The sequence below is a fragment of the Balaenoptera acutorostrata genome, chromosome 16 (genome assembly GCF_949987535.1).
Source record: "Balaenoptera acutorostrata chromosome 16, mBalAcu1.1, whole genome shotgun sequence".
NCBI lineage: Eukaryota > Metazoa > Chordata > Mammalia > Artiodactyla > Balaenopteridae > Balaenoptera > Balaenoptera acutorostrata.
The window spans coordinates 75,111,500-75,255,678 of record NC_080079.1 but is presented as its reverse complement, the minus strand read 5'-3'; the positions used below and the strand labels follow the sequence as shown (position 1 = coordinate 75,255,678).

At 43.4% G+C, this 144,179-nt stretch overlaps 1 protein-coding gene across 1 annotated transcript; it reads right to left on the bottom strand.

Annotated features, from left to right (window-relative positions):
• Positions 1–77,317: 77,317 nt before the first annotated feature.
• Positions 77,318–124,921, bottom strand: KCNK1 (potassium two pore domain channel subfamily K member 1). The gene is made up of 3 exons (XM_057531510.1): positions 124,365–124,921; positions 82,896–83,291; positions 77,318–78,553 (listed from the first exon to the last, which is right to left on the bottom strand). Exons 1-3 carry the CDS (start codon positions 124,717–124,719, stop codon positions 78,294–78,296), a joined length of 1,011 nt encoding a protein of 336 aa, XP_057387493.1. The 5' UTR covers positions 124,720–124,921; the 3' UTR covers positions 77,318–78,293.
• Between the last annotated feature and the right edge of the window lie 19,258 nt (positions 124,922–144,179).

Genomic DNA, 144,179 nt, shown 5'->3' with positions numbered 1-144,179 from the left:
ACCACTGCTCTAACTCGCTGAGAGAATTACTCTGGCTGTTGTGGTTTTATGATGTCACTGCAGATAACAGGAAATATTATTAACCAGAGTATGGGGTTGGTGTCAAATATCACAGGTTCTGAAGAGCCCATGTACCTGTGGTTGGTACAAGGAAACACACGGAGAGCGAGAACAGGTGTGGAGCCCTGAACCAGCTTTCCCCATTCCTGGAAAGTCATCCAGCCTTAGAAGACACAGGAATTGCCCCCATGATGGGCTCTGTCCATCTCCCAGCCCATCTCGTGATCACTCTACAGGAGCGCAAAATCTCACTCTTAGACTTTTAGCCTCTACCCTTATATGAAAGGCACCGACCCTGGCAAAGCTACACACGGCCAGGCTTGCTCTTTGCGATGATTAAAGAACCTGGAAAAAGGGAAGGAGAGAACACATTAGGGAGAGAAGCATTTTCAAAGCTGAGGAAGTGAAGGTACCTTTTCTTTGATGCTACGGGTGACAGGAAGACTTGAAAGGAAGAAGGAAAAGGTCAAGGAGGGACTCAGGATTGAGCTGCAGAAATGTGCGGGTGATTTCACATGCTGCCGTGGGTGGAACCCCACCTCCGGGAACAGCCACCGCGACGGCGGCCCTAAAGAGTGATGTATAGAAGACAGATGTGACAGATGTGGCAGGAAGGGCAGCAGAAGTCTGAGAAAAACCCGGGAGGTGTTTTATTTTGGATTTCAATGATTCCGTCTGAGTCTCTTCTAACTTATTGGCCCTGGGGCCAGGGTGGGCGTGGGACGTTGAAATTGGCTGAAATAAATTCTCCCAAATCCTACACATTAGTGTTGAAAGAGCCCCCCGGCGCATTTCCCTAAAGCAGCCCTAAGTATTTTGTAAGGAGTGTCTCTGACGTTCCTGGAGACACAGAGGAACCACCTGGGCAAGCACGGTTATTTTCCGTTCTTCGCTGTGGGTATTGTGACCCGTGGCATGGATGGATGGCGGAGGCGGGGCATCGGGGATCCTGACTCACCCGCCATTCATCCCACACCTGGTCGCAGTGTTTCCTCCACGCCAACCACGGGCCTGGCCGTGCTCTGTCTTCTCGGGACGATGCACCATCTTGGAAGGAAGTCAGAGCAGACGTGCCCTCTCCAAGGGCAGCAGCAGCCTTTGAAGCCGGTCCAGGTGCTGTTGAGGGGGGGCTGGAGGGCATGAAAGCTGCCCAGCAGAGCCCTCACTCCCACCCCTTCACTGGACACCCTGCAAGCATGGCCCTCCCAGGCCACTTCTTCCGTGGGGTGGAAAACACAGCTTTCGGTGACCTCGTTGGGAGAGCTGCCTAGCAGGGACTCAGGGATGGTTTTCATCTCCTCAGCAGCCAGATCCTTGCCCAAACCAGGAGGCTGGGTGGCCTGCAGAAGGACAGGAACGGGAGCACCTGTCTTTGGCCTCTCTGTAGGGACGGTGGCTCCTCAGCTAGGATGAGGGGTCCCTGTGCCTGACCCACCCTTTCAGTAGGAATGAGCATCTCTGAACGTCTGTGCAGCTGCTACCAACCCCCGACAGGGGCCTCAGGTGCCCGGGGAAGGTGACCCCAGAGAGGGGGAGGACGGAAGGTCTACTGACTGCCCCCTGTTCCTGCCAAGCATCTTATACTGACCATGTCCTTCCTCCCTCCCCCCCCCCTTCCTTCCTTCTACAAATATTCACTGAGCACCTCCCATGTGTGAGGCCCAGGCCCATATAGAGCAACCAGGGCCACGGTAATACCCAGTTCTGAGGAGCTTGGGTTCACAGAGGCTAACAGTTTTGCTGGTGTCACCTAGTCCTGCAGATGGAAGGGTTGAAATGTGGACCAAAGACTGACTAACTTCAAAGTCCTTTTCACTCTCTCAGGCTACATCTTGCTCTGAGAACACATCTATCGTAGCTCTTTTCTTCACAGAGGAATGAAATGGACCAAGCCCGGACACGTCTTATTCTGTGCCATGTCTGCTGGATGGGGTCTACACTCACCTGGCGGTCACGATGTCTCAGTCCCCTGGACGATGCAACCTGCACAAGCCTTCAGATACCTGCATGTACCATTACCCATCTATTGCTCTCTGCCACACATGAGAAAAGAGCCATAATTGAGTTAGAAAATGCTTTAAGGTTATCCTAGTACCAACATCAAGAAGAAAAATTGCAGAAGCCCAGACAATGGGGCTCATGAACCAAGACTTGACGATATTAGAGAGTAAACTGAAAGCAATAATTCTTGCCCTGGTCTCTGAGAAAGTGGACTGCATGCCCTCACCACACCCAGTTCGGTGATTTCTGCCCTGTCCTGTGAGAGGGCACGCGGTGGTGGAGAGGCGGGGGGTGGTTCAGAGCACAGGATCTGGGATCAGACAGCCTGTATTCAAAACTCAGAATCTGCCCCCGTGTGACCTTGAGGCCAAAGGCTCCGAGCCTCAGGTTCATCCTGTAAAATGGAGGCCGGTAACAGTCCCCAGCTTGCGGGCCTGTTAACTAAATCGGTTAATGCACTGAAAGCTGTGTCAGGCAGATAGTAAGCACTCAGCAAGTGCTGCTAATACTGCTACTACCAACGCGGGCTTTCGTTCTAACTAGCCCTATCTTTCACACAGGGATTTGAATACGAGGACACTGACACTGTCACCGAACCAGGCTTGGGTCCGCTTGCCCAAGAAGTAAAGCCAATCTACTGACACCCGGTGGTGGTGAAGGGAAGTGCAGCACCTATTGCAGGCGCCAAGCAAGGAGTCAAGGTAGCCTAGTGCTTAAAAGGCCTGAACTCCCCGAGGCTTTCAGGGGAAGGTTTATAAAGACAGGGGGAGGGAGAGGGCTTGTGGGGTGTGTGATCAGCTCGTGGACATTCTTCTGATTGGTTGGTGGTGAGGTAATCAGAGGTCAACTTCATCCTCCTTCTGGTTCCAACTGGTCTGGGGGTACGTGCTTGTGGGCAGCATACAGTTAACTTCTTCTACCTGGTGAGGGTTTCAGTATCTGCCAAAGAGCTCAAAGGACTTGGCTCAGAATATTATCTATATCCCTTGGGGAGGAATGAAAGGTCCTTGATTTTGTTTAATGGCTAGACTATTATTATTTTGTCTTGCTTGACTGCTTTTCTTTCTTTCTGCATTTTCTCACTTCTCTGATTAAATTTACTTTGGAACTGGGGGAAGGCCTCAGAGGCTAAAGTTTCTCTACAGACAAGAGGCAGGCAGAGGACATGGAGGGGGTGTGGTTTGTTCTGGGAAGACCCCATAGGGTCCTGTCTAGTTACAACACCACCAATCCTAGCAAGTCTTAGAAGACAACCCAGTGTGTCTAAGATGTTCTATTCTACAAAGTGACACTGACCTTTTCCAAAGGGCTTAGGCTAAATTACCAAAGTCACTGCTGCTTTGTAAAGAAAAGTCTTTAATGAATCTTATAATACTTTCATATTTTATATCTGATAATATTTCCATACTTTCTAGGACCCCCTAAACTGTTGGCTGGGCTCTCTCAGTCCCTGGTATCCCACTAAGTCCGCAGAAAAAGCAACAGCTACGTTGGAGGTGAGTGCTGGAGGAGAGGGGAAGCTGGCTGAGAACGAAACAATGATGATAATGGATAATTAAATAAAACAACTCTCACTGTCTTCTGTTCAGGCCTAATTTCAGTTTGTGATTCAGAAAGAGGCTGAGGATATGAGAGTCAGCAGGTGAGGAAGTGGGCATTGCTCTAGCATCTCAGACCTCATGAGACAGGTCCCCTCATCTCTGTCACCTGTGTCCTTTTAGCTGCCCTGAACAGGCCTTCCCTGACCCAACTCTCTTAGGTCCAATTTCTCAAAACCCCAGTTTCCCCAGTTTTTTTTGGTTTTTTGACTGGATTTCAATAGATGCTTTTTGGTAAACTGGTCCCATTGCCTGATGCCTTTGCTCAATTACCTGATCTGTTTCTTTAGAAAGTACCTTAAAGAGGGACCCCAACACAAGGCATTTAAGGAAGGACTCAGGACACCCGGAAAATACGGATGTTGTGCGGTGTATTAGCCAGGGTCCTCCAGAGGAACAGAACCAATGAGATATAGAGAGACCCAGATAAGATGAGATGGATTACAAGAATTGGCTCACACGATTATAAAGGCTGAGACGTCCCACCATCTGCCGTCCGAAAGCTGGAGACCCAGAAAAGCTGGTGGTGTAGTTCAGTTTGAGTCTGAAGTCCTGAGAACCAGGGGGGCAATGGTGTGAGTCCCAGTCTGAGCCCCAACGCCCAAGAGCCAGGAGCCCTGATGTCTGAGGACAGGAGAAGACAGTCATCTCAGCTCAAGAAGCAAGAGAGATACAGTAAGTCCCCTATATATGAATGAGTTCTGTTCCAAGAGTGCTTTTGTAAGTCCAATTTGTTTGTAAGTCCAACAAAGTTAGCCTAGGTACCCAATAACACAATCGGCTATCTAGGACTGTACTGTAATAGGTTTATAATACTTTTCACACAAATAATACATTAAAAAACAAACACAAAAAATTAAAGAAAACATTTTTAATCTTACAGTACAGTACCTTGAAAAGTGCAGTAGTCCAGGACAACAGCTGGCGTACAGGGGCTGGCATCTAGTGAACAGGCAAGAAATAAAGATACTGTACTACTGTACTCTCCACAGTACTGTAGTAAAGTACACAAAAGCACAACCACTTGTAGAGGATGCACGCACGTGACAATGTACACCAGACATGTGAAGTAACTTACGTGATTGGACATGCGAACACACGTTCACATCTTTGAAAGTGCGCAACTTGAAGGTACGTATGTAGGGGACTTACTGTAATTCACCCTTCCTCTGTCTTCTTGTTCTACTGGGGCCTCAATGGATTGGGGTGACGCTCCCTCACATTGGTGAGGGCGATCTTCTTTACTCAGTCTACCCATTCAAACGCTAATCTCCTCTGGAAACACCCTCACAGTCATACCCAGCAATCAGGTTTCACCAGCTATCTGGGCATCCCAACCCAGTCAAGTTGACACATAAAACTAGCCCTCACATAGGTGGTGTGAGCACGGCTTAAACTCTGCAAAAAGACACATGATTGGGTTAGCCATCTGTGCAGTGGCAAATGGCTTGGGGCAGAGATTATTTATTTTCAAACCTCTGCTAAGTAATAAAGGCGCAAGCCGCTCCACAGTACGTGGAGCTGAATAAATCACACTGCAGCGAGGAGGGCTGAGCCTGTAAAATAAGCCACCTAATGGTGTGAAGCCGTTGCTGGCCTTGCTGGTTTATTACTGTCCATACCAGGAGGCATTCAGGACACATGGCCAGGCTGCTTTAAGGCAACATAGATTCTGCAGCATGTGATGTGTGGAGAAACACAAAACTTGCTGCCAGACTATGCAGAGCACTAGTGCAGCTCTGGCCAAGCACAGATTCAAACTTCACTGTCCGTACGTGATGTACCCTCATTCTGTCTGCCACGCTGAAAATTACAGCACAAACCAAGGCACAGAATGACAGCTGCCTCCCCGCTTGTCATATTTTATTCAGAAGCTTAATTCGTAAGCATGTTATATTCTACTCTAGTTTGGAGCAACTGGAAATTCAAAGGTAAGGGTATGAATTAGAATTTTGCATTCCCGTTTGCCTTATGTTCAAATTACAACTTTTTTTTTTAAGTGAAATACCCTTTAAAATACAAGAAGGAAGATTAAACACCAAATTTGGCTATTCTTTCATGTTAAATTGCAAAGTAGGGTTTTCCTACTATTGTCCCTAATATTTGAAATGAATGACAATTTAAAACAGGCCCACCCCTAACTCTTAAGGGAAACAAAGTGCAGAACCCTAAAGCCTGTCACCTGTGGCTCTAGCTGAACTTCTGTGTTGTGCTCTTGCACAGCCACTAGAGGGCGCACAAGCTAACTAACATGCCTGGTCCCCAGAACTCTGGCACCTTTGAGGATGCTTGCCGCTGAATTTAGGACACAATATCCATGCTTCCATCTTGGTATCTGTTCTGCAAACATACTGAATGAACAGGAAACAAACTCAATCATAAGACTGGGAGAGCAGCGTTTCACTGTCAGAGTGTCCTTTGTTCCTGGAACCTCCAGGAACACCAAGAGCAGACAGGAGAGAGCATCTTGATCCTGGTTAAAGAGCTTTAGGGCAAGGGCATCCAGGAATGCACAGACTTCAAGAAGGCCTCAATCAGTTTCCAACTTGCCTTCCTTGGGTGGGGTCAGGGTGTGGGTTCTCTGACGTGGAATCCAGGCAAGCCCCCATGGAGAGAGGGGGTGGTATAGAGAGGTGTGTGTGTGTGTGTGTGTGTGTGTGTGTGTGTGTGTGTGTGTGTCTAGGGCCATAGGCAGATTCTCTAATTGTGCAGAATCTTTCCAATGTCTCCTACTAGATCAGGAGCTGGGAAACATCTCCTGAATTCTAATAACCAGAAAGTGTTTTCCAGTGAGGGTAGCAGCAGGAAAACCTTTTTTTATTTTATTTTAACTCAGCTCATAGAAAATACTGTCCACACTCATGTGGTAAAATTGGTAAGTAATTTATTTCTCCCAGGAAGAAAATAGAATGTCCAAGTTACATTATCACTTTCTCATCTGTTTTCTAGTAAGGAGGATCCTTCCTTCCTTAGGCTCAGATTATACTGCAGACTACTTTAGAATTCCCCCAAATGATTTTGAGGCTTGAGAAAGGAGCCCAGAAAATAAAGGTTAAGGGCAGCACACACATTGGAAGGCATTTCTTAATTTAATCATTATTTATTGAGTTTTTACTCTATGCCAGTTGGAAACCATGCCCTCCAAGAGCAGGTAGACTGATAATTCAGTAGTGTAGGAAGTTTTTGGTGTGTGGTAACCACTCAACAAATGTTTATTAAATGAAAAAATGAAAAGTGAGTGAATAAATGAAAGAGTGAGTGAGTGAATGAATGTTTGATAGAAGAAAGTACAGGGTGCTGAAGAATCATGAAAGGAGGGGTGGAGAGAGGAGGTGTTGGGGGGATTTGGGAAAAAGGAGGCCTGAAGGATGGCTGGAAGTCAGGGGATTTGGGAAGATGAGGTGGCAGTAGGATGGAACATTGCAGGCAAAGGGGGGAGCATGTCCAAAGATGCTGAGTGAGATGTGAAAGATAAATACATTGGAGAAATTGCAGGTAGCTTAGTATGATGGGAACATAGAGATTACAAAGACCTTAATTAAGCATAAAGATTCATTTTTAGGTAATTTTGAAATTTGATAAGCATTAATAATAATAACAGCTAACAACCAGGCCCAGTACTAAATGCTTTCTGCATATTAACACACTTAGTCATCACAACAGTATAAGGTAGTATTCTTATTTCTTATTATCCCCATTTTGCAAGTGAAAAAACTGAGGTGCAGAGTATTTAAGAAACATGCACCAAGTCACATGGATCTAATGCATTATTAGGAGGTACTGAAATTTTTTTCCAGAAACCCAACAACTTAGAAGGACTATATGATAAAGACTATACTTTTTAATCATACAATCTTTAAAGGCTGTAGTCTTTCAAAGCTACTGCTTGGAAAGATTTTCAGAGATGAAGTGGATGGACCACTGGTTTGACCAAGTCTGGTTTTCTTGGTATTTACCTGGAGAAAAATAATACAAGTCATTTCAAACAAAGAAGACGGGCTTCCCTGGTGGCGCAGTGGTTGAGAATCTGCCTGCCAATGCAGGAGACACGGGTTCGAGCCCTGGTCTGGGAGGATCCCACATGCCACGGAGCAGCTGGGCCCGTGAGCCACAGCTGCTGAGCCTGCGCGTCTGGAGCCTGTGCCCCGCAACGGGAGGGGCCGCGATAGTGAAAGGCCCGCGCACCGCGATGAAGAGCGGTCCCCGCACCGCGATGAAGAGTGGCCCCCACTTGCCGCAACTAGAGAAAGCCCTCGCACGAACCGAAGACCCAGCACAGCCAAAAATAAATAAATAAATAAATAAATAAATAAATAAATAAAATTTAAAAAAAAAAAAAAAAAAAACAAAGAAGACATCTACATCATAGGTTAAACCATTATCTGGAGCTCGAATCTTAAATGGGGGAGGTATAACATTACATATAACTTAATATACTCAATCACAAATACTAATAGCCAATTCAAAAAGTAACAGAACTAAAAATCTTGAAAGTTGAAAGAGCAGAGTTGGGAAAGAGAATAGTTAGATTTAGGGGAAATGCTTACTTTTTACAGCAAGTATTTGCATTAATATAATATAAAATTAGAGTCCAGCTCACATAATTAAAATAAATAAATTTCCAAATAAGTCAGTATTTAACATTAAAAAATGAAAATATGCAGAAAAAGTAAATATAAATATAAATATATTATCTTAGGGGAAAGAAAGCATAGAGGTAAAGATTAATAAAATTAATGAAAAGTATCTAAATTTTCTATGTTAAAAAAGTGGTCACATTTCCAAAGCAGACATAGAGAGGACCAATAAATACATGAAAATATGCTCAACATCACTCATCATCGGGGAAATGCAAATGAAAACCACAATGAGGGCTTCCCTGGTGGCGCAGTGGTTGAGAATCCGCCTGCTAATGCAAGGGACACGGGTTCAAGCCCTGGTCTGGGAAGATCCCACATGCCGCGGAGCAGCAAGGCCCGTGAGCCACAACTACTGAGCCTGCACGTCTGGAGCCTGTGCTCCGCAACGGGAGAGGCCGCGACAGTGAGAGGCCCACGCACTGCGATGAAGAGTGGCCCCCGCTTGCCACAACTAGAGAAAGCCGTCGCACAGAAACGAAGACCCAACACAGCCATAAATAAATAAATAAATAAATAAATAAATAAATAAATAAAAAGAATTGATCTGGTTGCTTTAAAAAAAAAAAAAAAACCACAGTGAGATATCGCCTCACACTATTAGGATGGCTATTATAAAAAAGACCAGAAATAACAAGTGTTGGTGAGGATGTAAAGAAAAGGGAACACTTGTGCACTGTTGGTGTGAATGTCAATTGGTGCAGCCACTATGGAAAACAGTTCCTCCAAAAAATCAGCAATCCCACTTCTGGGTATATATGAAAAGGAAATAAAATCACTATCTTGAAGAGATATCTGCACCCCCATGTTCATTGCAGTGTTATTCACAATAGCCAATTTATGGAAATAATAAACTAAATGTCTATAGACAGATGAATGAGTTATATATACACACAATGGAATACTATTCTGCCTTAAAAAAAGAAGAAAATCCTGCTATTTGTGACAACATGGATTGACCTGGATATTATACTATAAGTGAAATAAGCTAGATACAGAAGACAAATACTGGGTGACCTCATTTGTATGTGATATCTACATATAACATAGACTCATAGTAACAGAGTAGAATGGTGGTTTCCAGGGGCTGAGGGAAAGGGGGAAGGGGAATTATTGCTTAATGGAGACAAAGTTTCAGTTTTGCAAGATGGAAAGAGCTCTGGCGATGGCTGGTGGTGATGGTTGCACAACAATATAAATATGCTTAGTATCACTGAACTGTACACTTTAAAATGGTTAAGATAGTAAATTTTATGTTATGCATATTCTACCACAATAAGAAAAAAATTGGTCAAACTTTACATGTGTGCAAAAAACTGAGAAAGAACATTTGCAACCTGTTTGACATTTTTAAAATTAATAAGAAAAGAAATTGCATCCAAATGCAAAAAGAAATAGGGCTGAAACAAGAATAGAGCATTTGTTTTTTTTTTAAAAAAAGAGTACTATAAGGAATTAATGATCTGAAAAAATAAACTCACTAGGAATAAAAGAAGCTCCAGTTAAAATATGTTACCCTGGGCTTCCCTGGTGGCGCAGTGGCTGAGAGTCTGCCTGCCAATGCAGGGGACACGGGTTCGAGCCCTGGTCTGGGAAGATCCCACATGCCGCGGAGCAACTGGGCCCGTGAGCCACAACTACTGAGCCTGCGCGTCTGGAGCCTGTGCTCCGCAACAAGAGAGGCCGCAATAGTGAGAGGCCCGCGCATCGCGATGAAGAGTGGCCCCCGCTCACCGCAACTAGAGAAAGCCCTCGCACAGAAATGAAGACCCAACACAGCCGAAAATAAATAATAAATTAAAAAAATAAAAAAATAAAAAAATAAAAAAAAATATGTTACCCTGTGAAATAGCTGCTTTAATACTTCATTAGTAAGATAGCAAATCGGTTTTAAATTTTTGAAGGAAAATTTGGAATATTTAAAATATTTTCACTAAAATATGGAAGGATGCAAAGTATGCTGTTAATATGGGTAATCTGGGTGGAGAGAAAGGAAGGGAGAGGAATGTTGATTCAGGGGAGAAACCAAATAAAAAGAAAAAAAGGCTAAACTAAAATGTGTGTGTGTGTGTGTGTGTCCGTGTGTGTGCGTTTGTGTATACATATACGTGTATACAGTCGTCCCCTGGTATCCATTGGGGATTAGATCCAGGACCCACCCCCTGGGGCTACCAAAATCTGAAGATGTTCAAGTCCCTAAATCCCTTATATAAAATGGCATAGTATTCACCATTCTCCGAATACTTTAAATCTAGATTACTAATACAAGGTAATACATTGTAAATGCTATATATAATGTTAGAAATACAATGTAGATAGTTCCCCGTGTGTGTGTGTGTGTGTGTGTGTGTGTGTGGCAAATTCAAGTTTTGCTTTTTGGAATTTTTGGAAATTTTTTTTTCACTATTTTATATCTGTGGTTGGTTGAATCCGGGGGTGCAGAACCTGTGGATACATACATACATATATATTCATGTGTGTGTGTGTGTGTGTGTGTGTGTGTGTGTGTAAATGTAAGAGAATGGGGAAGAAAGATTGGAGTAGCTGGCTAAAAATTTGGAAAGCATCAAGTTTGATTTCTATCTCATATCAAAGACATTTTAAAAAGTTCACCCACATCTTTTTGACCTCAAATTTCATTTCTAAGGAAATTAATCAGACATGCAAATGAATATTTATTGCAAGGATATTTATTTTAGTGTTATCTATCCTAATAAAAAACTAGAAACAAAATAAATGTACAAACGTAAAATATTGTACCTCTAGATAACAGATTACTATGCAACCACTGAAAATCTTGATTAAACATTATTTAAACCCATGAGGAAATGCTGACATGATTGTTTAAAACAGAGTTCAAAACTCTACCAGTATTATCCCAGTTTTTTTTTTTTTTTTTTTTTTTAAAGAAATTCACGTTCTTTTATTTATTTATTTATGGCTGTGTTGGGTCTTCGTTTCTGTGCGAGGGCTTTCTCCAGTTGCGGCGAGTGGGGACCACTCTTCATCGCGGCGCGCGGGCCTCTCACTGTTGCGGCCTCTCTTGTTGCGGAGCACAGGCTCCAGACGCGCAGGCTCAGTAATTGTGGCTCACGGGCCCAGTTGCTCCGTGGCATGTGGGATCTTCCCAGACCGGGGCTCGAACCCGTGTCCCCTGCATTGGCAGGCAGACTCTCAACCACTGCGCCACCAGGGAAGCCCTATCCCAGTTTTATTTTAAAAATCTATACATTTAAATATAAGAAAAGAGGGAAGCAAATCTAACAAGATGTTTGTAGTAGTTGTCTATAAGAGGCCAATTCAAAATTATTTTTAAGTTTCTTCTATACATATCATATTCTTTTTTCACAGAACTACAGAGGCTGTGTGCTTTTTTTTTTAATTTTCAAAGAAAACTGAAGGCTAATTATGAAAAAAAGAAAAGGAAGATGAGCGAAGCAGACTTCCTTTAGTCTGCAGAGAAAAATCTCTTCACTGAAGCTTTTTGGTTAAAGGCCCCAAGTATCATGTCCAGGGACTTTGGGACTAAACTATGTCTTGGATTTCATATGGCAGAGAAGCTTCATTTGTTTTTTCTTCGAGTTGAATAATCTCAACTCAAATTTCATCTATTATAATGCCTTGGAATTTCTCATTAAGTAATTATTTTCTCTCCTTCTTAGTCTTTACTAAATTTCAGGCCAATGCCTTGAATCAACAGCTCCTGTTGCCCTATGGCTTGTACACATCATTCCAGGTTTCTCCGTTAAATGGCACTGCCATTTACAATTTTTATTTTTATGTGATGCTCTTTGGAAGGCCCAGAACATTTTGTATAGGAGCAATTAAAATATAAAGATCCACATTCCCCCTTGAGTAATAAATCATTCACAGACTGATGTTTTCCTTTTAAATGAGTTCCTTGGCTAGGTTTAGTAGCTCCTATTCAGCTTCTACTTTATGAAAGCTTACTGCATCTGTGTCATAAATGGTGTTTATAATTTATACTGAAGTTATTTCTAGACAGATTTAGGATGGCTTATAATAAAATATGCATGCATTTATTTATATACCCACATACACTCAAGAGAATATGCATTCTCATTGGGGATGATATCACCACCAACGGGATAAAAACTGGTGCTTGGAGGGTTAAAAGATCTTAGATATTATAATAGTTTGTGGCCCTCCAAACTCCCCTCTACCCAACAAAGTCTTATTCTTTAGTATTTCATTTCTCTCATTACAAGGAAATTAAATTTAAATAAATATAATCAATACATATGTAATTAAAATTTAAGTTCAATTTATTTTTTCCCTTTAGTGGGAGCAATAATGGAAAAAGGCTGAGAAACACTGTAATAGAATAATAAGATGAGAGAAGAAAAAATGAAGGCTACGTGACACACTTGGAGATGTAGTACAGTCATAACCATCAGGCAAAGGGACATTAAAAAATGCAGGATAGGAGATGGACAAAACTCTAATGCACCCCATGTTCATAGCAGCACTATTCACAATAGCCCAAACATGGAAACAACCTAAATGTCCATCGACAGATGAATGGATAAGGAAGATGTGGTACATATATACAATGGAATATTACTCAGCCATAAAAAAGAGTGAAATAATGTCATTTGCAGCAACATGGATGCAACTGGACATTATCATACTAAGTGAAGTAAGTCAGAAAGAGAAAGACAAATACCATATGATATCACTTATATATGGAATCTAAAATAGGACACAAATGAACATGTCTAGGAAACAGAAACAGCCTCACAGACATAGAGAACAGACTTGTGGTTGCCAAGGGGGAGGGGGGGAGGGGGGATGGATTGGGAGTTTGGGATTAGCAGATGCAAACTATGATATATAGGATGGATAAACAATAAGGTCCTACTGTAGAGCACAGGGAACTATATTCAATATCCTGTGATAAACTGTAACGGAAAACAATATAAAAAAAGAATGTAAAAAAAATACAGAATAGGAGACACAGGTGAGGGTAGAATGCTGTCGTCACCACGTGGAGTTCTGTTTTATTACTAGTTCGCATGTGAACATGGACCTCCTCTCTGACCTGCCCGTAACATCCACTTTCTGTCTGCCTCTATGATGTTTTACCCATTAATTACACAGAGGTGTGAATACCAAGCAGTGATTTCTTACGCGTGCTCTGTCCACAGGATAATATCCTTCATGTACAAACGTGCTCACAGTAATTGCTCTGGATCAAAGTGTTTTTTGGAATGTCTCTTCTGACATTGCCAGTTGATGAGGTGAACATAGCACATCTTCAGGTGACTCTCTTAATAAAGTAACTGCCGTGTTGCAAAACTGCCCCCAGAACTGTCACACTCTTCTTTCTTTTTTTTTTATAAATTTATTTATTTTATTTATATTTATTTTTGGCTGCGTTGGGTCTTCGTTGCTGCACGGGCTTTCTCTAGTTGTGGCGAGCGGGGGCTACTCTTCGTTGCACTGTGCGGGCTTCTCATTGGAGTGGCTTCTCTTGTTGCAGAGCACGGGCTCTAGGCGAGCAGGCTTCAGTAGTTGTGGCTCACGGGCTTAGTTGCTCCGTGGCATGTGGGATCTTCCCGGACCAGGGCTCGAACCCGTGCCCCCTGCATTGGCAGGTGGATTCTTAACCACTGCACCACCAGGGAAACCCCACATCAATTCTTTTTAACCCTCAGTATTCCCATGTGATGACGTTTTTATTACTGATTTACAGAGGAGAAAACCGACAGGTTAAATACGTTTCTCAAGGTCACAGAGAGAGGCAACTGGATGCCTTGGATTGAAATCCAGATCTGTCCAACTCCAGAGGTCTGTGCTCGGTCTGCCATCCCTAAACCTCATCCCCAGTGTGCTCTGGAGGGGCCGAGCTGATGTAAATAACTCTGCTTGGAGCAATAAAGAATCCCGTGGGCCTACTGCATACACGTGGCTTCAGATCACCTCGGGAATGTTCAATTTCAGGCGCTGCAAGTGAACCCTGATATCCACACACAACAACCAAATGTTAGCTTTCTGGGATTTTAATGTTTATTTTCTCAAAGGAAAGAATGAAATTTTGACGGTAAGGAAGTGATCTCTCCTTTCTCGCTGGCAAGATGTGCAAATAACCAGCAATGGTGGTCTGTAGCTTCATTTGAACCTTAACATTGATTAAGGCTGAATGGTTATCTTGTCTTTCAACAGAGGAAAGCAAGGGGCCCAGGGCAACTTTTAGGGGTGATAGAAACATTGTGTATTTGGATTATGGTGGTAATTACATGACTCTATATATTTTCTAAATTCATCAAACTTAACGCTTAAAGTAGGTGAATTTTACTGTATGTAAATTATATCTCAATAAAGCTGCTAAAAATAAAAGCAGACAAAGCTTGGACTGCTCCACAGATTCGAGTATCGCAGAGAGCTTGTCTCGGTGGCTAGAGAGCATCAGATCAGTAAATTAACTGCATGTGTGTCTTCCATGGTCAGGACTCACAAGCCTGTGTCCGGGCCTCTTTTCTCCAAATCCGGACAAAACGTAGCAGAGGGCAGTGTGGCAGAATTGTATCTATTTTGTAGGTCCTCAATAAATGTTGATCACCTCAGTTCTGGTCGTTGCTTTCAAACTCCTGTCGATGAGATTTTACATATTTAAAGCTGTAACAATTATTGTTTTATATTCTGGGATATTAACTAAGGAATCACTTATATTTCCACCCCTTTAGGGAATTTAGATGGGAAATAACAAGTTATTTCTGAGAGGTTGAGAAGGAACCAGTCACAGGTCTGGCTGGGCCAGAAATGACATAAATTATAAATCCCAGAGAAAGCAGCCTCTTTGTGTTTGAGACTGTTTAACCCTCTTTTCATATCTCTTTTCTTTTCTTTTTTTTATTGAGATATTATTGACATATAACATTATATTAGTTTCAGGTGTATAATATAATGATTCAATATTTGTATGTAGCAAAATGATCACCACAATAAGTCTAGCTAACATCCATCATCATTGTTACAGGTTTTTTTTCTTGTGATGAGAACTTTTAAGATCAACTCTCTTAACAACTTTCAAATAGGCAATAGAGAATTGTTAACTATAGTCACCGGACTGTACATTACATCCCCAGGACTTATTTATTTTATAAGTGGAAGTTTGTCCCTTTTGATCCCCTAGATCCATCTCATACCCTCTCCCCCGCCTCTGGCAACCACTAATCTGTTCTCTGTATCTAAGGGTTCAGTTTGGTTTTATCTCACTTTTCTGAATAATAAATTTAAAAGATTATAATGTCTTTATGATATTATAAATCTAAAGGTTAATGGAACATTTTTCCATCCCCAAAAGCTATTTCAGTGGTAAATAAGGCATCAGTACATTCCCAGAGGGGGGTGGACTATTTATGTTTTGATCTCTATCGGTCACTGAGACATAAACTTTTAAGGCAAACTTGGTCCAGTTAGAGGTGATACAGCTCCCTCTAGATAACAACCTTTTTCTTCCAAACAACGTGGCTATATAACAGCATCTGAGGATTTGTAAATAGACGCCAGCATGATGCTCCTTAAATTGCTTGATTTGTCAAAGCAAAGAACCCTTTAAAACATTTAAAAATAAGTAGAGAGAATTCCCTTGCAGTCCAGTGGCTAGAATTCCATGCTCTCACTGCTGAGGACCCAGGTTCGATCCCTGATCAGGGAACTAAAAATCCTACAAGCTGCACAGCATGGCCAAAAAAAATAATAATAATAAGTACAAATGTATCTGTGTTGAGAGGGTTGCATATGCAGTTAGGACATGAATTCTTGAAACCACTTCCATCTACATAATGAGAATGATTGAAAAGTTTAGGACAAGAAATTTGCTGCAAATGACACAGCCTCTAAGCAGGTGTAAGTAAAGGCAGCACACAAACATGGTTGTGTAACCAAGTGGGACCCTTTGAGGCCTCCCTGGGACAGACCTTCCCCTATATCCTCTGCTTTAGCTTCTCTCTGAAGTACCTAGATAACAGTATTTGATGCACATTTCCTGAGTTGTCTTACAGATACTAAAACCACCACCAAATGGAAGAAGTTCACTACTCGATGATCAGGAGCCCCCAGACCTACTGGCACCTAAGGACCCCTGTGACACTGCCCTGTTGCCTCACCATCAACCAATCAGAGAATTGTACATGAGCTGATCACATACCCTGAGACCCCCCCCCCTCCCTCACCTGGCCTTTAAAAATGCTTTGCTGAAACCCTTTGAGGAGTTTGGAGCTTCTGGGGCACGAGCCACCCATTCTCCTTGCTGAGCCCTGCAGTAAACCTTTCTCTGCTCCAAACTCTGATGTTTTGGTATTGTCTGGCCTCACTGTGCACTGGGCGTGCGAACTTGCATTTAGTAACAGTTGGATTCTTGCAGGTTCTGCCTTAAGTTGTGTAAAAATCCCTACTAGTCGAGCATGTCCACCCTGGGCTGGGAGTCTGGAAAGGCGAACGCCAGTTTCCAGATCACCAGATCACCATGGGTTTGACTCTCTTGTTTATCCGGACATTGATCTGCTCCTTTTGCAGAAGTGGTCACAAGTATGAAGGTGTTAGGCATAACTAAGGCAAGAAGAGACGTAAAAAAAAACCCTGAAAATTAAGTTGAGAGGTAAGATATACACATGGAACATTTGAATCTTGCGGCGATCAAGCCTAACTTTCCGAAGTCGCTCAGGGCTCTCACCAACACTGGCAGGGCCCAGGCGAGGGCACCAATAGAGGCTACCTACTATTTAGAACCGAGTCAGCAAACTTAGCTAAAATACGTTTTCTCATCCTAGTCACCACATCTACCTTCACAGTGATCTGAAGACCAGGCTGGTCCTGAGATGCGCAGTGTCCAGGGCTGGAAGGTGATGGGGCAGGGAAAACCCACCCCTTTTTCTTCCCACCTTTGGTTCCCTTCTGCCCTGCAAGGTCCTTACATGTGCGTGTGGACCCCCGGCCTCAGTAACGCAGCCAGGTTCCATTCACACCCTCTTGCGGGGACTTGACCTTGGGGCCTGGGTGCATATGCGGGTATGCACCAGCAATGCAGTGGACCCAGGGTAGAGGTCTATGCAGGTCCCATCACCTCTGTGGGGTTGGGACATTTGGGCAGGGAATTCCCAGGTTTTAAATACGCAGAGCATAGTCTAGGGGGGATGGCATGGGGTCCCAGAGGGCATGCCCCACTGGCCCTGAAGACTCCTCGTTCCATGGGAGAGGCATAGCCAGAGGAGACAGAGTGAAAGGGCCTCTCTACCTTGAGGCCCAGGTTAGGGGCTCCTCTTACCTAGACCTAAAGGTGGTCCCAGAGCCCAACAAGGACGCTGCAGTCTAGCCTATGTAGACCTGGTAAACACAGGGACAAGGGACAAATGGGGAGTTGTACCTAATTCACCAAAGGGTTCCAGAAAGCAGAAGACTAGCAGTCAGAAGTAAGAGCTGGTAACGATCACACGCACATGGGCTTTCTTAAATGCTGCACGACACTTCTCCTAGAGGATCAGGGATGAAAAGTGGGTCCAAAGACACCTTTTTAGAAGTAGCAGATGGAGTCCAGCATAACGAAGTTTTTCTGCAAAAGATGGGAAGACACTGAAACCAAAGGTGAAGCATTCTTTCACGTGTTGATGTGAGAGATATTCACCAAGGCCCTTCTGTGTGCCTGGCGCTGTCCTGGGTGTAGACGATACCTAGGTGAGCAAGAACTGCAAGATCCCTGCACTCCTGGTACCTAAATTCCAGTGGGAGATAGACAAGAGCACAGGAATAAGCCAATGCATTCCTGTTAGTGGCAGATTCCCTGAAGAAAATACAACAGGGAGACAAAAGCAAATGAGGAGGGCTGGGGTGTGTGTGTGTGTGTGTGTGTGTGTGTGTGTAGGAGTGGCTGCTTCAGCTAGAGGATCAGGGATGACCTCAGTGACAAAGTCAAAGTGCTCAGTGACCACCGATGACAGATCCTGCTGAGGGAGTGGTCGGGCTCGTGGGCAGATCCGGTCTCCTACGGGGTGACGCTGAGTCTGAGGGGTACAGAGGTTCCCTTCTGCATGGAAACCCCACCTGCTCACTAACCAGTCGCATGTCCTGGGGTAAATCCATGCACCTCTCCCTGCCTCATTAAGGGATTTATGAATTCTTGTTGTGAACCCTAAGTGGGATCAGACACACAAAGTGAAGAAGCCCAGCGGAGACCATCAGTGTAGACAGCTCTCAATACTAAGTCATAATAATTACCCGTAATTCAAATAAACCTCGATTGCCAACCTTTTCTCATCCAGAGTATGGTGAGGCTCAACTCCTGAAATGTGAGCACAGTGGTAAAATAGAGCGCACCTGTTTGCCGGGTGGAGAATGTCCACTGAGGACTGTCAGATGACAGCTGGGAGAGCACAAAGACACAGCCCTGAAGCTCATGGGGGATTTTGCAAGAAAATAGTGTTTGGCTGGCTTAGGGTCCTGAGATTCAGCCCTGGCTCTGCCATGAGCTGGTTGTGTGACCTTAGGTGGGTCTTTTCACCTCCCTGGGCAGTGTTTTTATCACCTTCAGAGTAGAATAATGAACCGGATGCATTCTCATTGAAGTAGCTCAAGGATGACCTTGTTAAAAGTTAGAGAGATCCTGATTCAGTAGGTCTGAGCTGGAGACAGAGAAACTGCGTTTTTACTAAGCACCCAAGTAGTTCTCAGATGGGTGGTTCCCTGAGCCCACTTTGAGTGACACGGAGCTGGATGACAATCTTGGGTCCTGGGTAACCCCACTTATGAAAATCTACCCCATGTTTGGCTTGAGAGTATGCTTATATTATAGGATCAGATGACCCCTACATGTGAGCAGGCTTGGGATCAATTTCCCTAACTCCCAAACCTGCTACAGTGTTTGCTGGACAGATGAATATATGCCAGCTGCGTTGGGCACCTCGAAAGAAGGGCATTGTCTGTCTCAACATGGAAATAGGTAAGTGAGTGTTTGCTACGACCTCTGAGGTCCCCAGAGGACGGGGGAGCTGTGTAAATGCAAATCAGCACTGTGTCGTGTATTATAATTTTTAGCAGCTTGGAGGAAAGCAAACCTTGATGCTTCAGTTGGGCTCCTGGGAAACTGATCTTTCCAGTTGGGGTAAGACCTAACAGTTTCTATCCAGGTCACACTCAAAAATGTTAAATTTTGGCTCTGGGAGCAATGATTTTTGTGAGCATGATTACTCTACCTCAAATTCAAATGGTCCTTTTTGTGTGACAACGAAATAAAATATAAAATAAAAACAAAGACATAACACAAGCAGCCAGGCTACCTGGTGTTTCTAGGTTCCGATCTATTGCTAAGTGGTTATGTGACTCGGGCTTCGGGAGATTTCGTTTCTTCATTTACAGCGGTATCACTTTTTTCTACTAATTTGTGGATCAGGGCAGGTAATGGCTCTGAAACCACACAGGACATGATGGGGATTTTCACTCTCTTTGTATCATCCTAACTGACAGCATCTCTCCAAACTGCACCTGTGAGATTGCTCCAAATCTGTCCAATGTTCCAGGATGCTAGGACAGTTTAGAATGGCTGCAAGTGAGGGCGGAGAGTCATCAGAAGAAGAAATGCTGGCCGGAGGCGATTGTGTGGAGGAAGAGGAGCAGAGACTGTGATTATTCTGCCTACAACCGGGGCTATATCATCGGACAAGAGTTTCTGAAATGGCTCAAACCACGGGGCATAAAGGAGGAAAGAAACACTGGAGGCAGACATCAGTGAAATCTCATCAGATGCTGCATCTTTGGAGAGCCAAAGATGAGACGCATCCAAAGGGCAGAGGAAGTGTGGCCACTGCTGTTATGGACACTCACAAAGTCCTTTCTCGGTTGATCTTGTTGCCTTTCCTTCCATTTGCTTCTTTTCAATTTATTGCTTGTTTCTACTGAAGCTGCCACAGGGTCTGCTCCACACGAGCCCCTCACCCTTTAAGTCCCCAGTATCAACTCTGCCTCTAAGCTGACAATTTCCACATGGAATTTCCTAAATCACTAAGGTCACCTGACGCAGGCGCCCTTTGTGGTCTGTTCTCCACCAGCCTCTCTCTCTGTAATAAACACTCTGGCTTCTACTTGAACCTAACCTTCGCCCTGTCTTCTCCATCTCATCCTCATCACCGTGCCTTCTCCCCATCTTTGGGCTGTAAGGTATCCTTTTTCTACCTCTGCCCGCCACCCCTCCTCCTCTGCATCTGCAGCCTGGCACTGTCTCCCCTGAGTCCCAGAACTGCCTCGCCCCCGCGGGACCACACCTGATGGGCCAGCATCTCCTCAGATTCAATACTGAGCTCATACATGACCCCTCCCACCCTCAAAAACAAGACAAAACAAAACAAAACAAAACCCGAGGCTCTTGTATGACTCTTTCTTCATTTCCTTTAATCATCCAGACTTCAGACTTCAGAACTGTCTTTGACAACTTCTTATCACCCTTCACATCTAAAAGGCCAACAACTGAGATTTTTGTTTTAAGAGCTTAGCCAGCCATGACCTAAAAGAGTTACACCTCAGATACTCGACAGACTCCGCAAAAAAGGAAAATTTAGGTCTAACTGGGTGACTCATCTTTTCCCCAAGCCAGTACTCGGCTGCCTATGGCAATGATTTTCTGCCTATCACAGAAAAGCCCAGGGGCTGGTCTCACGCGTCCCTCTGCCCACTGGTGTGAGGCTGGTGTAGATGCTGTATTTCAGTAACAGCGGGGTGACCCTGCACCGCCTCATGCAGTGTCAGAGACAGAGTAAGGGCTCTGTGGACAAAGCTCTCACCGGCCACCTGCTGCGTCCCCGGGGTTTCTCCCAGTCTCTGCATCCATTTCTCAGGTCTGTATTCACATGCCTGTAGTTTCTGTCATCTTCAGGGGTTAGATGCAGGGAAAGTCAGCAAACTTAGTTACCCATGATGTCCAGAACAATAAAACAATTAAGAAAGTAGAATAATAAATAAAAGTTTAAAAAATGGAGTCTTTGAAATTTTCAAAATGAATAAAATTTAAAATAAATATTATTATACATAAAGAAATTCAAAGTCAGTATTATTTCTATAAATAGATTTTTATTTTTTTTGGCCATGCCGCAGCTTGTGGGATCTTAGTTCCCCAACCTAGGATCGAACTTGGGCCCCCTGCCATGGAAGCTCGGAGTCCTAACCACTGGACCGCCAGGGAATTCCCTAGAATTTAAAAATAAAGAAGAATGGCAAAACCTCCTAAGCAGAATAGGAAAAAAAAAAAAAAGAAAAGAATGAAATAAAAGAAGAAATTTAAAATTTACAAATAAACTTTAAAAGGGTGAAGGCAGAAAATGATAACCAAAAAGGCAAAAATTTTTTAAATTAGGAGTCATGAAGATGAGAAAGATAGATGGTGAAGTTGGATAAGTACAGCACGTACCAACACAAACACAAACCCAAGGCTATAGAAGATTTATTTAACAAAAAATTCATAGTAAGGAAAATAAGCAGAAAAACCATAAAAATACAAAATCCTTGGAAATGAGTATTTCAAAATGCTTTCTTACACTAGAAGTTTATCACAAGGAGGGATTCCGGGATTGGAAAACCTCAGGGGGAAAGCTTCGGGGATGGAGCTGCCTAGCAGACTGTAACGTCTATAGCTGGGCTCTTTGTCTCTCCATCGTGGGTCCAAATAAGACGTGTTTCTTTACCAAGTGGCTAAAGCACTCAGACTCTGGAGCTGGACAGCCAAGATTCCAATCTCTGCTCTTCCACTTAATAACTATGCTGCCCTTGGCAAATTATTTAGCTTTCTGCGCCTACAGTTCCCCAGATATAACATGGGCTTAATAACAGTACTTATCTCACTGGGCTCCCTATAAGTATTAAATAGGTAATGTGCTTAGAACAATGCTTGACATTCCATATGTGCTTTATAAGTTAGTTGTTACTAGTTATGGGCCTCCAAGAAAATACTTTAAAAAAACCTTTTGATTATGGAAAATTTCAAATATAAGCAAAAGTAGAGAAAACAGTATAATGAACCCCATGTGCACATTGCTCAGCTTTGACAGTTATCAACTCATGGCCAATCTGTTCCCCATCAACTCTGTCTGCCCTCCCCTTCGGAGTATTTGGAACCGAATCCGAGATGCTGTATTAGTTCATCTTTCAATATTTCAGTGTATACCTCTAAAAGATAAAGATTTTTTTCAAAAAAGAGAACCTAACCACAATGTCATTTTTGCACCTAAAAAATATTAACAATTTCAGAGCAAACACTTGATAGGTCTTAGAACAGTCAGTGCATGGACCAAGTGCTTGTATGAAGGCCAAAACTTAATCCATTGTTATTCCCTTTAGATTTCAGCATGTAAAGCATGTACTCATTGGTATTCATGAACTGAAGCTAAAGTTTTTCCTTGTCTAACAATTTTGTGGTGACTCATATTATACAGTGAGAGTAGTTTTGTTGTTTTGAAAGTGAAAAAGAACCAAAGCTTTTTTCTAAACGCTCCAGGAATACATCCTGTGAGGTATGTTTTAAGAAACCATTGACAACAATTACACTTTTTCTCTGGATTCATTCTGTTCTGAGAAAGAGTTGTTGGTATTGCCAATTGAATTCTTGAGGATACCGTAGCACATTGTGTAGTCTACAAGGGGATTCTTTCTTTCTTTCTTTCTTTTTCTTTTTTTTTTTTTGGTTGCACCGCGCAGCATGTGGGATCTTAGTTCCCTAACCAGGGATCGAACCCGTGCCCCCTGCAGCGGAAGCATGGAGTCTTAACCACTGGACCGCCAGGGAAGTCCCCTCTTTCTTTTTCATGTGAAAGACACATTTCGGTTCTAGAAAGGTTATCGTTATCTATTCCATATCCTAAGTGATATTCCATATCACCTTAGAAGGCTAGTCAGTAAATGGTAGAGTCTTTGTTCTGCCTCTATTCCTAAGGCAAACCCAATATTGAAGTCTGAACGCCATCTGGCTCTGCGTTGCTTTACCGTGTTCACACAGAATTCATTTAGTCTCTTGTTTCTCTGCAGTTCCCAGTGTGCTCACAGAGAAAAAATGAAGAGGCAACTTTCAAGAGAGATGTATAACACGGAAAATGATTAAGGTTTTACTTTATCATAATTAGTTCGTTTCTCTAAATTAGACTTTCCTTGATTTGGCCAGAAAGTGAAGTTTGGACGTTAAACCGTGATTTAATCAATTCTCCTGAGAGTTAAGTCAACATTATTTGTCTAGAGGTACAAATAGAGAAATTGAGGTGTAGCCTGCATCCTAAGGGCATTTTGGCAATCTGATCATTATTCATGCACAGTAACACAGTTAGGTTAGTATATTATTCCAGTAAATAAATTCTTAGAAGATCAGTAGTTCATGTGCCCTGGTTAATAATACTAGTGACAGATGCAGTAAAGAAAAACCCAACTCAATACAAGTAGCACAAAAGTAAAGTGTAGATGTTATTTTTTTATTTTTTGGAGGTGATGGATATGTTTATTACCTTGATAGTGGAGATGGTAACATGGATGTACGCACTTGTCCAAACTCATTAAGTTGTATACATTAATACATGAAGGTTTTGTATACAAATTATACCTCAAAAAAGCTGAAAAAACAATACCCTTGAGATCACTCCATAGGGTTTTCTAGAGATATCTCTCACTCCTTTCAGTAGCTACAGAGTACACCGTTGTGTGGATGTACCACAATTTAGTCAGCTAATCTTCTATTGATGGACACTTTGGTTGTACCTACTCTTGCTATTACAAATACAGCTGCAATGAATAGACTTGTGACATCATCTTTAGCAGTTTTTATCAATATGCCTTTGAGATCAATCCTGAGATATACTATTGCTGAAGAAAGGGTAAAAAACACATATAGTCTTAGAGCATAGATGTTTTTAAAAGGATGTCCAAACACACATTATAAAAATTCATAATAAGAGAACGGTAATTAAATTCAAGGCTCTGGCTGCCGGGACTACATCTGATTACAAGCTGTCATGTATTTCCTGGCTGAACTTTTGCATAATTGCTCTTAATTTCCCCTAATGAACCTGTGGAAATAGAGAATCATAGTGTGAAATGGCAAAAATAAAACCTTCAAAAATAAAATAAATAATTAATGATAATAAATATATTAATAATAAATAATAATAAATAAATGCATATAAATAAATTAAATTAATATAATATTAAACAAATATAATAATTAAATAATAATAAATATAATAACATTAAATAAACATAATAATTAAATAAGGATAAATATAATGCTATTAAACAAATATAATAAATATAAATAAATAAAATATATAATAAAATATAATAAATAATAATTATTATTATTATAAAACCTTCAAAAAGAAAACCTTGCAATTTAATCCATCTGGTCATCAGTTTTAGGGTCAAGAAAATCAGGAGGATTTGACACTTGGGGAACAGTAGGGGTTCGCATGTGTATTTGATAGGCAGGCAGTCACATTCAGATGGGAGGGAAATTTAGATCTGGGGCTCCAAATGACCTTCCAGGGGTGCACAGATGACCTTCTGGGGAAACCTCTGTCATTGTATTCAAAATGGTATATCTTTGTGAGAAGTATAACTTCTATCAAACTTTCAAGTGATTCATTTACTTCTGGATATTCAAATATGATACCGATAGGAGTGGTCAAGTCTGGAGTAGAGGAGACGGGCAGGGGTCTGTGTAAACAGAGGTTCCGTTCAGCTGTGGTCGGGACAGAGGTGCAGAGTGCGATGCATTTCCCTGACCTCACTGTCCCTACCTGAAGCCCTGGGCACCTCCCGGTCACCATGCTGAGGGGCACAGCCATCGGAGCCCTGTCTGTGCCCTGCTTTTGTCCTTCACACAGTGCCATTTCCATGCCCTCCAGCCAGTTGTGGCTGCCAGGATGGGCTTGTCTGGGTCCTTTTCTGGATCATAGGAAGCTGCTCTCCCTCATTCATGGTAAGCCCAACGCACTGGAGACTTCACCTCCCCTGAGGGCAGCCCTGGAGCAGTGACTCTTGGGAACTGGTAAATAAATACTCCAGCTCACCCACACCTCAGTTGGGATAATCCTTAGATGCGTGTTTTATACCTTACCAGAGTCCCACACACGCACCACGGGATTAAGCCCCTAAAGCCCACTGTGGAAGCTGGTTTAATAATGCACTCATATGGGCCATCTTCCCACCCCTGTATCACCTCCCCACTCTCCCAGTGGTCTTCGCATCTCCCAAGAAAACTACTTGCACTTGAACCCTAGTCTCAGGGGTTCACTTGTGGGGAAAACTGGACCAAAACCAGCCAAGCCCTGACCTCAGTCTCTCAGCACTAATAACAGCCATCCTATTTTCTGGCCAATCTTCTCAGAGAAAGAATTTCCTGCAAGAGCTTCCATTAGCAGATACAAACTACTATACATAAAATAGATGAACAACAAGGACCTGCTTATAGCACAAGGGAACTATATGTCCTATAATAAACCATAATGGAAAAGAATATTAAAAAGAATATATATGTATGTATGTATAACTGAATCACTTTGCTGTACACCCGAAACTAACACAACATTGTAAATCAACTATATCTCAATTTAAAAAAAAAAAAGAGTTTCCAGAGGTCTCAACAGGTGCAGAGGGGCAACTAAGGCTCCAACAAGAACCTACTGAGGCAGAATTTGTTTTCCTGAGAGGTCCCTCAATTGTGAACAGCATCGGCGTCCAGACTCCTCCTACATCCTGACTTCTGGGAAGTGTGGTCCCTTTTGGTCTCTTTGCCCCCTCGGAGGTGCCCTTTCCTGAGAGGGTTGGCTGCCCAGGAAGAAGTCAATGTTCTCTGGGTGCTGCTGGCTTTGCCTTCTGACTCAGGTCAATGGACAGCGTGTCTGAGGTTGCCTGGGCTGTGGTCCCCAGATCTCAGAAGACTGTTTCCAGTAACCAGTTCCTCTCTTGTATCGCTGTATCTTTCCACCGAGGCATCTAGGCTTTTCTTTCAGCAAAAACCCAAATCTCCTGCTCCCTGGGTCATAGCTACTTTACCCAGTGGAGGCAACTATGCTCTTGGAGAAAGAGAACCATGTTGGACACAGAACATCTGGGTTTATGTTCTAATTCCAGCTGTGTGACCTTCTGCAAATCATACAACCTCTCTACACTCCGGTGAAATGGGCAAAATTAACAAAATGATATCTATCTAATAGGGTTGTGATGCGGATGAAGAGAGATGGGTAATGATGACGGTATCTTGTAAATGTGAATTAAACCTACTGAGAGAGCATTTTTCACCTGTCAGGTTAGCAAATACAGAAATGTCTGATAATACGCTGTGCAGGTGAGGATGGGGAAACAGGAGCTCTCATATGTTGCCAATGGCAATGTAAATTGTTGCCACTTCCCTGAAGTGACATTTGGCAAAAAGCTTTCAAAATTACAGACACATGCCCTTTAGCCTAGCAATTCCACTCACCAGAATGTGTTCTCCGAGATACTTCATACACGTGCAAAATACCTACACACACACACACAAACACAGACACACACAAAAGATGAGAATATTAATCACGTTATTTATGCTAGAAAAATACTGAAACAACCTAAATAGGCATCAAAAGAGAATAGGTTAAAGGAGTCACAGTTCGGTGCAATTCCATGCAATTGGGAAAAGAGCAAATCAACGCCATCTATCATGACACAGAGTCATCTTTGAAATACATTGATAAATGAAAAAAAAAACAGATGCAGAATAGTATGTACAGTTTGCAATAATTTGTCTGAAAACAATTACATGTGTGTGCAGACAACACCTCTGAAAAGATACACAGGTGCCCCTGGAGAGGAGAATCATGTGGCTGGAGAACCAGAGAGCTGAGGGTGTCTTATCTTCTTCCAATACTTTTTTTTTTAATTAATAGGAAAAATAAGTATTTATTTTTATATTATATAATATTTTAAAAACAATAAAACTAGCGCCAATAAAATTTTTTTAAGTTAATTATTTGAAAACATAGTGGATAAACTGATGGATAATCTCGTGACTCAATAAATATCCTTTTTTAATTTATTTTTTATTTTATATTAGACTATAGTGGATTTAAAATGTTGTGTTAGTTTCAGGTGCACAGCAAAGTGATTCAGTTATACATATACATATATCCATTCTTTTTCAGATTCTTCTCCCATGTAGGTTATTACAGAATATGGAGTATACTGTGCTATACAGTAGGTCCTTGTTGATTATCTATTTTATATACAGTAGTGCATATATGTTAATCTCAAACTCCTAATTTATCCCTCCCCACCTCCTTCCCCTTTGGTAACCATAAATTTGTTTTCGAAGTCTGTGAGTTTGCTTCTCTTCTGTAAATAAGTTCATTTGTGTCTTTTTTTAGATTGCACATATAAGTGATATCATATAATATTTGTCTTTCTCTGTTTGACTTACTTCACTTAGCATGAAGATCTCTAGGTCCATCCCTGTTGCTGCAAATGGCATTATTTCAACCTTTTTTATGGCTAATACTTTTTTGTACTTCTTCAATCTCATGACATGTACAAATATTACCTATCCAAATATTGTTAATTAAAAAACTGGAAGGAAATCCAAGAAAGAGAGGATATATGTATACGTATGGCTGATTCACTTTGCTGTACAGCAGAAACTGACAGAGCAGTGTAAAACAACTATACTCCAATAAAAAAAAAACTGGAAAATGTGTGCAATATACAAAATTATTAAACCTAATAATCAATGGGCGTAAAACCTGATAATAGTGCTTGCAAAGCAAAATCCTGCACATAAGATCCTGGACAAACTTGTGGAAAAGGCTGCCTGGTACCAGGGACAGTTCAGCCTCCACCCCTAGATGGCACCTTGATGCTTGTGCGGTTCGATCCTGAGATCCACTTCCGTCTCATCCCACTGGGTCACAGCCCAGGGGCAGGGGCAACCTGTTTTCCTTTCCTTAACAGGTGGCCAGCTGGTTGGCATAAGATCAATCATTCTCCCCATCTCCTTACCCTGTGTTCCGTCTCCACATGCAGACACTAGCCTGTTTGCAGAGATACACTGATGAGTCCCATAACCAGATGTGTTTCTGTTGACTCCGGCTCTGCCTTTGCACGTATTTGTTTTCCTCACACCTGCTCTCATTAGGCCATCTGGAAATTGTGTGCCTGTCGTGTGGACAGCACACGTTGCTGCCTTACTTTGTGAAGGATTGTCACCTTGGGCCCTAGTTCTCAAAGGGACACGCAATGGTGCTGACATGTACCTGATTGGGCTTCTTTTTAGATGAAGAGCATCTGCGGAGGCTGTCCCAGCGGTGCCCACTGTCTCAGCCTTTCTGGCTGCTGTAAGAAATTACCATAGGCTGGGCTGCTTGGCCACCAATTCATGTCTGACAGTTTTGGAGGCTGGCCGTCCAACATCAGGGAGCTGGCAGATCCAAGATGCTGTGTCCTCACATAGCAGAGAGAGAGAGGAAACAAGCTCTCCTGTCTCTTATACAAGAGCACTAATCCCATCCTAAGGGCTCCATCCTCATGACCTAATCACCTTGCAAAGGCCCCACCTCCTAATAACCATCCTATTCAGGGGTCAGGGTTTCAAACTATGAATTTGTAGGGGACGCAAACATGTAGTTCATGACACTCACCCACCAGCCCAGCAGGGGACTCAAAGGAATCTTCAGAGAAAGATCACAGGTGACGCAGCTGTTACTTTGAGCGTGTAAACTGGCGAGGTGATGGCCTGGAGGGTCAAAAAGTGTGGTGTGCTAAGGAGTTCCAGGGGTGTTAGAGGCCAGAGTTTCTCAATACTCTCCAACCAATGCTCCTTTTTAACAGATACATTGTAACCTCCTCCTCATTATTCTGAAATGAAGTTTATAAATATTACCACCTACACGTAGAATTTCAAGAAAACAAATCATTCTAATTGCAATATAAATTAAACCCACAGGAAACATGCTTGTAATAAAATGCTGTGTCTTTCCATATGGAAATGCTCAGGTCTGCCTGTACTACAGGACATCGTGGGTGGTGTAGTTGGATGTCTGTACCAACTGTATATGGAATCACCAGGGTGCAACAGCTACAAACAAAAACACGATGGGGTATATTATATTAGTGTCGAGAGAGCAGTGACAGAAGCAATGGAATTTTCTGAAACCAGAAATTACTCCTGTTTATGTTCTAGACAAACAAAATACAATCTTACAGTAACATTCTGGGAGAATTTAAGTCATGGGAAAATACTTTGAGCTTCTATGTAAAAGTTTTACATATAAAATGGACTTAGATACACATAAATTGGGTTTTCCTGACATAAAGGTCCAGTGGGATATCTGAAAATCATGCAGGACATGTGGACAATTCCTTATGGGGCGTGACTCTTGCCCAAGGATATTTAGCATTCCTGGCCCATATCTAAATGCCAATATCCACCTGACTCCCCAATAATCATGACAAACAAGAAATGCTTGCACAAATTTCCAAAACACACTGACAGAGCCAGCCTTCTCTGGGCTCTGACTGGCCCAAACGATCTCCCCAACTGGATTCCAAGAGACCTTAACTGTCCACCCTTAGAATCACTAGTTTGAGTTAATATGCTTTCTTCAGAGCGTCACTGCAAAACTTACGTTACCTGGAAATGACGCAGAACAAACAGCTTGGCATGAATTCATGTATTGAACACATTAACTGCTATATTAGAGCATGCATCCCTGAAGTAATAGAAATTGGGCAGAAATGTTCAGATCTGAGGTGGGAATGGGGAGGAAGTGAGAGACACCCTAATATGAAAGCCTGCAGAGAAGGAGCAGGTCCAGGTGCAATGCTACACAGACAGTTAGCCTCAGGGAATGTTAGTGCACCTGTCTTCAAAGTTCTTTTGCCTGTGGGCTCCCGAAAGATATGTAAAATCTATCACCTAGCATATTGTGAGGTTGACAACAAAATTTTTTATTTTAAGTTTATCCGGTTGCAAAGATGATAATTTCTGAGTATTGTACATATTGTCATTTTAAGACATAACAGTTGCATTTACCTTTTATATTAAATACCAAAGTGGTGTGATACCCTCACCCAATGTCTTCTATTTTATTATAAAAAAATTTAAACATACAGAAAAGGTGAAATAACTTTACATTGAACACCAATATACCTACCACCTAGACTGAACCATTACAGTTTCTGTACTTGACTTATTACATATGTATCCATCTCTCTATCAATCTATCCAACCATCATCCATCTTATTTTTATGCATTTCAAAGTAAGTTGAAGACATCAGACACACCTCAAAAAACTCCAGCATGCATGCTGTATAAAATTAGAATGCCATATTTGCTGATAGATTTTTTCTTTTGAGTTAAACTGAAGTAAATAAAATGTACAAATCTTTTAAATATATCACTTGAAACTCAAACCCCTATAAGATACAGTGCATTATCTTCACCTCGGAAAGATCATTTCAATGTCTCCATTCCCTCAAAGTTCTGATTTTTTTCATACAATAGTTTTGCCTATTCTAGAAATTCATACAAATAGAATCATACAGGAAGCACTCTTTCACTCAGCAAGTTTCTGACGTTCATCCTATTGTTGCACGTGGCAGCCCATTCCAATTTATGGTAAGCAGTATTCCACAGTGTGAATTTACAACAAATCTCCTGTTTTGTTTTTTTTAATAGGCTCAAAGGGCTAGATTTATTCAACTAAATTTCTGATCTAAACCCAAAAGAAAAGCTCTCAAAATTTTCCACCATTAGAGCCCTTTAGAGAGTAATATCAATTGTATACAAATACACAGCCACAAGTACTACTTAAAAGAAAACCAATTAAGTCAAAATTTATATACATGCCAAAAACAATCTTGTTAGATTTTTTCAGGAAATCAAGGGCAAGATCCTCAACTACTTCATATTGTAATATGTTAATAGATCTAACAGTAACAATCAATTTAGTGTGTGAAATGCACTCTTATGTAATATTTTGACTACAGTGATATTCCACAAGCTGTCAGCATGGATAGAAAATTTCCATAATTTTAGAAAACTAGGTCAACATCATACAGATACATTCTACATAATCCAGTCTATTCTGTCGATATCTTAACTCTAGCAGGAATGTGAATGCCATAATACTGTGAAATCAAATAAGAATTTCTAAAATTGTGTCCATCCTGTTGATGGACACAAGCTGATCCTAAATTTCATATAGGATCCTCAATTTCATGTAGAAATTTAAGGGACCCAGAAAAGCCAAAACTACCTTTAAAAAGAACAAATTTGGAGGACTCACACTCCTGATTTCAAAACTTACTACAAAACTACAGTTACCAAGATTACATGGTGTGGCCTAAGAATAGACATATAGACCATTGTAATAGAATTGAGAGGCCAGAAATATACCCTTACATTTGTGGTCGATTGATTTTTGACAAGGATGCCAAGACAATTCAATGGGGAAAGAATAGTCATTCAAGCAAATTATTCTGGGACAAGTGGATATTTACATGCAAAAGAATAACGTTGGACACCTTCCTCACACCATACACAAAAATTAACTCAAAATGGATCACAGACATCATGTAAGAGTTAAAACTATAAAACTCTGACAAGAAATATAGAAGTAAACCTTCATGAACTTGAAACAGGCACAAGTAACCAAAAACAGAAGTAATGAAAGAAAGAAATAGACAAGTTAGACTTTATAAAAATTAAAAACTTTTCTGCAAATGATATCATCAAGAAAGTGAAAGGACAGCTCACAGAATGGGGGAAAATATTTGCTAACTATATTTCTGATAAGGGATTTGTACCCAGAATACTTAAAAAACCTATAAAACTCAATAACAAAAGGATAACCCAATTTGCTGTACAGTAGAAATTAACCCAGCATTGCATATCAATTATACTTCAATTAAAAAATTAATAAATTATAAAAAAGACTAGTATAGAAAAAAATGGGTAAAGGGTATCAACAGACATTTCTTCAAAGAAGATATACAAATGGCCAATAAACACATGAAAAAATACTTAGCATCATTAGACATTGGGGAACCACAGATCAAAAGCATAATTTGATATCATTTTGCTCCCTTTAGAAGGCCTATAATTAAAAGACAGACAGTAGTGTTGGCAAGGCTATGGAGAAATCAGAACCTTCATACACTGTTGGCGGAAATGTAAAATGGTGCAGCTGTTTTGAAAAACATTTTGGCAGGTCCTCCCAATGTGAAACATGGAGGAACCGAATGATCCAGCAGTTCCACTCCTAGGTGTATACCCAAAAGAATAAAAAGCATGGTCAAACGATAATGTTCATGGAACATTTATTCCTAATAGCCAAAAAGTGGACACAACCCAAATGTCCATCAGCTGATGAATGGATAAATAAAGTATGGTATATCAAAACAATAGAAGATTATTCAGCCATAAAATAGAATCAAGTACTGATTTATGCTACAACATGGATGAACCTTCAATAAATGATGTTATGTGAAAGAAACAAGTCACAAAAGACCACATGTTATATGATTCCTTTTACACAAAATGTCCAGAATAGGCAAGTCTGTAGCGACAGAAAGCAGATTAGTGACTGCCTAGGACCAAAAGTGGGGAGGATTGGAGAGGACGATATGGATTGACTGCTCATGGGTACTGAGTTTCTTTTTGGCTGATAAAAACATTCTAAAATTAGATTGCAGCGATGGTTGCAAAACTGTGACCATACTAAAAATCATTGACTGATGTACTTCAGATGGGTGAATTGTAGGGTATGTGAATTATACCTCAATAAAGCTGTTAAATATTAAGAGAGTACTGTTTGAGAATATTAACATAATAAATGTAACTTGTATTTATTCCCACTATTAGGAACAAATTATTAGGGGTAAATATGTCAAACATTCCATGTTTTAAAACCTTCAGAAACCAGACATCATTAGAATGAGGGTAGGTTTGTAAACACAAATATATCTCACAAATTTGGACTTTGGCTGGTTTGTGGATTTGACTAGGAATTGATAGGAATTCAAAAGAAGTATTACGTTTAAAATAACAACACCGAACTAAGTTTTTTCACATAGATTTTTATCATTTTAAATCCATTTTATAGTTTTACTCTGACACATTGATCCTCTAGCAAGCACAAGCATAATTGAGCTTCACTCAAATTTTTCTCTAGGTTATTATCATTTATTATTTGACAGCGTCAAAGCCATCACAATATCTCTGCTCTGGGAGAATTTGCTCTCCCTACAGACACAGAGCTCTAATGAGATGCCTGCTGCTATTTCTTCTAATTCCTAAAACTATGATAGTGTGATTTATATTTTATTTTCATCTCCTCTCCACCTGGACCAGATGCAAAATGGAAGTAATTAAAAATGCAGTCAATGAAAAACAGACCAGCAGAATGCCTCATTTTTGCTGAGCTTTGCCTGGTATGCCAATGCAGGTTCATTCTTAAAGCTCTGAGCCAGCCTTGGGCTTAACTCGCTCTTGGAAATGGCCAATTTCATTCAAGTAAGTGAAGCATGAAGTCATAGCAGAGATTGCTGCAAGACGTGCCCAGAGCCCAGACACAAGAAATATGTGACTGGAATCGAACAGTTTTGTCCCCTAGCTGATGCTGTTTCAGTGGAAGGTCTTAATTCCTTTCCTATCTTGAAGGGCTTCGGGGCACATGGACAAAATTAATTGCCAGTCATTCAGGACTCTCCTCAAAGGATAGATTCCACAGATGCACATTTGACAAAATTGAGTCATATTTTTTTCTAGATTATGAGATGAACCTAACTTTTTTAATGAAAGCCTCAAGGAAGAGCAAATAAGCAGCTTAGAGAGTGATTCCCATGGTAACACTTTCAGGAGAGCAAGGCAATTCTTGCTATCAGAGAAAATTTGTCTCTGATGACTTCATTTTAAAGTAAATTCCTATAAGCACAAGTTCTGCCAACCTATAGTGTGCAGAGTTGCACGAAGAATTCCTGGGCTCATGGTTTCTCTTTGTCTACCAGTCTGGTTTCCGGTTGAATAGCATCACATAGCCAGCTCTCCAAGGATGGTCCATAGTCCCCATATGGGCATCTCACCAGTCCAGATGGAATAAGCAGGGCTAGATGGTTCAGGGAGAGCAGGTGGGCTGTGAAAAATGCCTGAATCTATCGCGTGTGCCCCCAAGGGTGTGTGCACGTGTGTACACATGCGCATGTGTGCCATTCCGGAGTTGCGCATTTCCTGGTCACCTCAATACACTCCTCCTTACCTACCGCTGGTGCAGTACCGTCGCTCTCGGGCTGTTCAACCTCTTCCTCCTTTCACTGCCGCGTCCCATCCAGGTCTGACCTAGCCACACTGCATCATTATATTTTATGTTAGGAAAATAATGTAATCAAAATCCATTGTTACAGCATCCTGAAAAAATAGTTGCTTTTATTTATTTGTTAAAATATTTATTTATTTATCTGGCTGCACCGAGTCTTAGTTGCAGCACGTGGGATCTTCATTGTGGCACGTGGGATCTTTGGTTGTGGCACGTGGGATCTAGCTCCCTGACCAGAAATCGAATTTGGGCCCCCTGCATTGGGAGCAGGGAGTCTTAGCCACTGGACCACCAGGGAAATCCCAAAGGTAGTTACTTTTAAACTTTGTGACTCTAAAGGCCTGTGTTTTTTTTTTTAATTCATCCTCCCAACTCCTGATTCCTTTGAAGTATGAGTTATTGGTGATCATAATAAGTTCTAGAAGAAGATTTTGTTGAGGACAGTTAGGGATGCAGAGGCAGTAACTTATTTTTCCAATTTCCAGGGCCCAGCCTCTTCTATTGCCAAATACCAAGAGTTACGATGTGATCACTGGCCTGTCGCTCAGTCTCAAAGCCAATTTAGATTCTTATCACGGCAGCACCTTACTTCTAGGTACCAATTTTTGTATCAGCTAGTTATTTCTATGTAACAAACCACCACCAAAATTAGTGGGTGAAGGAACAAGCACACTGAGTTCATGGGTCTGTGTGGCAACTGGGCAGTTCTGATGATCTGGGCTGGGCTCAGCTGGTCTTGGCTGGACTCGCTCCTGTATCTCTGATCAGCTGGTGGCTCAGCTAGAGATGACCGGTCAAGGTGGGCCTCAGTGGGAAAGGCTCATTTGTGGTCCATGTACCCTCATCCTCCAGCAGGTCCACCCAAACTGGCTCACGTGGCAGCCGGCAGAGTTGTGAGAGAGAGAACAGAGCACACAAGGCCTTTTGAGATCTAACTTGGAGCTGGGATATCAGTTCTGCTGCATTTAAAAAATTTTTATTTTTATGGAAGTATACTTGATTTACAATATTTTGTTAGTTTCATGCATATAGCAAAGTGATTCAGTTATATGTAAGTATTTTTTTCAGATTATTTTCCATTATGGGTTATTATAAGATATTGAATATAGTTCCCTGTGCTATACAATAAATCCTTGTTGCTTATCCATTTTATGTATAGTAGTTTGTATCTGTTAATTCCATACTCCTAATTTGTCCCTCCCCTCCCCTCCCATCTTCCCCTTTGGTAACCACTGTTTGTTTTCTGTGTCTGTGAGTCTGTTTCTGTTTTGTATATAGATTCATTTGTATTAGTTTTTAGATTCCACATATAAGTGATAACATAATGGTATTTGTCTTTCTCTGTCTGACTTATTTCACTAAGCATAATATTCTCTAGGTCCATCCATGTTGCTACAAATGGCATTACTGTATTTCATTCTTTTTATGGCTGAGTAATATTCCACTGTATATATATACCACATCTTTATCCCTTCATCCCTTTATCCCTTTATCCCTTGATGGACATTTAGGCTGCTTCTATGTCTTGGCTATTGTAAATAGTGCTGCTCTGAGCATTAAGGTACATGTATCTTTTCTAATAAGAGTTTTCTCCGTATATATGCCCAGGAGTGGGAATCGCTGGACCATATGATAGTTCTATTTTTTGTTTTTTAAGTAACCTCCATGCTGTTTTCCACAGTGGCTGCACTAATTTACATTCCCAACCAACAGTGTAGGAGGCTTCCCTTCTCTCCACACCCTCTTCAGCATTTATTGTTTGTGGATTTTTTTGATGACAGCCATTTTGACTGGTGTTAGGTGATATCTCATTGTAGTTTTGATTTGCATTTCTCTGATAATTAGTGATACACCAGTGGGCCATCTGTATGCCTTCTTTGGAGAAATGTCTATTTAGATCTTCTGCCCCTTTTTTGATTGGGTTGCTTGTTTGTTTGTTTATTTCTTTTGTTATTGAGTTGTATGAGTTGTTTGTATATTTTTTTTATTAACCCCTTGTCAGTCACATCAGTTGTAAATATTTTCTCCCATTCCATAGGTTATCTTTCTGTTTTGTTGATAGCTTCCTTTGCTGTGCAAAAGTTTTTAAGTTTGATTAGGTCCCATTTGTTTATTTTTGCAGCTCTGCTGCACTTTCATTGGTCAAAGCAAGAGACAATCCTAGCCCAGAATCAAGATGTAAGGAAGGGCTTCCCTGGTAGCGCAGTGGTTAAGAATCTGCCTGCCAATGCAGGGGACATGGGTTCGAGCCCTGGTCTGGGAAGATTCCCACATGCCGCGAAGCAATTAAGCCCGTGTGCCACAACTGCTGAGCCTGCGCTCTAGAGCCCGCAAGCCACAACTACTGAAGCCCACACACCTAGAGCCCGTGCTCTGCAACAAGAGAAGCCACCGCAATGAGAAGCCCAAGCACGGCAACAAAGACCCAATGCAGCCAAAAATAAATAAATAAAATTTTAAAAACTGCTTGATCATAATAAAAAAAAGTAAAGGAGTCATACAAATATGATGATTCCTTTATCTCTGGCATGTTGTTCATAAACTGTCAGCTTTGAAGATTTTTTAGTATGCATTTCGAAGGGAGAGGCAGATTAAATATGACTTCAATTGAAAATTAGGAGGAAAAGCTCTATAAGAAGAAAAACAATGAACTTACCTACATCATTCATAAGAGCTCTGTTGGCAAGAAAAGTATATATACAATGGCATTATGTCAAGGACAATATACTGGAATAGGAACTAGCAAAAGTTACATCATTTAATATGACCCTAATGAACTGGAATAAGATTCTAGAATTCAGTCAAAGAGAAGTACCTAGAGATCTAGTGGTTTCTGCTCACAATGGAAAAACAATCTCCAAATAGATCTTGGTTAATATTTATTAAACGTCAGAGTCAGATACCGTTCTAAGAGTTTTACACGTATTAACTCACGTCATTCTTCCAACAACCTTGTGACTCAGGGACAATTATCACCTTCATTTTACAGGTGAGAACACTAGACACGGAAAGACCAGCCAAGATCCCATAGCTAAATGTACCAGGATGCAAACCCAGTGATCTAGATCAAGATTCCAAATGTGGAATCTAGAGTTCACTTTCAGAAATGAAAAGTTGCATCTCTAATAATTCACATAGTCATTCACTAGCAGAATCCTAAGATATTGGAGACCTAGCCCTACATCATTCTTCTCAATATCAGATCTAACCTGTGACAGTGTACAGATGCCCTAAGACATCTTTTCATTTTCAAGACAACTTGTAGCCAAGGGTAAACTCTTTTATTTAGAAGACTCACTTCAGGTAAACAAAGCATATTCAGTACAAGGTATCTCCATTCACTGGTTAAGCAGTTTATATTTGATTTAGTGTGGCTGCGAGCACAGCATCGACTCTCAGAGCTCTCATTTCTTGAACAGGTAGGTAATTAGCTTTAAAACATTTGCCTCGTATAATGGAGTATGACTGTTTTCCTTCTGTGATTTTCTGAGTTCTAGACCTTCTCTTTTTTTTTTTTTTTAACATCTTTATTGGAGTATAATTGCTTTACAATGGTGTGTTAGCTTCTGCTGTATAACATAGTGAATCAGCTATATGTATACATATATCCCCAAATCCCGTCCCTCTTGCGTCTCCCTCCCACCCTCCCTATCCCACCCCTCTAGGTGGTCACAAAGCACCAAGCTGATCTCCCTGTGCTATGCGGCTGCTTCCCACTAGCTATCTATTTTACATTTGGTAGTGTATATATGTCAGTGCTACTCTCTCACTTCGTCCCAGCTTACCCTTCCCCCTCCCCGTGTCCTCAAGTCCATTCTCTACATCTGTGTCTAGACCTTCTCTTAACCTCTAAGAAGAGGTCTGGGCTCTGTCACCCCAGGACAGAATGAGAGGAGTGGAAGAAACCCACGAGTGATGCCCGACAGAGCTGGTGATGGGGATCCCAAGAGGAAGTGTCACTGACATCGCTTTCTTGGTCCCCATGCGGGCTTCGCAGAGGAGCAAGAAAGGAAATGCTCCCTCTGCACCTGGTGGTCTAAGACTGGATAGGTTTTATCTGCCGGGGAGAGCAGTAACTCAGCCCGGTGCTACCCTCACTGGGCGGCCTTCCCAGGCATCTCTCAGGCTGCCTGAGCCCCCTCCCTCCCTCCCTCCCTCCCTCCTTCCATGCCATCCCATTATGATACTTCCTATGACTGCCCAGTTGGTTTCTCTAGCCCTCTAATAGGAGCAGTATTTTTTTTTATTTAATAACCTTCAAGGATAGTAATACTGGTGCCTTGCACACTGCACAAAATAGAGTGAGAGCTTAATGAATGAGAATGGAATAGAAAGAAGGAAAGAAGGAGAAAGAAGAAGAACAATAAGAAGTTGGAGTGGGAGCTCTAGGGCAACTTGCCAAAGACTCTCTGATCCAGAGACTTCATTCTGGCCTGACATTGACTTGAAATTCACTTACCAGGGGAAGGCCAGGACCTCTAGGCTCTAACCTTGTGAAAATTCTCTCCAGTGTCTGCACTTTGCCAAAGTCGAACGGAATGGCATCCAGCAGAATCACTGTCTGCCTGACCTGCTATGACCTTGCATGTGAAGGGGAACTTTTTTAGGTGGTGCAGATACAAAGGGAGAGTGAGCCCCAGGCAATGTGGCCAGGTAAATATAGAGTGGCACTTTGCAAAATGCAATCTTGGCTGCTCCAAGTGTCTGAAAAGACCTGCCTGTCACTGCCAAGGGCAAAGGATCAGCTTTTTCTGGACTGTATGAGAATTCAAGGACCTATATGGAATTGAAACAGATCATCTGTAACTTATCCCTACAAAATTATCACAGCTAATTATGGACATGTTGCCTCCCGGCTTAATTTCTCTGCGGTGACCATAGAACCGTTTTTATCACTGTTTTGCAGCAGCCCTGGAAGCAGGGCTAATACGGTTTTAAAGACAAAGAACTGGGAGCCAGTGTTTAGTGCCCCCAAGAATCCCTTCAGATCTCAGGGGAAGAGGCTGTCGCTAGGGGAAAAGAAATAATGTCACATGAAATACGGGCTTTGTCACAAAATGATAGGCCACAGCAAAAAGAGGGCAGAATGTTCTTAATGGCACTAAATTGCCTGGAAGCCGGTAAAGCAAATTCTTCACCTGCCGAAGCTGCTCTGGGCCATCAGGCATCGCTCTGTGAGGCCCCTTTAGGTAAGGGTAGAAAGTGGAAATTGACAGGGAATCATTTCCCTACAATTTACAGCTTTTACCGCCTAGCATATCACGCACCTCTTACCCCAAAAGCCAGGGGAAACCAGTGGCTTAGTTGAAGCCAAGGAGGTGAGCTTCCTCAGTGGCCTCAGTGGACCAGTTGGGCCAGAGGATAAAGAGAACAGCCTGAGTGGAACCTGGATGGTGTCCAAGTATCTTCACCAAGATAGATGAAGCTTGCTTATCATAAAAATTAAAAACATATGCTGCATGCATCGAAGCTTATATCACCGCACTAAATTATGTGCAAAGACATTTGCACAGACTGTGAGGTAAAAACACAGCTACGGAAGGCAGGATTTTGTAACAGGGAAGAGCTAAATCGGACTCCATGTTCAGTCTGTATCTTTGACTTTAAGCTTTGCTTTTCGTTGCTTTTGTTATTATAATCATACATAATGGCCTGCCTCAGGGAACCCTGCCCCTCTGCCTGAAAGTTAAACTAAAGAGCCTCTGTTCAGCCCACAGGGAGACACTCTGACCCCGTGCACCTGTGGATGGCTGCAAGAAAGAAGAAATTAACACACCCCCTGCCCGAGGCTGGCCATTCCAGGGGATATTTGCAAAACTTATGGCCTTTTTACTTTACTTCCTCATCTCCTCCCCCTCTCTGTGCTATAAAAGAAACTGGCATTCAGACCCCGATAAGATGGTCTTTTTGAGACACTAGTCTGCGTCTTCTCAGTCTGCCAGCTTTCCGAATAAAGTCGTATTCCCTACCTCAACGCCACGTCTCCGATTCATTGGCCTGTCGTGCGGCTAGCACAGCGAGCTTGGACTTGGTAATAATTTCACTGTGGCACGAGCTCTGGTGTCTGGAGTCCTCACTTCAAATCCATCTGCATCACTCATGATCGGGGTGACACTGGGCCAGTTACTTAACTTCTATGCCTCATGTGAAAAAGAGAGACAATAAGAGTGGTCATTCCTGGGGTTGTTCTGAAGATCAAGTGAATCGATAACATGCAAAGTGCTCAGAAACAGGTCCAGCACATAAGAAATGGTTGGTAAATAGCTGGTTATGAATGCAGAAAGCACAGGGTAATTTAGGACCTTAGGTGTGCAGAATGGTACAGACGGGGACAGTCAGAGAAGGAAATAGCATTTCCTACAGTCACCCATGAACAGAGGCCAGGGCCAGCTGTCCAGAGGCGCCCTGGCCTCCCTTGGGCAAGCATAACCAGACTCTGAGGGGCACCAGGGCACTGGGTGTGCTCGGCAAAGCGTCCCTCTTCTTCGCATGAACAGATCAGGCTGTCTGATGTACTGAGCCATAACTTGCTATGACCTGGTTCCTTCCTCCTGGAGAACTTCAAGGAGCTGGTGGGGGGCAAGCCCGAGGATGCCAAAGTTCAGGTGTTTAGGGGCCTAGTGACTGCCCAGAAGGGATGGGGCAGGTACCTGCCAGGTTTCTGACTCGGGACCAAATGTCAAAATTTTTGAGCAGTTTTCCTAAGCGTGTGTCAAGTGCTTCCCTCCAGGTGTCAGGCTCCGGGGGACAGCAGTGCTGGAGGTCTGAGGGCCCTCGGGGACACAGTCTGGCTGTGCAGATGAGCCCTTACCAGGAGCATAGTGAGGCTGACGTGTCCCCGTGGGCACTGCGGGGCTGAAGGAATTCATGTCCCTGCAAGAGGGGGTGGGGGGTTGCCGGTTGTTTTGTACCTTCCAGAAGGAAAATCAGATGGAACAAGGGAGTTAATGATCCCTCCGGGCAGAGAGGCTGCTTTCATTCAGGGAAAGAGTGTCTGGAAAGGTAGGATAAGGAGCCTGAATAGAATTACAAAGGCATGAACCCTAAGGACATCCATCCATTCACTCACTCAACAAATACTTATTCAGAGCTGACTCTTCAAAAGGCAATGGGATAGGTACTCTTGTGGCTCAAATTTTCTTTGGCAAGATCTTCAACATCTAAAAACAGTCACCAGTAAAGGCACAGCCAGCAGCCAGGAAGTCCTGGAGCGATCAGGGTGATGGTATCTCTGGGGAAGTCTTCTTGGAAGAGGTACTTTGAGACACCGAATTTCCATTTTCTAGGCCTATTACTTGGAAAGAGGTATATATACCAGGTGATTCACTAATAGATCTCAAAGTCTACTCCACATAACCCTGTTGACAAGGCAATTTTTTCTGCCACATCTCTGAGGTTTGCTGAGCTCCGCCTTGGGAAAGGATCTCAGAAAAGAGGGCAGGGGTTGTCAGAATCGGTTAAGAACTGAATTATCACCAGCTCCTCCTGTGACACAGGATCTTGACTCTCCGGGGAACTCGGTGATCAAGGGCAGGTGACAGCTGTGCTAAGGAGACAGCATTGTTGCTACTGGGCCCACCATCCATCACGGCAAGATGCTGTCATCTGAAAAAAATGCACAGCCTAAAAGTTGAGAATTATGCTTTATTCGGCGGACATTCTGAGGACTGCAAGCCTGGGACACAGCGTTCTCAGGTAACTCTGAGGGGCTGCTCTGAAGAAGCAAGGGGGGAGCCAGGATATAGAGGAGTTTTTGCAACAAAACCCAGGTAGTCGGAACATCAAGAGATTACTGTTAATTAAAGAAAAACCAGACATCTCATGTTAATGAATTTAGCACTTTGTATGGGAAGATGTAAGAGTCTGGGCTCATTGAAATCATTCCATTGATACGCACCTTAACTATTTAAAGCTGGCATCCTGCTTTTCTCCATCCTGAATCCCTTCAGGGTGCACAGCTGGGGGTGACTGCAGTGGCTGAGGGCTTGGCAGTGGGCAGCCTGTTTGTCTCCTTCTTGAGTTCCTTTAGGGCTCACTATCCAGGTGACTGTAAGGTGATGGCTTGATGGCTGCAACAGCCTTTGTTTACTGATATGGCAGGCAATATTTTTCATTCACAATACTTTATCACAGCAATCCCTCTACTGGGCATATACCCAGAGAAATCCATAATTCAAAAAGACACATGAACCCCAATGTTCACTGCAGCACTGTTTACAGTAGTCAGGTCATGGAAGCAACCTAAATGCCCATCGACAGACGAATGGATAAAGAAGATGTGGTACGTATATACAATGGAATATTACTCAGCCATAAAAAGGAACAAAATTGGGTCATTTGTAGAGACGTGGATGGATCTAGAGACTGTCATACAGAGTGAAGTAAGTCAGAAAGAGAAAAACAAATATCGTATATTAACGCACATATGTGGAATCTAGAAAAATAGTACAGATGAACCAGCTTGCAAGGCAGAAATAGAGACACAGACATAGAGAACAAACGTATGGACACCAAGGGGGGAAAGCGGTGGGGGTGGGTGATGAATTGGGAGATTGGGATTGACATCTATACACTAATATGTATAAAATGGATGACTAATAAGAACCTGCTGTATAAAATAATAATAATAAAATTAAATTTAAAACAAAGATGTGGCACATATATACAATGGAATATTACTCAGCCGTAAAAAGAAACGAAATTGAGTTATTTGTAGTGAGGTGAATGGACCAAGAGTCTGTCATACAGAGTGAAGTAAGTCAGAAGGAAAAAAACAAATACTGTATGCTAACACATATATGTGGAGTCTAAAAAAAAAAATGGTTCTGATGAACCCAGGGGCAGGACAGGAATAAAGATGCAGATGTAGAGAATGGACTTGAGGACACAGGGAGGGGGAAGGGTAAGCTGGGACCAAGTGAGAGAGTGGCATGGACATATATACACTACCAAATGTAAAATAGATAGCTAGTGGGAAGCAGCTGCATAGCACAGGGAGATCAGCTCGGTGCTTTGTGACCACCTAGAGGGGTGGGATAAGGAGGGTGGGAGGGAGACGCAAGAGGGAGGGGATATGGGGATATACGTATACATATAGCTGATTCACTTTGTTATACAGCAGAAACTAACACAACATTGTAAAGCAATTATACTCCAATAAAGATGTTAAAAAAAAATTATACTGTGTTTTTCTTCCCTCTATCTGCTCCCCCCTCCCACTATCAAGTAAGCAGCCAGGCTCTGGAATCTCTTGCCTCAGAGGGGGGCGCGCATTGCAAAGCAAAAGCAGCCTCAAAACAAGGCTCCTCCCGGGTCCCTGGATGTGCCTGAGGAGAGGAGAGGGTGAGGGTGCTTTTGAGAAGCAGGAGGACCTTCGCCAGATGCTCTGGTAACAGCTCTGAAAGGGGACATCACCTCTGGGAGAATGACTGAATGATCCCCAGGGGAAATCAGATCCAGCTCTGCAGCTCCCACTTTTGCCAAAATCTCTGTCTTCTCCAGCCTGGCCAGCAAGTGGCAAAACCTCTGGGTAGGAAGGAACCACGTATGATAATCTCTAGATCCATCCACGTTGCTGCAAATGGCATTATTTCATTCTTTTTTATGGTTCCAATTTCTCCACATCCTTTCTAACACTTGTTTTCTGGTTTTTGGTAGTAGCCGTCCTAATGGGTATGAGCTACCTCACTGTGGTTTTGATTTGCATTTCCCTGATGATTAGTGACGTTGAGCATCTTTTCATGTGTTTTTTGGCCATCTGTACGTCTTCTTTGGAGAAATATCTCTTCAAGTCCTTCATACCTTTTTTAATGGGGTTGTTGTTTTTTTGTTGTTTTTGGGTAACATATTTTTGTTTGATAACTGTCTTGTCCGAAGATTCTTCTTATCAAAAATGCAGATGGCAAATATCACACTATTCTCAAAATCATCCCTCCCTGTCATGCTTCCTTTGGCCCCGGAATAAACCTCAACACCGTGGTCATCTTGTGTCTTTATTTTTAATTAATTTTTTTTATTGGAATATAGTTGATTTACAATGTTGTGTTAGTTTCTGCTGTACAGCAAAGTGAATCAGCCATACATATACATATATCCACTCTCTTCCAGACTCCATTCCCATATAGGTCATTACAGAGCACCTAATAGAGTTCCCTGTGCTATAGAGTAGGTTCTTATTAGTTACCTTTTATATATAGTAGTGTGTATATGTCAATTCCAATCTCCCAATTTACCCCCTCTTTTCCCCTTTAGTAACCATAAGTTTGTTTTCTACATCTGTGACCCAATTTCTGTTTTGTAAATAGGTTCATTACAAGAGTCCACATATAAGTGATATCATATGATATTTGTCCTTCTCTGTCTGACTTACTTCACTCAGTATGACAATCTCTAGGTCCATCCATGTTGCTGCAAATGGCATTATTTCATTCTTTTTTATGGCTGCATCATATTCCATTGTATATATGTACCAAATCTTCTTTATCCATTCATCTGTTGATGGACATTTAGGTTGTTTCCATGTCTTGGCTATTGTGAATAGTGCTGCAATGAACATTGGGGTGCATGTATCCGTTCAAATTATGGTTTTCTCCAGACCTATGCCCAGGAGTGTGATTGCTGGATCATATGGTAGCTCTATTTTTAGTTTTTTAAGGGCCTCTTGTGTCTTAAGATGACTCATTTTCTCAAGCAGCTTCTTTTTGCATCATGTAAATAAACCCCTTCAGGGCCCCAACCACCAGCCTTTTACAACTCTGTCGGACATGGCTGCATCCTCCAAGGGACACCTTTTAGGATTAAAATGGTAGCCCTACTACATTGTTTTCCAGAAAACAATAAGAACAACACAAACTTTCCTCCCACTGCAAGTATTACCAACGTGTAAGTGCTGGTGCCCACCTGGCTCACGAGCAGCACTGATGACCAAGGATGCCCTGGCCTTCGGTCTTCCCCACGCCCTGGACTGAGCTGGACTGTGTTCGCCAGCATCATCCTTGGTCTCCACTAGGGGGCATCGCAAGGGCCTCTCTGGGAAAGAAGGACTCAGGCCTCAAGCCACTGCCGAGCACCCAGTCTTACCTCCTGCCAGACAGAAATAAACAAATAAACAGCATACTCGCTGGCTACAGAGCTGGAAGGGTGAGAGCTGAATAATGCCATCTATCTATCTCGACCTTAAGATGAAAAAGCACCTTACTGAGGAGTTTCTATTCCTCCAACAGAGTTCACTGTAATTCTTGTGGATTCTATGTAAAGTAAAAGTAATTATTTTTGTGCAGAAGACATACCACTCAAATATTGTGATTTGAGAGTCACCCCCAACTCCCCATCTCTCTGAAATAGTTACTCAGTTTACCTCTCCCGTTCGCCTGAAGACTCCCCTGTTAGTGCTGTCTCCAGCACTAAAAAGCATCATAACTTGAGTCAGTACGAGCCTTCCTTCCTCTGGGCAGCTTTCCCTGCCTCCCCAAGCTGGTTTTGGGGCTCACCTTCCGGTCTCATCATTCCCCACGGATACCTCTGTCACCGCACCCTGGAGCATGTCACCTCCCCACACTAGACCTTGTGTTCCTTCAGGGCAGTAACTGGTTTTATTCACCTTTGATTCAGAGTGCCTGGTTCATAGTAGAACCAAAAGAGGTGCTCAGAAGAATTTGTCCTGGATGTCCCTGGTGGTGCAGTGGTTAATAATCCACCTGCCAATGCAGGGACACGGGTTCTAGCCCTGGTCCGGGAAGATCCCACATGCCGTGGAGCAACTAAGCCCGTGTGCCACAACTACTGAGCCTGTGCTCTAGAGCTTGTGAGCCACAACTACTGAGCCCGTGTGCCACAACTACTGAGCCTGTGTGCCACAACTACTGAGCCCACGTGCCACAACTACTGAAGCCCATGCGCCTAGAGCCCGGGCTCCGCAACGAGAAGCCACTGCAATGAGAAGCCTGTGCACCGCAATGAAGAGTAGCCCCCTCTCGCCGCAACTAGAGAAAGCCCACGTGCTGGAGTGAAGACCCAACACAGCCATAAATAAATAAATAAACAAACAAATAAATAAATAAAATTAAAAAAGAATTTGTCTTATGAATGAATGAAAGCAACACTCTCCTGCTAATAACCATTATTACGTCAGCACATCTGACACGTTTACCAATCAGGGGGCTTCTGGAGAGAGATGGGGAGATGTGAGTTCTGAGACATCAGGTGAGGGTGGCCACGTGCTCCTTTCGTGGAGGAACCCGTGCTTCCCCTTGTAGCGGACGTAGCTGTCCCCCCCGGGGGCCTTTCCCCGGGCAACGCTTTGGCATCTGTGCATCTTTAGTGTAGCCTCGTTCCTGTGCACCTGGCACGCATCCTGTTAAAATGAACGGCTCTGGAACCCGTGGAGTCGTGGGATCAGCTTTTCAGCTGCAGCGGGAGATGAAGGCACGCGGAGGAGAAGTGTTCTCTTCGACAGACACTCAGGGTAATTACCAGCAGCCGTAGGTGGAGATGTGTCACATAACCCAATACATGTGACAAGCCTGCCCTTTTTTCAGGTGATGTTGAAGAGTTTTTGCCCAAGCACAGGATATGAGGGATAAAGTGCATTTGTAGTTAAAACAAAAAGTGTTGTGGATAAAACCTTTGAGCAATGAATGATGGTCAAAGTCACAGTCATGGAGCTTCTGCTGGATATGAACACACGTGGGTAAAGGAAAGCTTAAGAGATTAGTCGGGGATGGGAGGTAGGCGGGGAGATTCTCAGAATCTCTGAAGGGTACATGTGGGAACTATATACAGTTATTAAATGAAGTATTATAAAAATGCCTCTATATTTGAGGGTTGGTGAGTGATACGAGACATAAGCATATAAATAAAATTCTGATACCTGTGCAAATTCAGAGAGCTTCTCCTCCTATCTCTAGTATAATTTCACAACCCTATAATGTTGGGGCCACCCCTGAACAGTGCTCCTGTTGTAGTAACAGTATGGTAACTTACTTTTAAAATTCTTTAGAATAAAGATGTGATATCTGTGCAAATTAGCTCTCATCTGGATCCGAGCTCCTGATCCATCAGCTATAAATCAGAGGTTCCCAGAAATCCCTCCGGGGGTTCAATTAATTTGCTAGAGCAGCTTGCAGAACTCAGGAAGTTCACTTACCATTTACCAGTTTATTAAAAAAGGATATGATGAAGGATCCAGGTGGACATCCAGGTGGAGAGATGCATCGGGCCAGGTATGTGGGCAGGGGCGTGGAGATTACCATGCCCTCTCTTGAGTTCGCCACGCTCCCCTCACCTCCACATGTTCACCAACCTGGAAGTTTGCCAAACTCCATACTTCAGGGATTTTTATGTACCCTTCCTCATGCAGGCATGGTCAGTCATTAACTTCTTTTCCAGCCTTTCTTCCCCTTCTGGAGATTGGAGGTGGGGCTGAAAATTTCTAGCTTCTAATGCTGGCTTGGTCCTTCTGGTGACAAACCCCTATCCAGGAGCCCACCTAGAGTCACCTCATTAGAACATAGACATTATCTGGGACTTCCCTGGTGATCCACTGGCTAAGACTCCGACTCTGCGCTCCCAATGCAGGGGGCCCGAGTTCAATCCCTGGCCAGGGAACTAGATCCCACATGCCGCAACTGAGAGTTTGCATGCCGCAACTAAAGGTCCTGTGTGCCACAACTAAGACCCGGCACAGCTAAACAAATAAGTAAATAAATGGGAAAAAAAAACAAACATAGACATTATCACCCAGGAAATTCCAAGGGGTTTAGGAACCCTGTGTCAGGAACCCAGGTCAGAGACTAAATATAAGAACAAAAGATGCTCCTAGTGGTCTTATTACTTAGGGTTTTAAGAGCTCTGTGCCAGGAACAGGGGAAGAGATCAATATATATTTTTTCTATTATTTCACAAGTGCCATGAACTCACTTCATGGAAAACGCTCTCTTTAATCCAACCATTTCTCTCAAAACTGCTTAATTTCCTTCTAGTAGCATTTCTAGATTTGTTTGTTTGTTTGGCATAAAATACCGTACTAAATAATTAGTGAATGTCTTTTGTGGTCATTTGAGGGTGTGAGGGTGGAAGTGGACAACTGCGAGGTGTCTGAAGCCCTTAAAAATCAATCCCTTGGGAATTCCTTGGTGGTGCAGTGGTTAAGAATCCGCCTGCCAATGCAGGGGACACGAGTTCGAGCCCTGGTCCGGGAAGATCCCACATGCCGTGGAACAACTAAGCCCGTGCACCACAACTACTGAGCCTGTGCTCTAGAGCCCACGAGCCACAACTACTGAGCCCACGAGCCTAGAACCCCTGCTCCACAACAAGAGAAGCCATCGCAATGAGAAGCCTGCTCACTGCAACAAAGAGTAGCGCACTCTCTCTGCAACTAGAGAAAGCCCGCATGCAGCAACGAAGACCCAATGCAGCCAGAAATAAATAAATAAATAAAATAAATTTAAAAAAAAATTTTTTTTTTGGCCGTGCCACGCAGCATGTGGGATCTTAGTTCCCTGACCAGGGATAGAACCTGCACTACCTGCGTTGGAAACGTGGAGTCTTAACCACCGGACCACCAAGGAAGTCCCTCATCTTCTTAAGCTTAACAACTTCTTCCTCCTCTTTCCCACATCTGATGATTTGGTTGGGAAGGACGGTGGGCCAGGATAAAAAGAAAAGGAGTCTATTGTCTCATATGACACTGCTGTAAAATAACTCAGACATGATGTATGTGGATGTGGGTCTCCTGCGTGCACTGTAGCTCCTCTCTTCCACATACTGTGTGTTCAGCCAGCCTGTAGAAAATATAAGGCACTCTCAAAATTGGTCTATTAATTTGAAAGCACATTGACATACAAGCCAAAAAATAATGATGTTGTACAATTTCAGCCTGGATAATATCCTTCACAAGTCAAGGGTAATTTCTAAAATAACATAGTTACAGGATTTATAGATTTGATTTCACTAGTAGCATACAAATTACTTACTAAGCAGGTGATAGAATTTCTATTTGATACAGTCTGCTGCATGAAAAGAACAAAGCATAACCTCTGCAGCACTCAGAATAATAGATCATTAACTGTGATATAACCTCTGCAATGAATTAATAATAAATGCAATCATAATTTTGATAGTTTGAAGAAAATGTTTTTGATAGCTAAAAATTATTAATAATTTTCAATAATAAACTTAAATGACTTTTGAAAACAGGAAAAAACAATTAAAAAAAAAAGAGAAGCCCATATTATGGTATATTTATACAATGATACTATGTAGCAATTATGAAGAATTAAAAGGAGTCCAAAATGTAGTGTTAGATGAAAACATCAAGGCTATATAATAACAATCATTATTAACTTTAAAATATACATCTATCCTTACATACACATGATAGATCTACATCTATATCTGTACCTATCTATATACACACACACACACAACTGAAATCTATCCTTACCTATATATACATATACACACACACAAATATATATCTAATCCTTACATATAATATATATATACATATACAATATATTTTTTTAAGTGAATAATGGTATTTCTGGTAAGTGATATTGAGAGACCCAGGAAGCATGGAGAAAGACATGGAGTTTTTTTTCACTGTACACTCTTCTATGGGTTTAGTTTTTAATATATATGCAAATATGCCTTTTTATAAAGTTTTTTGTTGATCAAAGGCAGAGAGTAGGCAAAATTATGAAGATGACAAAATTTAACTTGCTTAGTTTGAGGACCTAAGGGGGTTTAGTAAAATCGTATTTTGTAATAAAAATAGGCTAGAAAGAAAAAAGAAGAAAGTAAGGAAGAGGAGTTGGGCAGGGAAGAGGAACTGAGGGAGGGAAGGAAGGGAGAGGACTGTGGATGTTCCATGACTGAGTGTGTAAGCATATTGTGTATAATCTGACACAAGTATAGTCAGTTCCTCTACAGAAACATAGCAAACTCCGTTATCTTCCTTGACATTACGCAGGTATCAGTAAGACCATTTTAGCGACCACTATGCTTGTAGTCAGGGGATTAGCACCATGAATTGTGTAGTCAAGGAGACCAAGAAGTTATTAATAATTTTATAATACGTTTTCCTTTTTCTCTTCCTCTTCTAAAACCTTTAAATCCATTAGCATAGTAACATGGATTTAATCCCAACACAATGGAGAAATCTGAAATTGCAGCATGAAAGGTGGTTTAACATTGCCTTCTGGGCAGAGAATTTTTTCTTGATTAAAAGCTAGTGATTTAGGATTAAAGTTATAAGATTATTTTTATAGAGCTTTAGAACAAATAAATGTTCTTCTTCAAGACTGAATGTTTTAAAAACATTACACTAGACCACCACTTAGAAGACTGATCTTTGTATCTATCACCAAGAAAGAGAAAATCTCTAGGAAAGCAACTCTCTCGCTCCAAGAAAACTTGCGAACGATTTCATTTGATACTAATAACAATTCAGAACATATCAGACTGTTTCTGTAAAAATCTACGTCATATGAAATTCTTACCATGTTTGTTCATCTGAGTTTGACATTTCTTGGGGGAACGATCAATATTTGGGAGAACTGTAATAAAATCTTTTTTTTTCAGACAAGTTGAACAAATCCACAAAAGACATGAAAGAAGACAAAATGAGTTCATATAAAGACATGAAGTGTCTATTGACAAGCACCATAAATTCACAAAACTAAGGAACTATGATAGGCAAAATACATAGCATGAAAATAACACAGTTTATTAGATTTTTTACCCACAAGATGATGGCCAGCACAAACACAGTTAATGATAAAGTGCTAAAGGAAAACGATGAACGGGAGGCCCAGTATCCTGGTAGCCTGGAATGAAGAATGAAAAGTTTAAGACCCTGATGCAAAGTTGCTAGTTGACTAGCAACTCATGTGCTACTCATGCAACTGATGTGCTCCACATGCCCATGGTATCTCCCCCTTTAGGAAGAATTGTTTCTTGTTCCTACTAGGGCTCAGGGGTGGTGCTCATCACTGGGGCTACAGAAATGCCAGCACTGTCCTTGTCTTCAAGGAACTCCACAGCGAAGTGAGGAAGACAGACAACTAAGCAATTTCCGTATGGCGTTGCTCCGGTCAGTGTTCGGCAGCAGATTACAGAATCCACTACAGCTACCTTAAGTGGGAGGAGACTTACTTCAGGGCGTTACGTGGTTTACAAAATCGCTGGTGGAAGAACTGACTCTACCTGAGCTTCTGTGAAGAGTGTCCCCTGACATAGTAGGGAGCTGTAAGAGCCAAGAGGCTGTCTGAGGAATTGAGGAATTAGCAGGTGCTGGTTCCAAAAACACTCTACCTCTGCCCTGACCTGCACAGCAGAATGGACACTCTGTACCCTGTTTCCCCACCATGTACATTCTGAAGTCAGGGTTCCCTGCTCTCCATTAAGGCTTAGTGGAACTTCAGTGAGGTCTGAAAAGGATATAACATGAGAGAAAGCTTGGGGAGATGGTGAAAGAAGGGAGCAAAGGAGGAGGAAATGTAGACATTCCCCCTCGGGGCTTTGGTCAACTGTGTGTGTGTGTGTGTGTGAGGGTGGGGTATTTTAGGGAGGTGAAACTTACACAGAGGGTGGGAATGGAGGTATTGATGCCTCTGTCCCCGCTCAAACTCTGATAAATCATCATCTCTCAAAGTGCCTCTTCACCCATTGGGGCATGGCCACGTCACCGTGGGAGTATTACCTGCTGCAGCCATGCTTAGCCCCCACAGAGTATGGACAATGAGATGAGAGCCAGATGTCTGACCGTGATGCCAGCGGTGGCGGGGCCAGGTGACCCCATGGCAGACACTGGCAATGGACCATCAGGCTCAGGGGCTGGATGGAGGGTGTGACAGAGACTTCGGGACCAGCACTGCAGAAACCAAGATGAGGACAAACCAGCCACTGCTGGCCCCGTGGGATTCTGAACAAGCAGGGAGAGATCAGACAGTGAGGAGCTGAGAACCCAGAGTCTACGCCTCCGCCACAGGCTCCCTTACGACATCCCTTCCGTGTGCCTGGCCACCATTTCAGGACCGGAGGCAGGGAATGGGACACGCTATTAGAGAAAGAACATTCTCTTAATGCAAGAAAAATTAGGCACTTATGAGACGATCCCAGCTGTCAGATCAGTTTAAGTTTTAAAACATGAATAAAGTTAAATTTTTATTTATGCTTGGTATGTAGGGCTCAATAGAAAGACTAAAATAGTAGAGGGACTCTGCCTATCTGAATTTCAGCCTTAGAAATGCCTCCCACAAGTATGCACGGACCGTGAAATATAGTTCATTGTAGGAGTGCGTCCTTAACTCCCTGGGCTCAACTGCAGAGAATGAGATTGTACTCCTTTGGTACTTCGTGTATGTGTTAGTCCAGGTCCTGTGGGAAGCTGATGCCAGGGTGGGATTAAACACCAATGACTTTATTAGAAGCTATACCTCTGCTATAGCTTCTAATAAAGGGTAAACGGGGAGGTCCAGGAAGGCTGCTGGACCTTGATGCAAATCTGACGCTGAGTATGAGGCAGGAGATAGATGGGCCCCAGGCTGAGCCTGCTGGAGTTCGTCCCCTGTGGACGGATACTCCAAAATAGCAGGAGGGAGGAGAAGCTGAGCTCTGCCCAGATAAGAGATAAAGAGACCACATATTTCTCATTCTCGAGGTTAAGGAGACCTTCCCGACTGCACACGCACAGAAAAGCTCCTGGGAGGTCAAAAAGGGAAGGAGCGCCACTGCATAGGAGGTGATGTCAACCTACCCATAGGCCTCTTCGCTAGAATCCATCTTGGCTAAGAGATGTGTGCACACCCAGGGGAGGACCCTGAGACAAACCAAATACAGACTCAGAACCAGGCAAAGCAAGATGATTGGCCAGAGGAAACCCAGAAGAAATGTCCCCTATAAGTGATTCAAACTACCATGAGAGCACGACTCTTTCTCTGCGTCTGCCCGTGTCAGTCTATTCACATGAACTCTTTTTCCTCCTAATAAACACTTTGTTTCACTTCTTTCGCCTCTTTGTGGGAATTAGTCGACGGGCCAGGGGGCTTGTCACTGGCCACTGGTCCCTGGTGGTCTAGTGACTAAGATTCGGTGCTCTCACTGCCAGGGCCTGACTTCAGTCTCTGGATGGGGAACTGAAATCCTGCTTCAAGCCGCTGCGGGCCTAGGACACTCGAGATCAAGTGAAGGAGAGAGAAGGGCATGGTTAATGGAAGCGTCCATCTCAGATGACTGTGCCCAGTGCCATCTGAGGAAGGTTCAGCTGGACCATCAGGAGGTCCTCAAGCCAAATCAGATGTCAGGATGTCCAGTGGCTCCTGGGAATGGCCTGCTTTATTGACCCTGCTGCTCGAGGTCATTGACTGAGCATCATGGCTTCAGGGCGAATGCAGTGATAGATTTTAGGGTACCACAGCCAGAGACTTTGCTCAATTAAACTCCCTATGATTGGAGATCTGTGAAATGCATTCTCACGGCCCATGGTATGTATAATTGCTCTGCCTCAACATATAACAAAAAAAATTCCTGCATCGTGGCTTTGACAGGTATGATTATCTTACAAATATGTAGATCTTAAGGTTAATAAAGGAGATACATTTCTTAGGAACACCATTAGTATTTAAATACACACTCTAATCTTGTTATTTTAATTACTGTATCTGAGCCTGGCCCTTGGAATGTCTCTAATTTACCTTCTTTGGAATAGTTTATGCCTTCTGTTGCCAATCTTTTTTCAAGTCCAAGGCTGCTTTCTTCAATTTACTTAATAAACATCTCACATATTTTCTTAACCGTGATTAAGTATACTTCCCACAGTGATAAGCCATGATTTCTCATATAACCATGGGTATTTTTCCTTAAGCCAAGAGGGTAAGAGAAGCAAGGATAACTCTTTGAAACAAATGATCAGGAAACCTCACATTCCTCACCTATAAAATAGGGGAAATAATATCTACCTTATGATATAAAGGGAAGGATTAGCATTGTGTTAGTCACAAGGCGATTCCAAACCACTCCAGGTATTTTAATCAAAAGGGATTTAATACAAGGAGCAAAGTGCTTACAGAATTGCTGGCAGGACCCTCAGAACAACACCCCAAATAATGGCTAACTCTGCCATAGCCAGGAAGCTGGAGAATTAGGAAGCCAAAGCCCTAACGAGTGACTTCAGGATCACACCACCCTGGCTTCAATCTCTACAATTTCTCTGAAGCTTCACTTAAATGGTTTTGCATTTTCAAATCATACCTTCTAGGAATTTCTAGATGCATGAGCTTTGAGAATCCCACCTTGTAATATCAAGACACATCCATTTGGGGGTTTTCAACTCTAGCATATTACTTTTTAAGTTTTAATTTTGAAGCATTGTAAAAATAGGAAGCACAGAACAAGCAACAAACATTTGGGGTTTTTTGGAAAATAATTAAATTGAAATTTAAAATTTTGAAGAATTTAAGATTTTAAAGAAGGAATTAGAATAAGAACGCATCATGAGGAAAGTTGCCTACTTAACATCTTGGTTGAAACCATTATATATATACATTCAAAATTATATTACATTTCCGTATCAACTAATTTTTTCTGTACTTATATAATCAGTTTCAGGGATGAATTTTCCATCTGAACCAGGTTTAAGCAAGAGTGGTATTGTTACAGCAAACTTCTGTTTCCAGAAATAGTGTCATTCCATTGATACATCATTACTGGGAGACTTCCAATCATTTGTTTCCAAGCAGTAGAAAGCCATTTCTTCATGACTGATAGAACTGGTCACCTCATGTTGGGTTTCAATGTGGAAGTCCCTGGAAGGATTTTCCCCGCTCTTTGGACAGTAGGGGAAAAAAAATTCAGGAGCTCAGGGCTCAAAAAAGGAGACTGGGTTTGTTAGACAAACTAAACCTTCCACACTGGAGACAGTACATGTTTCCTGTGTGTCAGGGAGAGAAGAGATCTTTGGGCATCTTCCTGGCTCCCAGTTTACCAGAGCACAACCACAGATTTAGCTCCATCAGAGGCCTCGTCATCCGGGTTCGAGAACCCACGTGGAGGGACGGGTCCATCCTTTGCCGTGCCTGGGCGCCTGCTGTCGTTGGTTATGGTGGGTGGGCAGCAGACCTGAGGAGGTGAGGTTAGGTGGCCTGAGCTCTCAATAGGCTTGTGCACCAGGGCCTGTGGAGCCCAGAGGTTTTCTTTTTTTTTTAATTAATTAATTAATTAATTTTTTATTTTGATTTTTTAAAATTTATTTATTTATTTATTTATTGGCTGCATTGGGTCTTCGTTGCTGTGCACGGGCTTTCTCTAGTTGCAGCGAGCAGGGGCTACTCTTCATTGCAGTGTGCGGGCTTCTCATAGCAGTGGCTTGTCTTGTTGCAGAGCACAGGCTCTAGGCACGTGGGCTTCAGTAGCTGTGGCACACGGGCTTCAGTAGTTGTGGCTCGTGGGTTCTAGAGCGCAGGCTCAGTAGTTGTGGTGCATGGGCTTAGTTGCTCTGCGGCATGTGGGACCTTCCTGGACCAGGGCTCGAACCCATGTCCCCTGCATTGGCAGGTGGATTCTTAACCACTGTGCCACCAATGAAGTCCTGAGCCCAGAGGTTTTCTGAGCTGGAGGGTAACATCTTAAAATTTGCATCTTAAGTCTGGGGAATGAGGAGGGACAGGACTCCGAGAAAAGACCTGTTGGAAGGCATTGTCTGGTCTGGAGAACAACAGCCAGAATAATTGGAGACTCATGGGAAGTTTCCGAGGACAATTCTGGGGTCTTCATCTGGCTAAAGACAGGATCACATCCAGAGGAGCAGCTAGCCCTCCCGTGGGCGGGGGGTTACCCGTTCGACAGGACTCCAGGTGGGCACACGTGTGAGGCCGTTAGCTTTGTGATCTAGAGCATAGGTCTGCCAGTGTGTGACAAGTCACCGACATGCCAGCCTGTTGTCCCGGGGCAGGATGGCCAGGTGCTCCCTGCACTCTGTCTGGCCTCACAGGCTGTCTCTCTGGTCCTGGAATCAACTCCACCTCTTTGTCAAGAGTAAGACCCTTCCCTTTACACACCTCCAACTTCCTTATTCTCGTGATCTTAGAGTCTATCGAAGATAAAGCAGGAAACCAACCAGGAGGTGCAGGTGGCTGATGCATCTGTTCAGGGTTTCTACTTCCTTTCACAATTACACAGGACATCTAGGTTGTGCAGTGTGACCTTGGTTCACAGCTGCAGAGCGGCTGCCGGAAGAGCAGTGCACTCACCCGGTCCCCCCGACCCGTCACCGGGGCCTGGAAGAGCCTCTTGTTACTCAGCCGGGCCAGGAGTGCAGACTATTATGTTCCTGACTCACCTGGGCCACCTTCCTCATGAAACAGGAGGCCCCTTAGCAGCCAGCGCTCTGTGCCCTTGGCCAGCCCTCCTCCTGCCATCTGCCTTGCTGATACAGGGCAGTGATGAGTTTTGTAGAGAAATGACTCATTCACATATGACTTATTCGAAACAGTGACGGTACAATTTATTAATGAGTATCCAGGACTTACGCTGGTCAGAGCCTGCCTTTAAGCGGCCACTCTGCCTGGAGAGCAGTGCCATATCCAGGCTTTAGGGTGTCCTGCCCAGTGGCTCCTGGGTACCAGGAAGTCAGGAACACGAGGTTTTTATATTCCATGTAACGAAAGACCTTGCTGGGACTGCAGCAGTGCGGGCACCGCTGTAACCGGGGGAGATCCCGTTTGGGCGGCGTGGAGGGCAGAGCTAAGGGCCAAGCGAAGGATCCCACAGGAAGCGAGAGCTTCTCCCAGCACTGCTGGACTCCATCTGCTTCCTTCAGCACTGGGGTTCAGCTACAAGTAGGTTCTCCGTTCAATTTTACGTAAAAGCACAGCCTCCGTAGCCAGAGCCTAGAGCAGCTGTTGCATCTCTGCCAACCCTCGAGTGAAGCTTTTGGTCAAGATGACTGTTTCCTTTCCCATTCTGGACCTCCATTTGTTTTCACAGCAATTTTTTTTTCACTTTATTTAAAAAAAATTTTTTTTCATTTACAAATTTGTATTTTATTTTTTAATTGAAGTATAGTTGATTTACAGTGTTATGTTAATTTCTGCTGTACAGCAAAATGATTCAGTTATACATATATATATACATTCTTCTTTTTATATTCTTTTCCATTATGGTTTGTCATAGGATATTGAATATAGTTCTCTGTGCTATGCTGCAGGACCTTGTTGTTTATCCATCCTTTATGTAATAGTTTGCATCTGCTAACCCCAACCTCCCACTCCATCCCTCCCCCAAACCCTTCCCCCTTGGCAACCGCAAGTCTGTTCTCCACGTCTGTGAGTGTGACAGCATTTTACTTTAAATGTCAGAGTGAAACCGGAGAGTGAAAGACTGAGTCAGAATAGCTCATGGGGTGTGAAGAAATGTCATCACCTGAAAAAAAAAAAAAAAATGAAGCTTGAGTTGCTTTCCTCTACTTAGAGAGGGCAACACAGCATGCGGTTTTGTTAGGAAAACCTCCAAGAGCCGGAAGCCCTTGAAGCAGGGGAGCTAGGGGGTGAGAATCAGCGGCAGGCTTTGGTGGGCTGGGGTGCGAATAGACGGTGAGCAAACCCGGGGTATAACCTGCCAACGGTCTGCGTTCACAGGTGGTTCACACAGGCTCGGCACGATGCGCTGGTCTTCACACGTGGCAAGATTCCCAGGGCGTTTTCCTTTCAAATGTGACATATGTTCACATTTCATAGGACTCAGAATGACTCAGAGAGAAACAGGCCAGCCAGGCAAGAAACATGCATCTCTCTGCTGGCAGCAACTGCTGCAGCCTGGGGGTCCTGGGATGCTCGCAGCTTTCCATGTGGCTGGTGGGACACAGGGACATGGGGAGGGCTGACTCCACACTATGGGTTAAAACCGCAAGGATGAGAGGCCTGCAACCTTGTCTCCATGGAGCGCTCACTCTAAGGAATTTGGAAACTGATTTTTCTTTTGAGGAAGAGACATCTTCATGAACCTTGCAGGAAGGCCCCTTGTGCCATTACATCATCACGTTTTGCTGGTTTACAAGGAGGCCTTATTTCCACCCCTCTCGGCTTCCCTACCTCAGTTGAGACAGCGAAGAATGTTCCTTTCCTTCCTGGATCTTCCGTCTTCGGCCCCAGTCCTCTCATTTAATGCTGGTCTGCACAAGGGCTGGTCCCACTTCCCAGTTTCTTGACACTTCACCTTGTAGCCGGGCCCCTGCTTCTCAGGAATTCTGGATGTGTTTGGCTGGGAATTGAAGTCATGCAGCTCAAATTGGGACTTGAACCCATGGTCTTTTCATTGAGATCACACACCTGGTCTCAGGACTTAATGAAGCACGGGTTCTGGATGTCTCATCACAGAAAGAACTCAGTGAGAGACAAAGTGATAGGGAAGAAGTAGATTTATTCAGAGAGACACACACTCCACAGACAGACTGTAGGCCATCTCAGAAGGCGAGAGTAGCACCAGGGTACGGGGTCGTCAGTTTTTATAGGGGTGGGTAATTTCCTAGGCTAAAAAGTGGGAGGAGTATTCTAGCTATTTTGGGGAAGGGGTGGGACTTTCCAGGAACTGGGCCACCACCCACTTTTGGACCTTTATGGTCAGCCTTGGAACTGTCACGGCGCCTGTGGGTGTGTCATTTAGCTTGCTGATGTGTTACTGTGAGTGTATACTGAGGCTCAAGGTCTAGTGGAAGTCGACTTGTCTGTCATCTTGGACCTATTTGGTTCTAATCAGTTTATTTTGTGTCCTCAGGCTATGTCATTCTTTTAAAGTTTGTGCCCTGCCCCGTTCCCGTTCCCGCCTGTTTCAGAACGATCTAGATCATCAATAAACTTTCATTGTCTAACTTAATTTAGCAAAACTTTAAAGTTACTAAAAATCTGGGGTGACTATTTTGAAGTAGACAGGCCATGAAACATAATTATTCCTAAAGAGTTCACCTAAAAAATCTTATCTCATTTATATTTAATTTACTTACAAAAATTCCATCATACCAATTTCATTTTCTTGCTGACAAATTTTGTAACAGAGGTAAGATCTTATTTGACTTCTAGTAAACCTAGGTACAATAGAAGTATTATACTTAATGCTGATGACTCTAAAGACATGTCTGTATTAACTAAACCAATAAATTTAAGCTAACTTTAATACCAACTATTAATTTAATACTGAATACTTCCCAGATTACATGAACCTGAAATTCATTTGGGTTAGTGTTTTAAATTTTTTATTTATTTATTTTTATTTCTGAGAAGTTATGTAAGCACTTAATTTTCTTTAAGCAAACCAAATAGAGCTCTTTTACAAATTAATTTTGGAAATACCATCCAGAGGTATCTAAAACATACACATGGAATATAAACAGACACAAACAGAAATCTTTTAGTTTCATTTTAAAATTTAGTCATGAATCAGGTATTGCAATACAAAACTTGCTACTTTAAAAATAACAGTTGGAATAAGTTAAGCTTACTCATTTGAATTTAAAAAGACCTCTTTTCTCTTTTTTTTCTTCTCAGTCTCAGGAATTGGGGCCGGTCTAGATAAGAGTAAGATAAGAGTTCCAGAGAGCCCTGTTAGAACATTTACATCTCAAAGGGACAGGGAGAAAAATGCAAGTTGCTCCTAGAAGGGCTTTTGTTCCCTTAGGGTCAGAATTTTGAAAAGATGTTCTATCAATCTGGTTTTCTCTAACTGCATACACAAAAACCAGTTTTGGAATGTCAAAAGGCCCTCATCTTGGCCATTTTTAGCGTGAGATTTCTTTAATTCCAAATCAAGTAAGCACTTGCAAGTGTAAATTCCATAAACCCATCTGGGGTGTTGTCAGAGGTTAGCTGACATCCCTTGTTTCTCTGTTTGGGAGACTGTTACCCATTTAAACGTTGGTTTTTCAGAGTACAATTGCTAATGAAATTGTGTGGTGAGCCAGTGTACTGTTTTTGAGCTTAATTCCTCTAGGTGTCGCCATAGAGTCATTTCAGCTCTTTTTTGTGTTTCTCCCTCACGCAGTCTGACATCGCCATGGGCACTCGGAGCCCTGGATGGCCAAACCTGTGTGTGTGTCCACAGGTGGATGAGTTTCTTTAAAGCAATAAGTGGTTTTCCCTATGGGGCCACTGCAAGGTTATGAGAACTCGCCTCCACCACTCTTGTAAATTTCTTAGTTGCCTGAGAAAGCCGTTACCAGCTGGGAAGAGCTGTGTCCCTTATCTTCGGAGTTAAGAGGTCTCCTATGGTACCTTTACTTTTATTCTGACAAACTCTGTTAAGGTATCCAAACTGAGGAAAGATGTCAGGTCAGCCTCCTACCTAATCATCCAATCCAACCAGCTCAGTGTCTCTGAACTGAGAAAAATCTCCCAATGTCTCCCAGCTGGGGAATACAGGTACCCCTTTTTGAACATAATCTCAAAGAAAACCTAATCCTCACAGAGAGGAGTTTATCCACCACTGAATAAAACTCAAGATTGTCAACCAGTGATGGGTGACCCAAGACCGGGAGAGACTCAGACAATTCGTCAGGGCTTGCTGAGAAGGTGAACAGGCATGAGGGCCCGTGCTGGTACCAAGGCTCCAGATCTTTGTAGAGTTCATGTGGTGGGGAAGATGCTTGCGTCCCTTCATGGTCACCAAAACTGTTACTGAATTTAAAAACACATGTAAGAGCAGTGAGATTCAGTTTTATTTGGGGACCTTACTGAGGATTATAGCCTGGGAGACAGTCTCTTAGGTAGCTCTGAGGAACTGTTCTGCAGAAGTAAGGGAAAAACCAGTATATATATGAATTTGGGGGCTGGGAAATACATGTAGTCAAGCATAAAAAGGTTACTGATAATCACAAAGAACAGATATGTCAAGTTAATGATTTTAGTGCTCTTCTACGTATGGGAAGATGCAAAGATCTAAGGTCTTTGAAATTCTTAGATATGCATCTTAACTATCCAGGGGCCCATTTATCCAAAGCACAGAATGTTTCCTGTCTTTTCTATACTGAATTCCCCTCAGGGTGCAGTGTCAGTGGGCAGTTGCGATGGCTAATGACTTGATCCTTGTAGAACTGGAATGGTGGGTGATATTTTTTCTTTACACTAACACACTGTTACTGAGTCTGAGTTCAAGCCCTTACTGCTTGCTGTACAACAGGCAAACACATGGAGAGACGAGTTGTTGGGACAAGGAGTAGCGACTTTATTCAGAAAGCCAGCAGACCGAGAAGAAGGTGGAGTAGTGTCCCAAAGAACCATCTTCCCTGAATTAGGATTCAGGCTTCTTTTATACTAAAAGGGGTCAGCGTGGTGTGGCTGGTTGTTGCAGACTCCTTGGTGCCTGGATCCTTTGTTCTTGCAGCTGTCTGTATATGTCTGGTCACGAGGTTCCCATAAACCTTCAAGACAGTTGATATTTTCTGTTCTACAACTTTTTATCTCTGTTGAATGGAAAAGTATTTTACTACCTTTAAAGGTCAAGCCTGGGAGGGAGAACATTAAGAAAGGGCTATTATGTATATTTCATGCTATAGGCAACATTCTTTTATAAAAGGTGCAGAGCCAGCATGACTCAGCACAACAGAGCAGAAAACAGCAACAAAAGTTAGAGCTGATGGAATAGATCCAATATGGAAATAAGCCTCTGCTTCTTCCCACTCACCCCGCCAAACACAGAGTACCGGCAGAATTAAGACGCATCAGTTCCTCAGTGTTGGGAAATAACTCTCCGTGGGCATTTTTATATCCATACACAGTCAGAGCCTTCTGAGCAAAACTTACTGGGATGATTGAATGGCAAACATGCTTTGGAACTGAGATAGGAGAGGCTCTGGGGTTGCCAAGACGTCCAGTTTAGACCTATCGTATATTTGAAGTGGCAGCTAAGAGGAGGAGGGTTAAAAGGGGATTTAATACTCATTTAAAACTCGAGACATAAAAAGGCTTTTGTTCCATGTCTATCGGGGAACCAGAGATCTCTGAAGTTGATAGCTTAAAAAATTGAATAAGGTTAACATTGCAATTTTATACATATTTTTATGTCATACGTATATCATGTCACCATAATCAGTAAACTGTTAAAGTGCCAGAAAATTCTGCTACCTTAGTTTCATTCTGATAGGAGGTAGATGGAATTAGTGTGTCATGTAGAAAGCCAAGTTCCTTCATGATTTATAGCCCAGTTTTTCAGACAAACTGTTTAGAGTGATACATTTTTCATTGAGGCCATTGACCAGCATAATAACTGTGTCTATACGGCATGTTTATGCCAAATGCCACTACATCGATTACCTCATTTTAATGCTAGGACCTTTGCAGAAGGCAGTTAGGGACTGGACCTATTACCCACAGTTTTGTAGGTCAGAAAACTGATGTGTGGCTCCTAATGACACGTGCAGATACTGATAGAACTGGTAATTGAACCAGCTCTCTTACAGTCGCAGCCCTGGTCCTTTGCCCCAAATGCTCAAGCCCTGGGCTCTTTGATTTCCCTGTTGTCACTGCCCAATCCCTATGCCCTATTTGTGTTTCTAAAGTGAAATTAAGGGTAAATCTATCCCCATGCTGTAATTTCTGAAATTGAGTTTTCTAATCTCTTGCACTCCCACCAGCTGTAAATGACAAAATAAAAGCATGCTCAAGGTCCTTGGCACCTCAAATAATGAAAAGCTGTTACTATATTTTGGAAAGAGATTAACCTTGGTCTTTGCATGTTGTTTGAATGGTTAACTGAACATGTTCTCAACCTCCAAATACTCAAACCCAGAATATTTTGTTTTTACCTCAGTGAAGTGTTCCAGTCTTTATTTTCTGGGAAAGACTAAGAGAGGGTGATTTTTCATGAGTTAATGAACATTAAAAGCCAGTCGTTTTAAAGCCTGGCTAATTATCAGATCTCCTTGGAGGGCTTTTAAAAAAATATAAGTTATTGTGTTTTTTATTATACTGAAATCTCCATATTTATTAAATTAGACTCTCCAGAGGTGGGTAGAAGGGGAGAAATTTGATCTTTTCTACATTCCCTAGTAATTCTGGTGATTATGCATTTGGGGAAAAGTCCAACTTTGAACAGCGCTCCTGAAATGATTATAGCTGTTCTCTGAGATTAAGCCCCTTTACCTTCCTGCATCTCTCATCCCCCTGGGAGACTTGTAGAGATCAAATTATCCCATCGTTCTCATAAATGATAACCTCTTCCCCTTTACTGGTTCCTTCTCAATCATTTAATGTGTTCAAGTGTCTTCCATCTTTAAAGACAATTAAAAAATCTTTCCTCAACCTTACACCTCCCTCCACTGTCTCTTCTTCTCTAGTCTACGTTCTGCTCACTGCTCCCCTGAGATCTCCAAACTCACCATCCCTACCCTTGGCTTTTAACTGAGTGCACCTTTTCAGCTCATACCTTCCTGGGCTTTCTGGCAGCATCACAACTCTTGGCCTCTCCTTCCATTTTGGAACACTCTTTGCTTGGCTCTCATGACAGCACATCTCTCTAGTTGCTCCTTTTTTTTTCCTTTTCTGGACACTGCTTCTCAGAGAATCGGCCATCCCCCTTCCATGTGACCCTGAGAATTATGTTTCTTAAAGAAAGATCGGCAGCCTACCTGGATCAGAATCATGGCAGGTGCTAATGAAAAATCTAGAGGCCCGGACCTACGAAACCAGAATTGCAGGGGAGATGGGTTGAGAATCTCAATTTTTAGCATACATTGTAAGTCTGAACTTCCCAACCAGCGAGCCACAAATGAATTAAACAAGATGTAGATGCTTTCTAGGGGCTGGTGACAAAGGAAGGCATAGGCTCTGGGCTGGTTGTCCTCCTACATGAATGGCTTCATTCATTTATCCCAGGTTTCTTATCAATAGAATCATTTCTGTGGATGCCAAGAGGTGACAGAGTTTGGGAAGCAGTGCCCGAAGTAATCTGTATGCACCGTCAAGTTTGAGGACCACTGCCTTGAATGCTGGTGTTCCTTGGGTTCTCCTGTCTGGGCCAGCATCTTTTCTCACTACTCTACTGTCTTGTCCAGGACAATTCCATCCACTTCACAGCTCCAATGCCCACAGCCACAGCTCTGCCTAGATCTCCTGTCTGAGACCTACAACCGCATGCCTAATTGCCTTTTGGCCATTAACTATTAAATGTCCCGAGGATCCCTAAAACCAAGATGCATCAGTCCCAGAATGGAAGACAAATCTCCCCATGTCCTAAATCAACTTATCTGGACTCTATCCTACCTTCCCATAGTCTCATAAATTGCTTTAATTGTAACAGCTGGATGAAACATCTCCTCGATAGGTTGTAAAGTTATTTATGGCAGGAACTTTATTTCTGCAGTTTTAACCTATCTTGGCACTGTATTATTATTTTACATAAAAGATACTCAATAAACAATAACTTCCTCCTGAGTTCTTTTTTTTTTTTTTATAGTTGTATAGAAGTAGAGTATAGAAGTGTAGTTGATTTACAATGTTGTGTTAGTTTCTGGTGTACAGCAAAGTGATTCAGTTATACATATATATGTATATATATTCTTTTTCATAAACAAATTATTCTATTATTCTGGCAATTGAGATTTTTTAATCTGGAAATTGAGACACGACTATTCATTTCATAGAGTTGGTGAGGAAAAGCTTACAAAGTAACTAGAAAAAAATGCCAAGCGCACAGTAGGTGCTCCACAATTATTAGTGTCCTCACCTAACATTTACCTTATGAGATGGGCATGCACCACTTTTCACAGATGAGAGAACAAAGACATTCAAAAGAACATTCCCAATGCCATTTTGGGCCCGGTACCTGGCTTATGGGGTTGCTGTGAGAATAAAATGAAATAATATATGTAATTCTCTCAATGGGGCCTGGTGCAGAGTAAGTGACTTCTTAAATGTAAGCTCTTTTAAGGGCAAGTATTTGAGGGGCAATACTTTTGTCTTCTGTTCACTGATGTGTCCCAAGTACCTAGAACTGTGCCTGCTGCATTGTAAGAACTGAAGACATATGTGTTGATAAAATAAATGTCAGTTCCCTATCCTCACTTCCACTTTTTTACTCACTATAAACGAAGCATTAAGAAGTTTCTGCTCCCCATGTAGCTTGCCTGTCTTGGGCATATATTTGGCTCACTTTTGCCAGACACTAGAAATAAGGCAGAATTAGCCATGGCTCCTGTTCAATGGCCTGACAAAATCACTTAATAGCAAAATATAAAACATCCATCTGGGAGAAAAAAGAAGATAGAGTGTGACATGTTGCCAAACCATGGAGGGGAAGGGGATAAGAGAAAATATTGGGACTGAACAGCATGACTCACGGGAACAGTTTTGAAACAACAACAGAAGAATCTAGAAGTGAACGCCATATTGGTACCTAGCAGGGGGTGGAGTAGAAAAGAGGAGGAAGAGAGAATTAGAAACTGCAGGGACAGAGCTATAACTGGCACCGGCACAGACACTGAGGTGAAGGTTGGCACTAGTGCAGGATGAGGCTATTAGAACACCAGCGGATTGCGGTCAGGGACACATGGGCACCGAGCTGGAGCCAACGATGGCAGCAAATAAAACAGGAAGCAAGAGGAAACTGAAGTGGCAGTAAAAGTAAAGTTAGAAGGATGAACATGTAGCCTAAGACCCATTCATTCATGCAGCTAAGCATTCAATAGGAATATGGCAGCAAGTCCTTACTATGTGGCAGGGACTGAGCTAGGCAGGGGACCTGGAACTTTGTTGATGAGACATAGAGATGAAGGGTTTACATGGCCTGTTCTTTCTCCCTCAGCATCAGGCACGTACTTCCCCTAAATACCTAGAAGGAGTAAACAAAAGAAGAAATGACGGTTCTTTTGGGGATGCCAGACACTAAGCAGTTTCTATAGGAACAGCAGAACCCTGTAATAGGATGGCTCTGTATGGATAACAGGGCTCTCTAGGGGCAGATCTGTTGTGTGGGATGAATCACAGACAAGTGTGTCAAAGCTTCAAAGAAACGGGAGGAGGGTTGGAAATCTGCAATGCATGATGAATGGGAACGTGCCACCTGGTAGGGAATTTGATTGCTAACCCTCAACTTTGGGGAAAAAAAAAAAAAAAAAACAATAAAAAAAAGTCTTGCTCTCAGAAGGTAAGACTTGCCTTGCAAGAGAACCTGTCTGTCAAGTTTTTATATCTATATTAATTTATTTGGACAGGAAACACGAGGTCTCTGGATCACAGACTAGACCTTTGCTCACAGAGCACTGCAGCAGGACCAGCTTCCTCTGGGGTGATATACCTGCACGTGCAGGGTTGTACCTCAGGAGAGGACCCCCCGAGCTATGAAGCTCAGAGTTTATATAGTTGGCCGGCGCATCTGCCCTGCCTTTCCTCTCTGGGCAAGGTGGGTGAGGGTAAGAAGGTTGGAAGGGGAGGGATGGAGGGAAAGAGAGAGAGAAAGACCTTTGCTTTGCATTGTAAACAGATACTCTCTAAGGAGAGGAAGTTCCCCCCACTCCCGCCCTGCTTTTTTTTTTTTTTTTCACTCTTTTGAATGTAAGCAAATGTCTCCAGATGAGATAAGACTTTAAATTCCTCCACAGCAATAAACAGGATCTCAGTTCCAAAGCATGTTTGCCATTCAATCATCCTTTAACCCAGGTTGCCAGTAAGCTTTGCTCAGAAGGCTCTGTGTATGGATATGAAAATGCCCACGGAGAGTTATTTCCCAACACTGAAGAACTGACGTGTCTTAATTCTGCTGATGCTGTGTGTATGGTGGGGTGGGTGGGCACAAGTGGAGGCTTATCTCTGTTTGACGGGCAGTCCATAGCCCCTGTTTGGCTTTTTCTGACACCACCTGAGTCGGGGCATTGGGGTGCCTTGTTATAGCCTAGCGAGGGTAGAAGTCTAGGCTTCCCACTCTGTCTTTGCTGGCATGAATGAGGTGGGACGACAGTTTTTTTCTGTGGTGTCTCATTGGTGTGTCTTTCTTGGACCCTGAGTTCCATATCTGGTATGCTTTCATGGCTCTACTTTTCACTCTTCTTGTGTTTATCTTACACATAACGTGCAGGGTTGAATTAATGGGAGGAGTAGGGAAAGTTCCTCTACTCCATCCTTCGAGATGCAGAATTCTAAGTTTACTTTGAATTGCCAAGAGGCTAGATCTTTTTTATTTTTAGTTTTATCGAAGTATAGTTGATTTACAATGTTGTGTTCATTTCTGCTGTACTACAAAGTGATTCATATATATATATATGTATATATATATATTCTTTTTCATATTCTTTTCCATTATGGTTTATCACAGGATATTGAATATAGTTCCCTGTGCTATACAATAGGACCTTGTTGTTTATCCATCCTATATATACTAGCTTGCATCTGCTAATCCCAAACTCCCACTCCTTCCTTCCCCATGCCCCCACCCCCTTGGCAACCACAGGTCTGTTCTCTATGTCTGTGAGGTCTGTTTTGTAGATGAGTTCATTTGTGTCCTATTTTAGATTCCATATATAAGTGATATCATATGGTATTTGTCTTTCTCTTTCTGATTTACTTCACTTAGTATGATCATCTCTAGGTCCATCCATGTTGCTGCAAATGGCATTATTTCATTCTTTTTTTTACGGCTGAGTAATATTCCATTGTATATGTGTACCACGTCTTCTTTATCCATTCCTCTGTTGATGGACATTTAGGTTGCTTCCATGTCTTGGCTATTGTGACTAGTGCTGCTATGAACATAGGGTTGCATGTATCTTTTTGAATTATAGTTTTGTCTGGACATATGAAGAGGCTAGATCTTAATTATTCCCACCACAAAAAAAGAAATGGTAATTATGTGATGTGATAGAAGTTCCAACCATCACTACAATTGCAATCAAATTGCAACATATAAATGTATCAGATCAACACGCTGTACACCTTAAACTTACACAAGGTTATATGTCAAACATATTTCAATTAAAAAAAAAAAGGTGGAGAAGGGAAGGCAAAGCTGGCAATGAGGGAAATGAAACTTAAATAGTGAGACTGATTGCCCAAGGCCCCCATGGAGCCTGCAAAGAATTCACATTGTCTTAGGATTCTGCCTCATTTTGAATTAAGTCACTCTTGTCATTGTGAAAGTGTCAGACCTTCTCAGTAGGTGGTGGGACAGCCTAAATTTGAGGAGAGAAGGTCACATCAAAGGTTTTGAGGAAGCGAGCTGCTAAATGGATTCTATCCACGTTTAAGAAATCAAACTTATGGTTAATGCTCTATTTAATCAGAAGCCAACACTGAGGACAGGTCACGAGGGGAGCGATTCAGCATCTGAAAACCCTTCGACTGCCTTTAGCATCTCCCTTACATTTAACCTTTCAGCTTACTTATATCCACAGCACAAGCATATCTTCCACCCAGGCTTTGTCTGCCCATTGGTCCTAAAAGGACTCTCTGGGTTTTGATAATTCCGATGAGATTTGCCCCCCACTTTAGGCCCCTTTGGCTTGAGTCAGGAGCAGAGTTAAGGGAAGGTGGTCTGACAGCCCCATTTCTATATCTCTGAGCTGCAGAAATAATCTGCAGTGACCGGGCAGTGTTTGGAGTCTCCTCCGTTGGCCCACAAAGTGGGTTCACAGCGCCCAGGGTTAGCCCCCAGGTCTCCAGAAGCACGAGGAGTGGAGGTTACAGGCTGACCTTATCAAACACCCTATGGCAGATGCCACAGCCATTCCAAGTTCTTGCTCTAGAAAGGAAACAATGTGGTTTTAGAAGCTGACAGATGGAAATGTAAGCCTTCCTTTCTGCTGCATCTGGAGTTCTTTTTTGAAATGTTAAGACAGTGACAATAAATGTTCTTTGAATGCTTTATGGAATAGTGTCCCAGCGTTCTGGGGGCAGAGGCAGAGGGTGCTGGTGACGGGTAGGGACAGGGTATAGGAATCTCACAGAAGCTGCTGCAGTTGGGAAGCAATCATACTCTCTGTTCCATTGCAGCCACTCATTTTTAGACTGAATAATAGATTTTGAGCTTCCTGTTATACCAAAGAAAGAGCATAAGTTTTTTGCTTTTACCAAAGGAAGACTTACACTGAAATAGGTTAATAAACCTACTTTAAGGATATCCCATGACATTTTGTTTGTTTTCTCCTGGAAAGTCTCTTATTGTAAAGAGAAGAATGAATGGTACAGATGTCAGAGAGCTGCTTGGAAAAATCAAATAATGCGTCGTTTGAAGAAAAAAAGATGACAGTTTTTTAAATTCAGTTTCCAGGAGGCAGTTGAGCTGGAAGATCTAAAAAGTCAAATTCTGCTTCTTCAGCCTCGAGATGGCCCCATCATCACTGATGCAAAAGGGAAGCAGCTCTTAGGCAAAATATTGCTCCGCTGTAAACCATCAGCCCAAGCCAAGGCCACACACATTCTATCTCTGTTGATTAAACTATCTTGTGTTTTTTGGAACATCTTTACCTATACAGCTAAGGACCCTGACTTATCTCACGGAAATAATTGTGGGCATTAATGATCATAAAAGGTATGTGAAGTGCTCACCCTAAGGAGACCTAGCTCTGAAGCCATGTTTCAGGTTCTCATACAGCGAACATTCCATTCTACTACGCAATGCGATGAGACTCTCGTTTCAATTGTAATTTGGGTAACAAACAATTTTTCACTTGCTTGTGTTTTTTCATCAGCCAAGGGCAAGTCAAGTTCGATAGGGAGGGAGACCCTTGATGTCCATCAGAAAACTTGACTCTCTTTGCTGATGTCATTAATTGTACTGGGTACCACACATTTCCTTGCTTTTCTGCTCTTGTTTTTGCTTCCTAAATTATAATTATTTTATAGCTAAAAATCGAATACTTATGAAGTGCTTTGAGATGGTAACGCCTGGAAAATAATTATAGAAAAAAATGTATTATCAGAACGAGGACAATGAAATACTGACGGTGATGGGTACAGAAAAAAACAAACAACAAAAAGCCTCCTACTTTATTTTTAACCCTACCCTCCTTTGCTTCTGCACTTCTTCCTACAGCTGCACCTTCCTGACACCTACATGCTCCAACCAGATGTACCTCCCTTCCCCTGTGAGGACTAAGGTCTTTCCAGACCTAGAAGGGTAAAAGTTCCTAGCTCTTACCCTTCGCAAATAGAAAGTCGAATCCACTCATCTCTATGAAAACTACTCTTACAAAGATGTTCAATTACAGTCTTAACCTGCGTTGACTAAAGAAAAACACACAACCTAAAAGTTGCGAGTTATGTTTTATTTGGGGACCTTACTGAGGACTATAGCCCAGGAGACAGCCTCTCAGATCGCGCTGAGGAACTGTCCAAAGAGGGAAGGGAGGAGCCTGGATATCTAGTTTTTGCTGAAAAACAAACAGACAAACATGTAGTTGAACATCAAAAGATGACTGCTAATCACAAAAAACAGACATCTCCAGTTAATGATTTTAGTGCTTTTCTATATATAGGAAGATGCAAGAGTCTGGGCTCATTGAAATTACTCCTTTGATTTAAAAAAAAATTTATTTTATATTGAAGTATAGTTGATTAACAATGTTGTGTTCGTTTCAGGTGTACAGCAAAGTGATTCAGTTATACATATACAAGTATCTATTCTTTTTCATGTTCTTTGCCCATTTAGGTTCTTACAGAGCATTGAGCAGAGTTCCCTGTGCTCTACAGTAGGTTCTTGTTGGTTATCTATTTTAAATATAATAGTGTGTATATAGGCATCTTAACTATCTAGGGCCAGTATCCTGCTTTTCTCCACCCTGAATCCCCTCAGGGTGCACAGTCGGGGGGCAGCTGCAGTGGCTGATAGCTTGATGAAGGGCAACATTTGTTTTGTTTTATAAATTTATTTATTTTATTTTTTTATTTTTGGCTGCGTTAGGTCTTCATTGCTGCACGTGGGCTTTCTCTAGTTGCGGCGAGTGGGGGCTACTCTTCCTTGGGTGCACAGGCTTCTCATTGCGGTGGCTTCTCTTGTTGCGGAGCACAGGCTCTAGGCGTGTGGGCTCAGTAGTTGTGGCACGTGGGCTCAGTAGTTGTGGCTCGTGGTCTCTAGAGTGCAGGCTCAGTAGTTGTGGCACACGGGCTTAGTTGCTCCGCGGCATGTGGGATCTTCCCAGACGAGGGCTGGAACCCATGTCCCCTGCATTGGCAGGCGGATTCTTAACCACTGTGCCACCAGGGAAGTCCCAACATTTGTTATTTACTGGGATGGCAGCAACATTTTTTGTCCACACTTGCCTCTCTTCTCACTTAATTCCTACACCCTTCCAGCAGGGCTTTCTGCTTTCCTGGAGAAGCAACCTTCTTGTGTTTTTGGAAACCGTGAGCATTTGAGGAGCGTCCCCAGCAGCTCTGAGCCAGCAGAGGGGTTGGCTCTGAGGCCGTGGCTCTCACACTGTTAGTTTCAGGCTCAAGGTGATTTAACAGACCTTGAATCTGCCCTGGGTGCATTCAGCTCCCAGTAACTGCCTTTCTTATTCAATACTGCCCACAGCCAGTGGGGATGTACACTCAGGCTGGATGTTCCTGAGCTCTGTCCTGGAGAGGAAGATGATTTGAGAAGCTCTGAGCAACGAAGCTGCTGGGAAGCCATCAAAGGCCTGTGTGAACTCGGCAGTGACCCAGCGTGGGGTGTCAGGGGGACACGCAGCCCCTCACCAGGGAGGTGCGTCTTCTCCCGAGGAGCCCATCTGGCTCCCAGTGTGCCTTTATCCCCCAGTAGTTATTGGCACACAGAGTCCACGAAAGGCAGATGAGTGGAATAAATGAAGTTGTGTCTGTCCCCGCCTATTAATAGTAATGCTATTGGTTAGGGATGCCTGAGGCCTTCCCCGGCCACTGAGCCCACAGATGTTTCCCCGACCAGAGTCAAGGTTGTGGCTGGACCAGTCCCTGGGGTTTTTATTATGACTGTAGGATGCATCTCCACAACAACCATCAGGGAACTCTGAGGATTCAGATTTCTTACTCACAGGTCCTGGAGGGTACACGGCACGCCCGGGGCCCACACAGTGAGGTCACGGGTAAAGAGAGTGTGGACCTGGGGTTCTGCCGTTGTTAGGATACAAGGGTGGGGTGTCTCAGGTTTCATGGGTTCACTCTTCATTGGCTAATTTCAGACATAAGGGTGGGAATTAGGGTGCGGAAGGGAGAAACGCAAGGGCCACGCAAGCGGTCCGTTATCTGGGTCACCCAGGGCTTCCTGATAGAGGGAAACTTCATGGGTCGGGGGGTGGCCTAATCCCTTATCTGGTTGTTGGGCTGGTAGCTATGTAGCTATGTCACAAGGCTGGCAGGGGCTTATTCAAGATGGATGGCTTTGGAAAGGGACGCCTTGGCCATCAGCAGCTCAATGTCAGTAGTTATGTTACAGAAGCACGGAGAGGACTAGCAAAGCAAGAGAGAGGAGACCAGAAAAGAGTTACTGAAAGTTTAAAATTTATGTCAAGAAAGAGTAGAGGATGGCCCTAATCAGAGCCTCCCACCGTTCCTTTTCTTTCACCTGAAACACAAAACCTGAATTATTGAAGTAGGCTAGTATAATAATACAAACCCCTCTGACTTTCTGTGACTGTCCTGCCACCTCTTTGCCCTCAGGCCCGAACTGGCTCAGCTGTAGCTCTTGGACCCCCTGCATGTAGGCTTAGCCATGTTCCAAATTGTGCCTGATACCGGCCCTGGGCGGGGGGAGGAGGAACGACTGGGGCATTGCCCAGCGTTCTGCCACTCTTGCTTGCTGCCAGCTCTAACTGAGTTCTGACAGCAATGGCACCTGCCATACATTACAGCGACCTTTAAGAAAAGGGAACTTTCCAGCACTGTTGGTGGGAATGTAAGCTGGTGCAGCCACTATGGAAAACAGTGCAGAGGTTCCTCAAAAAACTAAAAATAGTTGCCATATGACCCAGCAGTCCCACTCCTGGGCATATATTTGGACATAACTCTAATTCAAAAAGATACATGCACCCCTATGTCCATAGCAGCACTATTTACAATAGCCAAGACAGTGAAGCAACCTAAATGCCATAGACAGATGAATGGATAAAGAGGATGTGGTACATGTATACAATGGAATATTACTCAGCCATAAAAAAGAAAGAAATAATGCCATTTGTAGCAACATGGATGGACCTAGAGATGATCATACTAAGTGAAGTAAGTCAGACAGAGAAAGACAAATAGCATACGACATCACTTATATGTGGAATCTAAAATAGGACACAAATGAACTCATCTATGAAACAGAAACAGACTCACAGACACAGAGGACAGACTTGTGGTTGCCAAGGGGGAGGGGGGTGAGGGAGGGAAGGATTGGGAGTTTGGGATTAGCAGATGCAAACTATTATCTATAGGATGGATAAACAACAAGGTCCTACTGTACAGAACAGGGAACTATATTCAATAACCTGTGATAAACCATAATGGAAAAGAGTATGAAAAAGAATGTATGTGTACAACTGAATCACTTTGCTGTACAGCAGAAATTAACACAACATTGTAAATCAACTATACTTCAATAAAAAAAACACCTAATAATTACAGTGACCCTTAAAATCTAGCTTGGTCACTGCTTAATGGCTGGGAATAGGCTTAGTCCCAGTTTTAAGGTCACACTGTCCTAAACTGCAATCATTACACCATGTACCAAGTTGGGAACACCTGCACAGAGGAAAGCTTTCATTATACAATCGAGCACATGAAAAAAACGACACTTTTCCCAAGAATGCAGCAATTTGAGTCAACAGTGTTTACACAGAGCACGAACAAAGTAACGCAGGAGTTTCAGGTAAATTATGCTGATGTCTTTGAGCATCTGTGGATTCATTAGAAGGTTAAATACCTCATGGCTAATGGGCTCTGGGTTTCTAGCCACTGCTAAGAAATGGAAATTATGGGCTGAGTTATATGATAGATGTATATATAATTATATATAAAAACACTCTCAAAACTCAGTTTCTTCAACTAAAAATAAATAATGTAGATACATAATTTATTTACCGAAGATGTAAGCAGTGGTCTCATCTTCACATGTCAATGACAGCGAGGCTATACATTCATTACCGTGCTACCTCCTGTTGGAAAGTGAGATGCTTAGTCTAAGGGAATTTCCTAGACAGTGGAAATGATCACTTCAAAAGCAAGGCTCTTAAAAACGAATTCTAATCATTTTGTATGGAAATACATTTTCTTTTATCTCCTTAAACAGAGCATATCAAGCAGAGTTTAACATTGTTATGAAAACTGTGTAACTGAAATAACATCAATAAAAATACTGTGCCGTCCCGGGAACTATTTGCCTCAGCCTGTGAAGGTTTTAGAGGGCAGGTCTCTTCTTCTTCATCTGGGTCTGTCCCTCACGTCAGGCTCCCAGAAGCCTGCTCTCCTTGGTGTACTTACCAGCAGTTAACACAAGGTTCTCGCCGGGGTGGCAATGCACTCAGATCCACAAACCACACACAGGCGGCCAAGCAAATTTTTATCCATGTGGAAAGTCCATTTTTGCCACAAATATTTATACTTTTACAGTCATATCGACCTGAGCATGTCCTGCCATTTGGCTTAGAATGGATACAACTTGCTGTGAATAACAGAGTTGTTGCGTTCCTGGAGCATCTGACAATTTTCCTCCTAAGTACACTAGAGCGGTCAGGAAGTAAACTCTTCTTCCCTGATGGGGAGCACAGGAGGCCAAGGGGATGGTGCAGGCACCGTGGATGCTTTTACAGGAACAGAGAAACTGCTAATTTAAAGCTGCCCAAGCAATTACATGGTCATTATTTCCAACTTGCATCTTGAGACAATTTTTTTTTTTGTACTCTGCCACCAAAAATTATAACATGGAAAGTCTGGGAACTATTGGGAAGCGGCACGCTCCTTTATTTTCTGTGGGTTGGGAAATCAGAGTAGTAATTTTTTTGAGACCTGTGTGCAAAGTAAGTATAAGCTCTGAGGGAAGCCAAGAGGGGGCTTATTTATTAAACGTACTTGACTGCCAGGCTGGGAAAAATACTTAAAATCATTTTTATTTACTTCTGGGTTCATTATTGCATTTTAGAAAGCTGAGGTTGCCTGACAGCACATATTAGATAAGTGAGATGTTTGGAATATTGTCTTCAGCAAACAATCTCATGTTTTGCCTCATACAGAAAGCTTGGATGTACCAAATTTTCATAAAGTAAAACTCTTGGAAAATAATCCATCACTACACGGAAAACTTTACATGTATTAAAGACACAGATCTGAAACCTTACTGGGCACAGCTGAAAAAGTAAATGGTAAATACTGTATTATTTCAATTTCAGCTTTCTAAGGAAGGGTTATTTCTAATTTTGCCCAGGATCTGTTTGACCATGTACGCATTTCTGAAACTACATCCCAAAAGGACTGACTGCCTTCCTGAATTGAGGATATCAGGATTCATCACAGCTCTCCTCAGCATGGAAGATTTAACAGCAAATCACCAAATGGATGCACGATGCCACGCAATTGGGAAATTCTGCTCACTGAATTCTGAGTAAGAGATAATCCCATGATCGCCCTCCAATGCGTGCTTGTGTCAATTTAAAATGAACTCTTTTCTGGAGCAAATATTAGCTGCTGTTAGTAAGAAGCCAGTGTGCTACTGATTATTTTAAAGGGTTAAAAATGTTTTGCATTGACCATTTCAGTTACCGTGACATCTCAAGATTTGTAAATATCTCCTTATTCATTTCCTAAAAGGCATGTAAGGCTGGTCTGTAGGAAGTATGAGCATGACTGACTGTTTTCCAGACATTCCTAAACATTTTTTCCTGAAGCCACTCATAAATGGAGTTATTTGGGCCAAACTTTATCTGTCCCATGGGTTTCTTTTTAAGATTCTTTGGGAGACGGCTCCAATGCCTTGGTCTGTAGTCCCTTTGATTTGGGGGAGGCTAATTCTTATTCTGAGCTACCGTTCTCTCCTCACGTTGAGTGTATCTGCTGCTCCAAAATCAACATACCTACTGGACACGCCTGACTTTAAGTTCACACACAATGAAGGACGATTTCTGATTCTCTATCCTGAGGGCGTTCTGTGGGATTCTTAAGAACTCAGCCTAGAAGACTCCTGCCCAGGACTTCCATCCTTCAGTTCATACACAGCTCACACTCCAAATCCTTTTTTTTTTTTTTTTTCCAGAATCCTCTTCTTTAGTGTTCACTTTGACCTTCAACTTCACACTTGCTCACCTCCAACTAGAGGGTTCCAATGACAGTTCTGGCCCAGCCACGCTGCCCAGACTCCCACTTTCTCATCCCGCCCCCAGGGGACCCTGCCTCTGTTCTCTGGCTGACACAGCTCCCCCTCCCTCAGGACCCCAGGGCAACATCTGTCCCTTGGCCAGTGACAAAAAGAAAGTCTGGAGAAGACAGTCTCCCTTACATTTCATTTCTGACAGAGAGGCAAAACCTGCTCCCATTTTTGAACCTCATGCTTCATATTAAAAAGAACAAAAACAATGTGAAGGGTCTTAAGGTTTAGCATTTAGTTAAGGGTGTTCTCTGCGGATTCACAAAAGCTTTGCAAGTGAAGTATTACGTTCTCTTCTCAAATTCCTAACAGTGTCCTGTGTATAGCATTTAAATGTTGCCTTTATGGTTTCTACAAAGGAGTGCATACCTATTATCTACGTGGAGGAAAAACTTTCTTGATATATTAAAGCATACAACTGCAACCAACTAACAGTTTTATTTATTCAACTTATAAATTAAAAAAACTCTCGGACTAATTTGACAGAATCTGTTCATTTGGAGCGTCTGTGTTTGGGTTCTCTGCTTTAGTACTAGGCGATAGCAAATCATAATGCACTTTCAAAACAAAATCTTAACTTTTTTTTCTTTTCTTTACAAAATCATATTCTTTGTTACTTGTTCACCTCCAGAGAAATGCTTACAAACATTTTAGACATTTGAGACCATACTACTGCAAGAGGGTAGAGACATTTATTGTAGCAGAATACTAAAGTAATTCACTCGTAAGTGTGTTATTCCCCTTATTTTATTGCAGCAACTTTTGATTCTTCAGTATAAAGAGAAATCAAGGGAAAATCTCTACAGTCTTGGGTTAAGAAGTATGCTGGGATCTGGTGACCTAAACCGTATGTACAGGATATAAACATATTTATACTTTATATGTACACAGTTAATGGTTATCTAGTCATTATAAATAGTAGGTTTAACTTAGAGTCTACAAAAATAATGATTTTAGATGGGCACATGCAAACCAGTACACATAAACTTATTTTTAAAACACATCTCTATGCTTTTCTTTTTTTGCTTTTAAATATAAATGTTGCCATTTAACCATCAGCTAAATGATTGAAATGCAAATCCCAAAGTCCCCAATGAAAAGTATAAAATCTGCTTCTCTCCACAGAGACACCCTGCTTCGAGTGTTGTTCACCTATTAGTAAAGTCGAGATAATTTTGTCACATATGAATGACGGGTACAGACCCCATTTTCTCGGATTTTAAGACAGTCCTCCAGAGTAAAAGCTTCCTTTGCTCCATTATACAAAAAATATTGCAGACAGTAGATATTTGTGAAAATGTCACCTTGGCTTTTACATACTCATCAAAATGAACAAAGTGAAGCCTCCTCCCACTGCCCTGAGCCTGCGCTCTGGGACAGCGCAGCAAAGCCCTAAAGCCTACTGGGTTGCGGCACCGTCGGCAAAGGCCAGTGACTGGGGGTGCACAAAAGGCTCATTCTGTTTCTGGTCCTCCTTCACGCTGGCCGCTTGGTCCATGATGGAGGAGAAGGACATCTGGTCGTGCTCTATGATGTGCACTTGATCCTCTTCCTTGTCTTTCTTCACGTAGAACATTTTTCTGAACTTCTTCAGCTCGTGGAGCTCACAGAAGGTTTCCAGAACCACCAACATGGCAATAAGACCAAGAAGCAGGTAACCTGTGTGAGAGAAATGACAGCGTCTCAGGGCAATCAAGTCACGCACGACGCAACCTATCTGCTGATGAATAAGTCCACTGCCACTTCTATAATTTCTAGGGATGTTTTGAATTCCATGGCTCAAAGAGGGACGACCCAGAGAAAAATGGAGAATGACTTAACCTCCTAGACCTAAATAGACATTTCTCCAGAGAAGGCATACAGATGGCCAACAGGCACATGAAAAGATGCTCAATATCGCTAATTATTAGACAAATGCAAATCAACACGACAATGCGGTACCACCTCACACCAGTCAGATGGCCATGATTAAAAAACCTACAGATAACAAATGCTGTAGAGGGTGTGGAGAAAAGTGACCCTCTTACACTGTTGGTGGGAATGTAGATTGGTGCAGCCAGTATGGAAAACAGTATGGAGGTTCCTCAAAAAACTAAAAACAGAGCTACCATACGATCCTGCAATCCCACTCCTGGGCATATATCCAGAGAAAACTCTAATTTGAAAAGATGCATGCACCCCAATATTTATAGCAGAACTATTTACAATAGCCAAGACATGGAAGTAACCTAAGTGTCCATCGACAGATGAATGGATAAAGAAGATGTGGTACATATATACAATGGAATATTACTCAGCTATGAAAAAGAATGAAATAATGCCATTTGCAGCAACAAGGATAGACCCAGAGATTATCAAACTAAGTGAAGTCAGAAAGAGAAAGACAAATACCATATGATGTCACTTATATGTGGAATCTTAAATATGACACAAATAAACTTATCTATGAAACAGAGACAGACTCAGACACAGAGAAAAGACTTCCGGTTGCCAAGGGGGAGGGATGGATTAGGAGTTTGGGATTAGCAGATGCAAACTATTATATATAAGATGGATAAACAACAAGGTCCTACTGTATAGCACAGGGAACTATATTCAACATCCTGTATTAAACCATAATGGAAAAGAATATGAAAAAGAATGTATATCTGTATAGCTGACTCACTCTGCTATACAGCAGAAATTAACAACATTATAAATCAACTATACTTCAATAAAATAAAATTTTTTAAAAAAAGAATGACTTAACCTTCTACAAACCTGGATGATTCAGAATCACATGGTGTGATTTTGGGAAAAAAAGAAGTTGGGGCTGATGAGGCATTGTTAAAGAGAGATAACACACTGTACTCACCCAAGGGCAACCTCCCCTCCACTGTATAATCAGTGTTCTCAAAAAGCCAGTGACATTTCGGAAGAGTTTCTGATGTATCAGGAGTGCTTGGAACAAAGCTTGCCATCCTTTTCAGCACTCAGTGCTTTTAGCAGTAGAAATTACAGTTTAAGCTAGATGAAAAGTCCTTTAAGAATGGACGTGGAGGGACTTCCCTGGTGGTGCAGTGGTTAAAAAAACTCCGCGCTCCCAATGCAGGGGGCCCGGCTTCAGTCCCTGGTGAGGGAACTAGATCCCACATGCCGCAACCAAGAGTTCGCATGCCACAACTAAGGAGCCCTCCTGCTGCAACTAAGACCCGGCGTAACCAAATAAATAAATAAATATTAAAAAAAAAAAAAAAGGAATGGATGCGGATATTTACAAGGTCTTTGGGTGTGGTTATTTACACTTTCACTGAGACCCAGTAGCAAACTAAGCTTTCCATTATGTGACTAGTCATTTCTGGGGCACGTGGACCATTCATCAAATAATTTTATCAGTTTCTTATTCCAACATGAAAGATAACCTGTTGCTTCAGGTAAAGTGCTATTCCTTGGAATCCGTGATAGGAAAACGGTAATTTTAAGTCAGTTCCAAGGTGTTTAAAATCAGTTTTCAGAAAAAATATTTTTTTCATCAGGGAAAGGAACAAAAACATGAAAATGAAAACTCGAAGAACAACAAAAATCCCAGTTTCATGACCCAAAATGGTAAAACGTTTAAGGAAGATTTTCAGAAAATAAATGAACCAGGGAAGCCAGAATCGGTAGCATAATAGGAACAAGGGGGTTGATTATGTCAAGAATGCAAAGTGACAGTTTTCTAGTATCTTTACAATTTGGTTATTAGGTTTTGGTAATAAGATAGCATATTTTAGAAATAGCAATGACATTGTTAGTAGACTAATGGCAAATCTCCTCCTTTTCCTTCATCCATTATGTAGTCAAACTCTTGAGTGCTGACAAAAATACCCGTGATGTTTCAGACAGAAGCTGCGGGACTTTAGCCTATCCACAAACTAATATACCTTTGGAACGTTCATTTGTTCCACCTAGCACATGCACTATTCAGAGTGCCTAAAAAAACCACGATTCACATGGAAACAAGCCTTAAAACGTTCGGTAAGGATTTAGTACTCCATGAAAAATTGAGGAAATTAAATCGTTGGGCAAAATTTATGAGCAAACAATTAGCACAAGAGAAAAGTAGAGCTAGCCGCCATAATTAATTACAGAAACAAATTCAACATTTCTTAAGTCATGAAAAAATTAAATTCCGATAAGGAGGTAAACATTTTACCCTAATGCAAGACAAGAAAGTCTTGCATTAGGTAATTCTGGTGATACTGTAAACTCATAAGGCCATTTGGAAAGCACTGGGTCAACATGATCTATGAGTCACCAAAGGGCACGTTCACTTTGGGTCACCCAGCCCACTTCCTGGAAAGATAACAAAGTAGAAAAACATGTAAACATACAAGAGTATTTACTGTAGTGTTATTTATAATGCCCCCCAACTGGAAGCAAGCTAAATATTTGATGGAGGGCTTCCCTGGTGGCACAGTGGTTAAGAATCTGCCTGCCAACGCGAGGGACACGGGTTTGAGCCCCGGTCCGGGAAGATCCCACATGCTGCGGAGCAACTAAGCCGGTGCACAACTACCGAGCCTGAGCTCTACAGCCCACGAGCCACAACTACTGAGCCCACGTGTCACAACTACTGAAGCCTGTGCACCTAGAGCCCGTGCTCCGCAACAAGAGAAGCCCCGACAATGAGAAGCCCGTGCACCGCAACGAAGCGTAGCCCCCGCTCACCGCAACTAGAGAAAGCCCACGCGCAGCAACGAAGACCCAACGCAGCCAAAAATAAATAAATTTATTTTAAAAAATAATAAATAAATAAATAAATAAATAAATATTTGATCGAAGCAGGACTAGATGATGGTATAGGCACCCGATAAAATATTATGCGGCTATTAAAGATAAATATGGTAACTAGAGGAAATGTGCAATCACGCCTGTAACCATTTGGCAAATATTTATGGAACTTGTATGGTAGCCAGGAACTCTTGAAAGCACTGGGTGTTTATTAGTGAAGGCTTTGTCCTGAGTGAGCACGGTTTCATAGAAAAGCTAAAATACATACAGTTCAACTAATAAGCATTTTGTCATGTTAAGACTACAGGATAGGGCCAGGCCAGAACATCCGGCTGCCTCAGTATGTACTGTGATTTCCTAGAAGACATGGCATGAGCTGAGTCTTGAAAAGTTCCTGAGAAGGCAGAAATGAACACTATACGTACAGGGGATGGTGGTGGTGGGATGAACTGGGAGATTGGGATTGACATGTATACACCAATATGTATCAAATAGAGAACCAGTAAGAACCTGCTGGATAAAAAAATTAAATTCAATTAAAATCAAAAACAAAAGAAAACTGTACATACAGTATGATGTAATTCTACACATTGTGAAAAGACAGGAAACAGACACACAAAAATAAATAGTTGTTGCCAATGGATTTCTAAGTTTTCCATGACATTATATTGAATTTTTAAAAAATTGTGTAAGTTATAAGTCACTGGCCATCTGAATTTTATGCCTATTTTCCACATGTAAAATTCTGAAAGAGGCAAACATATTCTAACGTCTTCAAAAAAGAACCAGATGGACAAATGAGATAAGCAACTGGTTTACGATTTTCCTGGTAAATGAAAGAACATGATGGATTGTTAACAGGCTACATCCTAGCCCTGGTTTTCTTGAGCTTAAAATAGTTAATAAAGTAGAGCAATTTTTTTTAAATCAAAAGTTGATTATCAAGTTATTCTGTGTGGTGCATTCTTATGCTGTCACTTATAGTGTCTATTACATTACCGGTAAGAAACTGATGGGTACTTTTAAGGTGCCTGGGAAAAAACAATTCTCAGTAATAAGATTTTTGCTTAAAGCATTTTGAAAGGAATCATGATGCAATGAAAGTGATGGGAAGGTGGCAAAATGGAAAACTTATCCATGGAAAGCAGTCAGGGCTCTGATGAGTGGCTCTCCGTGAGTGGGTGAGGGGGAGCTTGGAACTGCCAAAAGAGCCCCGGCGGGGACAGGGTCCGTGAACCCCAATACTCACACGTGATCCCAATCTTGTAGAGCTCCCTGAATTTTTGATTATAGCCCTCTCCGGGAACATAATCCCCGAGGCCAATGGTGCTCAGGGAAATGAAGCAAAAGTAAAAGGATTCCAGGAAGTTCCAGTCATCCTCTAGGAGGGAGAACACCGCGGCCGGGATGAAGAAGAAGCAGGACACGGTGACCACACCGAGAAGGACAGCGTGGACAATGGCCACCGCCTGCTTGGAGAAGCCCCAGCGGACGTGGAAGTAGAGGACTGGCCTGCGGGTGACATGGATGGTGACACGCTGGACCACCGCCGTCAGGAACAGAAGGGTGAAAGGGATGCCGATGACCGAGTAGATGATGCAGAAGGCCTTGCCCCCGTCGGACAGGGGCACAGTGTGGCCATAACCTGAAAGGGGAAGAGGTGGAAAACACCTGATAAATAACACACGCCTGCCGTCCACCCCTCCTCCCCTCCCACCCAGGAGACGAGCCGGACGAAATTTGCGTTGGTGCTTCAAAGGCTCTATCCTGTTACTGCATAAGATTCAACAGTGGGTGCCACACATTTGGGAAGTCCATCACTCTGGATCAGATCTACCCAGCTCTTCCCGACGCATCCAAGCCTGGTTTGGAGGTCACTGTTAGGCTGAAACAGAAGATCTGTGTGCGAGGGAGCTAACACTTCATCGTCTCCGGCCATCAGGGAAAATGCATGCATGATAGGATGCTTCTCTGCCAGGAGGGTGTACCCCTCCCCACTCCGCTCCCCCCAACCCTCCCCAGGAGCCTCATTAGGACCCAAAGCCAGTACAGACTTGCTCCAAAACACTAGAACGAGGCAGATGACGGTACAGTGGGAAGATGGGGGGAAGACTCAGTGAGGATACAGACATCAAAAAAGAGGAAGATACACGAAGATGAAAGCACACCAAGTCAAAGGGCTGAGCGCTTCTTTTCAAATATTTTGTTCGATGGTCTGGTTAAACAGCACATCTAGAAACTGTTAACATTTTTTCCGCCTTGTCATTTCTGTAGGTTCCAAGATGCCATATATTCCACAAAACAGACATAAAAAAACCCCCACACGTTAGGGTCAGTGGTCAAAACATATGTCTCTCTGACTTTCCACTAGGTTTCGGTCATTCCCAAATCAAGCCAGTCAAGAGACTTCATCTGACAAATGCCTGCAAGAGAGAAGCCAACGGACTGTTTTTAAAATCTCACAAGCCCTTCATCCTGAAAGGATGCACATGTCCGAACAAGTCTGTCCAGGAAAGAGCCAACTAAACGCATTTTTTTGGGTGAAATCAGCTTCTGGAAAAAAACCCCTCACTCATGGGGTTATTACTGAAAAGTGGCTTCAAAATCTGATTTCTAAAATATATCCTGCTTAGAAATAACTCTGAAAAACCTTCAGCTTCAGATCTCCTGATTCTCTGCTTTATACCAATTTCCGGGGTGGGGGTGGGGGGCCCAGGTCTATGCGGCCACCAAGAAGCTGCCCCGGTTACTCCTGTGCCTGGCCTCAGCACGACAGTCAAGGTGGTTAATCCCAGAAGGTTATGAACGAATAGGGAGTCCCAACAAATCTACTGAAATTGTATGCACTTGAACATCTCCACAACCGTGCATCTTCTGTAAAGAGATGCCAGAGCTCAGACGCTCAGAAGGATTGAGAGAACCACTGTTCTGAGCGTCGGGTCCTGAATCCATCTGGTCCTCCCACACCCACAGCTCCTGGCATGCTTCAGCTGATTCCGGGCATGGTTAAAGAGGGAGACGAGTCAGTCAGGGTTTCCAGAGGGTAACATGAAGGACGGAGAAAGCTTGTAGAATTATGTTCATGCAAAAAAAGGAAGCAGCAGAGATGTGAACACTTCACTTTTGAGGAAAAACACGTTACAAAGGAATCAGACTTTATGAGTAAAGCAGCCCGTATCATAGAAGACAGGGGCCAATCAGAGCCATGCCAGGCATTAAGGAGGAAGGATATTTTAATGGTCAGAGATCTGGAAACAGAATCTGATAATGGAATCTTATTTAACACGACAAAGCCAACTGGAAAGTGATTCACAAATTTGGTAATGAGCCTCTGACCAAAAGTATCAGGAGACAACAGGGGATCAAGCAGAGACTGTAAGGGATGGATTGACTTTGGCAGGAATTGTGTAGAGAAAACATAAGATTAGCTGAATTTGTTAGACTACTTGTAAAAGCCTTGAAGCCCTGATTTTATTACTGTTTGGTAGCATTGCTATGAATCATCTTCACTAAAAGTGTAACACACCTGTTTCACATAGCCCACCTCTTCTGTAGAATCTGTTCCAATAAACTACACGATTTCAGTACTAGTAGAAAAAAAAATTAATTTCTAGTTTTAAAATACTTTAGGCTATAGTTTTTACTCTCCAATGATAATAGCTCTTTTTATTAGAATCTTAACTAAACTTCCATTTGCTAACATGTTATCTCCAAGCCATAGAGATAATCATTACAAGACTCTAGAATGGCTGTCTGCAGTAATGATTTTTTTTTTTTTTTTGGTCAGTAATGTGTTCCCACTAAGAGATTAAAAATCACTAAAGTGTAGATGCCTCTTGAAAGCCAGTTTCTCCTTTTGATGTTTGCATAAATAATTTTTGTTAGTGGAAAGTACAATGTAAAATTTATATCTCATCTGCAGTCTCTACACTTTCAGCGCTTTACTGAGTACACAGCAATTCTTTTGCAATAGACAGCTAAATGCACCAGACAGAAACCTTCAGTCCTAGTGAACTGTAATGAAACAGTGAATAATCTACTCAAGTTCAACTGACTCCCCAGATAAATCGCAAAGCAAAGCTCATATTTTTATCTCAGAACCACATTAAAATCCTTTACAAACTAGGAAGGATTTAGCAAAATGTTAATACCTTACTTATTTGGTGTTCCTTAAATTTTTCTAAGGCTATGCATGTAATTTTGGGGCCCAAAAGATTGAGCATGGCAAAGTCTACTGGAAAAACGAACTTCAAAAACTTAGGATCCAGGGACGTCCCTGGTGGCACAGTGGTTAAGAATCCGCCTGCCAATGCAAGGGTCACGGGTTCAATTCCTGGTCCAGGAAGATCTCACATGTCACGGAGCAACTAAGCCCAAGTGCCACAACTACTGAGCCTGCGCTCTAGAGCCCGCGAGCCACAACTACTGAAGCCCGCATGCCTAGAGCCCGTGCTCCGCAACAAGAGAAGCCACCGCAATGAGAAGCCCGCGCACTGCAACGAAGAGTAGCCCCTGCTCGCCGCAACTAGAGAAAGCCCGCGCGCAGCAACAAAGACCCCGCGCAGCCAAAAATAAAATAAATAAAATAAAATAAATAAACTTAAAAAAAAACCCAACCTGTTTGTGGCCTGTCAAATCTACATTGTACGTCTGCTTTAATTTTTAAAGAAAAGGGCACACTGACCAGAAGTGAAGAATGTCCACGCTAAACACAAGGATTAAATGCCTCCCTTCCTGGGATACCAAGGCTGGGACTCCTCTGATGACAAGACTGCCTTCCCAGGTGCGAAGGCCGTGCTGACTCGCTGTGCATGTGCTGGTCTGTTTCTTTCAAACCTTCAAGGAATGGATCCCTGACTTGTTGGATGTTCTTTGTTCTGACAAGATATAAAACTGTGTCGAAAACCATGCTTCTGTGGAGCAGTTCCTCAGTCATATGGGAAGCTGGCTTCCGGGCTATAGTCCTCAGATGGCTCAGATAACACTCTTTTCTATTCTTCTTCTTGATTGTTTATTGATTTTTTTTCATCGACAGCTATCTAGGCAGCACACTGACCTGTCCTGATCCTTCCCTGGACCTGAGACTTCTGCTTGGCCCAGTCTGTTTCTAATTCACTGTTCTTCTGGGGGTTTTTTGTTTTGTTTTAAAAATATTTATTTATTTGGTTGTGCCAGGTCTTAGGTGCGGCACGTGGGCTCCTTAGTTGCGGCACGCGGGCTCCTTAGTTGCGGCACGCGGGCTCCTTAGGTGCTGCACGCGGGCTCCTTAGGTGCGGCACGCGGGCTCCTTAGGTGCGGCACGTGGGCTCCTTAGGTGCTGCACGTGGGCTCCTTAGGTGCGGCACGTGGGCTCCTTAGGTGCGGCACGTGGGCTCCTTAGGTGCTGCACGTGGGCTCCTTAGGTGCGGCACGCGGGCTCCTTAGGTGCGGCACGTGGGCTCCTTAGTTACGGCATGCGGGCTCCTTAGGTGCGGCATGCATGTGGGATCTAGTTCCCTGACCAGGGATCGAACCCGGGCCCCCTGCATTGGGAGTGCAGAGTCTTATTATCCACTGTGCCACCAGGGAAGTCCCTGTTTCTAGTTCACTGCTGCCTTTGCTTTGGGGTTACTCTCAGGATTTCTTTCCACCTCTGTTCCCCTGTGAGCTAATGTAGAAGAAATGTTTGGGTCACCCTGGTCTACCTGGTCCCAATTCCACGAGAACAGGGATGGGAGGGTTTATGCCCCCTCCTGATGAGTACCATCCACATCAACCTCTTGCAGACGTTACAGCCTGCCACAGAAGATGCTCTACACCCGTGGTCCGGCATTCTCACCCCAGCTGCTGCTGTCGTGCGTGTGTCAGCACCCCGTCCCCGCTCCTTGTGCAGGGGTCAGCACACCTGTGCAGGTCCCCGCTCCCCCTGTGTGCCTGTCACACACAGACCTACCTTCCACCCCTGGGACCTCTGACGAAAGAGTTGGAATCCTGATCTAGAGCCTCATTATTGTGCAAAACAGCGCGGCTGAGGAATCACACATCATATTCTAGTCTGTCTTTTTGTGATTTCTTTTTCATTTCCTCTCTCACCCATGCCTGACCACGTCTTAGAAATTTTTGACAACAGGATGACAATGAGAAGAAAAGCTGAAGGAAGCAACAGAACAAGGGTCTAGTCCTTCTGAAAGTGCCAGTATTTTAAACAAGCCTTTCTGATCATATTTCCTCCACCTGCCGCTTCCCTCAGGTGTGCCTTTGGGTTTGACAGAATTATCCTGCAGCCATCACTTCCCTGAGGTCTAAAGTTCTTAGACTGTAAAGGCTTCCCAGTCATGCACTTTTTTTTTTTTTTTTTTTTTTTTATTTATTTATGGCTGTTTTGGGTCTTCGTTTCTGTGCGAGGGCTTTTCTCTAGCTGTGGCAAGTGGGGGCCACTCTTCATCGCGCTGCGCGGGCCTCTCACTGTCGCGGCCTCTCTTGTTGCGGAGCACAGGCTCCAGACGCGCAGGCTCAGTAGTTGTGGCTCACGGGCCTAGTTGCTCCGCGGCATGTGGGATCTTCCCAGACCAGGGCTCGAACCCGTGTCCCCTGCATTGGCAGGCAGATTCGCAACCACTGCGCCACCAGGGAAGCCCCCAGTCATGCACTTTTAGAACAGGGTTTGAAAATTCATGCCATAGGCGTTTTCCCCCCGGGCAAAGATGCTGTGTAGACAATTCCAATTTCTTTTCCCCTAGGAAAAGCGGGCACCTTGCCCTGTGGAAGACAGGCTCAAAAGGTAAAGGAAAAAGTGCTGGAGGACCAGAAGACAACACACCATTTACTGGACCCTGAATTTCCAAGCCCCGCCATGCAGATCATCAGACTAGTTCTTGTTTGGCCCCAAGCCTCAATCCAGGCTAGAACTGGTCCTAAACTCTTGTCTGGTGTGAAGGGGTGGAGGAGCCCTGGATGCCTGCTGGACCAAACCACTCCTCGCTTTACAGAGACTCAAAGCAGTGATGTCCCAAGGTTTTCTGGCAGGAAAGCACAGGTGTCTACTTCACCTTGGTGGAAAAATCTCTATACCTTTTAAAGGCAGAGGTTCCTGGAATAAACTTTTTTTTTCCTCTTCCATTTGACTTTAAAGACTCTGATGCTCTTGAACATTGAGAACACAGGGAGGAAAGTGCAAACAAAAAAGTCCTTTGCAATACCACACGTGTAAACCAAAGGTGGTGCTTAGGGAAATGGGCCGAGGAATCTGACGTCCTAAACTTGAATACCGGCTTTGCTTCTTACTAGCTGTGTGACCCTGCAAAACTTTATACCTTCATTTCCTCGTCTGTCAAATATGAATAATACCTCTTACCTCTTGGAGGTATGATGAGGATTACACCAAAGCATCCATGTAAAGCAATGAGCACAGATGCCGGTACCTAGGAAGTACAGAGCAAGTAAGCTCTTCTACGGATGCTGAAAGAACTAACAATTCTCTCGACAATACGTATGCTCTTCCAGACTGGCCACTAGGCATGCTAGTTAGCAGATGTCTGTATTCTCTCCTCTGTTCTCTGCTCACATTTTAATTTTCCCTCCATCCTTCAAGACTCCTCTTCCACACTGATGGGTAAAGCAGTTCCTGGTAACAACGAAACACCTAACAACAGCACTCAGGGGACAATCTGATACACAGGACTTTGTGGCCTCTCTGTAGTTGGGGACAACACTAATGACCCCCACTCCAACAGAAAAATCCAAAGCCTCCCTCTCAATTTCTCACTCCCTTCACTGTAAACGGCCCAGTAAGGCCCCATTCACCACAACCACGTTCTTATGGGTAGATCCCAGGAAGTTCCAATGATTAAAGGTAGGTGAGACCCCTCCCACAAAATTTCTCTACTCGGTGGTATGTTATATACAAAGAAAAGAGGCACTACATAGCCACACAACCTATTGTTAGCACAGGGAAGTTCAAGTTCTCTCTCCTTTAGGTGCTGCAACAAGCAGTTACTTGAAAGGTTGGGCGGAGGCAGATACCACACTCCTCTAGAAGCCAGATTTCAACCACCTTCTGGTCCAATCAGGTGACAGAATCCTCAGGATCCTTGGTGAAGTGGCAGAGCATTGAAGACGGCCGAGTCCTCGAGCTGGAATGCCATGGTGAAGGATATCCATTTGCTGGGTTCTAAAGGTTTTATACCCCCTCGTGCAAAAGTAGATGAAAAACATCTCTAGTCAACCTACGTAACTTGAATGAAAAACCATCCATCTTACCCATGAAAATACTTGTAGTACTCCTTATGCTAATTCAGGGACTCTAGTCTATACTTAGGCCTTGCTGAGACCTCAGGAGAGTGGATTTCTAGTTAGGGTCTCTCAAATGCTAACTAACTTCCCCTGGAGTACATGTTCCTAATCAGGGAACTTCACATGTTAACTCCCTGCCCCTGGACTACAGACGAATTGATAGGAACACTATCACACCATCGATATGGGAATACACAACACCTCTGTACTTCTCTTAGGGTCTGACATGACTGACTTTTCCTTCTAGGAAATCTCACTTCTCTCAGCTCTGGGTCATGGCCCGGTCGGCACAGGATCTCCTTCAGGAACACCCGTGAGTGGGTCTTCCACAGGGCAAGGCTCGCCTTGCTGCCTTGGTCCCAGAGCAAAGCCACATGTATCTGCCAAGGACACGTGCCTTGGTTACCCGAAGCCACTGAGATCAGGGCCACGTCACCGCAGCATTGCTTGGCCAAAACTTACTAACCCGATATGCCAGGGAAAACTCAAAAGCAGGCGGGGGAGGTGTGTGGGATGGAGGAGACAAGAATGGGAAGATTCAGCGTGTTGACAGCTGGCTTGTGGGTACACGGAGGATTCATTATGCAACTCCCTCTAATTCTGTCTATATTTGAAAATAACCTAGAAGGACAGACTTAAAAGTTAAGGCTTTGACATGTGGATGTAAGAACAGTTTTCCATCTACATAACATCGAGGAGGACATTCTAGATTTTTCTTTACTCCTTGAAATCCTGCTTTGGTACAGGGCAGTGCTGGATGTTAGCACATGAACAGAAGATCAATTAGGACACAGAGGTGTGGCACTCAGAGACATGAAGATACAAATGTGCTTTTTAAACTGTTACAGGGACTTCCCTGGTGGCCCAGGGGCTAAGACTCTGCGCTCCCAGTGCAGGGGGCCCAGGTTCGATCCCTGATCAGGGGACTAGATCCCACATGCATGCCACAACTAAGAGTCCACATGCTGCAACTAAGGGTCCTCATGCTGCGACTAAAGATCCTGCGTGCCACAACTAAGACCCAGTACAGCCAAATAAATAAATGAATGAATGAACGAATGAATGAATAAATAATGGTGGTGGAATTATATATTAAAAAAAAATGGTTACAAGTCTGTAACAATTCCATAACCTCCTTGAACAGATGGCTTAACACCTCCGGCTGTGCTTTGAGGGCACAAACTCCCAGGCTGTAGGCAGCTCAGACGTGTGTGGGCCAGATGGATGGGGGGATGTCAATTCTGGGGCTTCCTCAGGAGAAGTGCCAGGGGGCCCATGCACACCTGCTGTCTGCTCCTAGATAGGGGACACAGTTCTCAGGTCCATCTGCCAGCCTTGGGGCGGGGGGGAGTTGCAGCGGTGCAGCCCACGGAGCACCTCCTGGTCCTGCCAACCCGTCACTGATGAGCAGCGTTCCAGAAAATGCTATTTCTCTAAGGCTGAAGGAAGTGCAATCTGCTCTGGGCCTGACCTCATCCTCCTGTGAAACTCCCAGGGCAGGGGGACAGGATTCTTGGGGGGCGCTGAGCACTAGAGCGGAACAGAGGATTTGCAGCCAGAACCCAAAGGCAAGGCAGCCCTCCCGGCTCGGCATCGGGGGGGAGTGGGAGCCCTGAGGACAGAGCACGGCAGAGGCAGGGGGGTGAGGGCAGTCCGGGTGGCGGGAATGTGGGGGGCGTGTAAAGGGCCAAGCTCTCCCAGCCACCCCGGTGGCTCAGGTGCACTCCTCCCAAGGGACCCCCAGATGTGCACCTGGCTCTCCCCGGGGGAAGCTGTGTCTGCCTTAAGGTGATTTCAGCCCTAAGTTCCAACTGATGTTTGCTGAGCCCTGAATGTGTTCCAGGCAGCGGGGTTTGACAACCTCACTTACATTCAGGTACGAAGTCATTCAACTAGAACCACCCTGTTCAAGAGAAGCCACGCAAAGCTCACTGATGCCCCAGCCTGGGGAGAGGATCCCTCTGTAGCAAAGGCAGACTGAAAAGAAAAAGATTTACGTGAATGGAAACAGAGGCGCAGATGACACACCCACTTATAAAGCTGACATCTTAATAAGGGGATTCGGGTACCACATTCCCAAAGATGAAATATTGGGCTCAAAAGAGTCACTTTGAATAGAATTTTCTAGCTCACAGATACGCTGGATTTTAAGCGGGGAAAGCAAAAGGAACAGGTCCGTCAGAGGCCTCCCTCACTGGTCCAGCTTTGGTGGGAAGATCTGTGGACCCCAATGTCCTTCCTTCTACTGGTTCAATATGACCTCCATCTAAACCACTGTGTTGAAACAGGTCTGTCTCCTCCAGGTCACCAATGGCTTCCATCTTGTGAAATCCCCCAAATAGTTCTATTCTCACGTTTCTCAACTTCTAAGCGCCATCTGACCAAGCTGACTGCCCCCTTGAAACAGTTTCTTCCCTTGGCTTCTCCCTCTCATTCGCTGTCTCCCGGCTCACAGGCCCTTCTCAGGGTCCTTCGCTGGTCCTTCCTCCGTGGTGAGCGTGCCAGACTCCAGCCCTCCAGGACTCACCTCTCATACTCTGTCTACACTCACTGCCAACCCCAGACTACAGCCACCGGAAAGCAGAGGGGGATCAGAGTCAAGCCTGCTTGTGACCTAACAGCAGCATGACATCTTTGAGGCAGCTCTGCCTTGGATGATGGCATCCAGACTCGAGGCTTTAAGTACCATTTTTACGCCTGTGGTTCTTCAATCTGGCTGCACATTAGCTTCACCTGGGGGCTCTTAAATACCTTAGAGATGTCACTTCAATTGGTCTGGGATGAAGTGCAGACGTTAGTATATATTTTTAAGCTCCCCAAGAGACTCCAACATACAGCTAGGATTGAGAACCGCTGATCTATATACTACAGTGATGGCTCCCAAATTTACTTGTCCTCTTTTCCGGGCTTTCAATTTATGGCTAACATCCTATTCAAAATCCTGTCTTGGATGTGATACAGGCATCTCAAAATTAATATGTCCACAAAAGATGTCTCGATGACGACATACTTAGGACCACCTCTGCCCTCATCATCACCCCTCACCCTGAAAACCTCAGCCCAACGCTGCCCCTTCCCTAGCCTAGTCTTCCTCGTTTCAGGTAACAGTACTGGCATCTGGTTCTGATTTTTTAAAATTTCTTCTTTCCCTTGTCCGCAACCTCTGCTCGATCAGCAAATCCTATTGGTTTCACTTCTAAAATGTGTCCTAAAGCAGAGCACTTCTCATCATTCTCCCTGCTGCTGACCCACGGCCCAGGGTTTTTCTCCTGCATCACTTTCTCAGTCTCCCACCTCCCCTCACGATTCCACTCCCCCAGCCGCTGATGTGTGCCAAAGCTATGAGACACTTGCGTTAGCGCCCTGTAGCTGCCTTGAGAAGCCGACCCGGCGGCTGAAAACAGCGGAAGTGTATCTTCTCCCGGTTCTGGGGGCCAGGGGTCTGAAATCAAGATGTTGGCGGGGCCGCACCGCCTGCAAAGGCTCTGGGGGAGGACCCTCCGTGCTCTCCCAGCTTCTGCTGGCTCCAGGCCTCCAGGAAGGTGGTTTCCTTGGCTTGTGGCCGCGTCACTCCGTGTCTACCTCCACCTCCACCTGGCCTTCCCTCTGCATCGTCTCCTTTTCTGTCTCGTATCACGACATCTGTTACAGCATTCAGGGCCCACACGGACGACCTCACCTCGAGATCTTTAACTCAGCTACATCTGCAAGGACCCTCTTTCCAAATAACGTCACAGGATCCAGGGTTAGGGCCTGAACATAAACTGGGGGCGCGCGGGGGGCACCATTCCACCCACTTCAATATTATAAGGTTAGCTTAGCTTTTTTTTTTTTAAACAAAACTACTTCTCAGACAGCTCTGCTATACCCAACAGAGGTACACAAGGTTGACAGATTACAGGGAGCACTTCTTTTTTTTTTCTTTTCTTAATTAATAAATTAATTTATGTTTTTGGCTGCGTTGGGTCTTTGTTGCTGCCCACGGCCTTTCTCTAGTTGCGGCGAGCAGGGGCTACTCTTTGTTGCGGTGTGCGGGCTTCTCATTGCAGTGGCTTCTCTTGTTGCGGAGCACGGCCTCTAGGCGCATGGGCTTCAGTAGTTGTGGCACACGGGCTCAGTAGTTGTGGCTCATGGGTTCTAGAGCGTAGGCTCAGTAGTTGTGGCTCACGGGCTTAGTTGCTCCGCAGCACGTGGGATCTTCCCGGACCAGGGCTCGAACCCGTGACCCCTGCATTGGCAAGCGAATTCTCTTTTTTTTCATATGAATTTTTTTTTTTTTGAATTTTTGAATTTCATTTTATTTATGTTTTATCCAGCAGGTTCTTATTAGTGATCTGTTTTATACATATTGGTGTATATATGTCAATCCCAATCTCCCAATTCATCCCACCGCACCACTTTCCCCCCCTGGTGTCCATACATTTGTTCTCTATGGCAGGCGGATTCTTTTTTATTTATTTATTTATTTATTTATTTATTTATTTATTTATTTATTTTTGGCTGTGTTGGGTCTTCGTTTCTGTGCGAGGGCTTTCTCTAGTTGTGGCGAGCGGGGGCCACTCTTCATCGCGGTGCGTGGGCCTCTCACTGTCGTGGCCTCTCTTGTTGCGGAGAACAGGCTCCAGACGCACAGGCTCAGTAGTTGTGGCTCACGGGCCTAGTTGCCCCACGGCATGTGGGATCTTCCCAGATCAGGGCTCGAACTCGTGTCCCCTGCATTGGCAGGCAGATTCTCAACCACTGCGCCACCAGGGAAGCCCGGCAGGCGGATTCTTAACCACTGCGCCACCAGGGAAGTCCCTAACGTCATCTTTGAATAATGAAAATCATATCACATCACCCCTTGGATTAGAATCTTCTAATGACTTTTCACTGCAAGTACTGGAAATAGAACACAATCTTAAATTCCTTGCTACGGCTTATTCGACTCTAAAGATCTGGCCCCTGACTACTTCTCTGACCAAACTTCCTACTACTACCCCCCTCACATACTACTCTCTGGAAAACACCGGCCTTTTGTCTCCTCTTCAGGAAGTTTGAGCTCTGTCACAGGAGAGGCTCCTTTTCTTCATTCAGGTCTCAGGCCAGTATCACTGCCTGAGACAGGGCTTCAGGGCACCCCCTCGACAGTGGTCCCACCCCCTCCATCACTCTGAAGCCACTACCCCATCTCAGTTTCCTTCTCGCACCAAACACCGCCTTACTCAGTTACATACTAAGATGTCTTGTTGACTGTTCCATGTCCAAGTGCCCAGAAGAGCCGCTTGGTCAGTAGGGTGCACTGAATAACTATATGCATTAGTAGGGTATCTGTTTAAGAAGCACCATGAACGCCCCTGAGATGGGTGGCAGTTTTACTGTCAAAACACGTGAACTTCGAAAACTCCTTTGGGATTGTGGCAGCACAGCTGATTCTGTCTTATTATACTTTCCCTCCACAGTCCAAATAGTCTACGCTGAGCGTGGCAGTGGGGGAGCAGGGGAACTCAGATGACGCCGGGTCCGGAGATGGTGTGAGCTGTGGTGTATACGGATTCAGCCACATCACGCCATGCCATAAGGGGGGTGGCGTGGGGCAGTCACGGCCGCTCCTGCCAAGCTGGTCAAAGGCCCCATGGACAGCCCACACCAGTTGAGAAGTTCAGGTCTCCACCCCTCCTCCTCCCTTCTCTGTCAACAGGGAATGACAGGGTATCACAGTCCGAGGACTCGATCAGGAAAGAGAAGCACAGCAAGGGCGGAAGTGCAGTAGCTAAAGGGAACTCACTCTGGGGCAAGTGTCTACTAATAGGAGCTCATCAAAGAAAATCTTATCCTCTAGAAGGAAATGTCAAACTATAAAGTCCTAAGTTGACAGGAATTCCATCACCATACAGTGAGTTGGAGTGGGCCACCCTCTTCCCCTGGACCCCACCCAGACATTTTATTTCTACTGGTACCTACATGCTCCCCAGCTCCCCACCCAGCCCCCAAGGAGTCCCTAATTTATATATACCCCAACTGCCCAGTTCTCCCATCAAACCCAGCCCTCCGTTCCCAACCACCTAGAGGCGAATGTACCGTAAACACCTCTAACGCAGAAAATCTGCGAAGGAACCCGAAAGCTCGCCCCTCAAACCAGCTCGGACACTGGCTCCGCTGTCCACCCACCAGCTGCCTGAGAAGGATCCCCGACTCGCTCTGTCTCACCACCACCGTGCAAGGGCACACCGAGAGCCCCTGACTTTGGGAGAATCGCCCCTGCTCCCTCCTTTTTCTCTGTCATCGCTGCGGTGTTACGGTTGAGGATTTGATCATCCCTCCTCCATACCCAAAGGAGCTACCGGCTCTTCTCCCGCTCTGCCCATCCCTCGTGCCACCATCTCCCACTGCGAAAGGTTAAGATTCAGACCCCCAGGTGGACGCTTGGTGCCCATCGGGCCAGTCTCACTGCCTGCTCAGGGCCGATCAAAGAGAACCGGGAGATGCTCCCAGAAGAACACACCCTGCCCTTCACGCTTGCACGATTGCACACGCACTGCTCCCTTTCGTCTCTCTGACCTGTCCCCGAGCCCCCGCGGGCCTCAGTCTCTGCTTACGCACCTGCAGCATTGCTGTGACAGCCCCCAAGGCACGTAGCCCCCTTCCCCCTCGCCTGTCCCTACCAGAGGCTGGCAGAGCCACCAGTTCCTGTCCTCGTCACCCCGCAAGCCAGGAGTGACCACACGGGCGTAGCTCGGGATAATCAGTTGTCCCTGGAAATGTGCTGGAGGGAAGCTGGTCTGGGGAACCTCTGTTTCTTCCCTGCTTTATCACCAACAGCATGCGGGGAGCAGAGGGGCCATCCTGAGATGCTGAGGGCCCGGCCCGAGGGGAGGAGGCGGAAGACAGGAAGCTGCACCAAACACCTGCCAGCTAGACCAACGCCTGCAACCGCTCCCCATCGGATGATATAATGTGAGAAAAATCACCCCCCCACACCAGTTTAAGCCACTAGAAATTGGGATTTTTCTTTACCGCAGCTGAAAGCAATGTTCATTGGTACAGTCACTTGTATTATGGTGATCATTTACATGCTTCTCTAAGATATGTTTGATTCTTCTAACTCTGAAACCCTAGCACAGGGCGTTGCATATGGCAAGCTGATGAAGGCTATAAAGCCCAGAAAGTGTTGCCTCTGAGGAAAGCAGTCCTAAGAGGCTGTTCCAGGCAGACACGAGACGTACCTGACATTTATGCTCAACATTTTCCCAGAAAACCACCTCTTTTGGAACAATTTACAAGGGTACTTTAAGAGATTGAAAATACATATGTAGAGAACAGACTTGTGATTGCCAAGGTGGAAGGTGGATGGGCGAGGGATGCACTGGGAGTCTGGGATTAGCAGAGGCAAACTATTATACATAAGCTGGATAAACAAGGTCCTACTGCAGAGCACAGGGAACTATTCAATATCCTGTGATAAACCGTACTGGGAAAGAATCTGAAAAAGAATGTGTACATATATATGTATAACTGAATCACTTTGCTGCACAGCAGAAATTAACACAACTTTGTAAATCAACTACACTTCAATAAAGTAAATTAAAAACAAAAACAAATGTAAACTGTTGCCAAGTTTCCATCATAGGGATATTAGTTCACTTGATAAGAAAACAACTCTTGGAGCCAATTTATCTTACCATTGACACCTAACTATAATTAATTACTTTCAAGTCTGTTTTGTTTTTCAATGGAGATGAAATAAGAAATATAATGAGCCTGCTGAATTCAAGCTCATCACTAGGTCAAAAGCCAGGCTGGGCTCCCAGACAGTTCCTGAGAGTTCAGCACTGAGAATTCCAATTGCCCCTTTATTACTCACCTGCCTACCTGCAATAAATCAGGCTCAGAGTTAAGCCCACACTGACAGCAATATCGCACAATGACTACTTCTTATGTTTCCTTGTCTTTTCAAAACTACTCATGGTGCCAAAAAAGTTCTATTTTATCAGAGGAGTACATTTCCAATGTATTCAAATGTTACCAAAAATGTTTAACTCTTCAAACCAGTTATCATATGGTTTTTTCTCCCTGTTGCTTCCCAGGCACCTAGGGTATTTGTCTTTCTATTTGGACAAGAGAATTCTCATCTCAGATCTCTTTTTGGATATAAAGTTTATAGTCCCCTTTGCAAATCCTCATTGAAAACATGAGAATAGTGAAGTAATCGCAGAACCCACTCCCTACCCACACCGCGCTCAATTGCTAATCAGTTTCTTTCCCATTCACCCCAAAGTCCCAGGTTAGCAAATGCAGAGAGCCAGAATGAGGCAGGGGGAGAGCCCCAGAGGATCTCAGCAGGTGAGCGTGACCTGGAGGAAGGAACAAGCATTCAGTACTTTTCAGGAATGAGTTTTCAGGATAAAAGTCAGGAGCACAAAACTAAAACCCAAACCACAGCCAAGTAAAACACGTGAACAAACTTGAGACAGGCTGGGACCTGGGACCTGGGACCCTTTGCTGCAGCGCTTGTAGCTGGCTAAATGTCTCTCCTCCAGCAACAGAATACAAAGAAACTTTAAGGGACTAAAAATAACTGTATGCACAAGCAATTGGAGCAAATTATGGAAAACAAGATACAAAAAGACCAAAAACCCAACTGCCACTTCTGAAGAGCCGGGAGCAAAAGCAGGGGGTCAGGAGCAAAAGCGGGGTACTGTTCACGCACCCTGCACAGAACACCACCTAAGTAGTGGGCAAAACACCTAGCCACGCCTCCGGCCGACCTTTGGACCTGCCCCTATGGACCCGCCCCTACCCTCACCCCATAAGGAACCAGCTCACCCACCCTGAGGGAAGCAAGAGAAACTGTTACTTGTTTTCACTCCCCCCTCCCCCCACCCCACCCCCCCACCCCCACCCCACCCCCGCTGCTGCAGCAGGGGCCCCAATAAAGCCTTGCCTGAATTTCTTGTCTGGCTTCTTATCAATTTCTATTGATTAAGGAAGGCCAAGAACCCTGGTCAGTAATAAAACCACAATGCCAAGATCATGAGATGACTGACTGCCTCCAGGTTGTTTTTTTAAACACTGGACAGCCTAAAGAGCGCTGATTCTTCCCCTAGGATATTAATGGGGAAAGGATCAAGTATTTGACACAAACACACAGGGACTGTTCAATGCTTTGTCAGAGTCTTCTATTTTAAATATGCTTGGCAAATAAACGAGAAGGAAGCTTGGTGGTGAAAAGGACAGTATCTCTTATGGGAAAGAGAGGTTCAACCAGGCAACATAAAAGTTGGAAAATCAACCCCTCTCATAAATATTGATAGCTCAAAACATCAGGAATGTGCTTTGGTTGTGATGTTCGGGTCTATATGACACACCTATTATGGATCAAACACTTAGAGATGCTGCAGGTTCTTCAAAGAAACATAGAACCAGCTCCATGCTCCTCTTGTCTTATGAAAAATACAGTTGTGGAAACAAAAAGAGAACATTTTTAAAAAGGCAGAACAGTGTATTGTTAGGGGCTAAGTGAGTGGTTAGAAATGCTCTATATAAAAAAGGAGATGGGCAAGCACTATGTGAAGTCAGTGTCAGCCCTTTCTTTGATCTGGGTCCTGATTTAGGGTCATATGGATGAAAAACTCAAATCCTATACATTCACCTCTTCTTTTGGTGCCTCAGGACGGGAGCCTAATCGCAAGCCAACAGTCGCGGGTGAATATACACATGGGTGCAATATACACATGGATGCAAAAATATGAAGACTTTTGAAGACTTTGGTCAGTGGAAACTAATCATCATTGGGCTTATGTTTTGCTTCCCCAAAAAGGGACTGGTATCATTTGTTTTGTGGGCAATTACCCTTAGGGAGCAGGAAAACGTATCTGCCGCTTCTGTGGACCCACGTGCTACCCCACAGAGCCAGACGTGGGAAGGACAAGCTGCCTGATAGAATCACATGAATTCTTCCCTTTCTAAAAATATTACTTTCTGGCATAAAACCCTTTCCCGAGTGTGGCTCAACTTAGTCACACAGCCCAGCGATGCAGAGCTGGGATATTCAGCATGTCTTGCTTCCCACCAGCTGGGTCCCCAGGGCTCGCACCTGCGCAGTAGGGCGGCTCAGCCACAAAGAGCTCAGAGTGTCCCAGAGAGGAGGCTGGGAGGCTGGCGGTCTCCGCGCCCCGCTGCTCTGCTGTCTCCAGAATCCGTCACCGCTTCACAACGCTGCACGGCAGAGCTCCTTCTGCAGCGCTTCAGTCCATCTGTCTTAGGAAACATTCTCACTTCCACTAAACCATCATTTCCTGAGCGGATTTCTTTTTTGGAAACATCATTACATAAAAACACAAAAAAGAGAAAACAGTCACTTTTTCTTCTTTTCCTAACCCACGTCTTTGTATGACATCATTGAAGAGAAGCAGTGAGCCCCCTGTTTAGGGAGGGCACAGTGTAGAGTCAGGGGAAGTAGAGGCACATGGGGTCCCCCCCCCACTTTTAAGCATCTCAGATCTGACACTAACTTGGCTTTGTTTTACCGTTTAAGACAGAAAGAGTGAATATCCAAAGCAGCGTTTTATTAACTTTAAAAGTCAACGCTCCTTTTGGATAAACGAAACAAGGACAAGAAATCCATCACGGGGTGGGGTCCCGCTTCTCACTGGCGGGGGAGGGGAGAGATAACCCTTTATGTTTTTCCACAGCCCAGAACATTCTCTCAAACGTTAATTTCTGTAATTGGCACTGTAATCGGGAAGAACAAATCGGACTCCATATTGGATCCGTTTCTTTTACTTTAACCTTTGTATTCTATTGCTTTTGCTACAAGTTAAGAATGTTGCCTGTAGCCTGAAATATACAAGTTAGTTGTGACCTTTAAAGGTATAGCACTTTTCCATTCATACAGAGATAAAAAGTTGCAGAACAGAGAATAACATTTGTCTTGTTGGAGGTTTATAGGAACACCATGGCCTGACCTACCTGGACAGATGCAAGAACAAAGGATTCCAACACCAAGAAGTCTGAACAACCAGCCACACCCCCTCCCCCCTTTAGGATAAAAGAAGCCTGAATTCTAATTCAGGTAAGATGGTTCTTTGGGACACTAGTCCACCATCTTCTACGTCTGCTGGAGATTCCAATAAAGTGGCTATTCATTGCTCCAACAACTAGTCTCTCAATTTATTGGCCTTTCGTGCAGCAAGCGGTCTGAGCTTGGACTCAGGAACAGCATGGTAAATAATAAATATAAAGTATAATACTTAGTATTCAAACTACATATCCCTCTCCCCACATAGCCATTGAGAAGCTCTGCTCTGAAAGGCCTTAAATGCTGTTTCCAATCAGTCCAATAAATAGAACCATTTAAAATATAAAATGAGGGACTTCCCTGGTGGTCCAGTGGTTAAGAATCTGCCTTCCAGTGCAGGGGATGCGGGTTTGATCCCTGGTCAGGGAACTAAGATCCCACGTGCCGCAAGGCAACTAAGCCCACACACCGCAACTACTGAGCCCGCACACTCTAGAGCCCGTGTGCTGCAACTAGAGAGCCCGCACCACAACTAGAGAGAAGCCTGCGCACCACAGCAAAAGATCCCACATGCCGCAATGAAGATTCCGCGTGCCGCAACTAAGCCCCGACACAGCCAAATACATACTTACATACATACATAAATAGATAAATATAAAATGTAAAATGAGTTTCCTGCTTCTCAAATGACCAAATTGTATTTACTTTTAATCCAGAGTTTCCCAAAACAATATTACATTCTAACCATTCCACTGTACCAAAAAAGCAGACTTTCCATTGTACAGGTTTTGTACAGGTGAAATCTCATCACTGGTCAGCCCTGGGAAATACACCACAATCAGAAAGATTCCATGAAAGCTTGGTAATTCTGTGTTTATGAAAAGATAAACAAGCACTGCCAAATGGAAATTTTAATTTGAATGAGCCGAGGGGCCAGCTTGAAAGAAATGATGGTGACAACTGAGAGATGGGCAGAAAAACTGGTTAAGTGTATCCATGAGTTTTTAAGCCCTTTTGTTTCAAATTCTCCTTACATTTTCATCCCACTGAGCAAACAGAAGCCAACAGAAAAGACTTCCCACAAGAACCCAGCAGCACATCTCCCCACCCGTGAAAATTACCGCCAGCCTTTCTCTTTTGTTCCTGAGGCCAGCTTTCCACCCGGGCAGGAGGTCCCAACCCCACTCACCTACCAAATACTCAGCCCAGCAGGTCTACCTTCTTTCCACAAGCAATGTTACTCTCCCATCTTAAACGAAGAAGGTAACCCTTCTCCTGATCTTCCACTTCCCTGCCAGCTACTGAACATTTTCCTGCTCCTCTGTGTAGCAAAACTGTAAACCATTATCCACCTCCTACCTCTAATTCCTCTCCTCTCTCTTTTTAATAGACTTTACTTTTTAGAGCAGAACGGTTCACAGCAACATTGAGTAGAAGGTACAGAGAGTCCCATAACTCCCTGGCTCTACACAGCCACAGCCTGCCCCGTGACCAGCATCCCCCATCAGAGTGGTACATTTGTTACAACGGATGGACCTACGCTGACACATCATTACGGCCCAAAGTCCAGAGTTTACCTTAAGGTTCACTCTCGGTGTTGTACATTCTATGGGTTCTGACAAACATATAATGACATGTATCCATTATTATAGTATCATACAGAATAGTTTCTCCTTGCCCTAAAAATCCTGTGTTCCACCTATTCACCTTTCCCCCATCCCCTGGACACTACTTTTTGCTGTCTCTATAGTTTTGTCTTTTCCAGAATGTCCTATAGTTGGAATCATACAGTATGTAGCCTTTTCAGATTGGCTTCTTTCACTTAGCAATACGTATTTAAGTTTCTTCCGTATCTTTTCATGGCTTGATAGCTCATTTCTTTTTAGCGCTGAATAACGTTCCATTGTCTGGAGGTTTCACAGTTTATTTACCCATTTACCCACTGAAGGACACTCTCATTGTCTTTTGAATCTTACTCAGGTTGGGCTTTTACCCTCACCAACTCACTGACCTTGCCCTTGCTAAATCCAGTGGCCAGTCTCAGCCTTCACCTATTCATGCCTCCTTGCAGCAGCGCTAGCACTGATCACCTGACCTCCGGGCCACGGCAATCACCTGGTTTTCCTGTGACATCACTGATCACCTCTGAGTCTCTCTCATTTGTTTCCTCCTCTTTCTGACCTCTAATGTGGGACAGCCCAGACTCACACATCCCACCAGCTACTCAGTATCTCCACTTGGCCATCACACAGGCATCTAAACTTAACACGTCCATAGCTGAGCTCCCAACCTGCTTCTACCTGGGTTTATCCCCTCAGCTAGGGGCACCTGCAACTCCACCTCACTGGGACTGAAGCCAAAAGCTCTACAGTCATGCTCATCTCTTCTTGGTCCCTTTCACCCACATCCAATCTATCAGCAAACCCTACAGATGGTTCTGCCATTAAACAATGTCCGTATTGGACCAATTCTCACCATCCTCCACTCTACTACTGTGGTCCAAGCCACCAAAATCTCCCTGATGATCACTGATCTGCCCAGCCTCATACACTCTACTCTCCAAACAGTAGCACAGTGACCCCGCGAAAACAAGTCAGATGGTGCTTCTCCTCTGCTTCAAATCCCCCAGTGGTGCTCTGCCTCATTCTCTTACAATAAAACCCAAGCCCTTATTATGGCCCATATGGCCCTACCTGATGTGATGACCCCCATATCTCTCCAATTTCATCTGCTACCACACCCTGCTTTTACTCAGCTCTAGTCACACCAGCCTCCTAGCTCCATGACAGGCTCAGTCCTGACCCAGGGCCTTTGCATGTGCTGTCCCTGCTGCCTGGAATGGTCTTTCCTCAATATCCATTTGGCTGGCTTACTCACCAACTTCAGGTCTTTATTCAACAGTGGCCTACTCAGAGAAGCCTCAGCAAGGCTCCTTATATAAAATATCAATGCTCTCCTCAATGCAAACCTTGTATCATCCTTCTCTGTTTTACTTTCTTTTTCCTTAGCACTTATTTTATGTAAAATATTTTATAAATTTGTAAGTTACTTATTTTGATTATTATCATTTGTCCTTTCTGGAATGTATATCCCACGGCAGGAATTGTGGTCTACGATGTTCCCTGATGTCCCTCAGCACCTAACAATGTTCCTGGGACATGGCAGGTGCCCAAAAGGTATTTCCTGCAAGTATGAATGAATAAATGAGGGAGTGAATGAATATACTTGACTTGGCAGAAGCAAATTCATAGCTTAATCTTTAACAAAAACCCAAGGTACCGGTTTTGGTGGCCTATTAACATGTTATTAACCAGATCATACGTGAGGTTTCAAGATTTCAAGTAAAAAATATACAGCTGTGATGCTCTCTTGGCTTAAACTTTCCATTTTTATTCAACCATTCAAAAATATGAAAAGTAACAAAAATGTGATGGTCTTGGAGCCGGACTCCAGGTTCCCTTTGGGTAAGGATTGTATTTGCTCTGTTTCTTGCCGTGTTTCAAGCCTAGCAGAGGCTGGCTCATGGCAGGAACTCAAAAGGTATCTGTGGCCTGAATGAACACTAAATAAGGCTTTTATTTTACAGTAAAGTGTCATTATTTATTGAGCTATGCTAGGGTGACCACAACCTCAAGGATACTCCCACCCAAGCAGGTATAAACATAAACCATTTATATGGAAAGGATGTCAATTTTTCCATTCACAAATTGATAATTGCTAGTAACAGAATATTAAAGTGGTTCCTGAAAAAGAACAAAATGTGGGTATTTACCTACTTCAGCTGTTGTGAGAATTCCATTTTTTAAAAAGACTTTTTTGGGAGCAGTTTTGCATTCACAGCAAAACTGAACAGAAGGCACTGAGATTTCCGACATACCTCCCACCATGACACATACACAGCCTCCCCCAGGATCAACATCCCCACCAGACGGCACAGCTGTTACAACTGATGAACCTACACTGATGCCATCATCACCCGGAGTCCAGAGTCTACATAAGCGGTCACTCTTGGTGCTGTGCATTCTGTGGGTTTGGACAAATGTATAAATGATATGCATCCATCATTAGAGGGTCACATAGAGTAGTTTCCCTGTCCTAAAAATCATCTGTGCTCTGCATCCACCCCTCCCCCTGCCTCAAGATAATTCCATTTTAAAGACAATGGATAGATTAGACCGGAGAGCTACTTCTATCTAGACACTCTTCCTTTGGAGTTCGGCCAAGGGGTAAAAGCCTTTAAGTACCAGTGAGGGTTATGATAAGTCAGTGTAACTTTGGAAAGAAACAATTATTTCTATTCAAAGTGTCCCATCTGAACAAAATGACCACTTCAGACTCAGATGCTCAGGCTTTTCTTTCAGCTCTACATTAAGTAATTCGAACGACGGGGAAGTACAGGATCTTTAGCAGAGGTTCTCAAAGAAGAAGTGGAAGGACTTTAAGTCACTGTACGCAGGGCACCGAGTGGCCATGACAATTCCATGAGCCCTGCTTCTGCTGAATCCCCTGGCGCTCACACCTGACTCTCTCAAAAACCCCCCAGGACTGTCAGAGCACTGAAGTTTGAGTCCCACACTCCGCTCCCAACTGCTTCCGGTTAAACAGGACATTTACATTCACATCTTTAAGGCAACAGGGGAAACTCAGGGCCGCCCTGCTATCCACAGTGTAATGATCGAAGGAAGCAACGTTAGTGAGAGCACTTTGAACTGAAAAAGCAATATCAAAATGCAAATATTCTTACTGACTGCTTATATTTCTTATTGTATCCTGATCTCATTCATTGTCACTGCTGAACGCTGGTCTTTACAATTTCTTTGTACGCAGCAAATACGCAGTAAGAGAATGAATGGAACTATCGTTTCGTTGTGTACTGGACTATTCTAACTCCCCCTTCACAGTACTAAAAGCTAAACTGGTTTTCCCATTAATTAGTTCATTAAAAGCGAACTGGTCTTCCCTACTATTAATGAGGCTGGGTGTTTTCTTCGTAAATCATATGCTTCTAGCATCACCTCATTTCAAATTGTTTCCCCACCCTCAAACAAAAACAAACAAAAAATATATCCCCCAAAAAACAAAACATGGAATTTTAGACACTGGAAACTACCAAAATGTGTCTCCTTTTCAGACTGACCTTAAACACTAAGTAAATTTAATCTTTTACAGGGTATTATTCAAGATTTTAGATAAATCAGCACCACAATTTTGTTCTTCTACAGAGAAGGATCAAATGGGCCTCCAAATTCTGTCTTACAAAATTAGCAGTTTAAGGAATGCAGTAAAGTAAATATTATCAGATTCAAGAATATTTCTTAATTCCTCAGAAAATCAAACATTAGGTTTAATGAGCCATCAACATTTTCCAAGTATATTATGCTAATCTGGCTTTTTAAAATGTACTGACCTACATGAGAATGCCCGGGGGAAGAGCCCTAAAATACATACTCTAATGGAGTTTTCCTCTTAAAATGTTAATTTTTGTTACATACTTTTACTGTTTCATACCTGACTGCAGTTGCAAATGACAAGTCCATCTATTATAGGGTAGATTTCTAAGGGTCACAAAATGAACCTGTATTGCTTGTAACCTCCTCTCCACCCCATGTTTCTCAAGGATCCCACAGCTATTTTCATACAGTTCACTCATTGGCAATGGATACAATTTTCATTGAAATGACACATGGAATCAAGCCAAAGTTAACAATAACCTAGCCTTTGTACAGGCCAAGGAGGAAGTTCTGATGCAGAGTTACAGGTAGACACTGGACACTTGGAAGACAAGTTTCAAAACATTTCTGAGAATAGAGAGTATGGTCCCCCAGCTCATATGTTCAAAGACAAAGGCTGTTTAAAAGATGAGAAGCTTCCAGAAGCTAAGTTCTGAGAGCTGAACTGCAAAGGAACCTGATACGGAAGAAAAGCTGGAGGACAAAGAAAGAAGTTGGCAGGTCAGGACACTGCAACAGTGAATTGCTTCTGGGAAGAGGTACGAACCCAGGATAATCAGAAAGCGTGACCGAGACAACCAAGATTAGTATGTGGACAGCAGAAGCACCCAATTAAGTGCGAGACAAAGAAACCACATCCGGCACGTGGCCTGAAGGAGGTGGTCAGCAAGCAGTAGTAATTACCGGAACCACTGAACCAGATCCCCTGGTGAAGTCTAAGCGGCAAACAGAGGACAAATCATTGCCAGGAGAGCCTGCAGCAGTGTCTCCACTGGATCTCGACAGGGACTGCAGTTAAAAAAAGGATGAGCTCCAGTATAGTAAGATTATGAAAAAAACGGACCCTTGAGGCTTCTCGTCCATGAATTGACCTTCTCATCCTACCTGGTCAATAGTACTAATAAAACATTCTCCTTGATATAATCAGGTGATTTGCATGTCACAACTTATTAGCTTCAAGTCAGAGCTGAAATTTTTAGGGAAAAAAAGTAGGAAACAGGGCAAGCATGTCCATGTAAAAGTGAATTCATGCAGAACATAACATGAGAGGGATTATTAACTTTGGCAGCCGGCTTGAGGGGAATGAAGAGAACATTGCCTGAAGTAAGCAGACAAAGCACATATTAACTGCTACTGAGCCCGTCAGCAAACGTCCTGTTCCCACTTAGGACACAAAGCTATGCTTTCCTCTTCCAACGAGCGCAGCAGCACACATGTACTGACAGAACCAGGGTCCCAGGGTCATGGCGTCTTGGGCAGACACTGTCTGGTTTGTGGGGCTGGAGGTTAGAGTTGGTTCTCAGGTCCAGGACCAGGTTGAGCTATGATCCCTCTCCAGGGATTAGGACGGGGCTCTGCCCGAATCAGAGGGGATCGAACCAGAAGACAGGCTCAGTCACTAAAGCTTCTGGATGACACACTCTCTCTACCTCTGCCTTTAACGAGAAATGGAGAGTTACCTGCTGGGGAAAAGGCTGAACCCATCGGCCTTTAACGAGACCACACACAGGAACGACCCCGCTGTGTGAGGGTGTGAGGATGCTTCTTTGGGAACATATCGCTAAGACTCTAGCCCAGCCTCATTGCACAGGTGAGGGGAAAAAAGGGGAGGCTGGAAAAACTCAGAAACAAAGGAATCATCTCACTGGGTTCCTGAATGCACACACCTTTTAAAACATGCGAAGTGGACAGATGAAATTGAGTGGCTTTATTGCACTTTTAGGTAGAAGGGAGAGTGGCTTTCAAAACCATCACGTATATGAGCAAGGAGGAATTCAACTAAATTGACGCTGAGTTAACGCGCTGCACACTCTCTTCAAGGTACCAGGGCACGGGCTAATTTTTTTCTGCTTTTGAGCTGGTAACTGTTGGGCTTAAAACCCTACTCATTAAGGAGAAACATAATGAGGTGGGCCTAATTAAACTTTGTGTCTTCGAGCAATGATTCTCTTCCTCTCACCCAGTAGCTAAACAGACATCAGCTAGCCGGTGTGTGGCATGCTCTCGTGGGCATATACCCTGGTGTGGTATCCGGTTGGTTGGAAAGGGAAGGAAACACTATGATAATCAGTAACCTTCACGCCTTTTAGAATTACGAATTCCCAACACTGGTAGAAATAAAACAGACCGTGGATGGTGCAAAATTCTCCCGGCCAGAGGTAATGCATTTTTTTTTTCCTATTCAAGAAAGCTTATTAGAATGGAAGTCAGGGTGACATTATTATAAGAATAACATTTAACCTCTTCTAATTTAGTCTTTTGGAAAGGCCCGAGCCCTGCCTCTCACCTGCTTCAGGGGAGCTCTGTATCACTTTTCTACGGGGCACTTACTGCCCTGAGAGTACATCTGACCAAGGAGACCTTGGGGTGGGGGGCGTAGGGTCTAACACTGAAATTCACCAGGATGGATTCTCAGAGATTAGATGGCAGATTCTTTTTTCTAAATTGATTTTTATTGGAGTATAGTTGATTTACAACGTTGTGTTTTAGGTGTACAGCAAAGTGAATCAGTTATACGGACATATATCCAACTCTTCTTTAGATTCTTTTCCCATATAGGTCATTACAGAGTATTGAGTAGAGTTCCCTGTGCTCTACAGTAGGTTCTTATTAGTTATCTATTTTATATATAGTAGTGTGTATATGTCAATCCCAATCTCACAATTTATCCCTCCCCCGACCCCTTTCCCCCTTGGCAACCATAAGTTTGTTTGGGCAGATTTTTATTTATTTTATTTATTTATTTTTGGCTGCGTTGGGTCTTCGTTGCGGTGTGTGGGCTTCTCATTGCGGTGGCTTCTCTTGTTGTGGAGCACGGGCTCTAGGTGCGCGGGCTTCAGTAGTTGTGGCTCATGGGCTTAGTTGCTCCGTGGCATGTGGGATCTTCCCAGCCCAGGGCTCGAACCTGTGTCCCCTGCATTGGCAGGCAGATTCTCAACCACTGCGCCACCAGGGAAGTCCCTTGGGCAGATTTTTAAGAGAATAAAAAATCTGATCAACTTTGCTTTGCTTTTCAACATTTCCACATATGGGAATCTCTCTCAGACTCGCCGAGGAGCTGTGGAAATACCTTGGCTACGAAAACAACTGTGCACATGTGGGTTCAACACGGAACACACTTCTTGAGTTCATGGCTTTCCAATGAGGTAGCAAGGAGGAAAAGGAGACTTTGCTAGTGTGATCACGTGTGTGGTTAAAAATAAAAGTCACATCTGATGAGGAAGAAAACAGAATAAGACCATGAATTTAAAGACGTATACTAAGGGGTGTCTTTGCCTCAAAGCATTTATGAGTTTTCATACAGCTGTTCTGCCATCCCAGCTTCCTTGTGAAGAAAGGACTTGTAATACTGGCTGCCCTTGAAGCAAAAAATGAAGGCTAGGAGATTAAAGCGAAGCCAGACATCCTTATGCTGAGTCTGTGCACTAGGGAATCCTCTTGAAGATTATGAAATGCAAAGAACTGCATGTATAATATGCGTGTTTCTTTTAAAGTCAAGAGCTTGGTCACTCAGGAACAGGGCTGAAGTTGAGATTTTAGTCTGTCCAAAGAGAACTAACTTAGAGCCAAGTAGAAGTATACACATGATCTGGGGAATGGCTATTCTACCAACTTTGAATTTTTCAACACTATTTAGAAATGCTCCTTTGTAGCTAAACGACATACTAACTATGAGAAACACTGATTGCCACAGCCTGGAGAGCTTATTCACCATCCTGTGGCTGAAGCCACGAGAATCTGGGGGGAGGGATCCAGCTCGCCATAGCCTCCCTGCGTCCCCCAGAAACACACCAAAGTCTGGGGTCTGGGCAACCCACAAACGGGTGAGGAGGTGAAGGAGCACAGGCCTGGGGTTGTTTCCGGCCACATACACACCCGGCAAGAACTTACACTCTGATTAACAGGAGCAACGTGCTGATGCACGTTAACCTCATGGGGGTGTGGGCTGTGAAATTCTCAGTATGCCAGGCCACGGTGATCTCCCTCATCCCACTGCCCCAGGGCCTAGGAGTCCCCATTTATGTCCACCTACGAGCTCCGTGTGAGCCCTTCCCCACCCCATCCTGCAACTCTCCATCCTCTGGTGGTCCTTTGGGCACTTCTGTCTCTTCTTCAATGCAAGCTACCTGTGTTTGAATGACTGCAAAAGCCTCAGAGCCATGGTCCCTACCTTTAGCTTCTCCCCTCTTAAGCCAGTCTGCAGGCCGGACTGTTCATCATAGAGCAGGCTCAGGAACCTCAGTGGCTCCTTATTACCCCCAGGGTCAAGGGCAAACTCCGCTTCCCAAATTCGAGGCCCTCGCCCCCACACGTACATCTCTTCAGCAGCTCACCCACGGGTGGCTCTGGGCTGGGTGAGGCTGGCATCCCACGCTCTCTCGAAGGCCAGGCTCGATTCCTCTTTGGGTACCAGTGCTGAACACACGTGAGGCTTCTCTGAACACCTCAGCCCACCCTGGTCTCCCCCACAAAATCCTACAGCTGCTGCTAGGGCCTCACACAATTCAGCAGTTAGGTATCTATACCCCGGTACAGCTGTTTATGTATTAGTTTACCCTCCCCAGCTGGACTGCAGCCTTCTTTTTTTTTTTTTTTTTTTGGCTGTGCTGGGTCTTCACTGCAGCGCGCGGGCTTCTCTGGTTGTGGCGATCAGGCTCCAGAGCGTGTGGGCTCAGTAGTTGCGGCACGCTAGCTCTCTAGTTTTGGCCCAAAGGCTTAGTTGCCCCGCGGCATGTGGGATCTTAGTTCCCTGACCAGGGATCGAAACGGCATCCCCTGAATTAGACAGTGGATTCTTTTTTTTTTTTTTTATAAATGTCTTTATTTTTGGCTGTGTTGGGTCTTCGTTGCTGCGTGCAGGCTTTCTCTAGTTGCGGCGAGCGGGGGCTACTGTTCATTGCGGTGCGCAGGTGTCTCATTGCGGTGGCTTCTCTTGCTGTGGAGCATGGTCTCTAGGCACGCGAGCTTCAGTAGTTGTGGCTCACGGGCCCAGTAGTTGTGGCGCACGGGCTTAGTTGCTCCGCGGCATGTGGGATCTTCCCGGACCAGGGCTCGAACCTGCGTCCCCTGCATTGGCAGGCGGATTCCTAACCATTGTGCCACCAGGGAAGTCCTAGATGGTGGACTCTTAACCACTGGACCACCTGGGAAGTCCCTGGACTGCAGGCTTTTTGAAGTCAGTGGTGATCTCTTTCAGCCTTTTGATATGGCCCCTCATGTTGGGCACAGACTAGATAAGTATCCAGTAAACACTCCCAAGACCTAGGACCATAGCACTTCAGAGGCGGAGGAGGATCTTAGCCCTTTCATTGCACAGAGGAAACAACTGACCTCTAGAGAGATTATCAACGGATTCCTGCCGATGAGGACTCATTCCGGTCCTCAGATCAAGCCTTTCATGCCTCCCATCCCACCGCCTTTCACTCAGGCCCCTAGGCTTACTCTTTAAAGTTCCCCAAAGGACACTTTTAGTAACACTGACTTAAGCCTAGGTCTAGTCAATCAGTACATCTGAAAGTTAAGACTTCATCCTAAAAATAATTCGCGATTGTCGCTTTTCACTCCTCACACTGTACTCTGTCACATTAATTCAGTCTGATATAACGGAGGACAATCGCACTCCGCAGCTCCAGTCCCCGGGCTAGTGAGAGGAAGCCAGCCCTGCCCGCGGTTAGGAAGGACACTGCCTGGAGGAGCCCTTGCTCTTGGCTGGCCGTGTGGACACTGCAGAGGGCCACACCAGGATGGCAGGAGAAACCCCTGGGACACAAGCTCCCCCACCAGTGCTGGGTAGTGACACAGCCCTGCCAGGGCGGGAGATGACCAGCACCAATCAACACACAAAACGCAGTTGTGGGTGAAGTGAGAGAGGAAATACAGGTGGCAAATATGCCTTTTTAGCCTCCTTCAGATAATCTTTTTAAATAGTAGGTGTTCAGCCAGAGCTGCCAGGAGAACGAATGCAGGCTTAGATCGTGTTCCATAAACCACTAACGGAAGTTTGCATTTTGTCGCTGTCGTTGTCAATTTCAGTCTTTTGTCCTTTCCATCTTTAAATATAAGATGCATCGGGGAGGCGGGGCACACAAGGTGGAAGATTGCCGGTCCCCTTGGCGGGGGTGAGGCTTGGGCTCCGCTCCCCCCACTGGGCACTGCAACTGCGTCACTGGCCAGGGGCTGTTTTGCTGCCATGGCTCACGTCACAGCACTGGTGGCAGGCAGGTCGTGATGTGGGGGCTTCTCTCCCAGCTCAGAACTTCTCAGTGGGGCATCTGACACCCAGGCAGCTGCAGAACAGCCTCTCCGGCTGCTTTAATTAACTTAACCCACCTAGCACCAGTCTTTAAATAATTGAGCGCCTTGGCAACCGGTGTTCAAACATTGGAAGAATTTTAGTTACAAGAAGGTTTTAACCTTTTAATTCTAGTTTCAAACACTCTGCTTTCCTTCCTGTTACGCACAAGCGGAGGCGACATCAAAAAAACAACATTTGAGAAAAAGAAGAGGATCCTTAGACCATGGACGGCCATAAGCAGGGAGCTATACAAATGGGATCCTTTCAAGTGGTAATTTGGCAAAGTTAAAAAAACAAAATACTCTGAAGAAATGAAAATTACTCAGGTGGTTTTCTGAGTCACATGATAATTTTCCCATCTGTTACACACTGTAAATGTGTTTATTTGAAACTGACAGACCCTGAAAATGTCTAGATCCCTTGTGGGAAAAACAAAAAACTCATGTTTTTCTTATTTACTTCCTAAAACTAGAAGCGACCTAGACTGATTCCTTGGTAACTTTAATGTTAGCTGCTCTTAAAAAAAAAGTATACCAAAGATATTTATTTATTGTTTTTCTTTGGACAAAATATAATGTAAATTTTACATTGAACTATATCAAACGCTAAATATACGATTGTTAAACTTAAGAAAATATGAAGCAAACCCTTCTGCCTTTTCCCCCCCAGTTTCCCACACAGCCTTACCTAATACTAAAGTAGAAAACCATATGACCGTTTACATGCTCTTTCTTAGCTTGGAGGTTGAAGCACAGAGTTTAAGCTATGGTTAAATGCATTCATCAAAGGGCAACTCAGCCCAGAGAATTCACATTTTCAATCTGAGTACCTTTCCCTCTTTTCTATTTAAGGACACTCTCTTTCTCCTTCAAGGACAAGTTCAGATATCACCCCTCAAAAGCCTTTAACCTCTGCAGTCAGATAAATGATGCATGTGATGTTACCTGAAATCAAGGCCCGCTGAACAAATGGAGGCAGTTACAGTCTCCCCAGGTCACCACACCGGGGTGAGTGTATGTTTTGTGGAGACCCCTGGACACCCAGTAGGGATCTCAAGTTCAGCAGGCCCATATGTGAGCTCCATCCAACACCCGATCCTTCCCCAGCTTCCCCTCCGTCTCCACACGGCCAGGGGCTCTGACCAAAAACCTAGGGGGGGGGGTCCCTCTTGACCACTTTGTCTCACAAGTCACATCCAATCCATCAGCAAACCCTGTTGGTTCTATCATCAATACATACCTGAAACCTGACCACTCTCACCACCTACTTCCACCACCCTTTACTAAAAATCTCCCAGTACTCTCCACCTTGCTGAGAGAACAGCCAGAGGCTCTGCAGTGGCCTACGACATCCTCCACCACGGGCCCCACCACTCCCCCTCTCACTGGGATCCAGCCATAGTGGCTTTCCAGCTGCCCCTCCAATATGGAGACCCGGTCCTGGAACACAGTTCCCCAGATGGCTGTATAATGGCCTCCCACCTCCTTCAGCTCTTTACTCAAATGCCATCTCCTCAGGAAGGCCTTTTTTGGCTTCCTCATCAAAGACCACCCTCCTGGACCCCACCCTGCCCCGAGCACACACTAATACGTGCTCCCTAGCTCCTTGGTTCCCTTTGTTGCAGGATGTTTCTCCTTAGGAGATTCATCCCCATGGTACGTACTATGCATTTAACTTAGTTATCTTGTTTCCTGCATCTCTCCCCCTCCTAGATGGACACATCCAGGAAGGCAAGATCCCCAAGGGCCCAATAAACACTGGCTGAAGAATCCCTTCGTCCTTCCTTTAGATCACCTAGGACCCTTCACAGGGCACTGAGAAGACGTGAGGCACTCAGCTACAACTGCTTTTATACTGTGAATAAAAAATATTGCCTGCTATACACCGGTAAACAATGCTGCAGCCATCAAGCCTTCACATTACAGCTGCCCGATCGTGCACCCTGAGACTCAGGATTAGAAGCACAGGATACTGGCCTCAGAGAGCTGAGGTGCATATCAAAGGAATGAATTCAGTGAGCCCAGACTTTGCATCTTCCCCCACATAGAAAAGCACTAAATTCCTTAACTTGAGAGGACCGGTTTTCCTTAATTCACAGTAATCTCTTGATGTTCCGACTACCTGGGTTTTGTTGCAAAAACTCCTCTATATCCTGGCTCCCCCCTTTGCTTCTTCAGAGCAGTCCCTCAGAGTTATCTGAGAGGCTGTGTCCCAGGCTTGAAGTCCTCAGAATGTCCGCCGAATAAAACAAAATTCCCAACTTTTAGGTTGTGCAAAATTTTTCAGTCAACAATACGAATAACTTCAAAAGTTATTAAAGCAATTTGGGTCTCTGTTTCTTCATCAAGGCAATGGAATTATATCTAAGGTCTCTTGAAAATGAAGAACATCTTTAGAACCTTCCTCATTTTCCAGAAGAGGAGACAGATTCCCAAGTGTGAAGAAATGTGCCTTAAATCGCACTTAATGAGGACCTACTGAGTGCTGGGGATGCGAAGGGAGGCTGAGAATGTGCTCATCCTCAGGGCCGCTCTTGGGAGAGGTCAGATAGGAAAACAAATGATGTCAGTACAAAGTGGTAAGTGCTGTAACAGAAGAATGGACTATTCCGACATAAGGTGGTACACAAGGCGTTATGGGAGCCATCAGGCAGAAAGCTCACTGATCAGACTGTGCTGCAGACCAAACAATGAAAACCAGGGTCTGAATAAGCCGCAGGAGGCTTCCATGAAGCTGAGTGGAAAGGGGACTGAGGCATCAACTTGATTAAACAGCTTAACTCAGGTCACGGTGCCACCAAAGCAGTAACAAAGGCCGGACATGATCATCAGAGTCTCCAACTCTTATTCTCATGTGCAATCTATGGACCACACTCAAGACAAATGAAAACTGGCATTTTTTATTCTGTGTGCTTTTGCTGTCTCTGCTCTGCACCCACTAGCCAGGGTTATACTGACACCGCATGAACTGGGTCTCTGAGTTCCCCAGGAGCTTTCTGCCTAAAGCTCATCACCAGGTATCAATCCACCCAGGCTTCAGAGGGCAGGCTTTGATTTCACAGAGCAAGTCGACCTGAGCCCGAGTAGCCAATGCAAACAGTTAGACTCTGATCTGGGACTGAGCATATGGGAGCCAATTAAAAAACAACTGCCCATGTCTAACATAACCCAATTAATCTCTTTAATATAAGAATTGATTGTTAGAGAGGCCGCAATAGTGAGAGGCCCACGCACCGCGATGAAGAGTGGCCCCCGCTCGCCGCAACTAGAGAAAGCCCTCGCACAGAAACGAAAACCCACACAGCCAAAAATAAATAAATAAATTTATTTAAAAAAAAAAAGAAGAATTGATTGTTTTACTGGTTCAAGAGGAGAAACATGAACACGGCTAGAAAATAACAGACAAGCCCTGCTGGTCTGATTCATGCTCAGGGAGAGAATCACACAGCCCTTTCAGATACAGCCCCTCTATACCTCCAACCCCCCTTCTTCTTTTTTTTTTTTTTTTTTTTTGCATACCATATCATTTCATTTATATGACATTCTAGAAAAGCTACAGCAAAGTAGTCGTCAGTTTCTGACTCTGGGTAGAAGAAAGTGGCAAGAAAAGAGCATAAAGAAACTTTGTAGGGTGATGGATGTATTCTCTATCTTGATGATGTTGGTGGGAAAATTCATCCAGCTGTATACTTAAAAAGGACCTATTCTCCCGTACGAAATTACACCTCCATCATCCAGATTTAAAACAAACAATCAAAACAAAGAAACTTATTGGAAAAGACCAGAGAGACCCATGAGAGTCAAGCAAAAGTATGGCATATTCCTTGAAAACTACAGAATATAGTTTTTATTTGTTGTTAAGTGTGGAATAAGAAAGCCGGCAACTCCCCACCCCACTTTCTTCATTTTGACCTCAGGTCAGGGGCACAGCCCTGCCCCGACAGAGAGTGGCCACAAACTCTGAGGGCAAGGAATCCACCGAGAAGGAACAAAGAAAGTCAGAGCACCAACTGAGTGAAGGAGAGAGAAAGAAACATCACGGCGGTGAAGACGACACCTCCGAAGTTGCCCACTTTTCGATAGAGAGACAGCCTTTGTCTCGTGCCAGTAAGAGGCGGTATGATCACACACCAGTCAACGGAGAAGCAAAGCATCTCAGTCTTTCACAGATTTGGCCACGGTTGCGATCGAATGATGACATCTCTTCAGAATAAAATCTACACAGGGCACTTTATGCCAAGGAGAGTGTACGGTGTAGACACCGTCTCTGTGCCTGAAGCCAGCTTGTAGTAAGTTGACCCACGTGAGTTGGACGTTGGTATGGGTTAAAACGGTTGAGCATTAGCAATTCCACTTGCTCCAAACTTCCAGCACTCTCCTCCTCCAGGACAGCAGGTGCTCTGCCCCAACGACGAGCAGTGCCATAAAACTACTTGTCCTGAAGGCACCGGACTTCTCCCTAGGCTACTGGGAGAACTGGAGACTGTATTCTTGACAAGACTTACAGTCGTATCATAAAAGCAACACATACTTTCTTTCAAGATACATTCATTTATAACAGTACAGTATGTCCCAGGTGCCACAAAACAGGCACAGATAACAGCATATTTATAGTCTTGAAGAAAAAAAAAAACCTTTCAAAATACTGATGTTCTATAGACAGGTATGGGTTTACACATTAAACACTAATATCTACTCTTTGATCATTATTGGAAGGAAATGTCTCTAGAATTTATCACACACATCTCTGTTTTCTTAAACAGAAGCATGTTGAAGTATTGTTCTCGGTATTTCAATTATCAATTCAATATATTTCAATTATATCAATTACTAGACTGTGTTCTAAAACAAGGATGTCCAATCCAACCCAGGCAAATGAAATTGTTGGCTGCAACGGTAAAGACCTTAAAAATTATGTTCGTGCTCCTATATTTTTTTGGGAGGGGTGGAGGGGTTATTTGTACAACTAAAAAATAATTACCTGAGTAATTCTGTATTAGTTTGCTGGGGCTGCCATTACAAAGTGACGGGGTGACTTGAACAAAGAAGTTTATTTTCTCCCAGTTCTGGAGGATGGAAGTCCAAGGTCAAGGTGTCTGCAGGGTTGGTTTCTTCTGAGGCCTCTCTCCTTGGCTTGCAGACGGCCACCTTCTCACTGGGTCCTCATTCTAACTTAGTCACCTCTTCAAAGGTCCTACCTCCAAGTATATAGTCACATGTTGAAGTACTGGGGTGAGGACTTCAACATCTGAATCTGGGGGACAGGAGTCATCCCCAAACAACCCCCTATGCCCAGACACTAGGTAAAACTCAAGTTCTTAATTCAGACACGTCTGGATTCAAATCAAGGCCAGTCACTTCTAGCTCTGTGACCTAGTTAGAGAAGCCACTCAAGCAAAACTTCCGTCCCAGCCTCTGTAAAGAGAGGATAATGATACCTACACCTCATCACTTCCTGGCAATACATGGAGGGTAATACATGGAAATACTGCCTGGCACACAGTATCATTTTATTTCCCTGGTTTTTAAGGTATGTGTCTTTTCATGACCTTTCTCTTATGTTTGCCTGGAGCTGTGCCTTTCCTTTTTTCATTTTTTAGGGGCTTGAAAACCAGATCATTGAATTTGTTAGAATTAAATGTAAAGGCTCAAAATCAAGACCAAAGGCTCTCCTGTGAATAAACAGTGCAAACTTCTGCACGTGGGATGTCAGATCTCTCTTCTGGCTGGTAGAGTTTGCTTGTTTGCTTCTGGTGGAATTTCCTTCCTTGTTGTCATTTCTGCTCTAGATATAATACAGTATTTGCCACACATTTTAGATAAGGTAATCCCAACATGAAGTGTAGCTTTGTCACCATTAAAAAAAAAAAGAAAAAAAGCAGTGTGTCACAGATTTGACCAAAAACTAGTGACACATCCTATAATAAACAATCATTTGTTCTGGAAGAGGCTATGGGTGGCAGTGCATAATTTAAATGTTGCAAACCACTTAAAAAAACAGCTCAAAGAAACCTGAGGAGCTAAACTGTCTTCTAGAAAAAGTTTTCCAAAAGGAAGTAAGGCACTTAGAGCTCCTCTGACTTAGAGTTCCTTCCAAGCATTATTTTAAGGAGGGGTTGGCAAACTTTTTCTACAAAAGGCCAGACAGTTAATATTTTAGGGCACATGGGCCTCTAATTTCTGTCGCAACTATCAGCTCTGCCATTGGACGTGGAAAGCAACCATAATACAGAAGCAAATGGTTGTGCGGCTGTACAGCAATAAAATTCGTTTAGGGATGCTGAAATGTGATTTCCAAAAAACTTTAATGTGTCAGGAAGTACTGTTGTCCTTTTGACTTTTTTTTCAGCTATTTGAAGATATAAAAACCATTCTTAGCTTGGGACACACAAAAATAGGTGGTGGGTCAGATTTGACCCTGAAGCCATAGTTCACCCACCCCTATTCTATTCTAAGAGCTCAATAAATATCTGTTGTCGGTGAAAATACACTTTTCCTTCTGAAAATAATCTGAAAACTAAGGATCCATCAGGCACCTCCCATTACCTTTTTCCACCTTCTTTTTTTGAAAACTGCCAATGCTGCCGACCTGACTAAAACAAAGGCCATTAGAAAACAAGCCAAATTAAGTTCCTTTTCTGAGCCCTTTAAATAAGAGTCTTAAAACATCTCTTCATAAAGAGGGACAAGCAGCATGCCTACAAAGGACGGAAACGGGGACTGAGCAATCGTGTGGACCCCATACTCATAAAGCAGCAAAGGTCAAGGCAGCTTTAATCACATATACATACAAAAACTGTATATTTTCCCCATCCACCATCATGATAGAGCCTTGCTTAGGGGGATGAATACTGAAGCAAATATGTAGTAAACTGACATGACAAACTGTTCTTTTTTATTATTATTATTAATCCCAGAAATACAAAATTAGTTTAATTAATATAATTCAATAATATATTATAGCATATTAAAGATAGAAAGTTAAAAATCACAAAATTATGTCATTAGAGAAAAAGCATTTGTCAACAAGCAAAACTCTTTCATAGTAAAAATGCTCAATAAACAATTAATAGAAGAGGACTTCACCCTGATAAAGAGAATATATGCCATTTCATTTTGTTGATTATTTCCTTTGTGTAGAAGCTTTTGAGTTTGACGTAGTCCCACTTTTGTATTTTGGGCTTTGCTACCTGTGATTTTCATGTGAAATCCAAGAAATGTTGCCACGAGCAACATCCAAGAAGTTTTCCTTATGTTTTTTGAGGAGTTTTGTTTTGTTTTGTTTTTTTTGAGGAGTTTTACAGTTCTAAGTCTGTGTTTAAGTCTTGCTTACAAATGGAATATCACTTGGCCATAAAAAAGAAGCAAATCTTGCCATTTGCAGCAACATGGATGGACCTAGAGATCATCATACTATGTGAAGCAAGTCAGACAAAGACAAACATCACTGATATCACTCATATGTGGAATCCCATTTAAAAAATGATACAAATGAACTTATTTACAAAACAGAAACAAGACTCACAGATCCTGAAAACAAACCCATGGCTACCAAAGGGGAGACGTTGGGGGGAGGGAAACTCAGGAGCCTGGGTTGAACATATCCCTTGGTTCTTCTTTTTCAAAAATTAGCATAGCTATCAGCAAAACCTTTTCATTCCACATAAACTTTTAACCTTGTGTTAAGTACTGAAATTTATGTACAGAATAGTATATCAAACATATTTGTATATTTTAAAATTATTATAAAGACAACTACCTAAACACCATCTAAATTACAAAATGTAACACACTAGTAACTAAGAAGACACATATGAGACCCTCCAGAGTAACACTCCATCCTACCATTTCATTAGTAACTACCCTCTAGATGTCTGTAGTAATCATTTTTATACATATCATATTGTTGTTGTTTATGGTTCCCTTATTTTAGGTAAAATTTACACATGGTCAAATGTACAAATCCAAAGTTCAAAATTCAATGTATTTGGATAAATTCATACACCGGTGTCAACTACAGTCCTATCAATAAGCAGATTACTTCCATCACCCCAGAAATTACTTTTGTGCTCATTCCTCATTCAGAATTATCCCCTAGTCCTTACCTCTCTTCCACTGTATATTTCACTAGATGTTAATTTTGTTTATTCTAGAACATCACACAAACGGAATTACAGACTAATACTTTTTTGTATTTGGCTTTTGCTCAGAATATTGTACATGAAATTCATACCTGTTTTTGGACAAACTGTTCTTAAGAATGAATGAGATTGCTCACCATTTTATATGGCTACTGAGGACAACTTTAATAAAAATTATTTCTTACTCTCCAAGTGTCACCTAGACATTATTTCTTTAATCCTTGAAAAAAAAATCACAGTAGAAAAGTTATGTGGGAAATACCCGCATGTATAACCACCTCCTTTTATTTATTTATTTATTTATTTTTTCCTCCTTTTATTTTTATACAGCCCTGCCCTCTGAAAAGGTAAAAGTGGACTGCAATTTCTTCCATGCTCACGATTTCCATGTAGATGTTGCTGTAGATCTTTTTATAATCAAGAAGTAAAGAGATGTTCAATTATTTGCTGGAAATAATTCAGAGTCCTTGGCAGAGCAAAGAATGAAGAGAACATTGCTGAATTACCAACTTAAGGCTTCTTCCAAACAGACCATGAAGGAAGACTTTACCCAGTTCTTTCCAGAAATGGAACCTTGTACTTTCTGGGAGAAGATTCTGCGATCAGTGAGTTCATGTTCCTGTGTTACGACGATGACTACCAAGAACCGCATCTTTGTAACGCCCATTGTTACCATTCTGGCCAAGCCAGGGGTTGACTGCACTGATTGACAGGGTGACAGTTATCTCAGTGAGTTGCCATCATCCGTGGTAGAAGAGTTTTTAAAAAATTACAGCTGGCCGGGGGGGGGGGGGGTGGGTGGGATGAATTGGGAGATTGGGATTGACATATATACACTAATATGTATAAAATGGGTAACTAATAAGAACCCGCTGTATAAAAAAATAGATAAAATAAAATTCAAAAAGAAAAAAAATTACAGCATGTCTAATATCTACCTGAAGAAAAGCATAAACCACGATTCCAATTCATTTGAGTTGCCTGGTACTCTTCCAGAAAATATTTTTCTAGCAATGAAGTACACTAGATTGACCCTAAAAATTACCTGATCCTCTGCCACAAAACCAGTTAACACATGGAACATCAAACATGTCACAGGATGGGTCAATATAAAACCGAGAAAAGAGTTATCTATGATTTAGAATAAAATTCAACATTTTTATTAATAAATTCTATTCTATCAACGACAAGAATTCACTGATTTGCTAATTTTACAAACCAAGAAGCAAATGTTTTTCATCTAGTTTATCCTTAAGTGCCCCCTTGCACTGATTTCCTAAATGAACTCTTGTTTTGCCTGAATACACACTTTCTTAGGAACTACAGTGCAATCCGAATACCAATAATAAGACATCTTTCCCCACCTTTTTTTTTTTTTTTTTAACAAGAACTGCAGATTTTCCTAGTTGCAAAAAGAGAGGGAGGGAATCTGGGAAAGAACTGTCTGTTCAAGATGTAAACTAGTATTTCTGACATTTAATTAGGTGCATCTGATGTTGAGATTATACAAGAGCTGCGTCAGTGATGGAAAATCCCACCCAGGAGCAGCAAACCTGTTCTTTTCCTCATAGTACTGTTCTTACTCCCGTTCCATCTTTTTTTTTTTTTTTTTTTTTTTAAAGTTTTACTTGATTTTATTTATTTATTTATTTATTTTTGGCTGTGTTGGGTCTTCGGTTCGTGCGAGGGCTTTCTCCAGTTGCGGCAAGCGGGGGCCACTCTTCATCGCGGTGCGGGGACCGCTCTTCATCGCGGTGCGCGGGCCTTTCTCTATCGCGGCCCCTCCCGTCGCGGGGCACAGGCTCCAGACGCGCAGGCTCAGCAATTGTGGCTCACGGGCCCAGCTGCTCCGTGGCATGTGGGATCTTCCCAGACCAGGGCTCGAACCCGTGTCCCCTGCATTAGCAGGCAGATTCTCAACCACTGCGCCACCAGGGAAGCCCCCGTTCCATCTTTGAAGTACCGTTATTTAGAAAGTATCTAAAAGTTATCATCATTCTCCATAATATTTACCCAACATTGTGACCTAGTTGTAGACCTTCTGCAGCTCAGTGAAACCACTTACTTCTGCAGAGAAGACATGATTCCCGATTTCGCACAAACATACTCCAAAGGAAAGACAAGGTGAGTTCTAAAGGATCTAAGGAACAGAGTGAGGTAGAGACAGCTAAAGCTGGACTGGTCGGGAGAAAAAAAACTAAAGAGCAGCGTTGGAAAAGTTCAAAAGTAAGATAACAGGTCTGTCTTAAGGCTACTTTTAGAAAGCATCACAATACAAAGTAGAATTCTACTTCTGTTTATTGCAAGGCAGACTCCTGTCAGTTTAGTAATTCACCCCACACTTCTGAACCACCTTATTACATGATACCTGGAGAGTATACCGTTACTCATTACCAAAAAATTAGCAGAACTAGGTTTAACCCAAGGGGATTATATAGAAATAAACCCTGGGAGGCGGCGAGAGGGGATGGGGAGAAGGCAGAATCCGAGAAACACAAAGTTGATTCACCTGTAAAGGTGGGGGGATGGGGTACTGCACGTCCCTGGCAGGGAAATCACGAGGCCCAGGTTCCAGGACGACACCGGCAACCAGGAAGCGTGTGACCTTGTGGAAGCCAAGATGGACTGTTCAAAGAACTGACCTCATGGATAGAGACGGGACGGCGCGCTGCATGTTCTCTGAGACCACTTCCCAGGGTCCAGATCCCAAAGGATAACACCTCCCCTCAGGTATATACGTGCCTCACTTAGCCACGGCTGGGACAACTCAGCCTTTTCCATCCAATCTGGCACAGTTTCGGCGCCCCGGAGCGCGGGGCCGGCCTCCTCCCGCCCCCAGGAAGGACATCCTCCATCCGAGAACGTCCTGCCGGGTGAGCGGTGCGAGCGAAGTGGCGCTTAGGAGTTCAAGGGTGGCCTCGCACACGGAAAGTTGAAAAATAAAAAATAGAAAATGCTGAATCAGGGTGCCCCCATTTTGCCGGTTCACGGGCAATCGGATGCTCCCTTCCCTCATCCCTCCTCCCGCTCCGAAAAGAAACCGGATCGGCCTGTGCGCTCAGAGGTCACCTGCGAAGAACAGAGCGACACGTCACTCGGCTAACCCTAAAACGGCCCCCGCGATCGAAAAAGAGCCGAAAACACCACTGCATCATCCGAAGAGAGGCCCCCTCCGGAAAGTGACCCTTTAACGCTTTCTCCTTCGGTTCCGCAGCCTCGGCCGGGCGGGATGGGGGCGGGAGGGAGGTGAGCGCCCTCGGAGCACCGGAGAGTTTCCACCGGCCCCGGCCTCGCCGCGCGCTGGCCAGGACGGTACCGACTCCAAGCGGACGGTCCGGTGTAGGATGCCGCGAACTAAAAACCGCAGCCCGAGGGACCCCTCCAAGAGTTCCGGGCGGCCACCCCCGAGTCGCACTCTGAGGCCGCCTCGCCGGCTTCCGGCGCCGCGGAGCCGGTCCCCAGTGATCAGAGCCGGAGGGGCCCGGGGATGGAAGGAGGAAGGGGGGGGCGGATCAGGGGGCCGATCGGGGATCGGGGCCGGGGGCGCGGGGCGGGCCTCCTACCTGTGGTGGAGAGCACGGTGCTGGCGAAGAAGAGCGCGGAGGTGAAGTCCCAGTTCCAGTTGCCCGAGGCGTTGCTGAGCACCGACACGCCGTAGTTGCTGGCCTCCAGCACCCGGCCCAGGAACTGCTCGAGCTGCGGCTCCGACAGGCACTCGTGCTCCTCCAGGAAGCGCCGCTTCAGCTTGCGCAGCTCCTGGCGCAGCAGGTCCTCGTAGGGCAGCTCCACCGACGAGAAGACCACGGCGCCGAAGACCAGGTAGAGCAGGTAGCCGAGCACCAGGAAGCCGAAGCACCAGGCCGAGCGGTGCCGCTCCACCAGGCGCACGCACGAGCTGCCGGCCAGGGACTGCAGCATCTTCTCCGCCGTCCGGCCGCGAGGCCCGCGCCGCAGACCGGCCCGCCCGCTCCGGAGAGCTTCTTCGCCCTTCTTTTCCTGTTTCCTTGCAAATAGAAAACACCCAGATGATGTGGCGCTGACGTGGTGGCCGGTTCAGGTAGCCCGAGAGGCGCCCGAGACCCGCCCGAGACCGCCGAGCAAACTTGCAGGCTGCGCGGGGGGTTGGGCGCGCGGCCGGGGAGCCCCCGCCCTTGACTCCGCCCCCCGGGCCGCCCGGACCCCGCCCCGCCCCGCCCCGCCCCGCCGCGCGGCGCCTCTGGCTCCCCGCCCGGGTTCCCCCTCCCAGCCCGCCCGAGCGCCCGGCAGGCGGGGTGGGAGGGAGTGTGTGCTTGCGTGCGTGTGTGTGTGCGTGTGTGTGTGTGTATACACACTTCTGGGCTGTTCGCTGCCGCTCCAAGACCCCAGTCCCAGCTACACCGTTTCCCACCTACTTCTTCTTAAAGCCACTATTACAACAAAGAGAGCGCTGGAATACTTTCCATCTTCTCTTACTGGGCGGAGCGGGTTGAGCAATCTGGTGCCAGTGATGATGGTGAAAAGACAGGAATCTCAGGGCTGGAACCTGAAGAGGAAGGCAGAGTTTTGGAAAAAGCCACATTTCTGAACCCTAATTCTTTAGAACGTGAAGAGTGAAGAAAGGTCCCAATATGTCAACTACCAGAAGCAACTGAGCTTTCCCGAGTGGCATTTCTTTTTAAGGGGACGCCCTTGCTGTGGGCCAGAGTCTAGTTGGTGCACCCTTTTTGCAAGGGCAATTTGAGGGTAGGTTTCAAGAGCCTTGAAAGAGTTTATGTGCTCTGACACCGTGATGTGTCCTAAGAAAAAATATTCAGGGAGACAAAGATTTACAGAGAAGGCTGTTCATAAACAATATATATCTATATTATATACGAAATAATGAAGTCAGGAACAATCTAACTATTCCAAAATAGAGGAATGGTTAAATGAATTATGATATCTCTAAAAAAGAATGAAATAATGCCATCTGCAGCAACGTGGATGGACCTAGAGATTATCATACTGAGTGAAGTTGGTCAGATAAAGAAAGACAAATACCAGATGATATCATTTTTATGTGGAATCTAAAGTATGACATAAATGAACTCTTCTATGAAACAGATTCACAGACATAGAGAATAAACTTGTGGTTGCCAAGCGGGAGGGGGTGTGAGGGAGGGAGGGATTCAGAGTTTGGGATTAGCAGATGCAAACTATTATATATACGATGGATAAACAACAAGGTCCTACTGTATAGCACAGGGAACTATATTCAGAATCCTGTGATAAACCATAATGGAAAAGAATATGAAAAAGAATGTATATATGTATGACTGAATCCCTTTGCTGTACACCAGAAACTAACACAACATTGTAAATCAACTATACTTCAATAAAATATTGTTAAATCAATAAATAAATTATGGTGTCTCTACAGCATGGTTACCATATTAAAGATGTGTTTAAAGACTACTGAAGCTAAGCGATCTCATGTATAGAGTATATATGGTCTTATGTATAGAATCTCAAATATGTAAAATATTTGCACTTTGTATTGTAAAACAGAACTATCTGCATAATAGATCTACTGCAAATCAAACCAGCTCCTAAGAGTTGTCTTTGGATGATAGTAGAGTATATAGGTGACATTTATTTCTTTGACATTTTTATATTTTTAAAAATTTTCTAAAGTGGACCTTTTTTTGGGGGGGGGGGCAGTGCTGCGAAGCTTGTGAGATCTTAGTTCCCTGACCAGGGACTGAACCCATGACCTCAGCGGTGAAAGCGCAGAGTCCTAACCACTGGACTGCCAGGGAATTCCCTACAGTGGACCTATTTTTGTAATCCAGAGAAACATTAAAAGTAAACAAAACTGAATTCTTTAGTACAATTATTTAGTACAATTCCTATCTGCCTACTTTAAGAAATTTTTTAAAAAAACCAAAAAACCCAACCAAATGAAAACCATTTTGTGTTCATTTATTTAGAAATTTTCATGGAAATCTTTAACATCCTCATCAGTGGTTTTTTTTGCTTTCAGGAAATGAGTTTACCTCCTCCTTTACTCGGAGGATTGAAATCATCCCTCTCCTTTACTTGTCTTCACTTCAAAATCTCTTAATCAGTAATCTACTTCTTTCCTTTCCTGCTACCCTGAGGAAAACAGCTCCTGCTTATTTTCATGGTGAAGTCTTGAAGCCACCACCCCCAGCCCTTCAGTCTCCAGGAAACTTGACCTCCCCAGCCAGTCCGTTACTCTTTTATAACTTGAATCTTGCTGCTCTGCTAGCTCTTTTCTCTCCGCTTCAAAAAATCACCTCGAGTCTACACCATCCCGTAACACGTTCTCTGCCCCGTGCTCTGTAACCCTTGCCCCTCTTACCGTATCCTTCTTGATCTTTGCCAATGTGACATGTCGGGGGACCTCCATGCTCCCAAGGTCACCTCCACCTGCAGCACACTCTCATTGTCCTTCTGCCTCTCGTGGTGCCTTTTCTCCCAGTGTCACTGTTTTTTTGGTTTTTGTTTGTTTGTTTGGCCTCAGTGTCTCTGCTCATGTGTTTCAGACAGTCCCTGCCCCAATCTCTATCTGTGATGTACCGCATGTACCTGTCCTTCAGGGCCTGCTTAAATGCCATACCTCATCCACAACACCTTGATGCTCCGGGGGGATGTGATTTCTTCCTCCTCCCAAACCACTGAACCCTTTGAACACTGCATTTTGTGGGGTACATGTGGTTAACACCTGCATACACCAGTGTGGTTTTATCATCGTGCCCTCAAATATACATATACATATATGGCAGCTTTAACACATGGTTGCAAATTCTTTGACCCTTTTCTCATCAAAAGGTAGGGTTTTGTGTTTCCTACTCATGAAACTCTGTGGGCTTGTGACTCTTTCAACGAACAGAGGTGACACTAGGTGATTTCAAGGTTGGGTCATAGAAGGCCAGCAGCTTCGGACATCATTCACTGGAACACCCCTCTCTTGGAGCCCCCAGCCATAATTTAAGATCTCTGATTACCTTGAGGTTGATCAAGGTAAACTGCCATGCTGGAGAGGCCGCGTGTAGGCTTTCCAGGTGACAGTTCCAGTGGAACGAGCCTCCCCACCATCCCCACTGAGGCCCAGGACATGCCAGGTTCAACCCCCCAGATCCGGCCATCCACCTGCTGAATGCCACCCAGGGACCTCTGTCAATGTCCCCTGCAACAGAATAATCTCCCAGCTGAACTTGGCTTGAATCACGAGCTCTAATAAAGTAGGTGTTGTTTTCAGCCATGAAGTTTGGGGGGAGCTTTTTAAGTAAAAAAAATAGAGAACCCAGGGCAGCATGCATCTGGACTATGCCTAACTTTAAAACTCATCATTAGATGTTTTGTTCCAATGCGTTTGCTGTTCTTTCCCATATTTCACTTCTCTGGCCGAGGCTCTTGCTCAGTTCCATATAACAGCTAGACCAGGGATACCAAATACTTTTAAATCACCTGCTTTATGGCTGAGTAGTATTCCATTGTGTATATGTACCACATCTTCTTTATCCATTCCTCTGTCGATGGACATTTAGGTTGCTTCCATGTGTTGGCTACTGTAAATAATGCTGCAATGAACATTGGGGTGCATTTATCTTTTCGAATTATGGTTTTCTCCAGAGTTCAGGGTTAACAGATACACACTACTATATGTAAAATAGATAAACAACAAGGGCCTACTGTATAGCACAGGAAACTCTACTCAATATTATGTAATAACCTATATGGGAAAATAATCTGAAAAAGAATGGCTATATGTATATGTAAAACTGAATCACTTTGCTGTACACCTGAAACTTACACAACATTGTAAATCAACTATACTCTAAAATAAAATAAGAATTAAATTTAAAAAAGCAAAACAAACAAAACAAAATAAAATCACCTGTTACTTCAGACTACAGATAGAAACGAAATTATCATACGCGTGGTCTGACAGGTCCTTCCCTCCAGGGTGAGATCTGTTGAGTAAAGCCTGGAGGCGGGGCTGGGCTGAGGGATGCAAAATTCCTGTATTTCTGCCTCTTGGAGTTGATGGGTATCACCGTGATAGAAGTTGACTGTCTCCTTCCTCTTCCCGGCCCCCTGTGCTGGACAGTTAGCAATCTTAGTGATGGTAGGATTTTTTCCTTCTGTTAAAACCTTTACCCCACGTGGTTTCTATGTATCACACTGCTGAGAAGCTACTTCCCTTCCGGCCTCCTCCTGGGGACCATACAAGCTGGAGCTACCCCACGCCAGTGTGCCAGAGGCCATCCCAAGCATTTCTCAGGAAAAAGAAATGAGAATGTGGAAGAAAGCTCAGGGAAGAGTGCAGAGATTCCCAAGAAGGAGGCAAAGGTGGGAAGGGAGGGGGTTGAAATAAGTGGGAGAGACAGTACGTCACCAGGCTGGGGCTGCTTCCTACATCAGTGTTCTTGTTAATCAACATAATTTGGAAACACATGACCAAGCTTTGTGAGAAACAAACCTTGCACTTGGCACAGAACTGGCAAGTTAATCTGACGTGGAGCGAATGATGTAAGCGATCATCGCTGTTGTGCTGTATGATAATTAGGCATAAATGGCAGACAGTTCATGTAAATGGGTTTAATTATCTCAGCAGGTTGAGATGATGGAACAATTCGTAGAGATGGGAGTTCCATAGGAAAGTCTTTCCCTTGGGATCAAAAAAGTGAAATTCACAAACACTGGGTTGGTGAAATCAGGTCAATCAGCGGCAAACACAAAGTGTTAGTGTTTGTCATTCCATTTTGGGATGTATACCCAAAAGGACTGAGAACAGGAATTCAAAGAGGTATTTTTACACCCGTGTTCATAGCAGCATTATTCACAATAGCTAAGACGTGGAAGCAACACAAGTGTCCATCAACGGACGAATGATAAACCAAATGTAGTATATACTGACAACAGAATTTTTTCAGCCTTAAAAAGGGATGAAATTCTGACACATGCTACCATCTGCAAGAACTTTGAAGATGCTATATTACGTGAAATAAACCAATCACTCAAGCACAAACACTGTATAATTCTACTTACATGGGGTACCTAGGGTAGTCAAATTCACAGAGACAGAAAGTAGAAAGAATTGTGGTTGCCAAGGGCTGGAGAGGGGGGAGAGGATGGGGAGTTATTGCTTAATGGGTTCAGAGTTTCAGTGTTGCAAGATGAAAAAGTACTGGAGACGGAGGGTGGTGATGGCGGCACAACAATACAATTGTACTTGATGCCACTGAACTTGGCTAAGATGTTCAGTTTTGCGTTATGTGTATTTTACCACCATTTTTTGAAAAGTCAGCGTTTTGAGCTGACAGTGGGATACAGGCATTACGAGTGGGCTGAAGTTTCCCCATCCTCCAACTAGCTCCAGGCTGTATCCATGATGAGGGCCCTTGAAGAAGTAGATATCCTTCACTTCCAGAGGGTGTTGGACAGTCCAGGTGGGACACAGCACAAGGGACCTCAGTGACCTGGCACACACCCAGATGAGATACGCCTGGCTAGTGATGGGTCTGGAGGCCCAGCTTGGAGAAATGGCAGGAGTATTCCAGGCATTTGCCCTGATGAAAGAAAATTTAGGATGATCTGATAGCTGCATGCAGAGAAAAAAAAAATGGGTGAGTTTATCTTGTAAGTCTTCACAGGGCAGAGCTAGGACTAATGGGTGGAAGATATAGGGCATAAGATTTAAAAACCACAGCAAGAGAGAACATTCTAATCACATGACTTGACTATCAATGGAATGAGCTGCCTCTAGAAAGCTCCCTGCCATGACTGTTCAAGCAGAAGGCAAACAATCACAGATTTGAAAGGTAAAATGGAGAGCCTTTTGTCATTTAAGGTGCTTTCCGAATCTGAGATTTTACGGTTGCACCATTTATAAAGTCAGGGGTATGGGGAGAAAAGAGTGAAGCAAATGAAGCACAAAGTTGCCCTGAGGTGCTTCTGAAAATTGCTGGATGTCTAACCAGGGACTGCCAAGATGCTCCAGCCCTGGAGCCCCTAACTCCCAGGTGGGGTCATGCCCAGTGCCAGGGAACCCCGACCGAGCAGACCCCCAGCTTCTCCGTCATCTTTGGCAAAGCTTGTTGCTGCCTCCCCCCACCCCTTATTGTTATGGGAGGGGTCCATCCTGGGAGGAGGGCAGACCAGGCTCAGCCTCTAGGCACGCTCAGCGTCTGCTGGGAGGGCAGCAAGTGACAGATGACTCCCTTTAGGGTCCTTGTGGCCACACAAGCCTGTGAGAGACTGTCCACCCTTGGCGCAAGGGATGCTGGTAATTTCCCTGCCCTCATCTCGGTCTCTTAACCATGCCTCCCAATCTCACTTTCCCTGTGGATGTTAAAACATAATCCATCCCCCTCGCCTCTTATTCAATCGTTATTTAACCTGCCCTCCAGGGGTACAAGAGATAAGGAGGGAAAGGACCAGAAAAAAGGACTCTCCTGGAAGTAAGATAATGAAAAACGGAGAAGGTGAAGTTTAAAAAGATTAGAGGAGCTGAAAGACTCTAACGACATCCCGGGCTCTGGCTGCCACGCGCCTTGGGAAGGCGACTCCACCCCCAGTAGCGCCCCTCCCTCCCTCCCAACCCTCCCCTCCGGCCCCAGAGCACTCGGGGCGCGGGTGAGTTGGGAGCAGCTGCCTGAGGCCATCTCATCACTCTTTCCAAAACCAGGTCATATGTCTCAGCAGCTTGGAATGGCTTTTCCCCAGGCTTGGTTAGTCAATGATTTCAGACCATTACACAGTATGGGGTTTATGCCCTAATGGTAGAAAAGCGAGAGAGAAAAAAAAAAAGAGCAGGGCAATATCTTTTTTGTCTCCTGGAGTGTCCAGCCCAGGCTGCTAGCAATCATCAGAGCTGCTGTGTCCCACTCCTAGCGAGGTGATACACGCAAGCTGCAAGCTCCTTGACAGCCTAGGACAATATCCTTCATAAACTATTGTGTCTGCATGTGACACACAGGTCAGCAGCGTGGACACAGGTGCCAGCCGGCATCCATGATTTCCAGCACAGTCGGGCTTCGTGCTGAAGGTCCGTGTTTTTACCTTTTCAAGAACCCATCTACTCAGAGGGAAAAATTTCAGATCTGGGCACACTGAGATTCCCTACCTACTCCCACTGAACTCTAGGGCCAGGACACCAAGTGAAGTCTGTAAACCCTCACCCCATACACGGCTCAGTTTGCTGTATCAGTACCTCCCCTAGATCCTAGAATCTTTCATTCCCTCCATATCACAGGCCACTTCCACATAAACTTTCCTGTATTTCAACACCCCATTCAAATCTTCCTTTCGGGTCTCTTTCTTTAACTATCAAAACACACAAAAACTCATCTCTCTCTCTCTCTCTCTGAATTCACACTACAGACATTATCTGTGCAAATCACTGGGTTCCTAACAAGCACCTCCTTGTATCATTCATTTTATGAGTACACGCTCTGTCCTCCCACAGGGTTGTACGCTCTTAGGAGGAGTTCCCGTGTCTCTTAGTTCTTTGTACCCTTGATAGCACTCAGCACAATTCTTTCACATGACATGTGTACAGTAAATATCTTTGATTGTTTGATTAGTAAATAATCACGATTACACTTTCTCCAGGCAGCAGCATATTGTTTAGTGGGAAATATTTTTAGAACGATGGTCAACCACCTTGTGTTTATGCAATAACTATCTGTTATCGCTTTCAATGTGAGGGAACTGGTTCTTAGCACAAGGACTGCCCAAGGGACCCTAGACAGGAAATGATTTATTTGGGGGTAATTTTGTTCTATTGGATTCTAGGATTTTCCATATATAAAGAAGACCTTTCAGGCGCTTTTTTACAATGGAAGGCAAAGATCCTCTAATAGACTTTTAATTTTGAATGTCTGCCCTGCCCATCACCTTTATTTTTTTTAAGTTTAATTTAATTTTTTAAATTTTATATTGGGTTATAGTTGATTTACAATGTTGTGTTAGTTTCAGGTGTACAGCAAAGTGAATCAGTTATACATATGCATATATCCATTCTTTTTCAGATTCTTCTCCCATATAGGTTATTCCAGAATATTGAGTAGAGTTCCCTGTTCCCATCACCTTTAAAAACAAAACCAAACACACTCTTACAGATTCTAGAAAAAGCAAGACCATGCTAATGGAAAAGAATCTGAAAAAGAATATATATATATATATATATATATATATACACATATATGTATGTGTATATATATATATGTGTGTGTGTATATATATATATATATATATATATATATATATAACTGAATCACTTTGCTGTACACCTGAAACATTATAATCAACTATACTTCAATGAAAATAAAAATCAAAAATTAAAAAAATTTTAACAAAGAAACTGTTGAGAAACTTACCTTGTGGAGTTTTAGGAGGGACAAGAATTGTTGCAGTTAAGGAGAAAGAGGCAGAGAAGTGAAATCCATAAGCCTAGAATGTTAATTCAAGTTACTCCATGGAAAGAAAGGAAGCCCACTGATGGGACTATAGGATAGAAGGTGTGTGTGTGGTTGTGTGTATGGACATGTGTGTTTAAGATGGGAGAGACTTGAACGTGATTGTGTATCGCAGGGAAGGAGCCAGTGGAGAAGTTGAATTAGAAGCAAGAGAAGAGAGAAGACAATTGATAAAGAAGGGTTCCAGGGGACTTCCCTGGTGGTCCAGTGGCTAAGACTCCACGCTCCCAATGCAGGGCACCTGGGTTTGATCCCTGGTCAGGGAACTAGATCCCCAATGCCGCAACTAAGACCCAGCGTGGCCAAATAAATAAATAAATAAATGTTTTTTTTTTTTAAATGAAGAAGAATGGTTCCAGAGGAAGTAGGAATGACTGCAATCAGTAGCATAGAAGCAATAGACAAAGGAAGGGAGAAACGTGAGTGCCGGGCTGTTCACTCATTGATCTATTGCTTCATTTAGCAACTAGAGATTGATATTTGCCATGTGACAAGAATTGTGTTAGGCTCAGAGAATATAACAGTGAGCAAAATGATTATGTTTCTTGTCTTCAAGGAACATATTCAAATGAGAGTCAAACACTAACTAAATATGAAGAGTAAGGTGTAGGGAACTCTAAGGCAGGTACCAGGGAAGTCTGTCTGAATACGGAGATCAGGAAGGCTTTCCTGAGTACACACTGAGTCGAGCTGAAAGATGATAGGAATTAACTACTAAAAAAAGAGGTGGGACCCAGGGAGGGGTTGGAACTGGTGGGAAAAGAGGCTAGAAAAGCAGGTGGGGGGACTTCCCTGGTGGCGCAATGGTTAAGAATCCGCCTGCCAATGCAGGGTACACAGGTTCGAGCCCTGGTTTGGGAAGATCCCACATGCCGCAGAGCAACTAAGCCCGTGCACCACGACTACTGAGCCTGCACTCTAGAGCCCACGAGCCACAACTACTGAGCCCGCGTGCCACAACTACTGAAGCCCACGTGCCTAGAGCCCGTGCTCCGCAACAAGAGAAGCCACCACAATGAGAAGCCCGCGCACTGCAACGAAGAGTAGCCCCCGCTCGCCGCAACTAGAGAAAGCCCGCACGCAGCAACGAAGACTCAATGCAGCCAAAAATAAAAATAAATAAAATAAAATAAATTTAAAAAGAAAAGAAAAGAAAATCAGGTGGGGTCAGACCATGCAGGAAATTGTAAGGTCCTAGGAATTTCCTAGGAATCCAGGGAAGAGTTTTCAGCACAAGAATTTACATTTCCAAATGGCCTCTTTGCAGTGCGAAGAATGGGTCTGAGTAGAGCAGCAGCGGATACTGACAGAACCACTGGGTTGGGAGAGGTGTCCCAGGAGGAGAATGATGGCAGCTTACTTCAGTGCATGGCGATACAATAAGGGCAAGGATCACTGTCTGTTCTGTCCGTGGTTGTAGCCTCAGCTACTGGGACTGGCACACAGTGGGGCTCAATAAATGGTTGTGGAATGAAAATGAATGAATGAATGAGTGTGAGCACAAAGGCATAGAGTTGAGAAAGTTCCAGGATTTGGGGCTGCACTGAGTGTGAGTAGGTGGGTCTAGGTGGTAAGAAAGGCATCAGGTTTCTGGCTTGTGTGTCAGTTTTTTTTTAATTTTAATATTTTTTTTCCGGGCTTTTTTAAAAAACTTGCTCCAGTTTGTTTGTTTGTTTTATTTATTTATATTTTGGGCTGCTTTGGGTCTTCACTGCTGCGTACAGGCTTCTTATTGCTGTGGCTTCTCTTTGTTTTGGAGCACGGGCACTAGGCACGCGGCTTCGTTAGTTGTGGCGCACGGGCTTAGTTGCTCCGCGGCATGTGGGATCTTCCTGGACCAGGGATCGAACCTGTGTCCCCTGCATCGGCAGGTGGATTCTTAACCATTTTGTTGATAGTGGTGTCATTAATTGAAGTTGGGAACACCGCAGGAGTATAAGGTTTGCAGGGAAAGCTCACAATTTCAGTTTAGGACAAGCTGAGTTTGAGATATTTTTCAGATATCTAAGAGAACATGTCCCACTGGGCAGTTGTGTATACGAGCTTGGAGCTCAGAGAATTCTTGGTAGAGATAGAAATCAAAATGGTGTTATCTAATTTACTATTCATATATGAATACCTCTAGAAAATGACTCCGTTTGGCTTTGCGGTAAAAGTATAGTAAAGGTATAAGATTATTGGAATAAAGAAGTTCAAGAACACAAGGGTGTTGGCTGCTGGATGGGACACCCACGTGGATGTTAATTATTTCCCAGGAAGATGATAGGAGTTGAGGTGTGAGAAGCAGCATCAGCCATGTGCCAAAGTCCTCAGGGACCTGATGAGTGATAGAGAAAACGAAGGAAACAGGCGGAGAAATGGTCCCTAGGGCCACAAAGACCCATGGGTAAAGAGCAGGGCGCTAGGTTGGGTTCTGGAAGACTTGGGCTCCATCTCCTACTAGCTAGGCAGCTTGAGCAAGTCACTTAACGTCCTGAAGCCTCTTTTTCTTTGTGTGCTTAACAAAAAAAAAAAGAACAAAGAGGAATGTTATTAACCCATCACCTGTCCCTATCTAATAGTGAGAATCGAGGAAAATCATTTTTACATACATATATAATTGAGCACTATTGAATAGTAAAGCAAGGGTGCAATTAGTTTTCACAGAGGGGCTCTAATAAAAACCCCAAGTATTCGGAAGATAAAAGACACGCTGTGAACTTGGTCGGGTTATCCAAACCGTCTTCCTGAGGGAAGTCATCCTTGAGCTAGGGCTTGAGATAGCAGGTGGTGCATAGGGACCTGTGTTTAAAAAAAAAAAAAGTTAGGAAAATATTTGAGACAAGAATTAGCAAGTCACAGATTGACCCTAAAGTAAAAATTTAATTGAAGGCAGAGTGTAAATAAATAAAGTCTAAATAAAAGCTATAGATGGGCTACTGCTTTTTTTTTTAATAAATGATCCAACATGGTTATATTCTCCAAAGTACGGAAAACGTTTAGCTATTCTTTTCAGTATAAAGCAGATGGTAAATCTATTTTATTCAGGAAAGGAGGATATAACTGTAATTATCAATGTGTCAAAGTAATAGGAAGGGAGTTTGTAGCACATGTGTGTACACCACAGACTAAGCAGACAGTATCAGGAGCTAAAACACTGTGCAGCACCCCGCCCAGACCTTTTCCCGAAACTCTCCCCCTCCTCAGACACTTTGGATTTTGGTGAAACCATATTCCATAACTGGCTATCTTTGGAGGCCCTAATCCACTAAGGCACCCCAAATTAAAAGGCTTTTCGGGGACTTCCCTGGCAGTCCAATGGTTAGGACTTGGCACTTCCACTGCAGGGTGCATGGGTTCAATCCCTGGTCGGGGAACTAAGATCCCGCAAGCCATGCAGGGTGGCCAAAACAACAACAACAAAACAAACAAAAAGGGCTTTTCATTTCTTCCTTGTGGTATCTGAGTTGTTCCCACAAGATGCAAAATCAGTAGGATAGACATGGTACATTTTAGTCCCCACAAGAATTCAGAATTTTGCTCTAGTATTTTCTATGCTTGTCCTATACTTGCTTTTAAAGCAAACCTACTGCATTAGTGGTCACTCCCCACTGACCTGTGGCCACTTGCAGTGTTGCATCAGCACGATAGAGCAGAGTGGTAGGTGGGGTTCTAAAGAAGATCCCCAGAAAGTTCTGTCCCCTGGCTATTCAATTAAATGCTAATCTAGGTACTGCTGTAAAGGGACTTTGCAGTTGGAATTAAGGTTACTAATCAGCTGACCTTGAAATAGAGAGATTAACCTGGAAGTCATTGCCTTTTCAGTTTTCTTTCAGTCTTTCAAATTATGTCATTTATTGGCTGTGTGACCTTCAACAAGTTACTTTACTTCTCTGTGGCTCAGTTTTCTCAACTGTAAAATGGGAAAGATAAGAAATAGTACCTACCTCATAGGCTGGTTGCGAAGACTAAATGAATTAATAGATGTAAAGGTTTGGGAAGGTGCTTAGCACATAGTAAGTTCTCAATAAATATTAGCTCTTATTGTGGTACATATATACAATGGAGTATTACTCAGCCATAAAAGAGAATGAAATATTGCCATTTGAAGCAACATGGATAGACATAGAGATCATCATACTAAGTAAGTCAGACAGAGAAAGGCAAATATCATAGGATATCGCTTACATGCAGAATCTAAAAAAAAAGATGCAAATGAACTTATTTACAAAACAGAAACAGACACACAGACATAGAAAAAAACTTATGGTTACCAAAGGGGAAAGGGGGGGCAGAGGGATAAATTAGGAATATGAGAGTAACAGATACATACTACTATATATAAAATAGATAAACAGCAAGGACCTACTGAATAGCACGGGGAACTATATTCAGTATCTTATAATAACTTATAATGGAAAAGAATCCGAAAAAGAATATATATATATAAACATATAACTGAATCACTTTGCTGTACACCTAAAATTAGCACCATATTGTAAATCAACTATACTTCAATAACTAAATAAATAACAATTCTATAAAGATGTTAGTTATCACTAAGGAAAAATCTGTTACTCTGTCCCCCTATAATTACCTAAAAATGATCAAGGAGGTGAGAAGTCCCTTTGTTTCTCAACCTTCCTGCCTCTGCAAATTTTTTTTATGCAGAGACATCTCAGGTAATATATATCTGGACTGTAAACAGCTGTACTCAACTCACCACAGACATAAAAGCAAAGTATAATTTGTTTTATTTTTTTAATTTTTTAAAAATATTTTATTTATTTACTTAAGCTGTGCTGAGTCTTAGTTGCGGCACATGGAATCTTTTAGTTGCAGCATGCATGTGAGATCTAGTTCCTCAACAAGGGATCAAAACCAGGTCCCCTGCAATGGGAGCGCGGAGTCTTACCCACTGGACCACCAGGGAAGTCCCTAATTTGTTTTAGGTTTACCAAGAACCTGTAAGCTTTGAGACTGTGGTACATTCTATGAAATCAAGAGGAGACCTAGGCCTCTTGGCTGAAATCTAAGCCTTAATTTAATTGTCCAGCAAGACAAATAGCAGGATTAAAATAAACTAATAATAATAATAATAATAAAGCCTATTACTTACATAGAGATAAATGCTGGGCTAAGTGATTTATATTTTACTTCATTTAAAGCTCCAACAAGTCCATCAAGCAGGAGCAGTTGTCCCTGTGATAAGCATGAGGAAACAGAGACTTAGGGAAATTAAGTAACTTGCCTGAGGTTAAACAGCTCCCAGTGGCAGAACTGGGATTAAGACAAGTTATTGGGGACTTCCCTGGTGGCACAGTGGTTAAGAATCCGCCTGCCAATGCAGGGACATGGGTTCAACCCCTGGTCCAGGGAGATCCCACATGCCGCAGAGCAACTAAGCCCGGGCATTATAGCTACTGAGCCTGTGTGCCAAAACTACTGAAGCCCACGAGCCACAACTACTGAAGCCCACGTGCCTAGAGCCTGTGCTCTGAAACAAGAGAAACCACCGCAATGAGAAGCCCGTGCACCGCAACGAAGAGTAGCCCCCGCTCGCCGCCAGCTAGAGAAAGCTCGCATTAAGCAACGAAGACCCAATGCAGCCAAAGATAAATAAATAAATTTATTTTTAAAAAGTCCTCATACTACTTAATAAATAAATAAATTTATTAAAAAAAGACAAGTTATTGAATACAATGCCTTCTATTTAACTATAATTTCATCCCATCCTTTATATCTATAATTGTAGAAATCTCTAAATATGCTTATTCTTTCAAAATGTAACAGATTTAAGTCTTTAGCAGAAATTTTATAATATAAAATATTTCTCTTTCTATGAACTGGTGACTTTATATGTTTCTATTTCCTGCTACTTCTAATTCCCATGTATATTCACATATATATATGAGCTCATTTAACAACTATTTGTAGCCACACACATAGATTTTTTTCCCTTAGTGTCTTTTTCATTAACATTTCCAACTTAATTCTTCTCCAACATATTTTTTCCTTTCCTCTTTCTTTCCTATCTGATCTTTCTCTTTTACAGGCTATAGTATGAAGCTACGGTATATTCTTATTGATCGTGGTCATCTAAAGGACTTTTTACTCTCTGTTCTTAGTTTTTAAATGGTTTTTGAATGACACTCAATTACATTACTCTTACATTTTGTGGTTTTGCAGGCTTCAGCCTGGTTTTATGATATGTCTTCTTTTTGATTGTCCAGTCTTTGGTGGGCAGAGAAAGGAACTTTCCTATCTTTGTATCTTTCACAGGACCTAACACAGAGCTTTTAACATAATAAAATAATTATAAAACTCTTCAGCTTCCTGATAGAATGTATCACTGTTCTATATATTTTACTCTTAATGCACAGCTGCTAAGTTTGAGTCAACTAAATGACTGGACATCTCAGTTTGGCTGAGACAGTTCCAGTTTGGAAGAAGTATGCAGGTAGGAGAGGCAGCCCAGGAAATATTCTGAATAGCTCACGAAGTGTGGACTTTGAGGGTGCTTGTATCATTGAGGGCTATAAAATGTTTCTGTCATATTGTGCCTGGTAACATTCCAAAATTTCAAACCAGTGGGCTAAGATTGAAATAAAAGTGACTCCCAGCATTCCAGAAGGTCCCACCTGTTAAAGGACTCATTCACAGTTGAGTGCAGCCTACTATGGAAGTAGAGCTAGTCTGAGATTCCATCATCCTAAGCACTGGTCCTAATTCTGCTATTGATTCAGGTCACTGAATACCTGAAAAACTCACTTAACTTCTGGTTTTTGATTTTTCTCACATATAAAATGAAGAAATCGAAGTTTCCTTCATGTTTTGCTATCCACGTGCTCAGAATATTTACAACCTTCCTCAAAACTCTTCAGCCCTCACCTTAGCTGTGCTTCTAAATGGAAACTTGTGAAAAGAGAGACGTCTTCTATTACACCCTCCTTCTCTTTTACTTACTCATTAATTTATTCAAAAAGATGTAGTAGGTCTATTCTACTTCCAGCCCTAATGTAGTGACTGATACCAGATTAGCCTTCCTAACATGAACAGCTATAAAACTGGACAAAAATATGGTATTTTCTCATAAAGTTAATAATGCAAATTATCATGTGACCCAGCAATTCTATTTCTAAGTATATCCAAGAAAGATGAAAACGGTCAGCAACTATAGTTGATAACACTGTACTGTATCGTTGATATTTGCTAAGACAGCAGAACTTAAATGTTTCCACCAAAAAAAATGGTAAATATGTGAGATGATTGATGAATGTGTTAATTAACTTATGGGGGAAGCCTTTCACAATGTATTCATTACATTATATAATTAAATCTTACAAATTTATTTGTTGGTTGAACCTCAATAAAGCTGAAAATGAGGAAGAGCTCCAAAAAAAAAAAACAGAAAACAATCACCAAAATGTTTATAGGGGGCTTCCCTGGTGGCGCAGTGGCTGAGAATCTGCCTGCCAATGCAGGGGACACGGGTTCGAGCCCTGGTCTGGGAAGATCCCACATGCCGCGGAGCAACTGGGCCCGTGAGCCACAACTACTGAGCCTGCGCGTCTGGAGCCTGTGCCCCGCAACGGGAGGGGCCGCGATAGTGAAAAGGCCCGCGCACCGCGATGAAGAGCGGCCCCCGCACCGCGATGAAGAGTGGCCCCCACTTGCCGCAACTAGAGAAAGCCCACACACGAAAACTAAGAGACCCAACACAGTCATAAATAAATAAATAAATAAAATAAATAAAGTATTAAAAACTATTAAAAAAAAATGTTTATAGTAGTTTTATTCATAATTCAATTTGTTTAAATTGTATAAATTCATAAATGGAGGATTCCCCGGTAATAAAAAGAAATGAATTCCTAATACACACAACACGGATGAATCAAAAAACAATATGTTCTGGGAAGAAGTCAGACACAAAATAACATGTACCGTATGATTTCATAAATATGAAATTCTAGCAGGTGAAAGTGGTAATCAGCTTGGTAGTGGACTGCAGTGGGAGATTGACTGCAAAGGGTCATGCATGAGGAACTTTCTAGGGAGAGGGAACTATTTGCTATCCTGATTGCACTGGTGGTTACACAGGTGTGTAATTTGCAAAAGTTATAATCTGTACACTTAAAAGATATGAATGGTATTGTACCTAAATTATGCCACACTAATGATTTTCAAAAGTGAAAGGAAAAGCTGTATTAAATATCTACTCCGGGACTTCCCTGGTGGCGCAGTAGTTAAGAATCTGCCTGCCAATGCAGGGGACACGGGTTTGAGCCCTGGTCCGCGAAGATCCCACATGCTGTGGAGCAACTAAGCCCGTGCACCACAACTACTGAGCCTGCGCTCTAGAGCCCGAGAGCCACAACTACTGAGCCCGCGTGCCACAACTACCGAAGCCCACGTGCCTAGAGCCGGTGCTCCACAACAAGAGAAGCCACCGCAATGAGAAGCCCGCACACTGCAGTGAAGATCCAATGGAGCCAAAAAAAAAAATTAAAATTAAATAATAAAAAAATAAAGAATTATGTGAATCACTAAATAAATAAAGAAGGAAAATCAACCTAATGATTGGAGGTGTAATAGAAGAGTTTTTCTTCTTCTGCCAATGGTATAATTTGTATGATTTTCTAGATTTTAAATATATTTCTATGTACTTGAAACTATAAATAGAAACTAGCACTGGGGATGAAAAGGACAGTTTAAGATTCCATTATAAGGACCTGATATCGCAATTTAAAATGTTATTTCTTGGTTTTTAAATGGCTCTCGAATTTGAATGTTATTGTTGTATTCCCAGTTCTTTTCCCACATATGGAACACAGCAGTAGTTATGTTGCAACTAGAAAAAAAAAAAAAAACTGGAAGGCAGTGATATGTTATAATCACCAGAAGAAGAGTAACCCAGAAGAGTGCATATGGGGAAAACATAGTATGTAGCACCGTTACAGCATCCTTTATACATTAATATAGGTTTTAGCTCTCTAGCTCTAGGAAGTATACCAGAAAAACTCGGGCTTATTCACTCACTCAGTACTTTTTCGGAGAGCTCTTTGTGGTATGGGCAAGCTTGCAGTGAGATGATGGATTAGAAAAAATAGAATAAAAAGAGAAAACCTCTATGTCCTCAGGGACTTGCCCTGTAGTTCACTTCATGATGAATTTATTAATTTCTTTGCAGTTTTCCATTTCAATTAATTAGCCCAACTATATTCTGTAAGCCCACAGCTGTGCTGGGAATTAAAGGAACAGAAGTAGGACCCAGTCTCTACCTGTGAGAGAAAATGAGAATATAGTCTGGGATATTATATCATTAAGTCCTAGAGGTTTTTTGTTCTTTCTATTCAAGTTTCTCAAATCCATCCCACCTCAAGGGAAGAGATGGTGTCTCATTCACTTTATTTTTCTAGTACCTAACCCTGTGTCTGACACATGGTAAAGATTCAGTAAATGTATGTTGAAAGAAGAAACACATTTTTTCAAAAATCCAAGGCTACGTCCGGCAAACATCTCATTTCCCAGGCACTCTTCCAGTACTATGCAGAGTTGAAAGTCTCCTCTGGCTTTTGAAGTAACTACTGTTAATAAAAAATTAGAATACCTATCACCAAATGTTAGCAAATATCTGACTGTGATCACCATTATTTATTACCTAAAATGCCTCATTTTCTTAGAAACCACTTTTAAGTCTGGAAATTATAGAAACCAGAAGAAATATGATTCCAATTCTAATTAAATCTCCTGACTGTCCTCTGATCGCTTAATAGTATGAAAATCTGGTTTGCTTTGGTCACATACTGCCAGGTTCAGGAAAATATACACCAAGCTTCTGAACATGGGTAAACCTATAAAAAGATTTTCTGCTTCCATGGCCTGTACAAAACTGATATTGATTTTTTAAATGTAGAATTGTTACCTTTAATACAGTTACCACTTTTTTCCATGAATTTAATGGAGCCTGCAACAGGAGCCAAATGGCTATGTAGAAAGATGTGTATCCTCTTTACGAGTGTGGGTCATGTCTCAGAAGATAAGCAAAGCTACCGCCATGTCTGCCTGCTGATGCCTGAGGATCTTTTGCCAGAAGCAGGCAGGCGGTGGGGACTTAGGGAAGATGGAATGAGTTGGAGCTGACAGTTGGCCCCCTGGGACTAAGACACCCAGAATCTCAGGGCATAAGGTTCACCTCTCAACATGTCTGCATTGCTCTGTTTGGCAAACCCAGTCTGAGGGGAGAGAGACGAAGATACCCCGGGGGATACTGACTGCGGATCACACAGTCAAGGGTGCCTATGAATCCTCCCGTTAATTTCTTATTTCATACTCCCACTGGGCTCTTTTGAAAGGGGTCCATATACTTCTCTCAAGGACAGACATGAAATTTTGTTTTACCGTAATTAATTGTTGAGGAATGAAACAGTTCCACAATCCCTTAGCGAACGCCCTTGGGACTACAATTCAGTCTGTCCTTTTTTTGGATTTTATGTTATATAACATCCCCGACAGGACCTGAGGCAGAACCCAGCAGCAATCAAACACATTAATACTTCTTCACTGAAATGCACGAGCATTTGCACTAAGTGGAATAAAGATTACAAGTAGCCTCAGGTTATTTCGGGCCAGATGTTGTCGCCAAATGAATTGTGAAAAACTTTGAGATTTCATATACTTTGGGGCTTTGGAATTGCAAGTAAGGGATGGGAAAGCACTCAGCCCCTCCAAACCTCTCACATGACCCCAGCCCCCTGCTCCATCCCACCTCACCCCACCCCACTGCTGCTGTGGTACATGGTTCAGAATATTCTAAAGCATAGTCATTGGTCTTATGCCTGCTTTGCCAGGAATTTACCGGAATGATGAAGGGACCTCATCATTTTGCTGTATCCAGGAAGTCCTCATGTGGAATTCAGTTCTTATGGGTCAGGA

What these genes read in the sequence shown, in the direction of transcription:
- KCNK1 (XM_057531510.1), bottom strand. Translation starts at nt 124,719, where the DNA reads ATGCTGCAGTCCCTGGCCGGCAGCTCGTGCGTGCGCCTGGTGGAGCGG. An exon ending in CACCGTGCTCTCCACCACAG is followed by an intron (nt 83,292 to 124,364) that starts GTAGGAGGCCCG and finishes TTCCCCTTTCAG; the next exon opens with GTTATGGCCACACTGTGCCC. An exon ending in CTACAAGATTGGGATCACGT is followed by an intron (nt 78,554 to 82,895) that starts GTGAGTATTGGG and finishes TCTCTCACACAG; the next exon opens with GTTACCTGCTTCTTGGTCTT.